The sequence below is a fragment of the Bos indicus genome, chromosome 14 (genome assembly GCF_029378745.1).
Source record: "Bos indicus isolate NIAB-ARS_2022 breed Sahiwal x Tharparkar chromosome 14, NIAB-ARS_B.indTharparkar_mat_pri_1.0, whole genome shotgun sequence".
Taxonomy (NCBI): Eukaryota; Metazoa; Chordata; class Mammalia; order Artiodactyla; family Bovidae; genus Bos; species Bos indicus.
In genome coordinates this window covers 15,991,702-16,135,880 of record NC_091773.1, presented here as the reverse complement: position 1 = coordinate 16,135,880, position 144,179 = coordinate 15,991,702, and the positions used below count along the sequence as shown (strand labels likewise).

The 144,179-nt window shown below is 40.6% G+C and overlaps 1 protein-coding gene across 5 annotated transcripts; it reads right to left on the bottom strand.

The window, feature by feature from the left end:
- Positions 1-81,252: 81,252 nt before the first annotated feature.
- On the bottom strand, positions 81,253-128,701 carry TMEM65 (transmembrane protein 65). Of its 5 annotated transcripts, XR_011570556.1 has the most exons (10): positions 127,442-128,701; positions 112,114-112,194; positions 98,223-98,318; positions 96,985-97,029; positions 93,634-93,701; positions 92,722-92,747; positions 88,826-88,880; positions 87,900-87,942; positions 85,473-85,578; positions 81,253-83,911 (listed from the first exon to the last, which is right to left on the bottom strand). XR_011570556.1 is itself a non-coding variant. In XM_070802489.1 (9 exons), exons 1-9 carry the CDS (start codon positions 127,731-127,733, stop codon positions 83,810-83,812), a joined length of 888 nt encoding a protein of 295 aa, XP_070658590.1. In that variant the 5' UTR covers positions 127,734-128,662; the 3' UTR covers positions 81,253-83,809. The 5 variants fall into 5 exon arrangements, 4 of the variants coding, with proteins under 4 accessions (XP_070658590.1, XP_070658591.1, XP_070658592.1 ...); XM_070802489.1 differs by lacking the exon at positions 92,722-92,747 and having other exon boundaries at positions 127,442-128,662; XM_070802490.1 differs by lacking the exons at positions 92,722-92,747; positions 112,114-112,194 and having other exon boundaries at positions 127,442-128,659.
- Positions 128,702-144,179: the final 15,478 nt, after the last annotated feature.

The window sequence follows — 144,179 nt, the reverse complement described above, 5'->3', positions numbered from 1 at the left end:
TCGCGTTTTCTTTACTTCTTTCAGCTCACTCTTCCCTACAGCAAAATGACTGCAGCACCCCTGGCACGAGTCCCCTTTCTCGTCCCACCATGTCAGCCAATGGAGAGGTCCTTCCTTGCTTCTCTGAACTGGGAAGCCAGCTTTGATTCCTCTTCCCCTCCATGTCTAACCCTTGAACAAGTCCTGGCGCATCCAACCCTGACGTTCCCTCAAACACTTCTGCTCATGGGCCAGGTCAAGCTGGGCCACCAGCATCCCAGCCTCGTCTACTGTCGCGTCCCCCCGAAATGGTCTCCGTGCTCCCAGCCAGCACACTCCTGAGTCTCTGTTCTTTCCGCCTGTTATCAACCTCCCTTCTCAGCCTGCAGCACTTAAGCCAATACTTTACTCCACCCTATCCCCCCTTATTCAAAAATCCCAGCAAAGTGCATAAATATCTTTTTGTGACTGTGTGTTTAATCCTATAACTACCTGAATCAGAAAAAAGCATTTGCCGGATTGCCACCGTAGCCCAGTGCTTTGCATTGTTCAGTTTTACTTATTTGCTCTGTGACTTTGAGCCACTTATTTAGCCTCTCTATTTAACTATAAAATATGGTGATGGAGCCCTACCTTACAGGTTATTTGGGGAATTAAGTGAGATGGTTTGCAAAGTGTCTAGAATAGTGTTTGCCCTATCGTTGATATTTAATGCCAGTTCCCTTGCCTTTCTCCCTGGGAGGGGGGAGGAGGTGTGTGTTAGTCAAGACTCTTGACTATAAGTGACAGAAACCAAACTGGAGCTGAAACCCAAAAGGGAAGTGATTAGCTGGTGTTTCTAAACCCCTGGAGAAATAGGGCGAAAGCTGAAACCAGGGACTCAAGCGTGCTCGGCTACCCACCTCTCTCTCATTCTCTTCCTCTGTGTGTGTGTGTGTGTGTGTGAATCTTATCTCAGCTTTTCCCTACAGCCTTTCTGAAGCAGGAAACTTGTCTCTGCCGCCCAAGACAACCCCCCTCCCCCATCATAGCTTCACTTCCAGACAGAAAAGGAGCTTCTTTCTCTGAGCTTCAGTTAGAAAAATGCCAGGGAAGGACTCTGATCGTCCTGACCTGAGTCACGTGTGCATCTCCCCTGACCATCACTAAGGCTAGAGAGATGGAGACATGCATTCTTATTCACACTATGACAGACTGGGGGACAATACCCCTCAAAGAAGGAGGATGCAACACCAAGGAGGAGCAGAAGAGCTCCAGGCAGACAGAACAACGGGTGGCCACTATGAGAAACACGGTAGAACACCAAGCGATGTATGTCAGGGCACAGCGATCGTTACAACTGCCTCTCCAAGCTACTTATGTGTCTGTCTCCCTCGTTAAATTCTGACTTCCTGGAAACAGGATGTCTTAATTATGGTGGTTTCCTTGCCTCTAGCACTGTCAGGTGTACACGAGGCAATGAAGAAGTGCTTTTCCTGAGTATGTGAATGTGCAGGGTAAGGATCAGAGTTTTCTTTCATCTCTGGCGGTATTTCTCAGCTGCAAACTGCTTCTGTGACCCTAGTCTGAGGAGACAGTTACATAATGGCCCTCAAAGCATCTTCAAGAAATCTGGCTTCTCTCGTTAGTTATTTACATCTTAGAATGCTCTTGCTGAGACTCACCCATTCTCTTTTGCCTTGCTTGGCTTCTTCTGTGAGTTTCCGTGTTCCTATTTATAAATCTCACTTGAGCCCTGTTCTTTGGAGCCTCTTTCTCCTCCCCACCTCCCTCCTGCCCTTCCTCCTGGGGGCAGAATGCTCTGGTTAACCTGAAACGGCTTTCAGAGGAGGTACAGCTGTTCATACCAGTGTGTGTGGCACCATCCAGCTCCCTGTCTTGATTTCCTGTTTAGCCCCTTGCCTCAAGGACACAAGGGTCGCTGAGCACAGCTTCTCCATTTCATGCATGGAAAAGTCAAGAGGCTGTGAGAGGAAGAGACTGGGCCACGGTCCCAGAGTTCCAGATGAACCCAGTTCTGGGCTTTGCAAGTCCTAAGCCCTAGCCATGGCGAAGCCTAGGACCCCTGTTCTCAGCCCCTAAAGATGAAGCCAGCCACCATGGTGGGAGCACCCCAGGCCCTGTGTGGGGTGCTGGGACTCTGCGATGACTCAGAGTAATTCCTGCCCTTGCAAGGCTCACGTCCACAGCAGGCAACAGCGAAGAAACACCATTACTACAATGGAGTGTGACGTACCAAAGTCTCAGGCCATGAGTTTTACAACAGAGAAGAGATAATAAATGGCATGTTCACCTGGAAAGACCTTGGTCTGACTCTGGAGAACCCTCCAGGGCTCATTTACCAAGCACCAGCTCATAGAAACAAAGAAAAATCCTTTCTGTATTTACAGTCAGAGCAATTTAAATCTGGAGGAATCTTGATAGGAATCTGCTCCCAAATACTGAGGAACAAACCCGATGTGCAATTATACAATTAAATCCTTGCTGTGGTGTGCAAATTGCTACCAAGCAGGTCATCTTAATAATGCATATCATTTTCTGTTGGGAAAAGGAGAGAAATTAAACATTTACCCATGAGGCCCTGAGCTACACATACCATTGTCACATTTAATTCTCCCAATAATAACATGGAAGAATTAATTATTCCATTTGCAAAGGAGGAAATGGAAGCACAGAGATGTTAAGTGACTTGCCCAAGGTCACACAGCTGGTAAACAATGGGTTAGAGATTTGAAAACTTGGGCTTGTCTCTTTCCAAAGCCTCTTCTTGTGAATGGAAAAGCATAGAATTAATGTTAAAAACCTGGATCCTCTTCTTGAATCCAGCGCTGACAAGTTATGTGAACTGGGGGAGGTCCTTCCATTTCATTGGAACTTAGATTTCTGTTCCGTAAATGAAGAGAACTGAGCTGGGTCAGCGATACCAATGTGTGATCCACAAATGGGCACCATCCCATCCTCTGTCCCAGACAGCCGTGACTATCGACCAGGGCACCATTTCCCCCTGGGCTCAAACTGAATGCACAGTGTAATTCAGTGACCCTCCTTCAGTCACGATCAACATGAAATACCATTAATTTGCCACCCTTAGACCTTATGAACTCTCAGATCTCTTTCAACCCTATTTAGTTCACGCAAACTCTGGTCTTGGATTTTGTCATTTCTCTGCAGCGCTGAAATAAAAATGAGAACAGCTTATCTGTGGTTCTGCAGAAAGAATTCTGCCAGATGCAGAGCCTGACTGTTCTGGCTGATGGCAGGACTGTGTCCAGGACTTCAGAGGGGCCTGCCGTAACTCTTGTTTCTCACGATGGAAATCTTTCCCATCGTGACTGACATTTACTGGAATGTCACAATGAAATGAAATGAATCTCTATTGCTGAAATGGCTTAATGTCTATAAAAAGCAGCCAAAGTATATGGAAAAATATCATACTCTTCATACACTGATGGACGTACAGGCCAGAGTAATGGGGTTGGGGGGTCATGAATTAGAGTTATCTTTATGGAAGAGACCCAGAAGTGCCAAGCTATGTCAGTGGTTGAGCCTGGGACATGAGGTGACAGAGGAATGGAAAATCAGAGCAAGGTTGACATCTGACACTGAGTTGACAAGTGCCATCAAATGCCATTCACGGGGAACATAAGCAGATCCAGGGGAAGTGAGCGACCTGGCAGAATCACCAAACTGCCTCCATCCAAACCTCATCAGTGTTCTTTCACACAGCAGGCCCAGGTCATCCTGTCCTACCAACAGCTACTATGGGAAAGAAGTGTGGTCCATCCTTCAAGGGCTCTGAGTCCAGTGTCTGGTTATCCCAGGTTGTTGGTGATTGCCCGAGGCCCTGTCTCTGCTCCAGGAGGAGAGTCAGCCCAACTGGGAAGAAAACCCTGCCTGGCTCCTGGAGGGTGACATGCTGCAGGCAGGAACAGCTCTGCTGCTGCTGCTCCTAAGTCGCTTCAGTCGTGTCCAACTCTGTGCAACCCCATAGATGGCAGCCCACCAGGCTCCCCCTTCCCTGGGATTCTCCAGGCAAGAACACTGGAGTGGGTTGCCATTTCCTTTTCCAATGCATGAAAGTGAAAAGTGAAAGTGAAGTCGCTAAGTCGTGTCCCACCCTTAGCGACCCCATGGACTGCAGCCTGCCAGGCTTCTCCATCCATGGGATTTTCCAGGCAAGAGTACTGGAGTGGAGTGCCATTGCCTTCTCCGGGAACAGCCCTAAAGATGTGTAAACAAGGAACCCACGTCCAGAGGGACCCTGGGTCCCCTGCCCTGCCTGACTCCAGACAGGGCTGTGTTTCAAAGGCTATTTCTTACACCACTCTCAATTCAGGCTGCTCAACAGTGGTATTTAGTAGCAGGGCCCATGAAGATTCATTAGGTGACTCAGAGAAGACAAACAAACAAACGAAAACACTCTCCATGAAAAAGAAATTCATTGGAAACATCCAGGTCTATCTGCCCCGTTTCTTTAGCTCAGCGATGCTCCGACTGTGGTCCTCAAACTCGTAGCATCAGTATCTTTTGGCCGTCACACCACTTAAGGAATGTGCATTTACTATCCTTCCAAGTCTGGAAGAGTCAACATGGATTAGTGAGAAGAGCAAAAGCTCTGGAACTTGTTAGAAATGCAAATTTTCTGACCCCTCCCCAGATCTCCTGAAACAGAAGTTCTGGGGTGGGGCCCAGCCATGTGTCCTAGCCAGGCTTCCAGGTGGTTCTGAGAACCACGTCTGCGACTGAACAAGCTGACACTCAGGGGCAGGGGGAATTCCTCCTTCTTTGCCTTCCGCCCAATTCCACTTTGTCATGGAAACCTCCCATCTGATCCAGAGATTCTGCCACAGGAGCAAAAGGGTCTGGCCTCAGGACTTTGTCATCGCCAGTATTGTAAGGACAGGTCCCTGCAGCCTGGGGCACAGTCCTGGGCTTGAAGTGATACATAAAACTGGTACTTAGGATGGGGGATGGCACGGACTGAAGGAAAATGAAAAATAAGCCTCTCTTCACTCCTTAATGTTCTGCTTCTAGAATCCTGTAATTACACTAAAGTGGTGAGCACTTTACACATTCAGCTCCCAGCAATTGTAGAGGGAATGTGGCTTTATCTGACAAAAGAAGATGCTGAGGCATCATGAGATTAGGCTTTGTGTTGGAGGGTATTCAGCTCTTTGGAAGTATCAGAGCTGGGACCTTGCCCCACATCTCTCTGGCTCTAAGACTTGGTCATAAATGGCCTTAATCCAATAACCACTGTCCCTCATGACTTCCCAATGTGGTAGGTCATCATGATTTGACTGAGACCAGGACCGCACACTTTGTGGCACATGGCAGATGTTTAATGGATGGTAGCTCTCTCCTGAGCCTTTTCATACACTCATCCTCTGCTGCCTGGTCCTCAAAAGGGTGCCCTGAATTACACTGATTCTCATTGTTATTGTTATTGTGTGTGACTTCCCTGTTGGCTCAGACAGTAAAGCGTCTGTCTACAATGTGGGAGACCCAGGTTCAATCCCTGGGTCAGGAAGATCTAGAGAAGGCAATGGCAACCCACTCCAGTATTTTTGCCTGGAAAATCCCATGAACAGAGGAGCCTGGTAGGCTACAGTCCATGGGGTTGCAAAGAGTCGGACACCACTGAGCGACTTCACTTTCACTTTCATTATTATTGTAGAAACTCACTCCTGTTTGTCCATAGTCCAAGGGGAAACCGGAGGCTTTGCCCCAAACTGGCTCTGTTGCAAATTCCATTATGACACCATCCCAGAGGGATGCTCCCGCTAACAGAGACAATGGTACACAGAGGCATGTCCCTTCATCAGCCTTCCACTGTCATTGTAACATCTCTGGATTCTTCTTCCCCTGAGGGAAACCAAAGCCCTGAGCTATTGCACTACCTCCTGTGGTTGCCAGGGCAACAACAGAGCAAGGACCATTCCAGGTTTCCTGATTTCCAGCCACCCCACATACAGGGCAGTCTCTCTGGGACAAGAGCCTGAGAGTTCTGCCACTGCCAGCGGAAGGCACAGCTGAAGGTCAAAACTGTCTCCCTGGCAGCCGGTGAGGCTCACAGACGGCTGAGCATTGTTCTAGTTACTTCCTAATGAAAAGCAGCTAATGGTTGGAATGGCTGGAAATGCTGGCTCTAGAGCCAGGCAATCTTGGCACAAATATCAGCTCTCCTACTTATGAGTGGTTGTGTCTTTAGCCAAGTTAAATACCTTCTTTGTGCCTCAGTTGCCTCACCTGTAAAATGGGGATAGTACCTTCATGAGGTTTTCATAAGCACCGCATGCATCATACTTGGCTCTTTACATACGTTTTCCCATTTGATGTTACAAAAACACTTTGAAGTCAGTATTATCCCCACTTGCTTTTGAAGAAACAGACACACAGAGCCAAGAAGTGTCACGCCCAAGGTCTGAAAGATGGTAGTGATTCTAATAACAGTATCTAACATTTGGTAGATGGCTTCCTTAGTGGCTCAGATGGTAAAGCGTCTGCCTGCAATTAGGGAGACCTGGGTTTGATCCCTGGGTCAGGAAGATACCCTGGAGAAGGAAATGGCAACCCACTCCAGTACTCTTGAATGGAAAATCCCATGGATGGAGGAGCCTGGCAGGCTACAGCCCATGGGGTTGCAAGGAGTCAGACATGAATGAGCAACTTCACTTTTACAACATTTGGTAGACTCTCACGATGTGCCAGGCACAGCAAAACCAGGCAGCTTGTTGTTACTTACTTTACAAACAGTAAAACCTGAGGCACAAAGAGACTAACTAGCCTGCCAAGATCACAGAGCTAGTGAATGCTGCAGCCACAGTGTCAATGTGGGCAGCTTCAAAACCTGTGCTATTGCTCGCTGTTTCCCCCTGAACTCCCAGCCCTGGCTCTGTCTACTACACCATGCTACCTACTAATGAGCTGTGGAGTTGATCATTTCATGAAAAAAAAAATAAAGCTCTTCTTTACCTTTCATCCAAGGAAGAGTTACAAGATAAATCACAAGGATCGTTGGATAGAGTCATAATCTCACAAGAGCTGATTATCCATTTAGAGCTGAGTTTCTCTGTGGGGGGCATGATTGGCATTTGGGGTGAGTCAGTTCTCCGTTTTCATGCAGTGAGTGAGTTCCCCACACACTGCACAATGATCAGCCTCCCCACCCACAGAGCCAGGCCACCATAATACACCAGAATGGCCCACACGATGTTCACATATTCTCTGGGCGCGGGAGAGGATTCTGCCTCAGGTGAGAATCACTGAATAGACGATTGCCTGCTCCTCTTTCCTCTTTTCACGAATTCAGTTACACACATGGAATTAGGAGGAAACAGCATCAAACTCAGGACAGCCAACAGTGTAAGACCGAGTGTAATAAGGCAGCAAGTTCTTTAATGGAATAGTCGGCATGCATCAGAGCCCTGGTGAATGGACCCTGTCAAGGTGTGTGGTCAGGAAGTGCTCTGTGCTGAGCCCCCTTGTTGGACATAGGAGCCCAGGAGAAGGCAAACTAGAGAAGGAGATGAGACTCAAATGAGGCCACTCACTCCCCTTCCTGCACTGTGTTGGTGGAAAAGAGACCAAGGCAAGGGCGTGGAGAGAAGTTGGGATCCAGGCTCTGGGATGCAGCGTCACAGAAGCCCAGTCATTAATCTCCATCCCTCAGTTTCCCCAGTGGCCTCGTGCTGGGGGCTCCCCTCACCCATTCCCCCAATTATGAGGCTTAAGTGACATCAGAAGTGTGAGGGCACCTGGAATAGTAAATATCACTTTTATTTTCGTTTGTGTTCAGAGCAGGTCTCTGGGCTCTCAATGCTCTTTCCTCTTGGATATCTGTCGCTATTCTTAGAAGCATGAACCATTTGCCAGGCCCACACTCAGTGATTCAATTGTCCCCCCAAGGGGACACCAGAAGAGCACTTCCTTCCCAGAACAATCACTGCTGAGTGCCAAAAACCTCGAGGATGGTGTGCGGGGGTAGCCCAGAGTGCCGGAGAGGAACACGTGACTCTGCACACGGCAGACTCCGAGCAGAGGCCTCGATGTTCCAGGACATCACAGCTAAGGACATTAAGGTTCAGGATATAGGCTTTGGAATTCTACGTTGGGTACTTATTGGTTTTAGAGGAAGGAAAGAGTGCACAACAAAGACTGAACATTTACTATATGCAAAGGTATGGGCTTCCCTTGTGGCTCAGCTGGGAAACAATCTGCCTGCACTGCGGGAAACCTGGGTTTGATCACTGGGTTGGGAAGATCCCCTGGAGAAGGGAAAGGCTACCCATTCCAGTACTCCGGCCTGGAGAATTCTATGGACTGTATAGTCCATGGGGCAGCAAAGAGTCGGACACGACTGAGCAACCTGGAGAAGAAGGAAGAAGGTATGGTTCTAAGTACTCAATGAGTAATTGTTTCATTTAATTCTTAGAGCACCTCAGCAACATGTGGATACGTATTCCTACTGTTTACACATGAGGAAAGGAGAATTTAGGCAAGATAAGTAACTTGCCTAAAGTAATACACCTAACTGGTGGGGGTGATAAAATAATGCCTCCCCCTCCAATGTCCATGTCCTAATCCCAGGATCTCTGACTATGGATTCCATAGGCTTCCTGGCAAAGGGGAATTACGACTGTTGGATGTCAGCTGACTTTAAAATCAGGAGGTTATCCTAGATAATCTTTAAAGGGGTATTTAAAAGAACCCGAGAGGTTCCCCCTCTCAGAAGACAAGTAGAGAGAGGGGATGGGAGGGTCTGAAGGGAAAGGGAAAATAAGTTTCCCTTTATTTCCTTAATGTTACTTGTAATAGCTCAGTGGTAAAGAGTCTGTCTGCCAAGCAGGAGACACAGGTTTGATCCCTGTGTGGGAGGAGCCCCTGGAGAAGGAAATGGCAACCCACTCCAGTATTCTTGCTTAGGAAATCCCATGGACAGAGGAGCCTGGCGGGCTACAGTGCCATGGGGTCACAAAGAGTCGGACACAACTTAGCAACTAAAACAACAACAAACATATTTCCTTAATATTCAGCCACTAGAATCCCATAGCAAGGAGATCCAACCAGTCCATCCTAAAGGTAATCAGTCCTGAATATTTATTAGAAGGACTGATGCTGAAGTTGAAACTCCAATATTTTGGCCACCTGATGCAAAGAACTGACTCATTTGAAAAGACCCTGATCCTGGGAAAGATTGAAGGTGGGAGAAGAAGGGGACGACAGAGGATGAGATGGTTGGATGGCATCACCGACTCAATGGACATGAGTTTGAGTAAACTCCAGGAGTTGGTGATGGACAGGGAAGCCTGGCATGCTGCAGTCCATGGGGTCACAAAGAATCAGACATGACTGAGCTGAGAATCCCATAATTACAAATAACAGCTATCACTTATCTAGAAGTTGTTATGAGCCAGGCACTAGGTAAGTACATTGTACATATCATTTTTTGACAAATTAGAGAGATGTGGCTTTATTTTACAAAAAAAAGAAACTGAAGCACTGTGAGATTAGATACCATGCTGATTCATGTTCAGACCACTGGGGCCAGCACCTCTGCAAGGCTCACTCTGTGCACAGCCAATGCCTCCGGTGACTGAATACAGCTGTGACCACTGTCCCACAATGTCTCAGTGAAATCAAAAAGGCTCACCAACTGCAGCGGCTTCGATCGTCAGCCCTGGTCTTCACGAATAGCAACTCAAGCACTTTTCAAAGATGCTGGTTCTCTCTTCTCCAACATATTACCCAAGGCTTGGCGAAGGGCATTTCTTTTGGGTTCTCTCAAACAATAGGCTTAGATAGGCAGTTTTTGTGTAATAATTGTATTCCAACATTTTTCTACATCTATGATTTTTAATTTCTTTCTCCAAATTATACCACGACATTTCTGACATTTGAACATCATTTTGTTCAGTCAGAGTTCAGAGACAGAGCTCAGTCAATCAACTAACCACCCAATTAGAACCCATTCAAGATGCTCCAGCAAACACACTGAACCAGGGACTGTTGCCATGGGTCCTAACACAGTTACGGCTACAGAATTGTTCCCCAGTGGAATGTAAGTAGTTGTTTCTCATAGCGAAGCAGAGAAGCTGAGCTCAGAAGTTAAATCTATTCTGATTTTCTAAGCTCAATGATTCTGAATCATCACTGCCATCTGCTTTCAGGGACTCCAGGAAATGAGGAAAAGGAAAGGGAAAAACAACAGAATCCACCAACTGGGTTGCAGCATCAGCTCTACCTTTGAGTCTCAGAATCATTTCTCATTCTCTTTGGGTTTCAGGATCCTCTACTGTACTATAAGGAGGTGCAATGAGATGGTCTCTGAGGTTGCCTGTAGCCCCTTCATAACAGCCTCTCCCCTAATTCTGCAGCCCAGGGACCCAATCTGCTTTCCTTCCATCCACTGTTTATTCAGAAACTTAGGATCCTTTCCCAGGCCCAGTATCTCAGCTCATGAGTCACCACCCACCACGGTGGGTGGTGTAGAGTTGTCCATCCAGTTATTGAGGCACAAATACTCACATCAGAACTTCTTTTTGGAGAAGTTCTAAGATAGCCCAGGACATAGTGACTTTTTATTAGAAAGAGAAAAGAAGTTATAGTAGAGCAATAACCCTACTTAAGAATTTATATTAGAGGCTCCCCTGGTGGCCCAATGGTTAAGAATCCGTCTTCCAGTGCAGGGGATGAGAGTTCAATTTCTGATAGGGGAACTAAGATCCCACATGCCAAGGGGCAGCTAAGCCTGATGCAGCCAAATAAATAAATGTTTTTTTTTAAATCTATATTAACATTTTCTATCATTTTTGAGCACCAACTATGTGCTACGTCATTAGACACTGTATACATTTTATCTCATCCATTTCTCATTAAGACTCTGCTGATAAATATAATACTCCATTTCAGGGATGGGCTAACTGAGGCTTAGGGAGGTCAGGCTGACTTGCCCGAGGTAAAGACATCAGTGGGTAGTAGATGCAGGATTCCTGACATCATCTATTTGCCCCAAAGGTAATGTTCCTTACACTGTGCTATGTTTCACATACACAGCTGGCTTCCTTCTCTGTTTCCAGAGCCCTTCGTTTACTCCAGTGAGTCAATGTCTGACCACACCAACCCCTGTATTATATCCACTTCTCCAGGCCTGTCTTACCCAATGGTCCATCAGTTGAATGACTGACATTTTTCAGGGCACTTACTACAACTTTCTCGTCTCTCTAGTCTGTTCCTCTCCCCCAGACCTAGCTCCCAGCAGGTGTACAATATATGCTGGTTAGCCAGTGTACATCAGTATTCCAAAAACGTCCTCTGCAATGAATACCATGCTGATGAACTTTGATGTAAGAAGCCTTTTTTAAAACATCATAAGATAGAAAAATCAGCATTTGTCATACTGTCCATTATTAGCATCATCAGCTAAGCCTTTTTTTTCCTGACTCAGTTTTAAATGTTAATTCTAACCTCTTGGGATCACCCACATATTTGAAGCTCTCACTATTGCTAGAGCTGTGATCATACTCCTGCCTGGGCCTAGATTCAAACACAGGAAGATGAAATGTGATTGGTACCCAGATTCGACTGCTGTCTACCTGCTTTTTAGTGTCCGAATCCATCGAAATAATGAGTGCAGTCACCACGAATGCGGTCCCGGGGGTTCACTGCATAGGCTCTGCCATTGTGCTGATACTAGTCTTGATTCCGACAGTTTCCTACGGCATTCTGGAATACTGGCCAAAACAAAGGACCAAGCAGCAAAGTGAATCCTTGGTTGTCATTCCCTTCCTTGTCCAGACACCTGTCACTTTGTCTTCAGGACACGTTTGCCTGACTAATATTAGGGTAAAACTGGTGGGCTGCCATCTATGGGGTCGCACAGAGTCGGACACGACTGAAGCGACTTAGCAGCAGCAGCGGCATGGAGCTCAAACTAAGGCATAGGACATGTTTGCCTGATTAATATTAGGATAAAACTGGTGGGCTGCCATCTACGGGGTTGCACAGAGTCGGACATGACTGAAGCGACTTAGCAGCAGCAGCAGCATGGAGCTCAAACTAAGGCATTGTACTGATTCATTGTCAGCCATCATCTCTGTGGCAAGGTGCAGAGGTTTACATTGAACTTGGACACTTTTCTGCCAAGATGGACCAGTGTTTTCTTCCTTGGGCATAAGGGCCGTGTTGGTTCAGAAAAAATGCCTGTAAACTCAGATGCCAACACCTATACTCCTACAAGCACATAATCAAATTTGTATCATTTCCCTGGTGGAAATTTTTCTTTTAATATTTATTTATTTGGCTGTGCTGGGTCTTCACTGTGGCATGTGGGATGTTTAGTTGTGGCATGCAAATTCGTAGTTGCAGCATGTGAGATTTAGTTCCCTGACCAGGGATCAAATCCAGGCCCCCTGCATGGACATGAGCTTGAGCAAACTTCGGGAGACAGTGAAGGACAGAGAAGCCCGGGGTGCTGTAGTCCATGGGGTCGCAAAGAGTCGGACATGACTTAGCACCTGAACAACAACATCATTATTTTGCCATGCTGCTGCTGCTGCTAAGTTGCTTCAGTTGTGTTTAACTCTGTGCGACCCCATAGACGGCAGCCCACTAGGCTGCTCTGTCCCTGGGATTCTCCAGGCAAGAATACTGGAGTAGGTTGCATTTCCTTCTCCATTATTTTGCCATATGAAGTAATATTCACAGGTTCTGGGGATCAGGTCGCAGACACATCTTTTTGGAGGCTACCATTTAGCTCACTATAAAAGCCACCTCCTGGAGAAATGGATTTAGGAAAGAGAGTGTTTGCTTGCTTCTTAGTTTTAGAGTCTTAAATCCTGACAGCATTTGATTGTCAGCTACAAAACCCTCTTTGCTGTTTTTCCAGGAACCCTCTCATGGTCCATCCTTGCAGATTCTAAAAGGAGAGCCTTCATGGTTACTGTGTCCCTGGAACCACGATATATATACAGCCTGGGGGTGAGTTTGTGGGATGGAGGGATGGGATGGAATACACTAGAGTGACTAGAGATATGTAGATGGGAGAAAAGAACTCTGAGAAAGAACATCAAATTTTGGTGTACATTATACATAACAGTGGGGGTGCTATAGACCCAAGCCGTGCATCGTGTGGTCTTACCTTATATACTTGTACATGAACGAAATGATGATTAATTCACTCTTGACATTACGTGGCTTTGATGCCCTCAAAACTATTGAATAGAGTATTATTCCCAGTCTCTGATCACTGAGAAAGGAGAGACACTATGTTGCGCAATTCAGGATGGCATCATGCACACAGTAGTCGATGGATTGGTGTAATATGATGTCACCAGTGTCTTGAATTTGCGTGTGCAGTGGCTCTGTGAGTGAGGTACAAGGGTTAGAAGAAATAGTCCTGCCTGTGAGGTCAGAGGTCTCAAGCAGAGTTTCCAAACCATGGATTGGTAAGAGTAGAGATAGAGAGTCTCACCTTCCTGACCCCTGATCAGCCCCCTGATCTCTGCAAACCTCCTTATCACTCAGAGGACTCAGAGTTCTCATTGTAAAATGAGAGGGTGGTTGATGTTGCTCTTCAGCTGCCCAGTAGTATCTGACTCTTTGTGACTCCATGGACTGCAGCGCTCCAGGCCTCCCTGTCCCTCACCATCTCCTGGAGTTTGCCCAAGCTGATGTTCATTTCATCAATTAAGAGGGTATAGGAAGCTACATAAAGCCTCCAAAGAGAGCCCAATATTAACATAGCTCACTATACAATAACAAAATAGGATCATATTTGCTAACATCACTATGAATCTCATAAAAATTGTGTAACTATTGGGAGGCTGTCCAGGGTCACAGGGCCAGATACAAGAGCTTCAAAATTCTAATTTTCACTTGAAAATGTGTATCTTATGACTGCAACAAATTCTGCCAGTAAGCTGCCTTGAAGTGACAGATTCACTTCATTCATTTTTGAGAAACTGTTTAGCAAATATCCAAGTCTAAATAACCATAGATTATCACTTTTTTTAAAGCAGAAATGGTGTTTCTTGGGGGAAAAAAAAACACTGGCTAATTCAGCTCATAATTCAGACAGCAGCACAATTGCTTTCTCCCTAGACAACTAAGCAATCCTGGTTTTAGGACACAATGGAAGTGTTTCATGTGCACTGATCTTTCCATTTTACTGGACAGATTATTAACAAAGTGTACGCAAAAGCCTAGTCTAACTTAAATTCACACTTTTCGCTGCTTCATTAAGGACAGTCTTATGTGAAAGAGGCATTGTTTGAATGGTGAGTACATGATGATAAAGAATACCCCCAACTACCAACACAGTTGGGTTCACTATCTGGATTTGCACCAAAGTGCCAGCAGTTTCATTTATGATGCTTCTGCCTCATCGGTGCAAATGTCAACACTGTGAAAAAATAAATAAATAAAAATGGCAGAGGGCAAGTAAGATCTTAGTTTTATCATTAAAACAGGTTTGACATCATATACTTCCTACAAGGGTATCAGAACCCACATGGGTCCATGGACCACATTTTGAGAACCTGTGTTCACACATATCTTTTAGTTCTAAGAATCCATAACCCGTCCTTAAACCTAGATTTCCCAGATGATTTTATTTAAAGCTGTCATTAGAACTGGTACTACAAAAGAGATAATAGTAGCACCAATATTTCTGTTACCTCTCATTCCACATAGATTCTCAATAAAGGGATGCAAGGGATGGCTGGGAGTGGCAGGGGTTATTTGAATGTGAGCACCCAGCTGGGTGACTCTGACAGCATCCTGCAGTAACACTGGGTGAGAAAATACAGAGGCTGTGGTCTGTTTCAAGGTTTCCATGTCTCTGGCCCTTCCAAGTCCTTTCTGGGCAGAGTTTTCAGAAACTTCGTGCTTTCTGCAGAGCTGTGTATCTCTTTCTCCAACTAATTCCTTCTGACATCTAACACTGGCCTCAGAAGCCATGATTTCTGGTTGAGGTCAGCCACTCCATAACTATTTATAAACCTGCAGGAAATCATGACTCTTTTCATTTCAAGATGACTAATAAAAAAAAAAAAAGATGACAAATAAAATTTTTTTAAAAACCAGCTACTTATGGCAGTTCGTAGAAATAGAATTTCAAAGGGTAGTGTGTGGACAGAGTGACCTGTCATTATTTTCTCTTGTACCTCTCTCCCTAACCTCACAAAAGCCTGTATCAATGTCTTTTTGATTAGTAGCTTTGGAGAATTGGCTGGGATTCAGAGAATTAGGGAAGCATTACAGGATGAGATTTGCATCAACCACAAGGTTTTTAGGGTATTAATAAATCTGAATGTGTCCTATGTGGACAGACAGTGTGGTTACAGAGATCTAGGTGATATTTAAAAGTCTGTAAAGAGTCTCTGAAACAAATGTCCGTGTAGAGACTATTCAGGTTTTGGTATCAGGGTGAAACTGATACTATTTCACCACAGTAAAAATAGGTAAATACAATCAATCTTAACCCTCCTCCTCTGGAGCCATCAGGCGGCACTCTCTGTGACCTTGAGAATTTCATGGAAGGGTAAAAAGGAGGTTAAAAAGTTCTCCCAATTCTCGTGATTAGGACTCTGCACTTCCATGGCAGGGGGCACGGGTTCGAACCCTAATCAGAGAACTAATGTACCGCAATCCATGCAGTGCAAACAAAAATTTTTAAATAAAAAAATCTTTAAAAAATTCTCCCAAGAGAGCCCTGCAGCAAGTCACTGTGCTAGATGAGAATTTCTATATTCCCATGCTCGCTGTCAATTAGTCTCCCTTATCTATTTAACAAATCTCATTGTTTTAGAATCTACTCTGTTGCTTATCTCTGAGCTGGGGACTAGGATGAATACAAAAAATTATTAATATAAAACTATTTATCTCAAGATGTTTCCAATTTTTTGAGGGAGATAATAATTATAAAGACAATCTATGCCATAATTAAAAGCATGGATCTTCTACTTCTTAACCGTGGGACATTAGATAAGCTTTTAAAACTTTTTGACCTTCAGCTTTCTCATCTGTAAAGTGAGGATAAGCCTAGTACATCCCTCACAGGGTTTTTTGGGACATTAAATGAAATAACATGTGTAGAGAGCCTTGTACAGACCTGTACTTAGCATTCAAGACATCTGAGTCAATTATAACAACTAGCATTTCTGAGTGTCTAAATGATGACTTTCCCTCCTAATGATAACCAGGGGAGTCTTATTCTCAATTTATAATTGCGGAACCTGAGTCTCATAAAAGTACAATAACCCACTGTACCAGCATGCCCCTCAGATGAGAATTATTGTTAAAGAGCAAAGTAAAGGGCAGGAATTAAAGTGATGTGGGGCCCATTATTAATTGTGGTATAGCCCGTCTCCAAGATGAGCCCCTCATGAACCATAGTACTCGTGCCCTCGTGTGGGCCTCTCACAAGATGAATGGGGCTGGCCCTGGAGTGGCAGAGATGCTGCTGCATCCGAGGTAGGCTGATGATTCCTGGCAGCTTCCACCTGGGTTTTTGGGGATGCTCGCTCTATAGATGCGGCATCTTGGAGCTGAGCCACCATGCTGTGAGAAATGCAAGCCGTTGCCCCACTGGTGACTGCGGCCAACAACCACACCAAATAGCCTTGTGTGTGCACCATCTTGAACTTCTACCCAGGTCAAGCCTCAAGATGACTACAGCCCAGCCAGTATTTGACTACAAATGTTTCTGAGAAATGAACAACAACTGCCCAGCTGCATGGTCTCATGTAACTGAGGATATGCGTGTGTGCACGCTAAGTCGCTTCAGTCGTGTCCAACTCTTTGTGACCTCACAGACTGTAGCCCACCAGGCTCCTGAGTCCATGGGATTCTCCAGGCAAGAATACTGGAGTGGGTTGCCATGAGCTTCTCCAGGGGATTTTCCTAATCCAGGGATCAACCTGGCATTTCATATCTCCCACATTTACCACTAGCACCACCTGGGAAGCCCCATTTAGGATCTAGAAAGATGCAAACGGAGTCTTTGTTTCAATCTAACAGTAAGAAGTAACTAGATAATCTAAACAGTTGTATCTTTTCTGGAGCCCGTCAGAGAGATAAAATCGCAAGGTTACTAGGTTGACTTGATTCCAAAGGGTGACAAGCTGTTCCAAGAAGAGACAGGACACAGCACCTGTCACCTTTAGCAGAGCACGGGCATCAGAGGCAGCCTCCGTTAAAGCAGGTAGCAGAGAGGGGCCCCTCTCCATTTGTTTAGATTTTGTAAGCTCAAACTATTTTATTGTTTTAAAGGGACCTGGGCTGCGAAGCAGACAACCAAGCTCTGCGATCTTGAGAAGTACCCTGTACCCTGGCTCCTGTCTCTTCTGTCTGGCTGTGGCTCCAGCTGCCTGCTGCAGGGATCACGATAATGACAATGAGTGCACCCTTCAGAGAGCCACACCTGAGCGGAGCAGGAAGGCCACTGAGAAAGGGAGGCCAGGACACTCAAGGACAGATAATGACTTTGATGTACCCTGCAGCTGGCAGGCCAGCAAAAGGGCTCAAAAATGTCCTGCCTCTCCTGTTCACTGATTAACATGCACAGCTTTAAACACAGCACAGTTCTCCCCCATGCCTTGGTACAGACACTCTCACTGTGCAAACACACACACACACACGCACCATGGTGAGGAAGCCAGGCAAAAAGCCTGAGAACCACTTTACCAGCAAAGTGGTCACCGTTGCCAAATGACTTGACAGGTTAAATGAGACCGACAATAAATTCGATTAATGAATCTCTAAGAGGCCAAAAGAGAGCACAAAAGCCCTGAGAAAAGCAAGAATTTTTTTTTTTTTGCAAAATATTATTTATCAAGATTCTAGGAAATGCCAGATACATTCAATATTTTTTTAACATTTTTTGTCCCCTACATATACAAAAATGAAACATTAGATGTTACTGTTCCAACTGGCAGGTGGGAAAGCCATGCTCAAGTGCAGAGGAGTTGCTATGACATCGGCTCTGGAGTCAGACAACTGGGGTTTGGTTCTCAGCTTCACTATTTACTATGTGACCATGGATGAGTCTTCTCTGGGCCTCAGTGGTCTTTTCTACAAAATGGGGTGATAATGGTGCCTGATTTTAATAAATGAGACAGTGTATGTAAGACACTTGGCAATGTGCCTGGCACACCCTTTGCTGCCCTTAATGAATGAGAGCTGCCATTATTATTTGCCCAGATCACACAGTGAGGAAGCCTGACCCCAGTGATGCACTCTTCCCAAAGAAACATTGTTTCTGGCTGTGAAAACTGTTGTCTTAACATGTTAATATTAATAAGTTTAAATAACATAAGTTAAACAGTTGGAATGAACTCAGAGAGACCTGCCATGATCTCAAGGCAGTAGAGCCAAGGATGAGCATATGTTTGCTGAATGACTTTCTTAGGTTCTCCCTCTCTTTATCTCTTTCTTTTTTTGCTGTGTTTGTGGTCTATATTTGTGATGTATCCCTTATTCCCTATCACTCATGGTAGCTCCATTGTCCTGGTAAAACCATAGTGGACACAGCATGGATAGGTACAGTCAGGCAAAAGAAGTTTCCATGTGAGCTCATCCTTAACAGCTGAGATTTTTAATCATCAATATGCTATTTTCTGATGCTACTTTCCAAACATTACTCATCCATCCCTGTAGGGATGTTCCTACATCCTACAGACTTTGTTCCATTATGCGTGTGTGCTGTTACTCAGTCATGTCCAAATCTTTGCAACCCCATGGACTGTAGCCTTCCAGGCTCCTCTGTCCATGGGATTTCTCAGACAATAATACTGCAGTGGGTTGCCATGCCCTCCTCCAGGGGATCCTCCTTACCCAGGGATCAAAACTTGGCCTGTCTCCTGCATTTCAGGTGGATTCTTTACTGCTGTGCCACCTAGGAATCTCCTAGTTCCATTATAGGCCAATGTTATTTTCATCTTTGTTTTCATACCAGCCCCTAAGATACATTCTTGGGCCAGTCCTAGGTAACCTTTTTATACAATCTGCCTTATGCCTATAGCTTTATGATTGATAAATGCCAGCAAATGCTATAAAAACTTCCAGAAAAAAAAGGGGGAAAGTTTAAAGCGATTATATTCATATAGTCTAGTGCAATCATCAGGATGCTATTTAGGCTTTGGAGTTACAGTTTAAAATGAATCCTGGCTCTGTACTTTCTAATCATTGAGCTTTAGCCAAGTTGCTTAACTTTTCTAAGCCTTAGTTTGCTCATCTATAAAATGGGAGGATAATCTCTTTATTATCAAGTTTCTATGAAGATGAAATAACAAAAGGTGTGTAAAGTGCTTACTTTGGTGGGTTTTTGTTTTCTTTTTTTTTGCCACTCCATGAAGCATGTGAGATCTTAGTTCCCTGACCAGGGATCAAACCCGTGCCCCCTGCAGTGAAAGTGCAGAATCTTAACCACTGGACCAGGGAAGTCCTTTACTTTAGTGATTTTTAAGTGTTCAAAAATATACTAAATATGTGTGTGTATACATGTGCACACACACACACATATACATAAATACACACATCTTTCCATTAGGACTATGCTGGGGAAGTTCCATTATTTTGGCCACTGTATCCTATCTCCAGTAACTGGGATGTTTATTATATAATGAATAAATGGATGGATGGATTGATGGTGATTTTCGCTTTGCTAACCATCTTTAGTATAGAAAGGCCAATTGGAGAAAAATGGACCTGAAAATCATGACTTTGAAACAGAAGTTAGATCTAGGACACACCTACAGAGAAGTCAGTCAAAACCACCAAGGCACAAGTTCTGCCAGCCTTTTGTCCTTGGCCCCCCAGGGCTCGTTCTTCAAACACCACTATTCTGTGTTTCTTTCATAGAGTTTTTAGTCTTCAAATTCCTTTCTTGTACATAATGTCATTAGATCTTTGCAAGAGGCTGCTGAGGCAGGAACCATGCACATTAGTGCCTCCAATCTTATAATCAAGGAAGGGGGTTTCAGAGAGGCTGAACAGACTGTTCTGATAACTATTCAAGGGCTGGTTCCATCATGAGCCAGAGCCTGACCAATTGTACTCAGCAGAGATGTAAAGAGAAACCGCATTGCGATGAGAAGAGAGGCTTCTCCGTTACAGTAAAATTAGGGAAACGACACCTTGGTCTTGTGTAAAGAGCATTACCCTTCCAGAAGAGGAGCCAGGGTTCTAATCCTGCTTTTGTTGTTGTCTAGTCACTAAGTCCTATCTGACTTTTATGACGCCATGGACTGTAGCCCACCAGGCTCTCTGTCCATGGGATTTCCCAGGCAAGAATACTGGAGTGGGTTGCCCTTTCCTTCAGAGGATCTTCCCAACCCAGGGATCGAACCTGCATCTCCTGCATTGTCGAATTGGCAGACAGATTCTTTGCCACTGAGCCACCAAGGAAGCTCTTCTAAACCTGGGCCTGCTCTAATTAGCTTCCATTTGACATAAAGAAGGGGAAATAAACAGAACTCTACAACCAAACAAATCTGAGTTTGAATCCCAACTCTGCTACTATTGATCTATATAATTTTCAGCAAGTTACTTAATCTCTTTGAGCCACAAGTTTTCAACTTATAAAGTTGGGATAATATCCAATTTTGAAACTTAATTGAAATGACCTAGCAGAGTTCCTGGATCTAGTAGAGATTCAATAAATGATAACCTCCTCTCCTCCATTTGCTACCCAGTTTAATTCATCTTAGTCACTCAGTCGTGTCCGACTCTGTGACCCCATGGACTGCAGTATGCCAGGCTCTCTGTCCATTACCAACTCCCGAAGTTTACCCAAACTCGAGTCCATTGAGTCGGTGATGCCATCCAACCATCTCATCCTCTGTCATCCCCTTCTCTTCCCACCTTCAATCTTTCCCAGTATCAGGGTCTTTTCAAATGAGTCAGTTCTTTGCATCAGGTGGCCAAAGTATTGGAGTTTCAGCTTCAACATCAGTCTTTCCAATGAACACTCAGGACTGGTTGGATCTCCTTGCAATCCAAGGGACTCTCAAGAGTCTTCTCCAACACCACTGTTCAAAAGAATCAATTCTTCGGCGCTCAACTTACTTTATAGTCCAACTCTCACATCCATACATGACTACTGGAAAAACCATAGCCTTGACTAGACCAAGCTTTATTGGCAAAGTAATGTCTCTGCTTCTTAATATGCTGCCTAGGTTTGTCATAGCTTTCCTTCCAAAGAGCAAGCATCTTTTATTTCATGGCTGCAGTCACCATCTGCAGTGATTTTGGAGCCCCCTAAAAATAAAGTCAGCCACTGTTTCCACTGTTTCCCTATCTATTTTCCATGAAGTGATGGGACCGGAAGCCATTATCTTAGTTTTCTGAATGTTGAGCTTTAAGCCAGCTTTTTCACTCTTCTCTTTCACTTTCATCAAGAGGCTCTTTAATTATTCTTCACTTTCTGCCGTAAGTTTGTTACCCATTTCCTCCTTAAAGGGCTGAAGAGAAACATTATAGCACGACAGTTGTGAAATTTGGAGCCAGCCTGTCTGGGTTCAGATTCTAGCTCTGCCATTTATTGGCTTAAGCAAATTACTTAACCTATCTGTACAATGGGAATAACAGTACCTACTTCACAGGGTTGTTATGATAACATTTGTAAAGCACTTATACTATCTACTTAAGTATATATGCTACCAGCATATAGTAGGTGCAACATATTTTCTTTAAAAAAAAAAAAACAGCTTTACAGAATTTTTAAAATTTATTAATTTTTAATTGGAGGATAATTGCTTTACAATATTGTGTTGGTTTCTGCCACACTTCAGGATGTGGGGTGCTGTGTATACATAGGTATACATATGTTCCCTCCATTTGAACCTCCCTCTCTACCCCCACCCCATCCCAGCCCTCTAGTTTGTTCACAGAGCCCTGGTTGGAGCTCCCTGGACCTAGAGGAGATTCCCGCTGGCCATCTATTTTACATATGGTAATGTACATGTTTCCATGCTGCTCTGTCCCTCCATCCCACCCTCTCCGTCCCCTGTGTCCGCAAGTCTGTCTGTGTCGGCCTCTCCACTGCTGCTCTGAAAACAGGCTCAGCAGTACCATCATTCTAGGTTCCATATATGTGTGTTAATATATTTGTTTTTCTCTTTCTGTTTACTCAACTCTACTAGGCTCTAGGTCCATCCACCTCATTAGAACTGTCTCAAATGTGTTCCTTTTTATGGCTGCATAGTATTCCATTGTATATATGTACCACAGCTTCTTTATTCATTTTTGTGGAAAAATCAGCTGTGAAAATATTTTTTGAATGTGGAAGAATCAGATGAAGAGAGAGAAATACTTACAGCACCTCCCTGAGGCATCGATATGTATTGAGCCCTTACAATTTCACAGGCATTAAATAAGGTACAAAATGATTAGGTCAGAGTCATTCATTCAGGAAACATGTGTGTGTGCCCACTGTGTGCCAGTGCTTTGCACAGCACTGCAGGCAGCATGCTGGGTGACCCAACCAAGGCCATTTTCTCTGTGGAACTCCCTTTGGGAGGAAGGGAAAGGAAAAATTTAGAAAAGAAAAAAATAAAATAAATCAATGAGTAATTTCAACTTGTAATAAGTACTTGGAAGGGAAGGTGTGGGGTGCTGTGATGGAGGCTGATAGCAGGAAGAGGATGCTTTATTTGTTTGTTTATTTATTTAGGTCATGCCGTGTGGCTTGTGGGATCTTCATTCTCCAACCAGGGATTGAACCTGGGTCGTGGCAGTGAAAGTGTCAAGTCCTAACTGCTGGACAGGCTGGGCATTCCCTGGAAGAGGATGCTTTAGACACAAGGGACCGGGAAGGTTCCCCCAAGGAGGTGACATGTGAACTGAGTCCTGAAAGTTATGAAGGTTCTTCTCACCAAGCTTAAAACAACCCAATATAGTGGGTTTGGTAGGATTCAGCACAAACATAACTAGATTCCATCTAGATTCCAAGATTCTAATGGAATCTACGTCACAGGATTGTTCTAAAGAATAAGTAAGATGACGGACAGGAATGCTTGGCATACTGCCTGGTACACATTAAATGCTATTAATCATTCCAGTCTCTCTGGGAAGTGCACCCCTTAGAGGACCACCCACCATTTCCACCTGGTCAAATGGACCACTCTTCTGGGCCTGTCTCTGCTTCACACAGCAGCATCCATCTGGGAATTCACTCTGCAATTCATTTTGTTTGAATTTGTTTATGAGCCACATAAAAGATATGGATATGATGAAAGATACAAGTACAACCCGGGTATCTAGGGAATTACAGCTCAACAGAGGAAACTGATATGTACAAACTTACAAGAGGACAGCCCAGTGCCGGAGAGGGCAACACGTCCACTGCAGAACAAAGGAAGGAGTGACCTGAGGGCCTTCACCAGAGAAGAAATGGGAACAGAGACAAAGGAAAGACTGGGAGGGCATCTCCTGGCATCAGATGAGCTTTTCAGTTGGACAGCACGCTGGATCAATGAATGGAAACACCTGCTGGCCAATGACACAAGGCCACAGGCAATTTCTGGGGCAGAGACAAGGCAAAAGTGTGAGCTGAAGGAAAGGGAGCCAGACGCTGCAGATGGGCAACAGTGCAGAAAGTGGGATAACAAAAGATGTGAACACTCTTGCCCCGCCCAGGAGGAAACTTCATCAATCCAAAGGCCCCAAATGCATCCCAGCCTCCAGCCCTCTGCTCTGTTCTCCTCCTACCTGGAGTTCCCTTTCTGTTCCCATTTCCAGACTCAGTGTCCAGCTCCAGAGTTCCTTCCTTGAATATAACAGCCCACAGCCATCATCAACCCCCCCAAACTGTTAACTATTTGTCTGCAAGACTCAGATCCTTCTTCAGCCAACCCACAATGTATTAAGTGCCTACTGCATGCAGAACTTGGTGGTAAGTGCTGGAGGAATCATGCAGCATTTGTCCAGGGTGCCAGGAGACAGAGGTGAACATTAGCCACACAGCACAAGGTGGGCTTGGGCGGGAGCTCAAAGAGACGCAAATGAAAAAGAACAGGACTGTAGGAAAAGAAAAGATTTCACACTTAACCATGTGTCCTGTCCTCCCACACTAGCTGGCAAAGTCCTTCCTTCCTTTCTGTACTTGTTCATTGAAGACCTATTTCCTGAGTGCACCGTTGCAGGTGATTAAGATACTTCAGTGAAATGATATTTCTCCTCTGTCTGACTACTTCACTCAGTATGATACTCTCTAGGCTCATCCACGCTGCTGCAAATGGCATTATTTCATTTTTTTTAATGACTGAGTAATAGTCCATTGTATGTATGTACTACATCTTCTTTATCCATCCCTCTCTTGAAGGACATTTAGGTTATCATATGACATCCCCTATGTGTGGAATCTAAAATGAAATAATACAAATGAACTTAAAAACACAGAGAGACTCACATACTTAGAGAACAAACTTATGGTTGCCTTACACACTGCTACGTTTAAAATGGATAACCAATAAGGACGTGCTACATAGCACAGGGAACTCTTTTCAATGTTATGTGGCAGCCTGGATGGGAGGGGAGTTTGGGGGAGAATGGATACATGTGTATGTATGGCTGAGTCCCTTCACTGTCCACCTGAAATTATGACAACATTGTTAATAGGCTGTACCCCAATACAAAATGCTTAGTCTTTTTTTTTTTTAATATACTTCAATGAACAAAACAGACAAAAATCCATTAGTGAGGTGTTATTTTCATGAAGGCATGAAAGAAGTAAGGAAATGATCACATGGACTAGTATAGCTTATAGTAAGTGCTTGGAAGAGCTGCTGCTAAGTCGCTTCAGTCGTGTCTGACTCTGTGCGACCCCAGAGATGGCAGCCCACCAGGCTCCCTGTCCCTGGGATTCTCCAGGCAAGAGCACTGGAGTGGGTTGCCATTTCCTCCTCCAATGCATGAAAGTGAAAAGTGAAAGTGAAGTCGCTCAGTTGTGTCCAACTCTTAGCGACCCCATGGACTGCAGCCTACCAGGCTCCTCTGTCCATGGGATTTTCCAGGCAAGAGTACTGGAGTGGGGTGCCATTGCCTTCTCCAAGGACCCTGAGGTGAGTGTGTACCTGGGCCTGTGGGGAGGCCAGAGAGTGTGAAGCCCAGTGAAGCTGGGAGATTAGGAGGGGAGAGGACTGAGGAATAGATGGGCCAAGGAGAGGACAGGAGCTTTTACTCTGAGCGAAGCAGGGAGATTTTGTGTTGGAAAGAAATATGATGTAAACTACAGGAGAGAAATGATGATGGCTTCCACCAGATGGAAGCAGAGAAATAGCTTTAAATTTCACTTCCCTCCTTAGTGCTTAGAACCATCCCTGACATCTGGTAGATGTGGGATTTTTTTTTTTTTTTTTTTTTAATGATTGATTGGATTGAAATAAAACAAAAACCTGAAAAGTGCTTTGGCTCTGAGCTCCAGCCAAGTGCCAAGTCCCACTGCATCACTGAGCACATATACCAAGTGAGGCCATGCAAACTGCCCTTAACAGGCAGACTTGGGATGGTGCTGACCAAGGTGCAGCTGTTTAAAAAAATTGTGCTTGAACTACATTTAACATAAAATGTATAATTTTTACCACTTTACTTAGCTTTTTAACTGAAGTATAGTTGACTTACAATATCATACTGGTTTTAGGTATCCAACATAATAATTTGATGCTTTTACAAATTATGACCATACAAGGTTATTATATTATTGACTATATTCCCTGTGCTCTACATTATATCCTTGTGACTTATTTACTTTATAATTAGTAGTTTGTATCTCTTTTTTGTAAATCTTTTTTTTTTAGTTTGTATCTCTTAATCTCCTTCACTTATTTGTCCCTCCCCTCCTGTAACCACTAGTTTGTTCTCTGTTTCTGTTTTTTTATATTTGTTCATTTGCCTTTTTTTTTAAGTTACACATATTAGTAAAAACACTCTGTATTTGTTTGACTGACTTAGAATGGTAATCTCTAGGTCCATCCATGTTGCTACAAATGACATTATTTCATTCTTTTTTATGCCAAGTATGTATTATTCCATTGTATGTATATACCAAGTCTTCTTGGTCCATTCATTTATTGCTCCCACATCTTGGCTATTATAAATAGTGTGGCAGTGAATGTTGGGGTACGCATGTCTTTTCAAATTAATGTTTTCATTTTCTTCAGATAAATATCCAGGAGTGGAATTACTGGATCATGCAATAGTTTTAGTTTTAATTTTTTGAGGAACATCCATACTGTTTTCTGTAATGACTGTACCTATTTCCATTCCCACCAACAGTGCACAAGGGTTCCCTTTTCACCACATCCTCACCAATACCTATTTCCTATCTTTTTATGAGAGCCACTCTGACAGGTATGAAGTGATATCTTATTGGGATTTGACTTGCATTTCCCTGGTGATTAGTGATGTTTAGCATGTTTTCATGTGGCTGTTGGCCATCTGTATATCTTTTTTTTGAAAAATGCTTATTTTAGCCCTCTGTCCATTTTTCAATCAGATTGTTTGGCTTTTTGGTACTGAGTTGTATGCATTCTTTTGTCATAGAGAGCTGAGTGGGCAGTACTGACAACAGTGAGCAAGACCCCGGGGTCTCATTGGCTAAAGCTGAGAGCTGCAAGGAATAAACCTGTGTGCCAGGTAAAGCCCCAAGAACGGAAGTATCCCTGCACTTCCATTATGTATCAAATTCTTAATGTATCAAATGATTTCAAAATTAAAAGAACCTTCCAAAATCCCATCCTCCACCCTCAGTTTGCCATACTCAGAAAGGCTGCCCAGGATTGTATTCCAGAAGCCTGGTGAAAAGACGCTCACAGAACTCAGAGGGACAGAAAAAAAATGATGATTCAGGGACCAGGCTCAGCTTATTAGATCCAGTGTGCACTGGAATGCAAAAGGAGATGATGTGAGTGCACAGGGGGAAGAAAATCAATTTGTCACAGACTGAATCACCTCATTCTGCCCAAGGTCCACTATGCCACTCCCCATAGATTTTATGGGATCATCTGACCAAAGTATTCTGTGCCACCACCAGTTGGAGAGCCAGGGAAGAAAAGAAGAGAAGGGCAATCTTTATGATTGTTCCAACTGTGCAGTGTGAGACACCAGCTTGGAAGCAATTCATTCTGCAGGATTTTTCGGGAGTTGGTCCAGGTGAGCAAATGCAGGAGAAAAATTCAGAATCTTAGCAAGGATCCACTCCTTCACTCACCATCACATCAGCATGTATCTAAGTCCACTCAGGCTGTACCACACACTGGATGGCTTACAGATAGAAATTTATTTCTGAGTGAGTGAATAAATACTTCAGCAGCTTGAGACAGCCTGTACATGAGAACAGCCCTGGACCCCCATCCACAGAATCCATTGCAGTCAAAGGAAAAGCTTAACAACCTCTATTAGTCTCATACCTACGGTTTTCATAGCACTACATATGCGTTTCCTGATTTGAGCCTCACAGCAAATCTGTGAGATAACTATTATCATTTCAGTTTTACGGGTGAGAAAACCGAGCCTGAGAAGTGTTCAACGAGATCCTCAAGATCACAAAACGGATGCATAGCAGAACTAGAACTGAATGGCCAAGTTCAAGTTTATTCTATGCTTGAGGAACACTTCAAAAGAAAGGTGCTTGCTTCTACCGAGTCACGTTTCTAATTCATGTATCTACATCTCCTAAGATAGGGTCCAACGTCATCTCTTTACTCTGGGGGAATAAAAAATGTGGACAGAGCTTCGGCTGGAGTCCAGACCAGAGCTGCAGGAACCAATTACATAACCTTGGACGAGTCTTGGCACCTCTCAGCAGGTCTCTGTTTTTCTTCTCTTGAGTGGATGTAATAATAGCTGACTTGTCTGCCTCATAGGATGCCATGACGCACCAATAAAAAAAGGTATAAAATGTGCCACAGAGACATCAGCTTGATATTATTACTGGATTCCAGGGCTCCTGTATTTTGGCCTCCCTGCTTGGAGATCTGATTGTGAAGGGGTTCCAATATTACCCCACTTCATTTCCATCTTATCCCAGTGACTTTACTTTTTCCCATATCTGACCCTTTCTTTAGAGCTCAGATATAGGATTAGATTGTGATAATTGAAATCTTACAAATATATTATACTAAAACCCCTAAATTTTAACCTTTAAATGTAATATGTGGATTATATTTTATCCTTTTTTTTTTGTAAATAAAAAGACAGTTGCTGGTCCTACTAAGAGGCACAAAGACTTACTAAAGATTGTAGCTGTGGCAATATGGAGAAGAAAAAAAAAAACCTTTTTTTTCCTTTTTTTTTGGTGTTTTGGTGTGGCTTGCAGGATCTTAGTTCCCTGCCCAGGAATTGAACCCCAGGCCCTGAACAATGAAAACTCCAAGCCCTAACCACTGGGCAACCAAGGAATTTCAGAGAAAAGTTAATTGTAGGATATTCTGGGGAAGACAGAGAAGGCAATGGCAACCCACTCCAGTACTCTTGCCTGGAAAATCCCATGGATGGAGGAGCCTGGTAGGCTGCAGTCCATGGGGTCGCTAAGAGTCAGACACGACTGAGTGACTTCACTTTCGCTTTTCACTTTCATGCATTGGAGAAGGAAATGGCAACCCACTCCAGTGTTCTTGCCTGGAGAATCCCAGAGACGGGGGAGCCTGGTGGGATGCTCTCTATGGGGTTGCACAAAGTCAGACAGGACTGAAGCGACTTAGCAGCAGCAGCAGCTGGGGAAGAAGAAGCCAAAAATGATTACAGTTTTAGGTCTGGGAATGAAGGAGGGTGGTGGTGCCTCTAACAAAAGGAAAAGCAAGCAAGTCTGGAAAAGACAATGAGCCGCTCAGTGGAGAGTGCACTGAGTTCAGGGTCTCAGTGGGACACATAGGTACAGGTGTGGATCAGGAAGCTGGAAAATCAGGCCTCAATATCTGGGAATAATGAGCACTTAGGATGATCTGCATAAAAGCCATGGTTAAAGACTAAAGATTGATGTGCTTCCTCAAGATTTAAAACAGAAGAAAAAGAAAAAAAGCCAGCAGAGATTTTATACTCCAGTATCCAAGTCTTCACTAATTGGCGATCTCAGTCCTTGTTAATCTATGAAGTCTTTGGATATAGTTTGTCAACCACAAATTGTCACTTGCCATGAGTGCTTGCCATCTACAAGGACTAAACCACGTGCCATTGCAGCCACTGATCTTAAACACCCACTGAAGGAATTCAGGGTAGAGAGCAGAAATGAGGCACTCTGTGCTCCAGGAAACTGCAGGACATGTCTTCAGATAGTTAGATATCTCAGGAGCTGATTTTATGAGCCCAATTCTCATGGTGATGATTGTTCCTCATAACTAGCAGAAGCTTCATGAGACCAGCAGAAACTTTCTACAAAAACTATGTGCTTGATTGCATGTACTCCCCCTTTACCCAAATCATATGCTGTCCTTTCCCCCTGCATTTTTGGAGCAGCTTCTCAGAGCTATCTTAGTGCTGTCTCCTGGGCTTCAGTCCTCATTTGCCCCAAATAAAACTTAACTTGCCACTCTCACATTGTGAATTTTTTTTAGTTGACAAGTTCTTTCTGATTATGGGTGTCACATCCCATTTTTTTAAAAAAGATGTTTTGAAATAGAGATAAATTTTATTTCTTTGGTTAGGTCAATGTAAATATTTTCATCAAGATAAAAACTGAAAACATAGATGAACTTTGCAGGCTGCTGCCATTATTTTGATTTACTACAAAATATAGATAGATAGTCTCCTAAAATTGGGATTATTCTGTTCATACAATTTCGTATCTCAGTTGTCCCATGCCATTTTTAACAGGACTTTCATGATTTGTCCCAATTTATAGATTAAGGAGCTTATGATACATTCCATATGAAATATACAGACATATACTTCTAAACGGAGAAGGCAATGGCAACCCATTCCAGTACTCTTGTCTGGAAAATCCCATGGGTGGAGGAGCCTGGTAGGCTGCAGTCCATGGGGTCACTAAGAGTCGGACACGACTGAGCAACTTCACTTTCACTTTTCACTTTCATGCATTGGAGAAGGAAATGGCAACCCACTCCAGTATTCTTGCCTGGAGAATCCCAGGGAAGGGGGAGCCTGGTGGGCTGCTGTCTATGGGGTCGCATAGAGTCAGACACAACTGAAGCGACTTAGCAGCAGCAGCAGCATACTTCTAAATGGATTGTAAACATGAGTTTTTGTGTCAAATATTCTACATAAGAAGCTGATGGACTTCAAATGCAATTATTGACTATAGTAATATTTTGTGTTTTTTGGGGGAAAAAAATTTTGGTGTGAAATTTCCAAAGAAGGATCATAGAAAATACAGTATGTTAAAGCTTTGCCAGGACTCTTTGGCAGTCCAGTGGTTAAGACTTCACCTTCCAACGCAGGGGGCGTGGGTTTGATCCCTGGTAGGGGAGCTAAGAACCCACATGCCTTGAAGCCAAAAAACAAAACATAAACAACAAAAGCAATATTGTAACAAATTCAATAAAGACTTTTTAAATGGCCCACATCAAAAAAAAATTTTTAAAGAAAAAGAAAATAGAAAGATAAGTAAGAACTGGAACTTGGTAACCCATTTGAGGGGCAGATACAATCACAAATAGAAGAAAATGAGAGAGAAAAGGAAAATCAGAATGCAATCTTACAAAGAAGAAAAGTGCCATGGAGTCGGCATTATCAAAAAGAAAAACATAATCATAAAAGGAAGGCTAGATAAGGCCTCGGGCCCTGCTGAGGAGCAGAAGGTCATGGGTGCAGGTAGCATTCACTGATTGTGCCTTGTGTTTATCTTCACCAAACAGTATGCCTTTGGGGGTGGGCAACAAATTTTACAGCTGTGTGTCTTCACAGAACAGTTTCAAAGCATTCAGCATAGGGTTGTTCATAAATTACATAATAAGGCAGAGTTTCAAATATTTGAAAGGAATGTGTTTGGGAGAGGCTGGTGTAAAACTGATAAAGAGTCTAGGTTGGAGTGTCCTTCGCTGAGAGGTTGGGAGACCCTGATTCAGCAGAGGGCCCCCCACCTCGCCAAGACTATTTATAACTACCAGCAAATGTTCCGGGTGCATGCCATTTGGTTCATGACTCAGGAAGACAGAAAATGAATTTATTCTCAGGAATCCTAACTCAAACACGGGGAAGGCAGCCTGGCACTTTGTGATGACCTAGAGGAGAGGGATGGAGGGAGGGGAGGGAGACTCAAGGGGGAGGGGATATGTGTGTAATTGTGGCTGAATTGCGCTGTTGTGCGGCAGAAACCAACACAATATTGTAAAGAAATTTTCCTCCAATAAAAGATTACTTGTAAAAAAAATTCCCAACTCAAGTGGAGAACAAAAGCCTGGCTTGTACTTTTCCTTTCACCCTCCTGAAACCCACACGAATAGCTTTTGAGTTAAATGGACACATGTGATTATCGAGCCCAAGGGACCAGACTTTGAGTCTCTAAGAAATAATTTCTTCCTCCTCTGTTGAAATATTTCTCCTTTGCATTTGTTGAAAATATTGCTGTGTCCACATCGACCAGTTTGACAACTGAAAATGCTGAGTGTTACAGGCTAGCATCCCCTTCGGTTCTCCACCAGAGAGAAAAGAGCTCCCCCAAGCCCTCATGTCATCTCACCCCGACTCCGCACAGAAGGATGTCCATTCTCACCACGCCCTCTCCCTCCCTGTCTGTGTCTAGTCTGCTTCCAGTTTATATAGACAAGTCTACACAGTGGTCTCACCCACCAGAGCACTACACAGACCGACGAAGTCACAAGCGAGTGAGGCTGGACGAGTCCACGAGGGACCGACCACCCGACACAACAGAGGGCAGGGTCCTTTTGTGGTTATGTGAGGTGGCTGCTGGAGCTGGACTGCCTGAGCTCACCCTAGCTTTGCCGCTTGCTGCTTTTGTGACCTTGAGTGAACCGTAGTCTCTCTGTGCCAGTTCCCTTTTGGGTAACATTGGAGCCTGGTGGGCTGTTGTCTATGGGGTCGCACAGAGTTGGACACGACTGAAGTGACTTAGCAGCAGCAGCAGCAGGATAAGAACACTTTCCTTTTAGAGCTGTTGTGATGACAATACAGTACCTCGCTATCCTTAGGAAGGCATAAGAAAGCTCATCATAAACCATAAAACACAATATAAATATGCAGTGTAACCACCTTAATTCCTCTTACTGACACGTCTCGTGTTCAGTTAGTCCTTACTTGTGTGGGTTTTAGGTGGGTTTTAGGAGACAGAGCACCGTGGGACTGTTGAGCACTGAGCAAGTCAGCATTTGTACTGTGTTGGGTCAGACATGCCCCCAAGCAGAGTGCAGAATGCTCAATGGCCCTGGGATGAGGAGCAGGGCTGCTGAAATGAAGCCTTCGCATCTCAGAGCCACTTGGAGGGAGGCCGCCCCGGAAGCAGCCAGGCTTAGAGAAGAGCCCTGGTTGGGGTGCCAGGCAGTCAGAAACCAGGGAGGGATGCAGACAGACTCCCTGATCTACTTATCGCCACCTCACACAGCAGGAGAGAAGCAATTGCCACCACTACCTTCTGGCTCCGTGTAGCGTGTCATCCGCAAAGGGAATGTTTCTTTATAAGGATGCAATACATCTGTGTTAGGCTGATTAAAAATTGTTCCCTGTCAGCCTCACAAGTGTAATATTCGAGAGTCTAGAATGCAAATGCAGACAGGGCTTTAGAGTCTGACATACCTGTCCTGCTCAGTTTTGGGAAAGTTTTCTTGGGAAAGTTGCTTCATTTCTCCGGTTCTGCCCCCTTATCTATAAAATGGGGAGTCATACTTCCACTCCACAGGGTTACTGCTGAGTGTCAAAAGAGATGGCATCTACGAAGTGCTGTACACAGACGACGCTAGGCTCAGAGGAAGCCTAGCATTGCCAATGACCACACATCGCCCTCTTCCCTCCCTAAGTGAGTCATTATGTATAAGGGTGCATAGATAGAGCATCCAATCGCTTGTCAGCCGTCGCCATGGTATCTCAAGGGTCCCCAGAATTCCCAGCACTGAACTGCAGTCCCTCAGAACATAACAAAACTCCAGGGTGTTTTGCTTTATGACGTGTACGGTTCCAGTGCTTTCATTGCCGTAATTCCATTGTTTCAAATTTACTGAGTTAGCCATGAAAAGGATGGGCATTACTTTAAAAAATATAGGCCTAGGCATGCTGTCTGTCACCAGGTAGCAATAGGTACTTAATCTAGAGCGATTTCAATCATTTCTTAAATTGTGAATACTTCACTTACTGAAGTTGTTGTGTTTTGCGTTTATTTTCATGTCAGTGTTCCCTACTCAGCTGGACCATGGACCATCCATCTTTGTATGGTCACTGCTTAATTTGGTATTTGATGCATAATGCTCAATAAATCTTTTTTTAAGTGAGCTCTAAATTGAGTTGTTCTTCCTGCTTAAACTATCTAATTTGTTTAAAAAAAAATTCAATATTCTTGTCTACACAGTGGTTCACTGTGACTCAGGATAAATGGTGTTATACCCTTGACACACCAAAAATAAAGTATCTGTTCTCATGAACAACTCATTAATAAATGATGCTCACCAAAGTGCTCAAAAGATCCCAGATATTTTCAAAGTATATTCCATCCTTCTCTCTTATATGTTTCAATATAACCTTTCTTGCAGTTATACTGTCTAGCAATTAAAAACAAAAATAACAATAATATAGCTGTTGTTGCTGTTGTTTAGTTGCTAAGCCATGTCTGACTCTTTGTGACCCCATGGACTATAGCCTGCCAGGCTCCTCTGTCCATGGGATTTTCCAGGCAAAAATACTGGAGTGGGTTGCCATTCCCTTCCCCAAATATAGCTGTTATCACTTACTGAATGCTTAGCACGTACCTGTGTGAAGTTTTTTACACAGTTTATCTGAATCATTGTTGCAGCTTTGCTACAGGGTCAAGGAGAGGGTAAACGGAATGTCTTTTGATGCCAACGAGGCAGCTTTCAAAGTCACTCAGCCAGCAAGTCGAATTTCAAACCCAGAGGGTTAGACTCTAAATCCAGGTCTCTTCACCACTGCACCTAAATGCATCCCAGATGGGCATTTGGGCTTCCCAGAATCCAGTCCACAGACTCCACTTCACACCCCAGTTTTTGCCTTCTGTGCACCTTCTGGTTCAGCCAGAGGAGTTATTATTTAACATACATGCTCAGGCTTCCCAGACTCTACCGAGACTTAGGAAACACCTGCTTCCCAGAATACTTTTCCCGCCTTCTCTGCACAGCCGACCCCATAATCCTTCAAGACCCAGGGCCAGACACTGTCTCTTCCAGAAAACCTTCCCTCATCCCTCTGCCTGCCATCACCATGCACACCCCACCGGGAGTCTACCCTCCCTTCTCTAAACTCTCAGAGAGTTTTCTTGGCACTACTGCTGTGACACTTCACACCCCACCCTGGGTATTTCAGCTTTGTGTAGGGAAGTCCCGTCTCTGTCTCTACTGGATGCAGTTCACATCAGAAGCAGGATCCATGTGGATCCATGCTGCACCCAGCTCAGGAGATTGTGGATTGAAGCCCCTGCCACTGCAGTCCCACACTGGGTCTGAACAGCAAAGTCACCGAACTTCCGCCTCTCCCTTTTCCCCCCACCCCTCCACCCCCGCTTCTCTCATCCCTTCCCCCCAACTTAATTGATTTAACAGCATTTTGTGGGACTCTCCAATGAAGCATGAAAGGGACCCACATGCGCCAGGAGTCACACAATTAATCAAAAGGCCAGAGAAAAATGGAAATGATGGATAAGGTCAAAATAGAAACCTGCCAATAGCCACCATCTCTGTCAACAGAGCCCAGTCTTTCTCTCACCTCCTCCCAGCTTGGATTGTGTGATCAAGTCTCAACCGGAAGGCATAAGTAAGGGGCTGAGAGTGCTTAGGAGCTAGGCTGTGCCCCTGAATTTACTCTGGAGAAATTCCATCAACTCAACCGGCATTTATGAGGCACCTACTGCACACCTGCTACTCTGTTGGCAGTGGAGATGTAATGATGACAAAGGGTTTTCTGTCCAAGAGCTGAACAGGTGGGTAGGCTCATAAAGAGATGGGGAGGGGAAGAGATGGGCCGCTTCGTTTGGATCATGTGACTGGAGGAAATCCTGTCTCTGCTTTCAACCAGGAAGTGAGATAACATTTTACATAAAGGCTTGGCTGAGCTGTGTGCTTCATCCTTATTCACTTCTTTCCACGTCTGCCTTGGAGCCCTTGAGCATATCTCCTCCATCAACACAGACACTAGTGGTAAATAGAAGATGAAGTAACACAGCTGAGGGAAACAAGCCCATGGTAAAGACCCTGCATAACTGCCTTATGTAAGCAAAGCTGAGCTGGATTTTATTTTCTTTATGTTTTTCTGGCGAAATGCATCCTTTCCCTTCTTATGAGCCTCAGATGGTACGCCCTCATGCAAAAAACTAAAATATCTCTGAAGGTACCTAAGATCCATGTCATAATTTTCCCTTCTCTGAAGTGGAAAGGGAAATATCCACCTCCTAGAGCCTCTATGAGAAATAGATGAGAAAACTCATCCCTCTAGTCAATAAATATTACTGAATGCCTATGTTGTGCCAGCATTGTTCTAGCTTCTGGAATTACAGCAGTAAACAAAAGTTTTTTTTTTTTTAAATCCCCATCCTGGGACTTCCCTGGTGATCCATTGGTTAAGACTCCGTGCTCCCAATGCAGGAGGCATGGGTTCGATCCCTGATCAAGGAAGTAAGATCCCACATGCTGTGTGGTGTAGCCAAAAACAAAACAAAACAAAACACAACTTTAAAAACTTATTTTTAAAAAGTCTCCATCCTTCTAGTGGGCAAGGACAAGTAACATATCTGGGTAAAATGTATAGTGTATCAGATGGTGGAGCGCATGCAAAGCATTTTGCATATGGCATGACTTGTGATAAATACTCAGTATTTATGGTGATAGAGATAATGATTAGCACCAAGAGCTATTTACCAAGAAGAGTCAGCTTCTCCAAGGTCAAGTTCAAAGGCACCTTACCGGGTAGAGGTACAAGAGGGCCTCAGTTCCCACAGTCACCTAACAGTGTGCCATCCATTCGAAGAAAGGAAGATGATCATCCCCGAAGACGTCAGGGTTATAGCAAATGCCCATGTGCTTAAGAACAACAGTGGAAACAGGTTTCATGCTTGGTCACCCTTACCTCTAAATCACTTCCTCATTTAACTCAGTGATCTAGATGTCCCCAAAGCCTTTCTTACATGAAAAATAAAATTACATTGGCAAGATGTATAAATTGTGTGTCCCTTTGCTTCCTGATATAGAAAGAAATGAATCAACTTCAGCGTTGATCCCCATCACTGGGACAGAGTTCAGTATGCAAACACTCAGAGGTGGCTGACCGCAACCAGAACATCTACCCAACCCGGAACAAGGTAACTGACTTTAATTGTGCATCTGAAAAAGTAAAGTGCTGCTTAGAGCTGCTGTAAACATCTTCCGATGAAAAAGCATCTCCCATCTGTAGTATTCATCTACTCATTCATGCATCCTCCAATCTTCAATCCATCCTTCTACCTGTCTAACCATTTATAGAGCCACACACCTATCTGATTAACACCCATCCACCCATCCATCCATCCAATCATCCATATACCTACCTTTCTACTTAACTGTTCATCCATCTATCCACTCATCTACCTATCCAAATCATCCAGACATGGTCTGTGATGTCTAAGGGCATCCTTAGAATGGGTTGTTTTTATTGTCCTTTACAGCCCAAGATTCTATAATTCCACAAAAATTGATGGATGAGAAATGATGATATACAACATGAACTGCAATTTCAGCAAGCCCCCAGAGAGCTCTCTCATCTAGTGGAAAAGATCAAGAGATTCATACAGACATAATTAAAGCAAGAGGCAGAAAATAAAGCGCCTGAGGGAGGTATAAGCAGCAGCATGAAGGGTGGGGCTAGCTGAGAGTAAAACGGCCTGATCCCTACAGAGAAAGGAAGCCTTAACTGTTTTTGAAATATGTGACAATCAGCACCGTGAGCTTGAAGGGCACCAAAAGCCAGAATTTACCTCCCCCAGTAGCCTGTACCATGCTTCACACTCCACCCTCTTTTGCACAAGGGCGTCTTCTCCAGGTGGTCCTTATTAGTGACACAAATTGCCTGGGCAACAGATCCATCAGCACCTATCTACAAGATTAGCAATCACATCATCTGTGATTCAGGATTTTATTTTCTGAAGCTGAAATCAGGGCATGTGACAAGCACACAGGGAGACAAATAAAAGGTCTATTTGAGATCTGAGCTGCCTTGGAAAATCTGCCTTGTAGAGATGCTGTGCTTGTAGAAACTATTCTCCCTGCCTGGCCGCTCTGCCTTCAGTCTCACCCAAAGCAATTCCTTTTGATAATAATCAATAGATTATTACTAAATACAAATCTAGTTTAATCAGTCCCTTATTTTTATGTATCTGACTCCACATGATCTTCAAGGTCCTCCTTAATCTGTCTCAAATATAATTTTTTGCCAATATTTCTACCACCCACTGCCCTTATTCTGCTTTTGATGCACTAAGATATTTACTGCTTCCTAAATAAACCTTGATTCCATGGGGATCAAGACCATCCCCATGGAAAAGAAATGCAAGAAAGCAAAATGGCTGTCTGGGGAGGCCTTACAAATAGCTGTGAAAAGAAGAGAAGCGAAAAGCAAAGGAGAAAAGGAAAGATATAAGCATCTGAATTCAGAGTTCCAAAGAATAGCAAGGAGAGATAAGAAAGCCTTCCTCAGCGATCAATGCAAAGAAATAAAGGAAAACAACAGAATGGGAAAGACTAGAGATCTCTTCAAGAAAATTAGAGATACCAAGGGAAAATTTCATGCAAAGATGGGCTCGATAAAGGACAGAAATGGTATGGACCTAACAGAAGCAGAAGATATTAAGAAGAGGTGGCAGGAATGCACAGAAGAACTATACAAAAAAGAGCTTCATGACCCAGATGATCACGATGGTGTGATCACTGACCTAGAGCCAGACATCCTGGAATGTGAAGTCAAGTGGGCCTTAGAAAGCATCACTACAAACAAAGCTAGTGGAGATGATGGAATTCCAGTTGAGCTATTTCAAATCCTGGAAGATGATGCTGTGAAAGTGCTGCACTCAATATGCCAGCAAATTTGGAAAACTCAGCAGTGGCCACGGGACTGGAAAAGGTCAGTTTTCACTCCAATCACATAGAAAGGCAATGCCAAAGAATGCTCAAACTACCGCACAATTGCACTCATCTCACATGCTAGTAGAGTAATGCTCAAAATTCTCCAAGCCAGGCTTCAGCAATACGTGAACCATGAACTTCCAGATGTTCAAGCTGGTTTTAGAAAAGGCAGAGGAACCAGACATCAAATTGCCAACATCCGCTGGATCATCAAAAAAGCAAGAGAGTTCCAGAAAAACATCTATTTCTGCTTTATTGACTATGCCAAAGCCTTTGACTGTGTGGATCACAAGAAACTGTGGAAAATTCTGAAAGAGATGGGAATACCAGACCACCTGACCTGCCTCTTGAGAAACCCATATGCAGGTCAGGAAGCAACAGTTAGAACTAGACATGGAACAACAGACTGGTTCCAAATAGGAAAAGGAGTACGTCAAGGCTGTATATTGTCACCCTGCTCATTTAACTTATATGCAGAGTACATCATGAGAAACGCTGGACTGGAAGAAATGCAAGCTGGAATCAAGATTGCTGGGAGAAGTATCAATAACCTCAGATAAGCAGATGACACCACCCTTATGGCAGAAAGTGAAGAGGAACTAAAAAGCCTCTTGATGAGAGTGAAAGAGGAGAATGAAAAAGTTGGCTTAAAGCTCAACATTCAGAAAATGAAGATCATGGCATCTGGTCCCATCATTTCATGGGAAATAGATGGGGAAACAGTGGAAACAGTGTCAGACTTTATTTTTCTGGGCTCCAAAATCACTGCAGATGGTGATTGCAGCCATGAAATTAAAAGACGCTTACTCCTTGGAAGAAAAGTTATGACCAACCTAGATAGCATATTGAAAAGCAGAGACATTACTTTGCCAACAAAGGTCCATCTAGTCAAGGCTATGGTTTTTCCAGTGGTCATGTATGGATGTGAGAGTTGGACTGTGAAGAAGGCTGAGTGCCAAAGAACTGATGCTTTTGAACTGTGGTGTTGGAGAAGACTCTTGAGAGTCCCTTGGACTACAAGGAGATCCAACCAGTCCATTCTAAAGGAGATCAGCCCTGGGTGCTCTTTGGAAGGAATGATGCTAAAGCTGAAACTCCAGTACTTTGGCCACCTCATGAGAAGAGTTGACTCATTGGAAAAGACTGATGCTGGGAGGGATTGGGGGCAGGAGGAAAAGGGGACGACAGAGGATGAGATGGCTGGATGGCATCACTGACTCAATGGACGTGAGTTTGAGTGAACTCCGGGAGATGGTGATGGACAGGGAGGCCTGGTGTGCTGCGATTCATGGGGTCACAAAGAGTAGGATGACTAAGCGACTGAACTGAACTAAACCCAGTGTTTTCAGCCTCTCTGCCTTTGCTCACAGGATCTGTCTGCCCAGAATTACTTTCTTCTCTCTCTCTCCCCCTCCCTTTTTGTGCTCATTTCTTTTTAAACAGCTATATTGAGGAATACTGGATATACAAAAAACTGCGTGTGTTTAATGTATACAGTTTGATGAGTTTGGACATAGGCATATACTCATGAAGTGATCATCATAATCAAGGTAATAGACATATCCAGCACCTCTGAAAATTTCTTTGTGCCCCTCCGTGTTGTGGTGGTTGTTATTGTTGTGCTGCGTACTAAGTCACATTAGTCGTGTCCGACTCTTTGAGACCCTGTGGACAGTAGCCCTCCAGGCTCCTCTGCCCATGGGGATTGTCCAGGCAAGAATACTGGAGTGGGTTGCCATGCCCTCCTCCAGGGTATCTTCCCGACCCAAGGATCGAACCTGAGTCTCCTGCATTGGCAGGCAGATTCTTTAAAACTAGTGCCACCTGGGAAGCCAAAGAACAATTAACATGAGAGCTGCCCTTCTAAGACATAGTTAAGGGCACTATACAGTATTGTTCACTACAGGCATTATGTAGTAAGACGGACTCTAGAACCATTCTTATCTTGCATAACTGAAACATTATACCCATTGAACAACTTCGCATTTCCCCTTCCCCAGCCCCTGGCAACCACCATTCCTACTCTCTGTTTTGCTGAGTTAGACTTTTTTAGACACTTCTCATTCTCTAAGTGGGTCATCCTGAGTCAGCTTCTCTATTCTTACAAGTCACAGGCTGCCCGTGGAATCTCCATGGGTCCCACAACACTTGATTTTTCCAATTTGGCATTTAATAGATTTTCCATGTGTTAATTTCTTATGTATATGAGTCTCTTCCTCCCCTCTCCAACTTTATTGTAAAGAGGAAAAGAGCAGGAGCCCCTCTGTTAAACTAGATAGTGCTAGTTATGTAGTTTCTCAGTAAATATTTCTATAGTAATTATGGCTTTGGTTGTCAGAACATCAAGCTTTGAAACTGTCTCAGATTATCAATAACAAGTAGATAATATAGAAAGTCATGATTTTTTGAAGTTCTTCCGGGTTCACAAACCTATTTTAATATTAGATACAAGACCAAGTGGATCAGAAATACCTTGGTAGCTGTGGCCGATTCTTGTTGATGTTTGGCACAAAACAGCAAAATTCTGTAAAACAATTATCCTTCAATTAAAAAAAAAAAAAAAGAAATACCTTGGTAGCATTTGAATTTTGTTCTATTAAAGCTCAGCAATTGAACTAAGTCAAACTGAAAGGACCTCAGAAATCATCCAGTTTAATGTCCCCATTTTACAGATAAGATTGCACTGTTTCGACTTAGTCACCCCTCCAGTTAGAACTGTTACCAAGCTACAGCCACAGAGACAGTTCTGGGCCCCTCTCTCCTGCCACTGCCCCGACAAGGCTGTCAGTGATCCCGGGGCATGTCTAGGCCATGGCAGCACGCTACAGTCGTCATCAAACCCAGGAGATGGGTGGCAACTCCCCGTCTCCCCGTCCCTCCTCCAGGGCGAAGACTGGGTAAGCGCTCTTTCGACTCTTACACACTTGGGTTTTTTTTCCTTCTTGTCCAAATCAGTTATTTTAAGAAAAGGGGAAAGGAAACCACTTGTCATTTCTGAGATTAGTCACACACACAAACAAGCTCATTGTCAAGTCGGATCACAATGAACACCCAGCTTAAGACTTTTTTCTTTGCAAGAGGGATGGAAAGGGAGAGATCGTGAATGTCCATCCTAGACGAACTCAGCAGGCAAATAATCCGGGAGAAAAGAGAGCTACCCTCCCACAGGTCACCTTGAAGCACTGGGTGACCGTTCTGAAAGGCTAAAACCAGTAGCAGACACTCTGGGTGGGGATAGGGATGGGCACAGAGAAGGCATGGTGAGAACAGCATTATTACTGTTGAAAATATGGACAAAGTCACATTCGACACTCCAGGCCAGCCTTGGATGCAAAGAATAAACTCAACGGAATTCCAAGAGCAAATATTTTCAGTTCTGGCACTGTCACTGAGGAGTGAAAACGCCAAGCTCCTGCTTGTTCATAGAATGAAACTCAGGATATCTGAAAGCTTTGATTTTTGAGTGTCTTGATCTGCACAGTGTATTACTCATCTTCCATTGTTTTATTGGATTCTCATGACTGGGGGATAAGATAGGGGTGATAATGTTCATTTAACAGCTAGGACCCTGAGGGAAAAGCGAGTGGGATGAACTGGGAGATTGGGATTGACGCATATACACCATTGATGTGTGTGTGCTCAGTCGCTCAGTCATGTCCAACTTTTTGCGACCCCATGGACTGTAGCCCACCAGGCTCCTCTGTCCATGGGATTTTCCAGGCAAGAATACTGGAATGAGTTGCCATTTCCTACTCCAGGGAATCTTCCTGACCCAGGGATCAAACCCTCGTTTCTGTCATCTCCTGTATTGATAGATGGATTCTTTACCACTGCACAACCTAGGAAGCCTATTGACACTATATATAAAACAGATAACTGAGGAAAACCTACTGTGTAGCTCAGGGAACTCTACTCAGTGCTCTGTGGTGACCTGAATGGGAAGGAAATCCAAAAGAGAGGGGATATATGTACACTATTGCCGATTCACTTTGCTGCGCAGCAGACACCAACACAACATTGTAAACAACTATACTCCAATAAAAATTAACTTTAAATAAAACAAAAAACAAACTGACCAACACAAAACAGGGCTAGGACCGAGGAGTGTAGTGCCTTTCTCAAGTTTAGGCAGGTTCTTAGGGCAGATTGAGGACTCACAATCAGGCTTCCTGGACACTGAGAAACAAGGTGTTGCAAAGCTGGGGGGTCCTTCCGAAGAGCAGAGGGACTTCCACCTGCCAGTCTCTCTCGCACAACAGCCGAAGTCTTGTAAACACATGCACGACCTCAGCTAAGAAGAGGTACAAAGCGGGGGTGCTCTGCACCCCATGGGTAAGAGCCTCCCTTTGACGTCCCCTGGGTCTCACATTTCTCCTGCTGAGCTCTGGGGTCAGCTTGATACTAGATTCCAGAGCTATCTTCCTTTCCCTTAAAACTCTAGCCCAAGCTGGACCAACATGTCCTTTTCTTCTTTTCCAAATGCAGAGCTGAGACAGCAACATTTCTGCAAAGGACAGCTATGAATAGTAACCAGAGAGCTGTGACTAACAATAAAAAACAGTATCATAACTGCCACTTTTCCAAAGAAGTTTGTAATGCTGGGAGAACTAGAGACTTGACCCCAGAAGGCCAGAGCCTCCTCCCAGGCACCTGCTTTCCCAGGAGCTCATCTCCAGTTCAGTCACTGGTGCCCAACTCCAGATGTATCCATTTCTGCACCTTGCAATGCAAGGGTCTAATCCCCGTTTCACAGATGATGAAACTGAAACACAGGAAGTTGTGTATCTCAACACTGAGCTACTGACTGACAGGGCTGCAGCTTCACCTCCACCTTGATTCCAATGACTGGCCCCCTTCCAACTCTACAATTGCTTGTCCTTTAATGTAGTTAGCAGTCCTTCTGCTTACTATCCTTTCAGCACTGTTACTAAAAAAAGTGCTTGGGGCAACTTTCATGAGCCGTTGCTCCTACAATCTTCCTCTGTGTAGAATCCTCTGCTGAGAAAGTTCATCCACATGGCAGCGAAAACCTGTGACCAGTATTTAATCAACCAATAAGTACCAATCAAACTTCACTATGTGCCAAGCATAGGGACTGTGGAGATATTTCTAAGACACCTTAGACCTTTGGGTGGTACAAAACAGCTGAGTTGGAGAGGCAAAAATAACACACATTAGAACAAACTGCTATAATATAAAGATAGCGTTTCATTATCTGCCACATCACAAAGCCTGGAATGCCTTTAGTGCCTGGACTACACTCATTTGCATATTCTCATGCTGACAAAACGTGACGGACCATGGATTAGAGTATCAAACATTGCTAGATATTACTCAGAGCCAATCAGGGGAGCAAAGACATTAAAGTGAAGTAAATCCAATTTTGATCAAAGAGCAAGTCAATGATTAAATAATCTGCAAAGTTTTTTTTTTTTTTTAATTAATACAGTTCTTAGGGAATTCTGAAAGGATCCCCACGGAGTCTTGAGCAACGACAGCATCACTAAAACATGGGACTTCATTCTCAAATGGATTTATTGGAGAGGGAAATACTTGCTTGGATTTATAAACTCTGGGGTGTTTTTTGTTGTTTTTTTTTAAAAAAGGAAATCATGGGACTTCCCTGGTGGTCCAATAATTAAGAATCCACCTTGCAATGCAGGGGTTACAGTTTGATTCCCAGTTAGGGAACTAAGATCCCATGTGTCACAGAGCAGCTAAGTCCACATGCTGCAACTCCTGAAGCCTGTGTGCTCTGGGGTCCATGCGACACAACTAGAGTCCACGAACTGCAACAAGACCCTGCATGATACAGCTAAGACCCTACACAGTCAAATAAATTTTTTAAAAAAATTAAAAAAACAAAATCATGCCACTTTATTACTGAATATAGGGTCATTTTTAACTTACATAAGAAGCTATGTAGAAAACTGACTTGATGTGTCTGGAATGTATCATTTCTGTATTTTGGCGGGGGGTGGGGAAGAGACTGTTAAGACACTGGTCAAACGTTGTTCAAAGTCAGGGAATTTTTTCCAGACTTGGCAAAGATTTCCATTCCCTTCTGGCTTATAGAAGTGCCAGCTTTCATGCTGCTGGAGAGCTCTGGGGACTTGATGACGTTTGTTTTTGTGTGTGTTTGATTACAGACGATTACATTCTTTTTTATTTTATTTTTGGCTGTGCTGGATCTTCATTGCTGTGGCAGCTTTTCTTTAGTTGTGGAGCACGGGCTCTAGGGCCTGCAGGCTTCAGTAGCTGTGGCTCCCGGGCACAGGCTCAGTAGTCACGGTACTCAGGCTTAGTTGCTCCGAGGCACGTGGGATCTTCCCAGACTAGGGATCGAACTCATGTCTCCTGCACTGGCAGGCGGATTCTTTACCACTGAGCCACCAAGGAAACCTCAGAAGATTGCATTCTGAAGGGTCTATAAGTCAAGGCCAGATGTGCACATGCCTGGTGCTTAACTGCCTCCCAAGCTCCATCTGAGCCTATGATAGTTTCTCAGTGGCTCAGGTGTTAAAGAATCTGGCTGCAATGCGGAAGACTTGGGTTCGATCCCTGGGTTGGGAAGATCCCCTGGAGAAGGGAAAGGCTACCCACTCTAGTATTCTAGCCTGGAGAATTCTACAGACTGTACAGTCCATGGGGTTCAAAGAGTTGGACACGACTGAGCGACTTTCACTTACCTCAGCACAGTTATATCTGAATCTCTAGGAAAGGACCAGGCAGTAGTATTAGTTGAAAGCTCTGCAGACAATCCCTGTGTACAAGCCAAGTCGAGAACACTGCTGTGTCAGTTGTTCCCCTGAAGCCCAGCTTGTACCAGGATGCGGGGCTGCCAAAGTTCAACAGCTGTTAGCATCACACCATAGCCTGGCGAGTGGTGTCCCAGCCTCTGCAGTCCATCCCCAGGCCATTGCGAATCCCACCTCCCCTACAGTTCTAGTTGTGGATCCAAAGGCATGGAAGAACGGTGATATTTCTGTGCCTCCTTTCCCTCATTTGTAAAATGGGGATTAAATCTTCTTTGAGGATCATCATGAGAATTAACAAAGGTAATATATATGTTATCAATAATATATACATACAAGGCGCTGAGTGTACCATGCGGCACACAGTGAGCCCTGGAACACGTGACTTCTGAACTCTCACTATGTCACCCTGAGTGAAGAGAAGATGACACAAGATGAACAGTGCCTGGTGATCCGGGAGGAATTTGCTATCATTTATCTTTCTCTGCTCTTCCCTCCGATAACCTTCCTCTTGGCATTTGAGGTGGAACACAAAAAGCTTATATATCTTCCACAGCTGCAAATTGGCCTTTACAGACAGTCCCAGAGGGCAGAGGGCAGCATCTCTGGGTGGTGGAGAAGGACAGCTGCCCTGGGATATGCCCTGGGTCCTGGACTTTTTAGGAGCTCTAATCAGTTTCCACTGGGCAGAGTATCAGACCCTGAACCCAGTGGATTTTCTGAACGTGAGTGGCTGTGAGGAAGGAGAGGGTCTCTCTGTCTTCTTGCCCTTATGTGTGCAGAAGTCACCACCAGCAGAATTCAAACAGGTACTCATGACCCCAGCTTCCTCTTTTCTGAGAAGCATAGATTCTGAACCACAATAAAAGCTCTGTGATTCAGATTTTATACTGCGATAAGACAGGTTACACTAAAACAATAATCTTTAAGTTGTAACAGAAGTCCCTTCTTTTTGAACACATATTTTAACTCCAGGTGCTGCCTAACAAATCATGAAAAGCAGGTTTTACAGAAAGAAGATCTGCATCCCTGAAGCATGTCAGATGCTTGGCATGAATTACCTCCTCCCTTTAGACTGAGGCTCATGGAAAAGAACCAAGGTATAAACTCAACTGGCAAATGCTGGATTCCTGGGACTGGATTTTTCCCAAGGTTGCACATGTCAATATCACCCAGAAACCTTGTCAAGAGATCGTGGGGCCTCAGCCCTAGAGTTTCTAATCCAGGAGGTCTGGGATAGGGCCCAAGTGTCTGCATTTCTAACAAGTTCCCAGGTGATGCTGATGCTGCTGGTCCAAGGATCACGGTTTGAGAACACCTGCTCTTATGGCCACAGTATCGATTACATAAACCTGTCAAAAAGAACAGGGGAGAAGTCCTTAAACATAATTTTAGAGTAGGTTGTTGGGTTTCCCTATCCACCCACATACATGCAATACCATTATTTGCTGAGCAGATGTATTCCTCAGAAGCAACAGAAGGTTTCTGCTTAGCCTAGATCTAAGCATACCCTCCATACCAGCTGAGAATGGAAAGCCAAGGCTTTAGTGGTCTCCCAGATTTGGTGGCTTAGTTCCCTAAGGGTCTTTCCTTGGATCAGGTAAGGAAACGTCCAGGAAAGGGAAAATAAACTGGCCCCAAAAGGCAGCCACAACACCTTTACTCAACCTTTACTCTTTTCTTTTTTTCTTAAAACTTTTTGGCCATTCTGTGCAGCACGTGGCATCTTTGTTCCCCAAGCAGGGAGCCAACCCGTGCCTCCTGCAATGTAAGCACAGAGTCTTAACCACTGGACCATAGGGAAGTCCCCTTATTCAACTTCTTCAGGAGACCTTGGCAACCACTGAAGCTTGATTGCAGTTTGTGGCCATTAACACAAGCTGGTCCTCAGGTGACCTCAGAAAGCCTTCTCTCTGATATTTGTCTGGTTTCCTAGCAATACCTTAATGTTTAGGTTTAAGAACATTAAGAAACAGAGGTGAAAACAAAAATTTTTAGGAGATCATCCCTGATGGCTTCCCCCACCAGGTATTGGGAGCGAATTAGAAACATTCTGACTGAATTAGTTATCTATAGAGGTATCTGTGGAATTAGAAGCATTTGACTGCCAGCATGAATAAGGTCTGTGATCTCAATGCACAGGCTAAATAGAAAACCACAGGCTGATGAATGCAGTTCCCCCTCACAATTAAAACCACACAAAAGCACAACTGCAGATGAGGCAGTGAAGCTGGGAGCTGCTGGCAGGAAGACCAGCTTGTGTGCAATGAGCTGAAATAAAACCAGTGTTTGAAAGCTTAGGGCTTTGAGAAATATATGCCATGGCATTTTTTAGAAGACAATATATGAAGTAATTGCCACCTACCCAACAGCGTGAAATGGATCAAAATGGCAAGAAATGCTACCCCAGTGAGGTTTTAGTCAATTAGATGACGTTGGAAAGTGTGATACTGGGAGAGAAAGTGAGATTGGAGTCAGCCCTGCATTCAGTCCCAGCTCTGCTACTTATCGGCAGAGTGACCTTGGACATAAGGCCTGATCCCCACATCCAAACCACCACCAAAAGATGTCCTAAGTCTGGTCACTTCTCTCATCACCATTGCTGCCCACTGCATGCAAGCCATTATCATCCCTTATCTGGATTACTACAATAAACTGCTAACTAGTCTCCCTGCATCTATAGTTGTCACCTAACAGCTCATTCTCTACTCAGTAGCCAGAGTGAGCTGATCTTTTTTTTTTTAATTGTGATGAAACATGCATAACAAAATGTTCCATCTAAACCACTTTTAAGTAGTGTTAAGTATGTCCACACTGTTGAGCAACTAAATCTCTAGAATGTTTTCATCTTGCAAAACTATAACTCTGGGCCCATTAAACAATTCCTCATTTCCTAACCACCCCTAGTAACCACCATTCCAGTTTCTGTTTCTGTGAGTCTGACTACTCTAAGTACCGCATATAAGTGAAGTCACACAGTTTTTGTCCTCTCAGTTCAGTTCAGTCGCTCAGTCGTGTCCGACTCTTCACGACCCCATGAATCTCAGCATGCCAGGCCTCCCTGTCCATCATCAACTCCCAGAGTTCACTTAGACTCATGTCCATCGAGTCAGTGATGCCATCCAGCCATCTCATCCTCTGTCGTCCCCTTTTCCTCCTGCCCCCGATCCCTCCCAGCATCAGAGTCTTTTCCAATGAGTCAACTCTTCGCATGAGCTGGCCAAAGTACTGGAGTTTCAGCTTTAGCATTATTCCCTCCAAAGAAATCCCAGGGCTGATCTCCTTCAGAATGGACTGGTTGGATCTCCTTGTAGTCCAAGGGACTCTCAAGAGTCTTCTCCAACACCACAGTTCAAAAGCATCAATTCTTCAGCACTCAGCCTTCTTCACAGTCCAACTCTCACATCCATACATGACCACTGGAAAAACCATAGCCTTGACTAGATGGACCTTTGTTGGCAAAGTAAGTCTCTGCTTTTGAATATGCTATCTAGGTTGGTCATAATTTTCCTCCCAAGGAGTAAGCGTCTTTTAATTTCATGGCTGCAATCACCATCTGCAGTGATTTTGGAGCCCAAAAAATAAAGTCTGACACTGTTTCCACTGTCTCCCCATCTATTTCCCATGAAGTGATGGGACCGGATGCCATGATCTTCATTTTCTGAATGTTGAACTTTAAGCCAACTTTTTCACTCTCCTCTTTCACTCTCACCAAGAGGCTTTTAAGGTCCTCTTCACTTTCTGCCATAAGGGTGGTGTTATCTGCATATCTGAGGTTATTGATATTTCTCCTGGCAATCTTGATTCCAGCTTGTGTTTCTTCTAGTCCAGTGTTTCTCATGATGTACTCTGCATATAAGTTAAATAAGCAGGGCAACAATATACAGCCTTGACGTACTCCTTTTCCTATTTGGAACCAGTCTGTTGTTCCGTGTCCAGTTCTAACTGTTGCTTCCTGACCTGCATACAGATTTCTCAAGAGGCAGGTCAGGTGGTCTGGTATTCCCATCTCTTTCAGAATTTCCCACAGTTTATTGTGATCCACACAGTCAAAGGCTTTGGCATAGTCAATAAAGCAGAAATAGATGTTTTTCTGGAACTCTCTTGCTTTTTCCATGATCCAGCAGATGTTGGCAATTTGATTTCTGGTTCCTTTGCCTTTTCTAACACGAGCTTGATCATCAGGAAGTTCACGGTTCACGTATTGCTGAAGCCTGGCTTGGAGAATTTTGAGCATTACTTTACTAGCATGTGAGATAAGTGCAATTGTGTGGTAGTTTGAGCATTCTTTGGCATTGCCTTTCTATGGGATTGGGATGAAAACTGACCTTTTCCAGTCCTGTGGCCACTGCTGAGTTTTCCAAATTTGCTGGCATATTGAGTGCAGCACTTTCACGGCATCATCTTTCAGGTAACTGCTTATTTCACTAAACATAATTATTCAAGGCTCCCCTTCATGCTGTAGTATGTGTCACTATATTCTTCATTTTTAAGGCTGAATAATATTCCATTGTATGTAGAAGAACACATACAGTTTATCTATTCATCTGTCAGGGCTTCTCAGGTGATTCAGTGGGTAAGAATTCATCTGCCAATACAGGAGACATAAGAACGCAGGTTGATCCCTGGGTCTGGAAGATCCCCTGGAGTAGGAGATGGCAACCCAATCCAGTATTCATGCCTGGAAAATCCCATGGACAGGGGAGCCTGGTAGGCTACAGTCCATGGTGTCGCAAAGAGTCAGACACAAGGGAACAACTGAGCACACACATTCATCTGTCAGTGGACATTTGGGTTGCTTCCACCTCTTGGCTGTTATGACTATTGTTGCTATAAACATGAGTGTATGAATTTCCAAGACTCTTCTTCTGAACTATATGGTAATAATACTTTAAACTTTTTGAGGAGCTGCTACACTGTTCTCCATGATAACTGCATTATTTTACATTCCCACCAGGAGTGCAAAATGATCTTTGAAGTCCTCAGTACCATTGACATTTCAAGCTGGGTAACTAGTTGGGTGTGTGTGTGTATGTGTTGTGTTTGTAGAGTTGGGGGAGGGCTAGTTCCTGTCTCATGTGACATAGTATGTTTAGCAGCATTCTAGGCCTCTATTCACTTCAGTTCAGTTCAGTTGCTCAGTCGTGTCTGACTCTTTTCGACCCCATGGACTGCAGTACGCCAGGCCTCCCTGTCCATCACCAATTCCTGGAGTTCACCCAAACTTCTGTTCATTGAGTCAGTGATGCTATCCAACCATCTCATCTTCTGTCATCCCCTTCTCCTCCTGCCCTCAATCTTTCCCAGAATCAGGGTCTTTTCAAATGAGTCAGCTCTTCGAAACAGGTGGCCAAAGTATTGGAGTTTCAGTTTTAGCATCAGTCCTTCCAATGAACACTCAGGACTGATCACCTTTAGGATGGACTGGTTGGATCTCCTTGCAGTCCAAGGGACTCTCAAGAGTCTTCTCCAACACCACAGTTCAAAAGCATCAATTCTTGGGTGCTCAGCTTTCTTTACAGTCCAACTCTCACATCCATACATGACCACTGGAAAAACCATAGTCTTGACTAGATGGACCTTTGTTGGCAAAGTAATGTCTCTGCTTTTTAATTTGCTCTCTAGGTTGGTCATAACTTTCCTTCCAAGGAGTAGCTGTCTTTTAATTTCATGCCTGCAGTCACCATCTGCAGTGATTTTGGAGCCCAAAAAAATAAAGTCAACCACTGTTCCCACTGTTTCCACTGTTTCCCCATCTATTTCCCATGAAGTGATGGGACTGGATGCCATTATCTTAGTTTTCTGAATGTTGAACTTTAAGCCAACTTTTTCACTCTCCTCTTTCACTTTCATCAAGAGGCTCTTTAGTTCTTCACTTTCTGCCATAAGGGTGGTATCATCTGCACATCTGAGGTTATTGATATTTCTCCCGGCAATCTTAATTCAAGCTTGTGCTTCATCTAGCCCAGCTTTTCTCATGATGTACTCTGCATATAAGTTAAATAAGCAGGGCAACAATATACAGCACTGACATACTTCTTTTCCTATTTGGAAAGTCTGTTATTCCATGTCCAGTTCTAACTGTTGCTTCCTGACCTGCATACAGATTTCTCAAGAGGCAGGTCAGGTGGTCTGGTATTCCCATCTCTTTCAGAATTTCCCACAGTTTATTGTGATCCACACAGTCAAAGGCTTTGGCATAGTCAATAAAGCAGAAATAGATGTTTTTCTGGAATTCTCTTGCTTTTTCCATGATCCAGCAGATGTTGGCAATTTGATTTCTGGTTCCTTTGCCTTTTCTAACACGAGCTTGATCATCAGGAAGTTCACGGTTCACGTATTGCTGAAGCCTGGCTTGGAGAATTTTGAGCATTACTTTACTAGCATGTGAGATGAGTGCAATTGTGCAGTAGTTTGAGAATTCTTTGGCATTGCCTTTCTTTGGGATTGGAGTGAAAACTGACCTTTTCCAGTCCTGTGGCCACTGCTGAGTTTTCCAAATTTGCTGGCATATTGAGTGCAGCACTTTCACAGCATCATCTTTTAGGATCTGAAATAGCTCAACTGGAATTCCATCACCTCCACTAGCTTTGTTTGTAGTGATGCTTCTTAAGGCCCTCTTGACTTCACATTCCAGGATGTCTGGCTCTAGGTGAGTGATCACTCCATCGTAATTATCTGGAACGTGAAGATCTTTTTTGTATAGTTCTTCTGTGTATTCCTGCCACTTCTTCTTAATATCTTCTGCTTCTGTTAGGTCCATACCATTTCTGTCCTTTATCGAGCCCATCTTTTCATGAAACGTTCCCTTAGTATCTCTGATTATCTTGGAGAGATTTCTAGTCTTTCCCATTCTATTATTTTCCTCTATTTCTTTGCACTACTCTACCCCCTGCTGCTGCTGCTAAGTCGCTTCAGTTGTGTATGACTGTGTGCGACCCCATAAACAGCAGCCCACCAGGCTCCCCCATCCCTGGGATTCTCCAGGCAAGAACACTGGAGTGGGTTGCCATTTCCTTCTCCAATGCATGAAAGTGAAAAGTGAAAATGAAGTTGCTCAGTCATGTCCAACTCTTTGTGACCCCAAGGACTGCAGCCTACCAGGCTCCTCCATCTATGGGATTTTCCAGGCAAGAGTGGTAGAGTCGGGTGCCATTGCCTTCTCTGGCTCTACCCCCTAGATACCAGTAATACTTCACCCGTCAAATGTGACAACCAAAAATATTTCCAGACATTGTTGAATGTTCCCTGGTTAAGAATCACTGAATTAGATCCTGGCTTTCCCCAGCTTAAAGCCTTCTGGAGTCTTCCCACCATACTTAGGATAAAATCCAAACTGTCCCCAACACAGCTCCCAATGCTGCTCTGCCCACTTCTCTGACCTTGTCTTACTGGGCCTTGTATTTGGTCCCCAGCATAACAAAAATCATTCCTAGCTCAGGGCCTTTACATTTATGGTTCCCGTTGCCTGCGGTCTCAGGTCTCTGCCATTCACACCTCAACTCATATGTCACCTCCTCAAGGACGCTTACTCCTTGGAAAGAAAGTTATGACCAACCTAGACAGCATATTAAAAAACAGAGACATTACTTTGCCAACAAAGGTCTGTCTAGTCAAGGCTATGGTTTTTCCAGTGGTCATATATGGATGTGAGAGTTGGACTATAAAGAAAGCTAAGCACCAAAGAATTGATGCTTTTGAACTGTGGTGTTGGAGAAGACTCTTGAGAGTCCCTTGGACTGCAAGGAGATCTAACCAGTCCATTCTGAAGGAGATCAGTCCTGGGTGTTCATTGAAAGAACTGATGTTGAGGCTGAAACTCCAATACTTTGGCCACCTGATGCGAAGAGCTGACTCATTTGAAAAGACCCTGATGCTGGGAAAGATTGAAGGCAGGAGGAGAAGGGAACAATGGAGGATGAGATAGTTGGATGGCATCATTGACTCAATGGACATGAACTTGAGCAAGCTTGTGTCAGAGAAGCCTGGCATGCTGCAGTCCATGGGGTTGCAAAGAATTGGACATGACTGAGAGACTGAATAACAACAACAAATTATCCATCTGTTAGACTAGGTAGGACATGAGCTCCATGAGAGCAGGAATTTGGTCTGTTTTGCTCATCAAGTGTCCCCAGCACCTACAACAGCACCAGACAGAGTAGATGCTCAGCAAGCATTGCTGAATGAATGTCAAAACTTTCTGACCTCAATTACTTCAACTCTGAAAATGGATATGATAACTGACAGCCTGGAGACTGTTATACAGAATAAATATCACAAGTGTGCTATCAAATCCTCAATAAAAATGCTTATTTCCTTCTTGCTATTTCCATAGGAAAGTAAAGTTTTCTAATTAAGGGGATCTTGGTCCATGAAAGTGGAAACCCAGAACTGGAGGTGAGGTCTAGTGTAGCGTTTCTCAATCCTGGCTGAACATGAAAGTCACCTAGATCATGTTTGTACAATATCAATGCCCAGGCCCCACCCAAGCCAAGTGAAACAAATGCTCTAAAAGTAAGGCTCAGGCAGGTGAATGGTTTTAACTTTTCCTGGGGGATTCTGCTGCAGAACTCTGAGGCCCCCAAATCAGGTCAGACCTACTAACTTCATAGATGAGGAATCAGGCTTAGAAAGGAGACTTTCCACTATCAACTAAAGTTTGACAAGGGAGCCAAGAATACTCATTGAAGAAAAGATAGTCTCTTTAATAAATGGTGCTGGGATAATTTATTATTCACTTGTAAAAGAATGGAACACAACCCATATCTTAAACTACTCATAAAAAATTAACTTGAAATGCATTAAAGGGTTAAATGTAGGACCTGAAACCATGAAACTCCTAGAAAACGCAGGAATAAGGCTCCTTGACATGGGTCTTGATAATAATTTTTGGATGTGACATGTTGAACTGTACCCACAGGTCTGCAAGCCCTGTAGCTGCCCAGCCTCAAGGCAGAACAAAGAGCCTGGAGACAGTGAGAGAGACATCAATGGTTTATTGGACAGAGGAATCTTACGTCTGAAGCAAAAGTTCCTGGAGCGTCAACCCATTGTGTGCAGCAGACGTGACAGCAGTCTTCACTACTCAGGGGAGAAAGAGATTGCCATTTATCGAAGGAATTGACATCAGGTTACCTCATCAGTTACCGGGGAAACCAGCAGCTGGAGCAGGTCCTGCACAACTCCTCAGGTTAATGACCATCATGAGAGCAGATGTTTCCCTTTAAAACACTAGCAGGTGGAGCCATTCTGGACTAAGGATTAGAACCATCACTAGCTAGGGAGGGGACAAGCACATTCATGAGAGAGGGTGTAGGTGAAGTAGGGACTGGTCCAGTGGACGACGTACACAGAGCAAGAGAATGGCCATCTTGAGTGACCTGAACATACAGACACCCAAAGCACAAGCAGTAAAATCAAAAGAAAACAAGTGGGACTTCATCAAATTAAAAAGCTTCTGCACAGCAAAAGAAATCTACCAACAAAGTGACAAGATATCCTATGAAATGGAAAAAAAAATATTTGGAAACCAGGTATCTGATAAGTGGTTAACCATGTATCTGATAAGTGGTTAATATCCAAAACATTTAAAAAACTCATACAGCTCAATAGCAAAAAAAGAAAAAAAAATTTAAATGGGCAAAGGGCCTGAATAGACATCTGTCCAAAGAAGATTCATGGAAGGCCGACAGGTATTTGACACATGAAAAGATATTCAACACCACTCTCGTTGTTGTTGGTTAGTCACTAAGTAGTGTTCGACTCTTTTGTGACCCCCTTGGGCTATGGCCCACCGGGTTCCTCTATCCATGGGATTTCCCAGGCACAAATACTAGAGTGGGTTGCCATTTCCTTCTCCAGGGTATCTTCCTGACCCAGGGATTGAACCCAGGTCTCCTGTCTTGGCAGGCAGATTCTTCACCACTAAGCCACCAGGGAAGCCCCTCACTAGACATTAGGGAAATACAACTTTAAACCACAATGAGATATCACATGCCTATTGGAATGGCTATTATCAAAAAGACAAGAGATAACAAATGCTGGCATGGATGTGGAGAAAAGAGAACACTTGCATGCTGATGATGGGAATGTAAGTTGGTATAATCTCTATGGAAAACAGTATGGAGGAGACTCAAAAATTAAAAATAGAACTACCATATGATCCAGCAATTCCACTTCTGGGAATATACCCCAAAGTAACAAAAACACTAACTCAAAAAGATATCTTCACCCCCAGAGCAGCATTATTTACAACAGGAAAGATATGGGAACAATTCAAGTGCCCATAAATGGATGAATGAGTAAAGAAGTTAACATATATATATATATATATATATATGTTCAGGGGAACATTAACCATTTAAAAGAACAAGGAAATCATATCATGTGAGACAGCATGAATGGGAGTGGCGGGCCAGCCATGGATGTGGGTCCTTACTGGAGGGCAGCACTGGAACTTTGCTGGCCTGACTGACAGCCAACCTGCTGGGGGCAGTGATTGACTCTCCCAGCTGATGATGAAATTTCGCCCAGGTTGATCTTTAAGAAAACTTCTAGTGCAGACCTACAGAGAGGATCAAGGACCCAATAGAAACTCAACTTTGATGTGAAGCACGTTGATGGTGAGCTTCCTTAGTGGCTCAGATGGTAAAGAATCTGCCTGCAATGCAGGAGACCCGAGTTCAATCCCTGGGTTGGGAAGATCCCCTAGAGAAGGGAATGGCAACCCACTCCAGTATTCTTGCCTGGAGAGTTGCATGGACAGAGGAATCTGGCAGGTTACGGTCCACGGGGTCACAAAGAGTCAGACATGACTGAGCCACTAACAGACACACCAAGATGGTGAACATGGCTGGATACCTTAGCCTCCTGACCTCTTGAGCAAAGATAAGGCCTGATGTTCACTGCCTTGAGATGGAGCAGAGATTGTGAAAAAGAAATGGAACAGTTGGCTTTTCCTTTTTAGTAAGAAAGAAGAAGTACCAGGAACTCCTCTCAGGAGACATTTTAGGGGCCCGGTGAGGAGGGCACCAGCCCATCCTGCATTCTCCGAACTTCAAGTTACTCCCCATAGACAGAGCAGAGGCAGCTGGAGAGACTGGTTGATGCGCATGATTCTGGATATTCCATCTGCAGCCTATAAGCTTGAGAAGAGGTCATCATGGCAGATGGGATGACCATCTCCTCCAGAAATGAAGACAGAGAGCTGGAGCCCAGGGGTCTTCCCAAACACTAGCAGGAAAAACAGCTCTTTGTGGAGTACCTGTTATATGCAGGGCATTAGCTGTGGTGCTGCGTGTGTGTGATCTCTTCTGTCTCTAGATCAACACCAGGAGCAGGTGCTTCTGTCCCCATTTTCCAGAGGGAAGATTGAGGCTCGGTGGGGATAAGTAATTGATTCATTGAGGTCATCAGCTGGTAAGTGGCTAGACCAAGATTCGGACCCCTTTCCGCTTGGCCACACTGTCAGCATCTCCAGAAAAACTTCATGACAGCATGAATTCTGTAAGATTTCCTAAACTTTATGGCCTCCCTGGGCTTGTTATTTTGATTTTGGTCTCTCTGCTATCTGTGCGCCCACTATGATTAGTGGAGAATAAAAAGCCTGCAAACAAGAGGAGCCCATCTGCTGGTCCTTAGAGACAACAAGGACGAGAGAAAGTTCCGGTGATCAGTGGGGACAGAGTGGGGAAAGGGGTGAGATTCTAGAGCCTTTGGAAAGACAGAAAGGGGGAGCTCCTGGGAGTCAGGCCAGGAGAAGCTATATCCCAGGGGCTCTGTGGTAAGATAGACTCAGGCTGGCTCCCAAAGACATAAATAAAGAAATCTTTAGGTAAAGAACACAGGGTCAAAGGTACACTGATAACTGGGGGCCCTGGCTATTTCATGGACTTTGGCATGGCACATATGCAAAGAGTCAGTATCCTTTTTCAGAAATAGTAGTGTTCCCTGGATTGTGACAATACCATTTTTTAAAAAGCCCCTCAGGTTGCTTTTTTTTTTTTTTTTTAAGAATTATAAACTTCTGCATTAAGAAAAGATTTTCTTTGTGATTTGTTAAAATTTATTTATTTTAATTGGAGGCTAATTACTTTACAATATTGTGGTGGCCTTTACCATACACTGACATGAATTAGCCATGGATGTACATGTGTCCCCCATCCTGAAGCTCCCTCCCATCTCCCTCCCCATCCCACCCCCGAGGGCTGTCCCAGTGCACCGGCTTTGAGTGCCCTGTTTCATGCATCGAACTTGGACTAGTCATCTATTTCACATGGTAATATACGTGTTTCAGTGCTATTCTCTCAAACCATCCCACGCTCGCCTTCTCCCACAGAGTACAAAAGACTGTTCTATACATCTGTGTCTCTTTTGCTGTCTCACATGTAGGGCCCCTCGGGTTGCTTTTATCTTATAAATATCTGGTTGGAGGCTGGGCCAAAGGAAACCACACTCAGGTAACCTTTGTCCTTTGGGTGCTCATCTCGCCTCCTCACCCAGTCTTACTTTAATTCATATGAGCCCAGAGGGCTTAGGGAGGCAGGTTTGGCGGCTAATAATATATCTCTCCCTTGGGATATGTAGTGGTAACCACCTAACCCCCGGGGTTAATCTTTGGGGTTACTGGTGTGTGGAGGCCCCAGTGCTATCAATGGGTCAGCTTTCGTGGAATGCATTCATGCCAGGGAATAACTCATCTCCATGCTGCCCCCGACCTGGGCCCCTTAGTCAGAGACAGCCAGCACTTGGGCTCCAGCGCTTTCAAGACCCAGGGCCTTTCCTTCCCTGCCTGTCACCATTTACGATAACCCCACATTTGTCCCATCACCAAACCCTCTCTCTCAGTCATTACCTAACACATAAGCATGCCATCATTTCTGATTGCTTCAAAGGTACATCCTTGACTCCTACAGTAAATTCCTTGATGTTCATGGAGTGGAGGGGAATAGGAAGGTTGCCCTAAAGATGCTTATATCCCCCATAGCCTTAGCCCAGTATCCAACTCGCATTCACATCTTAGCCAGCTCTGCAATTTCTCTAGATTCCCAACACCGCCTTCTGAACAGTGTCAGCTACAATGTGGCCTGCTCCCTGAATTCTTTCTCATGACATCTGTTTTCACCTAGAGTATACAGACTCTGAAAAATAAAGAGAGAAAAGCACACAGACAAAGGAACAGGCAAGGGAAATGAATCCTGGATTAAAGCTAGTTCCCTTGGAACACTCCTCTCATACATAATAATCTCACTTTGATGAACACGGTCTTATTAGGGGCACAGGTAAATTTGAAAGCAGCATGGTATCTGGAGAGACCAAGTTTGGAACAGTTGCTAAGTTGTTAAGTTTCTTTAAAGTTTGATCCCTACTTTTGGGACTTCCTGGCTTCCAGTTTTTAAGACTCCATGCTTCCAGTGCAGGGGCATGAGTTCCATCCCTAGTGGGGGAATTAAGATCCTGCACGCTGCATGGCATGCCCCCAAAAATATATACATACATATATATATTATATACAAAATATATATACATATGTTTAACATATATTTAATATATTTATATGTATATATATTTTGTTCTTCAAATGTTATCATTTATTTCAGGTTCAGAAATACAGCTTCACATTTTCACAATAGGTACATATGACCTTCAAGAATGATACAGGATTTAGGAACTTGCTTCAAAATTTCCATTCACAGAATCCATCCATATATCAGCATTAAGAAATCCTGAAAGTGCCAAGAAGACAGTGGAAAGTATTCTGGCTCAAATTTATTAAAGAATCTACACAAAGGGCAAGAATTTCCTTCTGTACACTGTTTCTTAATATAAAAAAGCAAAAGAGGAGTTTGGTTCTGAAAAGAGAGAGAAAAGAAACATAGGCAAGCAAAAGAAAAGCTATGCATATGAAATTAAACACAAATCAAGTAATGGTGGAATTTCTTATTGGAAGGAATCATTTTTATCAAATTGGCGACAGACAATGCAAGACACTAGACAGAATAATTTCACTGTAACTTTATACATGGTTTTCCAGTAGTCATATACGGATGTGAGAGTCAGATCATAAAGGAGGCTCAGTCAGCGCCAAAGAACTGATGCTTTTTTTTTTTAATCTCAGTTTTATTTATTTATTTATTTACTTTACAATATTGTATTGGTTTTGCCATACATTGACATGAATCAGCCACGGGTGTACATGTGTTCCCCATCCTGAACCCACCTCCCACCTCCCTCCCCATCCCATCCCTCTGGGTCATCCCAGTGCACCAGCCCCGAGCACCCTGTATCATGCATCAAACCTGGACTGGTAATTCGTTTCACATATGATAATTTATATGTTTCAATGCCATTATCCCATATCATCCCGCCCTTGCCCTCTCCCACAGAGTCCAAAAGACTGTTCTATACATCTGTGTCTCTTTTGCTATCTCACATACAGGGTTATCATTACCATCTTTCTAAATTCCATATATATATATACATTAGTATACTGTATTGGTGTTTTTATTTCTGGCTTACTTCACTCTGTATAATAGGCTCCAGTTTCATCCACCTCATTAGAACTGATTCAAATGTATTCTTTTTAATGGCTGAGTAATACTCCATTGTGTATATGTACCACAGTTTTCTTATCCATTTGTCTGCTGATAGACATCTAGGTTGCTTCCATGTCCTGGCTATTATAAACAGTGCTGCGATGAACATTGGGGTACACGTGTCTCTTTCAATTCTGGTTTCCTTGGTGTGTATGCCCAGCAGTGGGATTGCTGGGTCATAAGGCAGTTCTATTTCCAGTTTTTAAAGGAATCTCCACACTGTTCTCCATAGTGGTTGTATTAGTTTGCATTCCCACCAACAGTGTAAGAGGGTTCCCTTTTCTCTACACCCTCTCCAGCATTTATTGCTTGTAGACTTTTGGATAGCAGCCATTCTGACTGGCGTGAAATGGTACCTCATTGTGGTTTTGATTTTCATTTCTCTGATAATGAGTGATGTTGAGCATCTTTTCATATGTTTGTTAGCCATCTGTATGTCTTTTTTGGAGAAATGTCTGTTTAGTTCTTTGGCCCATTTTTTGATTGGGTCGTTTATTTTTCTAGAATTGAGCTTCAGGAGTTGCTTGTATATTTTTGAGATTAACTCTTTGTCCGTTGCTTCGTTTGCTATTATTTTCTCCCATTCTTAAGGCTGTCTTTTCACCTTGCTTGTAGTCTCCTTTGTTGTGCAGAAGCTTTTAATTTTAATTAGGTCCCACTTGTTTATTTTTGCTTTTATTTCCAATATTCTGGGAGGTGGGTCATAGAGGATCCTGCTGCAGTTTATGTCGGAGAGTGTTTTGCCTATGTTTTCGTCTAGGAGTTTCTGGTCTTCCATTTAGATCTTTAATCCATTTTGAGTTTATTTTTGTGTATGGTGTTGAAAATGATCTAGTTTCACTCTTTTACAACTGGTTGACCAGTTTCCCCAGCTTTTGAACTGTGGGGCTGGAGAAGATTCTTGAGAGTCCCTTGGATGGCAAGGAGATCAAACCAGTCAATCCTAAGGGAAATCAACTCTGAATATTCATTGGAAAGACTGATGCTGAAACTGAAGCTCCAATACTTTGCCACCTGGTGAGAAGAGCCAACTCATTGGAAAAGACCCTGATGCTGAGAAAGACTGAGGGCAAGAGGAGAAGAGGGCAACAGAGGATGAGATAGTTGGAGGGCATCACTGACTAAATAGACATGAATCTGAGCAAACTCTGGGAGATAGTGAAGGACAGGGAAGCCTGGCATGCTGCAGTTCATAGGGTCACAAAGAGTCAGACACTGAGTGACTGAACAACAACAATAACAATTTTATACATACTATTATACATATTACATATATATTTTAAAATATACATATATATATATATTGTGTGTGTGTATATATATATATATAGTTCCAACTTTCATTTCTGTCTGAGCCTCTGTTCTTCCACCTTCTTCTGTCTCTGGGCCCAGACTGAACTCCACAGGAGAGGCAGCTTGTGGGATGGGAAGAGAGTGGACTTTGGGGTCTGACAGGGATGGGTCTGAATTCTACCTCTGTGTCCTAGGAGCGATGGCTTTCCTTGCAGGGCTTCTGCCATGATTAAAGAGACATGTGTGTATGCTGGTGCACATAATAGGTGCTCAATACATGGAAATGGTTTCTTTTGATTCATATCATTGTGAACCCTGAATATATCTGTCTGTCACAGCAGCTTCTACCCTGGATGAAAGGTCATCTGTGCTGCTCCATTCAGTCCTAAGGTAACTGATACCTCTTCAAGGAAACAGTCCCTGATTTTCAAGTCAAATGAGACATCACACATGGAAATATAACCATGTGGTTCACCTCCTCCAAACCAGTGACTCTCCATTGCTTAGAGAACAAACTCTAATCTCTTTAGTGAGAATAACAAGGCTTTTTAAGATTTAACCTTTGTCCCCAGCCCTTCCTCAAACTCCACCCTCCTTTTACTTCCAATCATATGCACCCACTGTGACTTTCTGAATAGAGCAAGCTCTCTCAAACTTTCCTACTGCAGGAGGCTGTACCATCAAAATCAGGAGGCTGAATACATTTGCACCTGGATTTCTGAGACCCTACGCTTGCAAAACACAAGATCCAGTTAGAGCACACCCATAATCCTCGAGGATCTTTGCATCCGTGTCTTGCAAATAGAACAGTCCTTGAGTTTGTCTGAAGCTTCCTTCAGGATGACCATGGGAGATGTGCTTGTGGTCCTCACTCCCCACCCTATTCTGCCTGCAGGCATGCTAGCAGCCTTGGGTCACGGGAAAAGGCCTCTCTCCCAGGGTTGGATGGGAAATGCAGAGCACTGCCATTGCTCTGTGCAAGGTATCTCATAAGACTGTGCCCCCAGGCAGAACCAGACCTGGCTCAACCCTCACTTGTCATTTGGCTGCTATGGGACCTTGACTGTGTCTCTGAACCTTCATTTCTTCTTCTGGGGGGTGGGAGTAGTAAAAACACCCCAAAATGTTATGATGAAGAGTTCCTGGCATATAGCAGGTGTCAATAAATACTATTTTTAGAATTCCTGGAAGTAGCAGGCAATGATTCCTCTGAAATACCACTGAACCGTAACAAGCATTTGTACTAGGTTTCTTGTTTGTTTTACTCTTTGTTTCTGTTCGGGGTTTTTTGTTTTGTTTTCGTGGGGCGGGGGCGGGGGCGGTGGTTGGCCATGCCATGTAGCATGCAGGATCTTAGCTCCTCCACCAGGGATAGAACCCTGTACTCAAAGTGCAGTCTTTACCACTGCACTGCCAGGGAAGTCCCTGGGCTGGGTTTTATGCATTGCCTGAAGAGACTAAACCAAATACCTTGGATGCATCTGTAGTTCAACATTAAAAGGTCAAAGTTTCATCCTCTCTCATTCCTCCTTCCAGAAGCCTCCTTGTGGAAACTGCAGTCTGATAAGACACTTCCCTAGGGGAAAGCATTTTTGTGCTCCAGAGAACATGTTCAAGAATTCAGCCTCTCCAACTCTGACTCTTCAGATTTACATGACGTGTGGGATATGGTGTGGGAGATCCAGAAACCTGGGGGCAGTGGACCTGGGTTTCAGTCCCGACCTGACTGGTTACTAGCTGAGCTGTGTGATCTTACTTAAGCACTTAGCCTTTCTGGGCATCAGATTCCTCATCTATAATATGAGGTATTATACTTCACCAATAAGATAATGAGAGGGAAAGTGTTTTATAAACTATAAAGTATAGTTAATGTGAAAGGTTATTGGATATATCTCTTTTTCCCCTAGATCTGTTTTACTATGGGCTTCCCTGGTGGCTCAGATGGTAAAGAATCTGTAATACAGGAGACCCAGGTTCAATCCCTGGGATGGGAAGATCCTCTCAAAAAGCGAATGACTACCCACTCCAGTATTCTTGCCATAGGTTAAAAATCTCTCTCAATTACAAAATGCTTTTACATTTTTATATCTGAAAAGCAGTATTTTTTGTAATTCATTTGGCTGCAGTACTTGACCTGAATTGATGTAAGTCTATTTATAGACTTTATTTATTCTATTCATATGTTTTACTGCAGAACTAACAATGTGTTTGATTTGAGAGTGCTGTTCCAGTTACCTCTGGGGGTGTCAAGTAATGCATGAGATATTCTGAATTCTAGAACACATCTGGCTCCAAGAGTTTGGCTTAAGGAATTATATTCTGGGGCTTCTCTGGTAGCTCATATGGTAAGGAATCTGCCTGAAATGCAGGAGACCTGGGTTCAATCCCTGGGTTGGGAAGATCTCCTGGAGAAGGAAACTGCAACTCACTCCAGTAATCTTGCCTGGGAAATCCCATGGACAGAGGAGCCTGGCAGTCTACAGTCCCTGGGGTTGCAGACTCAGCAATATTCTAGGAGATCCTAAATTATAGTCATATGTGTGCCACTTTCATGATTTTTGTCATATCCTTACTGTTTGCTTTATATATTTTTAAATGATAACTTTTAACTTCATTTTTCAAATGAATATTTAACAATATACACAGTAAATTAAATATCTAACTACACATTTAAAATGTTTGCCTACTCTGTGAAACATCCTGCATATTATAGTGACAGAACACACCCCACACTTTAGGCAATGGTGATCTTGAACCAGCACAACCCGTTAGCTCTTGAATTTCCAGAAGACAAGGGACAGGGTTACGTGTGTGGGTTCAAACTCATCTTTGAAGTTCTCAATTATCATAAATATCCAGCAGCCTGATTCCACCAAGTACTGGTTGTACTCCTGCTGTGTGCAGTAATTTTGATCACATCAACTGTGAAGTTATATTGAAAAACCACAGAACGGCCAGCAAAGCTGGCAGATGACTCTTAACTTCCCAACAGCTCACACGGGGTGAGCTATTTTTATGTGTATTTGGTTGACTCCATTTTTTTGACTGCACTGGGTCTTCACTGCTTTGCACAGGCTTTCTCTAGTTGCGGTGAGCAGGGGCTACCCTTCGTTGCGGTGCACGGGCTTTGCATCGCAGTGGCTTCGCATTGCAGTGGCTTCTCTTGCTGCGGAGCATGGGCTCTAGAGCACAGGCTCAGCAGATGTGGCACACGGGCTTAGTTGCTCCACCGCACATAGGATTTTCCTGGATCAGGGATTAAACCCATATTCCCTGGATTGGCATGTGGATTCTTAATTACTGTGCCACCAAGGAAATCTTGATTACATTTTTTGTTTAAATTTTTTAAAAAAGATTTGTTCCAGTAAGGCAATATTGATTTATAACATTATATAAATTTCATGCATACATGACATTTCTACTTCTGTGTACCGTATAATGTGCTCACCACCAAAGATTTAATATCCATTGGTCACTGTACAGTTGATCCCCTTTATCCATTTTGCTCCCCATCCCTCCCCACTTTAGAAAAGCCTAAATATTCATCAACAGATAAATGGATAAAGATGTAGTGTATATATATACATATATATATATATATGTATACACACACACACAATACTACTCAGCCCTAACAAAAAATTAACTTTTGTGACAATGTGGACAGACTTTGGGCATATCATGCTAAGTGACTTAAGTCAGAGGAGGAAATGCAAGTGCTGTTTGGTTTCACTCGTATGTGGAATTTATAAAACTAATAAATAAGAAATAAGTGAACAACCCAAACCAAACAAAAACACAGAGAAACGAGTTGTGGTGAATTTTTTTGACATTTTTGCCCAATTCTCACCTCCACCAGCAGCACAGATAGTACTTTACATAGTAATTTAAAACAAAAAGCCTGCCCGAGTTGAGAGGTTTGCCTGTCTCACCTGGTGGCTCAGATGGTAAAGAATCTGCCTGCAATGTGGAAGACCCGGGTTAGATCCCTGGGTCAGGAAGATGCCCTGGAGAAGGAAATGACAACCCACTCCAGTATTTTCGCCTGGAGAATTGCATGGACAGAGGAGCCTGGCGGGCTACAGTCCATGGGATCACAAAGAGTCAGACACGACTGAACAGCTAACACTCTCACCAGTCATAGGCAGTCAGTCAGTGAGTCAGTTCAGTCGCTCAGTTGTGTCTGACTCTCTGCAGCCCCATGAATCGCACAGGCAGAGCTGAAAGTAAATACAGATACTCGAGGCTGATCTGGGGTCTCCTTGGCCATGTCGTGGGGTCTTGGTCATATTGAGCCACAGTCTTGGCTGCTCATGGCACTGCCTGTGCTGCTTTCTGCTTCTTCTGTTAATATTCACAAAAGCTGCTAGGTTTTCATAAAACCAGCCTGCTCTCAGTCTAAAATACCCACGTCGTAACTTAGCTATTATCCTTTGCCAGTTCTCCATGAAAAGCTCTGTAATGGTTGAATGGGTCTAACAAGGCCTTCAGAGGTTTTGAGAATCTTCAGAATGGACAGAGAAGATTATGTGATGGTTTTAGCATTTCCACAAAGTTAGGGGAATAGCAGTTTGTGGAAACTGGGCCAGGGCCCAGGTCATCCGTTCCAATTTCATGTATAATAGCGAATTTAGACTTTGCTAAGTATTTCTGTAAAACCACGCTTTCTGGAGGAGTCAAGAATTTCCCAAATTATCTAAGCAAGTAAAAGACAATCAGAGGATTTTTTCCTCTCTTTTTTCCCAGAATTAATCATTAATAGTCCCAGTTTCCCTCTTTCATTTCCCCCATATGTAAGGTCATGAGTAGGAAATTATGCTGAGGGTCAGGAGGCCTGGGTCCTAAGTTCTACTCTGACACTAAATGGCCATTCTCCCATCTGTAACCTACAGAGGTTTGCTCTAAGGAGTGAGCCTGTGGTGTAATATGGAAACCTAGGTCCTAGGGTCAAGCAGACCTTGTATTAATCCCTGCTCTGTCCCTTGGGCCAGTTATTTAAATTTCTCTGAGCCCCACTTCCCTCATTTATAAAACCTGTTTCAAAAGTATTAATGAAGATTAAAGAATAAAATGGATATAAAACACTGAACACAGCCTTGATATAAAGCAACAGGTAGAGAAATGGTGCGTGCTTAATTGCTCAGTCATGTCCGACTCTTTGTGACCCCATGGATGGTAGCCTACCAGGAGGCTCCTCTGGCCATGGAATTTTCCAGGCAAGAATACTGGAGAGGGTTGCTATTTCCTACTCTGGGGATCTTCCCCACCCAGGGATTGAATCAGTATTTCCTGGGTTTCCTGCATCTCAGGCATTGGCAGGCAGATTCTTTACCACTGTGCAACCCAGCTATTGTAATTACTGTCAGTTTGGATAATCTGGGGCTTCCAACTGGACTGTATGAACATAACTAATGAACAGCTCTTGCCTTCAATAACGATGGATTTATTGCCCAGAACAGGAAGACTGCGGAAACACCATGCAGCTGACAGATAAGCTCCTCACAATTCAATTATCAAATGCATGAATTCTTCTAGCTTTGAGGAGTTATTCACAGTGTGCCTTGAAAAAAAAAAGTCAACCAGCACACCTTTAAATACGGCCAGTTCTTTACTGTTAGTGGAAAAGTAAATCAGAGCAAGCGGGTATAAATAACATCAACAAATATTTATAATTTTAGCCTGTGCCTTTGACTTTTAGGACAGGACATTTTACCCAAATGTGTCCCCCTGATTTGAATTTCACCAAATACCATCCTAGGCTCTTCCTTTGCTGGAGGGAATCAGCCCAAAGTAGTAAGAGGACAGAGGAGACTGGAGGAACCCAGACTGTATTTTGTAAAATGGAGTCACCTGACCTATTGCATCAGGGACACCAGGGTTGTTAAAATGCAGATCTCCCAGCCTCAAAATGAATGAGACTATGTGGACTGGGGATTAAAGTACACCTCTCTAACAAGCACTTGGGATGCAACCAGAACTTTGAAAACCACTGATCCAGGCCAAGTGTAACCGTGCCATTATTGCCCCATATTATTCATGTCATCTCAGTAGGATTCTCCATGTCTCCAGTAGAAATGCATGGTCCAGCAGGAGCAAAACATAAGCAAACAAACCATAAACAATAGAGATAAAAACAAAATATGGGGGAGAGGTCAGCCTGTTGGGGACACAGAGGACAGTTGTCAAGCAGTTCTTTCCCAAGTGGAAGCTTCGCCTGCACTTTTTCCAGGGGGATAAAGCGGGCAGAGTGTACCACCATCAAAAAGATTCTGACTAGCTGAAGACTCAGATGATGGTTAGAATTTTAGTAATAAGCTATTTTTAAGGTAAAAACAAAACAAAACAAAAAACTCCAAAACCTCCCATGATAGCAGGACAAGAGAGAACATTAGACTGAGAATTCAGGAACGACCTCTCTGAGAATTTGGGGCTGAGGTCTGAATATTGAGAAGGGTTCAGTCCTGTAAGCACATCGAAGAGGCGTTTTCCCCAGAGGAAACAGCATGACAAAGACTCTGAGGTGAAAAGTCTGCTAAGTGTGAGACACAGAAAGAAGGCCAATGTGGCGGGAGCATCAAGAGCGAGGGGAAGAGCGGCATGAGATAGTGCTGAAGAGGCAGTCAGTGGCAGGTCATGAAGCAGATGGTCTGTGTCTGGAAGAAAAAATCAGGAATCACAGAGAGTCAGTGCATAGCGTGAAGAACAAATCCAAATTGTCAAGGACTCTACATCATGAAATCCTCTTCACCTAAAAGAAAGATGAAGATATAAGCCTTTATGTCTCTCTTCATTTACCCACTTGCTTGTATATGTAATAAGCCGAATTTATATGTTTAAAAAGTGAGTAGAGCATAGAGGTTGATGGATGAATTGGGGACAGGGCACAGAAGCAGGAAGAATAACATGAACAAGGCAGAGATATGTGAGAGCCCCTAGCATATCTGAGGGGCTGCAATGATTCTTAGGAGCTTCCCAGGTGGCACAGTGGTAAAGAATCTGCCTGCCAATGCAGAAGATGCAAGAAACACTGGTTTGATCCCTGGGTTGGTAAGATCCCTTGGAGGTGGAAATGGCAACCCACTCCAGTTTTCTTGCCTGGGAAATTCCATGGACAGAGGAGCCTGGCGGGCTATAGTCCATGGGGTCACAGAGTCAGACACAACTGAGCAACTAAGAACTCAGCATTCAACGATTCTTCATGTGGCTGGAAGGTGAGGAGTGAGACTTGAGGGAAAACGGAAATATGCCTTCTCAGCTGTGCAGGATTACAAATTGGACCTTCCTTCCTCAGAGGAGGAAAACCATCTCAAGTTTCTGGCATTAAAAAGCATAAACAAATCTCTAGGCTCTACTAGGACTTGACTTTTTTTTCCCCCCGTTTTCCTGATTTTAAAATGCACACACATCCTACACCAAATCCCAAGATGCTGAATATAGTCAGCATTCTGAACCTGCTCCATTTACTCTGCAGCATCAGTCTTTTCAATTGTGACTTATGCTCTGACTGTGATTGTCAACTTAGTCAATTAACTTCAGTCAAACCAGATATTTATTTTCCATTCTTATTCTTATGAGGTATTGTTATTACATAATTATTTTAGTTATATGCTCATGGATCCACTTTTCAAGTTGGTCCTGTTTCATATACCTATTGCTTATAGACAGACCCTCCCCCAGGTTGAGTGGCTTAAAACAACTAACTTTGTATTTGCTCACTATTCTGAAATCTAGACTGGGCTTAGCTGGGGAAACCCTCTGCTGATTTTGATGGTGGTCACTCACTAGCTGTATTGAGCTGTGGGTTAACTTGGGGCTGGGTGGAGTTGATACTCTGGGATGACAGAATTTCTCTCAGGTCACTTCACATACCCTCTGGCATGATCGTCAGACTCCTTATATGGCAGCATAGACCCTCATGAGCACCGAACCAAAGCCATACTTCCCAACAAGGTGGCACCTGACATGCTGCCACTTCTGCCACATTCCACCAGTTAAAGCTAGTCATAAGCCTAGCCCAGATTCAGGGAAAGAAGAGCACACAAGACGGTGAATGCCAGGAGGCATTGTTTCCCGTGGCCACTAATCAAACAGACTGCAATACTTTGCTCTCTGATCCTGGATGGCTCACAATCCTCCCATATTCCAAGACCTCTAGGAGTCGCATCCTATGACAGCACCAGCCTCAGGCTCTAAGGTCTTTTATCTAATACAGGTTCAAGTGTAGGTGAGACTCCCTCAGGTATATTTTCCTTTAGATCTGAAAACCTGTGAACTTAAGAGACAAACAGGTTTTTCCCACATACTGGTAATAAAGAGATAGGGTGATCATAATAGATATTCCCATTCAACACAGAAAGGAACGGCAGGCACATGGTAATTGCTGGCCCACAGTAATTCTGAACTGCTATATTCTGGGCCTATATTATGAATTTCACCCCTGCTCCAGGGACAGTTCTGATTCCCAAGTTATATTTTCATTGCTCATCTGTCTTCTAAATGATCCTGTCTCTAGACACTTCTGGGTAGAAAATGTACTTGTCAGGCCTTGTGTGCCATGTCTGGTTGCAAGCTCATTAGAAGACATCAAGTCTTACTCTCTTTGAAGTTCTCACTACAACACCCCTGCATCTTCACAGTCCTTTGAGGCTCTAAGTTTTTCTCCTAACAGCTTCCATCCATTGGATTACCCTCCTTGTTTGACCCCACTTCTACCAATCCGGCATTATCACGGCTGTAACCCCTCCTGGTCCCTTCAGGGCTGAAGGTGGCTTGACTGCCCTGCATGTCCAGAACTTTCGCTGGGACAATTCACCAATGTGCAGAAACACAATTTAAAAAGTTGCGTGTGTGTTCTTCTCTTTTTCCTAACACCTCCTTTCATCTGATGTTTCCCACCTTTCCTTGGCTATCATCTAATCTTCCCTGTAGGCTCTGAACACATGCATCCCAATCTGGTATTCTTTTCTTTTTCACCTGCAGTACCACCTCAGCAGCATCTGGGTGGGAGAGATTTCACTATCTATTCTCTTTAGCTCCTGTGCAATTTTGAAAAATTAGATGAAAAATAAGCTCTAGAGAACAGAAAGAGATGGGCTATTTTTTAATTTTATTTAAAGCAAAACCCATTACTGGAACTGCTATCTGGGATAAAGAAAAAGGCTTTTGGAAAACAAAGCATTCAACTATTCCCATAGCAACAAGGGAATCAGGCTTTTCAACATGACTCAGTAGATGTTTATAAAACTACCAACTTCTAGAAAGGGTTATAAAGCAAAGAGCATAGGATTTAGAGGCCAAAGACATGGGTACCAGAGAACCATCTCTGTCATTCATTGTATGTGACCCTGAAGTTGTCAGAATTCAAGTTCCTTGCCTACGAAATGGGGCAAGGCATATCTCAGATATGCAGATGATACCACCCTTATGGCAGAAAGCGAAGAGGAACTAAAGAGCCTCTTGATCAAAGTGAAGGAGAGTGAAAAAGCTGGCTTAAAACTCAACATTCAAAAGCAAAGATCATGGCATCCAGTCACATCACTTCAAGATAGATGGGGAAACAACGGAAACAGTGACAGACTTCATTTTCTTGGGCCCCAAATGCCACTGCAGATGGTGACTGCAGCCATGAAATTAAAAGATGCTTGCTCCTTGGAAGAAAAGTTATGACCAACCTAGATGGCATATTAAGAAGGAGAGACACTACTTTGCCAACAAAGGTCCGTCTAGTCAAAGCTATGGTTTTTCCAGTAGTCACGTATGGATGTGAGAGTTGGATCATAAAGAAACCTGAGCACCGAAGAATTGCTGCTTTTGAACTGTGGTGTTGGAGAAGACTCTTGACAGTCCCTTGGGCTACAAGGAGATCCAACCAGTCCATCCTAAAGGAGATCAGTCCTGGGTGTTCATTGGAAGGACTGATGTTGAAGCTGAAACTCCAATACTTTGGACACCTGATGTGAAGAGCTGATTCACTGGAAAAGACCCTGATGTTGGGAAAGACTGAAGGCAGGAGAAGGGGACGACAGAGGATGAAATGGTTGTATGGCATCACCGACTCCATGGTCATGAGTTTGAGCAAGGTGCGGGAGCTGGTGACGGACAGGGAAGGCTGGCACGCTGCAGTCCATGGGGTCACAGAGTCAGACACGACTGAGCAACTGAACTGACTGAAGGGACATCTATGTCTTCAAGGTTTTTGTGATGGTCAAATGAGATAATCGGCATGAAATTTGTCAACCGGAGAGCTCTAGATAAGTCATAATCATTGCGTTTGAGCAGACAATGCTGAAGTTTAGAGGTGACAGCAACCAAAGATGAATGACCTAGCAAGGCGTATGTGCATGCACACACACACATAGGCACACACACACACACACTGATATGGGGTCCAAAACTTGTGATCCCAGCAATATGATGGGGCAGAACCTTGACTCCACCCTTTTTTTTTTTTTTTTTTGACTCCACCCTGATGTCATAACATCAGCACTCATCAGTTATCAAAACCAAGAGGTTGGTCAGATCTGGGGGGTCACAGCTGTATAACATGGCAGAATCTCAGTATGCAGCCCAGGTCTGCCACCCTGTATTCCTGGTTGAGGTGTGTGAGTGAGTGTTGCACGCTCAGTCGTGTCTGCCTCTTTGTGACTCCACGAACTATATAGCTCACCAGGCTCCTCTGTCCATGGGATTATCCAGGCAAGAATACTGGAGGGGGTTGCCATTTTCTTTTCCAGGGTATCTTCCTGACCCAGGGATTGAAGCCCAATCTGGTAGTCAGATTCTTTACCACTGAGCCACCTAAGAAGTCCATCCCTGGCTGTGGGAACGTCAGTCCAACTAAACTGCCACGCAGATTTCCGCCCTATGTTGCTTTGTCTTAAACTCTCAGCTATAGGTAGTTTGTATGGAGTTTTTCGGAGGCCACCATGTGAGGAGCCAGTCTTGGGTAAGTCAGCCCTTACTTTTCAGTAGAGTAATAAAGAATACTTCTCTTTCCCAGTTAAATTCTTAACATTTTGAGAAACAAATAAGCTGGACTGTTGAAGATAAAAATAGCAGCCTTATTGCTGATAAAGCCTAAGGTGAAAATATGGTGTACAGAAAAAATGGGCTCTATAATTCTGCACTACAGAACTAGGCAGACTAGCTGCCAAGTCACATGCATCTTTTGTAAACTTGGGACATTTTAGGCAGGAGAAAAACATTTTCTAATAAAATTATCAAGTGGCCAATTTCTCTGCAGAGAAGCAGACACCAAAGGGGACCCAGGAAGTGACAAGTTCCCCCTGAGTCCAACCATCATAAGCCAAATATGGTAGATACACATAGCCTAGCGAAGAGAATGAGCCAAGTTAGTGATTGAGAAAGGCTAGAATTGTTAAAGTAGATGGCCCATTGAGAACTTAGTGCTATGAGATTAAGTATCTGTGTAAGAATCCAGTGAACCGCAGTCAGTCTTGTTTCACATGAGAAAGGAGGTGTTTCTGAAGTATTCCATTAAGTGGAGTCTTGTTTCACCCCAATAGGTCTTTAGAATGATTAACAGCCATCCCAATGACAGAGTCATTCCCCATGAAATGTCTCATTCAGTCTTAAACCTGTGAGATAAAAACAGTGTGTCTAGTACTCATTCTGCAGATGAGCTGAATGACTTGCTTAGGACCAAACAGCTAGTAAACAAAAGACCTGAGAATTTAGGTTTAAACATTATTTCAGTAAAACTACAGGAGTTTCATAGGCCCTTAGCAGCTTTCCACAACACAAGAAAAATATTGGAAGGCTCCAAATCATTGCACTTCAGTGCAGTTATTTTAGGGGTAGCAATGGGAAAATAACTTCAAAACCACGTGTTTGATCTGGGTTATCTTTTGGTTGCTTAATTTTCATCAAAGATGTGTCCAATGGACTGAGATTTCAATACTTACAGTCACACTGTAAATGACCAAAGTGGAATGTTTTCACATTCCCAGTATTTCTCAGCTAAAGATATTCTACAAGTTCCATTTTTTCCCAAAGATTTAACCACTAAATTGAAGACAGGAGTAAGAGTTCTAAAAAATGCTATCTTCACTATGACCATCAACTGAGCACTTTCTATACGCCAAGCATTCCACCAGGCATGGTACATATAAAATCACAATCCTGTAAGGAGGTATTACTGTCTCAATTTTATAATGGGGGCACTATGAGAGTTCAGAGATTAGTCTTCATGGGTATGTAAGTTCCCAGAGCTATGAACTGATGAGCTTAGAGCTGTAGATTCCAAATGCTCAATGCTATTAACATGGCTTCAGAAAAGCAAAGGACTTCAGCTGTGAAAGGAGATCTTCCTCTACAAAGACTGCCAGATGGATCAGCAGGAGCCACTCCACTCAGAGGCTTAGAGGCTGAGGCTTAAAATGAGCGTCAGAGATGGGTGCAGAATTTCAATCTATTTATGTATTTTTAATGAATTTCCAACTATCTTACCAAGCCTTCAGAAGTTCATAATTGATACCAAGACTAATAAAAAATATAGAAAGAAGGAAAACCTATAATATACCATCGTGGTAAATGTCAAAGACAAGAATGAATTATATACAGCCTTGGCCTCAGTGCTGAGGCATCATACAATGGATGTGAATTAATGGTATTCACAGGGAGCTGTGGAATCATGGAGAATTTAACTCAATAATTCAAACTAAATTGATGCCTTGCCCTCTAAGATCATTGTGTTTCATTTATATTTTTCCTAAATTGGAATAATTCAGTGTTTTTATTTAAAAGGTTATATTAAGTCTTACTTCAGAGTAAAGATGAATATGAATAGTGTCAAAGTTATTTTATTGCCCAATATGTTGAATTATATAAAACAAAAAACCTCTAATAGTGACTTCCCTGGTGATCCAGTGGCTAAGACTGTGCACTCCCATTGCAGGGTGCTCAGGATTGATCTCTGGTCAGAGAACGAGATCTCACATGCTGCAACTTTAAAAAAAAAAAAAAAGGAAAAAAAAGATCCTACATGTCACAATGAAGATGGAAGATCCTGCATGCTGCAACTAAGACCTGGTGCAGCCAAATAAATTTTTTAAAAATCTATAATATAATGCATTGCAAGAACTAAATAGCAATACTGTGAACCATGTGGATCACGCACTTAGAATCACAGAATTCCAGAGTTGCAGACACCCAAAGACTGTCCATCTGTCCGATACCAAATGATCCTCCAGGGAAGGGATCCGGTCTCATGATTCTGTTGATCTACCTCCCTCAAAACCTGGTTCCTTACTGGACACCAAACACATAATAGGAATGAATACAGAAGATGTTTTTCTTTGAATTGCATTTTCAATTTCTGTATTTTAGAGACAAGAAGAAAGGGTGAATCTTGCATTAATTAAACTATTTATTAGATGTCTGAGTGGGAAGAATATTGAGGGAAGATATAATTATAAAACCTAAAACGTAGCCGGGATCCAGCCTAGAGTTTTCAGCTTGTTTACAAAACATGCCAGATATCAGATGGCAAGAAAAGGGTAATGTGTTAATAGCAGATAGGCAAAACATTGGCTTCGATTTCTAGAAAAGACTAAAGAACTTGGACTAAATTTTTGGCAGAGCTGCTCTGCAACATACTTTGTCTCTTGAAATCTAAGCGCTTAGAAATACAAAGGACTTGGAATAAATGAATGTTTATTTTAAGCACCTTAAGCATTGTTCTACAATCTTTCATCTACATAGAAAAATATAAACACAAAAAGCATGGTACTAGCCACCAGAATGTTTTTTCTGTAAATTTAAAATCCCAAAGTTATCCATCTGCTCTCCAATTATCTAAAAATATAATTCTATAAAATTTGAAGAAAAAAAAAACTAGAATTTCAAATCAAAAGAGTTGTATTTACATAAGATCTAATTACTTAAAAACAGTTTAACTCTTCTCATCTATAAAATTAAGGATTGCATTGCCCTTATCTATTTTGCTACAAAATGCTGTGATTATTAGGATATTCTAAATAGCTTATCAATAGCTGTGGTTTGCTTTGCTTGCCATGTAAATTATCATTTTAAACACTTGGGGATCTTTTTCACCTTACCATGACGAAGAGAGATTTTAAATTTTAGTTTTTTCCCACTTTCCTTTTACTTCTCTCATCATCCACGAGAAACTCAGCACTTACGAAACAGTGTTCAAGGTCTGTGATGGTTGCAAAGGGAAATAAAAGATGAATAAAAGATATGAGCTGCAAGAAACTCACAATATAACAGAAGGGATATGGATACCAAAAAATATGCCCATGATAAAGCATAATCTGGAAGGATAGAGATGTTATCACAATGGCCTCCAATGAACAATGCTCCCCTGTGTCCATGACCCTTTGCAATAGGCCATTCTTGATCCTCCCCTCAGAAGGATGGAGTCAGTTTCTCCACTCCTTTGCATTTGGGCTGGTTTTGTAACTTGTCCTGACCAAAGGAAGATGGTAGATGTTACACCGTAGAAGGTCCAGAGTGTAGGCACTGTGAGACCTCATGATTTCTACTTTTACTCTCCTGGAACCCAACTGCCATGCTAAGATTTGGTCATAGACTATGAAATGATGAGAGACCACATGGTGAGAGATCCTAGTCCTCCCTCTATGTCAAAACCATCTTAAACCCTCAGCTTCTGCCAGTTGGACTACAGTCATATGACTGAACCCAGGCAAAACCAGTAGACTAGTTGCACAGCCAATCCACAGAAATGTGCTGAACAGCTTTCTTTGACTCAACTATCTTTCTGAAACTCCGTTTATATCTTGCATATGCATAAATATCTTATAAACGGTAAAGCACTATATAAATGTATAGCTCTCATACTATTAGCAAATATCAAATCTTTACTGACTTTCACAGTTCTCACAGAAAATTTCTTTATCCTACAGCTTTTGAACATTCCCCTCATCTCCCCCCAAAGTAGTTTATTTGAGTTTAACTCCTCAGTCATCATTCTCACAATTTACTCATCTAAACAAAAGGCTTGACTTTTAATTGTGGAGAAATTATATAATCTATCCTATAAGATGGAAAAGCTCTATACAGTCAACAAAAACAAGACCAGGAGCTGACTGTGGCTCAGACCATGAACTCCTTATTGCCAAATTCAGACTTAAATTGAAGAAAGTAGTGAAAACCACTAGACCATTCAGGTATGACCTAAATCAAATCCCTTATGATTATACAGTGGAAGTGAGAAATAGATTTAAGGGCCTAGATCTGATAGAGAGAGTGCCTGATGAACTATGGAATGAGGTTCGTGACATTGTACAGGAGACAGGGATTAAGACCATCCCCATGGAAAAGAAATGCAAAAAAGCAAAATGGCTGTCTGGGGAGGCCTTACAAATAGCTGTGAAAAGAAGTGAAAAACAAAGGAGAAAAGAAAAGATATAAACATCTGAATGCAGAGTTCCAAAGAATAGCAAGAAGAGATAAGAAAGCCTTCTTCAGTGATCAATGCAAAGAAATAGAGGAAAACAACAGAATGGGAAAGACTAGAGATCTCTTCAAGAAAATCAGAGATACCAAAGGAACATTTCATGCAAAGATGGGCTCGATAAAGGACAGAAATGGTATGCACCTAACAGAAGTAGAAGATATTAAGAACAGATGGCAAGACTACACAGAAGAACTGTACAAAAAAGATCTTCACAACCCAGATAATCACGATGGTGTGATCACTGACCTAGAGCCAGACATCCTGGAATGTGAAGTCAAATGGGCCTTAGAAAGCATCACTACGAACAAAGCTAGTGGAGGTGATGGAATTCCAGTTGAGCTATTTCAAATCCTGGAAGATGATGCTGTGAAAGTGCTGCACTCAATATGCCAGCAAATTTGGAAAACTCAGCAGTGGCCACAGGACTGGAAAAGGTCAGTTTTCACTCCAATCCCAAAGAAAGGCAATGCCAAAGAATTCTCAAACTACCGCACAATTGCACTCATTTCACACGCTAGTAAGGTAATGCTTAAAATTCTCCAAGCCAGGCTTCAGAAATATGTGAACTGTGAACTTTCTGATGTTCAAGCTGGTTTTAGAAAAGGCAGAGGAACCAGAGATCAAATTGCCAACATGTGCTGGATCATCGAAAAAGCAAGAGAGTTCCAGAAAAATATCTATTTCTGCTTTATTGACTATGCCAAAGCCTTTGACTGTGTGGATCACAATAAACTGTGGAAAATTCTGAAAGAGATGGGAATACCAGACCACCTGACCTGCCTCTTGAGAAACCTGTATGCAGGTCAGGAAGCAACAGTTAGAACTGGACATGGAACAACAGACTGGTTCCAAATAGGAAATGGAGTATGTCAAGGCTATATATTGTCACCCTGCTTATTTAACTTATATGCAGAGTACATCATGAGAAACACTGGGCTGGAAGAAGCACAAGCTGGAATCAAGACTGCCGGGAGAAATATCAATAACCTCAGATATGCAGATGACACCATCCTTATGGCAGAAAGTGAAGAGGAACTAAAAAGCCTCTTGATGAAGGTGAAAGTGGAGAGTGAAAAAGTTGGCTTAAAGCTCAACATTCAGAAAACAAAGATCATGGCATCCGGTCCCATCACTTCATAGGAAATAGATGGGGAAACAGTGGAAACAGTGTCAGACTTTATTTTTCTGGGCTCCAAAATCACTGCAGATGGTGACTGCAGCCATGAAATTAAAGGATGCTTACTCCTTGGAAGGAAAGTTATGACCAACCTAGATAGCATTGAAACATGTAAAATATCATGTATGAAACGAGATGCCAGTCCAGGTTCAATGCACGATACTGGATGCTTGGGGCTAGTGCACTGGGACGACCCAGAGGGATGGTATGGGGAGGGAGGAAGGAGGAGGGTTCAGGATGGGGAGCACATGTATACCTGTGATGGATTCATTTTGATATTTGGCAAAACTAATACAATTATGTAAAGTTTAAAAATAAAAAAAAAATTAAAAAAAAAAAACAAAAAAAACAAAAGCAGAGACATTACTTTGCCAACAAAGGTCCGTCTAGTCAAGGCTATGGTTTTTCCTGTGGTCATGTATGGATGTGCGAGTTGGACTGTAAAGAAGGCTGAGCACCGAAGAATTGATGCTTTTGAACTGTGGTGTTGGAGAAGACTCTTGAGAGTCCCTTGGACTGCAAGGAGATCCAACCAGTCCATTCTGAAGGAGATCAGCCCTGGGATTTCTTTGGAAGGAATGATGCTAAAGCTGAAACTCCAGTACTTTGGGCACCTCATGCGAAGAGTTGACTCATTGGAAAAGACCCTGATGCTGGGAGGGATTGGGGGCAGGAGGAGAAGGGGACGACAGAGGATGAGATGGCTGGATGGCATCACTGACTCGATGGACATGAGTCTGAGTGAACTCCGAGAGTTGGTGATGGACAGGGAGGCCTGGTGTGCTGCGATTCGTGGGGTCACAAAGAGTCGGACACGACTGAGAGACTGATCTGATCTGATCTGATCTGATGCCTATTCCATCTTTTTAATCTTCAGAAGTCAACAAAAAATTTGCTGAAATTTCTTTCATTCATAAACTCATCAATAGCATTAACCTATGTTTGGTGTTATAAAATTTCATACAAATACCAATACAAAACACCATGTGCTTCATACAGCTATCAGCATAAGATCAGTAGATCCTGAAAGTTCTAAAGCTTCAATGTTAAAATGTTACAAGTTTCTGCTTTAATTTCTACTTCAATCCTAAAAGTTGGAGGAAAAAAACTTATTTCAGTGTTAAAACTTATACACCAATAGCATTTACTACCTAGGTAAAAAAAATTACAAGGTTTCCTTATGAGCACATAATAAACCCTAAATCATTTGCTGATAGATTGGTCACCCACTGACTTTATGAATCCCAAGGTAGCTTCCCCATGCTTCCAAGTCATTTCCCTTTACTGCTGTCAATAAATATGCAGGGAGTCTGGGTGAACTCCGGGAGTTGGTGATGGACAGGGAGGCCTGGCGTGCTGCGATTCATGGGGTCGCAAAGAGTCGGACACGACTGAGCAACTGAACTGATTAATCTTAATACTTAAATATTAATATTCAGGCTTAATTCTGAAAACATGAATACTGCAAAACAAACAGGAAATTTTTTATATGCAATCCAACTCCTGGGCATGTATCTGGAGAAAATCAATTATGAAAATTTACATGCACACCCCAATGTTCATTGCAGCACTATTCCAAGACATGGAAGCAACCTAAATGTCCATCAAGAGGTGAACAGATAAAGAAGATGTGGCACATATATACAATGGAATATTATTCAGTCATATAAAAAGAGTGAAATAATGCCATTTGCAGTAACATAGATGGATCTAGAGATCATCATACTAAGTGAATTAAACAGAGAAAGACAAATATCATATGATATTACTGATACGTGTAATCTAAAGAAAAAGATACAAATGAACTTAAATAGTCCCACAGACACAGAAAACAAACTATGGTTACCAAAGCAGAAAGAGAACAGAGAGGGATAAATTAGGAATTTGAGGTTAACATCAACAGACCACTACATAAAATAGATAACCAACAAGGACCTACTGTACAGCATGGGAACTATACTCAATATTTTATAATAAACTGTAAGGGGAGAGAATCTGAAAATATATATACATATCAATATATATATATAACTCACTGTGCTGCACATCTGAAACTAACATAGTATTGTATATTAACTACACTTCAATTTTTAAAAAAATATAAAGAAAAAAATCATATAATGCATTCCAAAGTGAAATATGAAAATATTTCATACAGTAGAGATTCTCTAAACATCAACTTTCTAGAACCTATCATAATACCTCCTCTTCCCTGATAAATGTATTGTTTATTTCTTACTTCTTTCAGGTGCTCCCTGACCACTCTGTATAAAAATAACCCCCTACATATGACCACCGGTACTTTCTATCCTTCTCGTTTCATTTATTACTAAAGAACTTATCACCACTTATTTAAGGGTACAACTGCTTTCCTGTATTCTCCTCCCTCACTTCTGCTCCCCTACAGAATAAGTTTCCTAAGGATATATAGATGTTCTGGCTGTTCATTCAGAGATTTGAACAGTTCCCAGTATATAATATACAGTCAAAAACAAAAGATTTGTTAAATGAACTTGGAGAGTTTTAGTACAATTCCTTTAAGTTATAAGTGAGAAAATAACTCCATAAACACACAGGCAAAAAGAAGCCTGAGCAGAGAACAGCCATTACAGAGTCCATGCAACTGCTGTCCCGCCTGCATAGTAAGTAGTCAAGAACACAGACTGCATGCTTGGACAAAGCCAGACTTCAGTCCACCTATTAATAGTGACGTCCTGTGCAAACTAACCTCTCCACGTCTCCATTTGCTCAATATGAAATAAGGATAATAACAGTACCAACTTGACATTGCTATTACAGAGATTAAGTGTGATAATGTGTGTAAAATACTACAGTACAAAGCAACCAGTAAGTGCTTAACAAAAGGGAACTAACATTATATTTATCATCACTACCACTGCTATCATCATCTCACTTAGGCTCCATAGCCTATTTTCTAATATTTCTCAAATAATTTATGGTAAGACTGACTATCAAGTTTCTAAGTCCACACAGCCAAAAAACAGCAAATTAGAGAGAGAGAGAGCAATTGTCAGAAGAGAGAGCAGCAAAAAATGGGGGGGAAATGAAAAAGCTATAAAAACCAGATATATACCTAGTTTTCTGATTGTTTTTTTCACAAAAAAAGATGTATTTTGTCAAATCACTTTCATGTGGTATTTTCTGCTTTGTTCTATTAATGCAGTGTATTACAATGACTGACCCCTTATACTAACCCACTATTGCATCCTAGGTAAGATCCCAATTGTTCAAGAAAAGATTATATTTAATATTAATGTAAAAAGATTATATTACATTTAATACACTCTTAAAATGGCAAGAAACTATAATTCTAAAACTGGAAAAATTTACTTCAAAATGGTTTGCACGAGTTTTTGGTATAAAAGATAAATTTTTATTACCTTCAAAATTCATTTTCTAGAGAAAATGAGTAAAGTAAATGATGCATTCTTATATAGAAGGCTTGGATATCTCTGCTGTAAATAAATAGCCATCAGTGTAATTTATGTCAATCTATCTAAAGTTTTTTTGACATCCTATTAAAGGTCAAATTGTCTCAATATGGGGTCATCCTGCTCTCATAATCTATAATGTATCTCAAGTGTGGACTTCAGGGAAACAGTAAATAGTTCCATTTTACTGTCTCAGTGACACTGGCAGAACCCTGTAACAAATCTGCATTTATTTATACTATTTCCTTTAAGCTACAGAATAACCAGGATTTTCTGAGATTAGAAAGAAAATCAAATTTCAAAATCAAAACCACATTCCAAAATTTCTTAAAAGGTATTTTTCTTTGTTCAATTCCTTTGTAAAAACATTGGTCACCATTTAACATACAGTGGCAACAAAATGCACCCAGTTTACATGCATAAATAAATCAGCAAATCATAATACACGGACAACATGACTTCAAATGAACAGTATTGACGCAGCTCATGTTGCATTTAACCATAGTTATAGTTGCTCCCAATAAAGAAATACTTAATGTGAGAAATAAGAATTCCAGTTTCAACCTGAAATAACATTCTCCATGACAAGTAACATTAAACAATGATTATATGAAGTCATTATCTTAAAGGGAACCATTTTTCAGACGTCACTTTGTGCAAAGCACCATACTAGAAAAAAACGTGTACCTTAGGTTAAGGATGAAAGGGCTCCATTCTTTTAAACTAATTACCTGAATTATGCAAATTGTATTGTGACCATAAATTAAAGCACTTTTCAATATGAAGGTTATATATTCCATATTTTGAAATCTTAAATAATTCTACAGATGCTCAGTTAAACTAAAAGATTCTGTAGGACTGTGTTATTTTCATGAGCAGAAAAAAAAAAAAGTAAAATCAAAAGCCCTTTCTAAACTCACAGGCAAGGTTTCTGCATCTAAGACTTAATAAAAAGAAAATTTAAGCACCACAAAAACATATATTTTTAGAGAACAAAAAGGGCTGGCAATATAAGTTAGGCACAAAAGCACTTAAACATTTACCAAAAAAATTTTTTTAAATAATCACTCTAATGCTATCATCTGAAATTAAAAAAAAAACAAATTTTGGTGTCTGTGCTGTTATGTGGAAGATACAAACCACAATTCTATTTAAGATGTTAAGTTTTATAATTTTAATTTGATCAAACGAGACTGTCACATTATTTGTACATAAGAAGAATGTTATATATTTATTTTTATAGCATATGATCTATTTTTCCCTCAAAAATCTATGATTACAGGATAGCTCTAAAATAATTTTGAAGTAAACAGAAAAGAATTTATCACAAACAGTCTTCTGAGAGAAACCAGCTCCTCTGAAAATAAGAATTCAAAGTAAATGTGCAAATAAAACTTTAAAATAAGGTAGCTGTAAATACAGCCATCTTTAAGTTTCCCTTCTTTTTCATCTATTTAACAAAGTAAATAGTTTCAGTGGCCCAAATAGTCATTTTAATTTGTTTTTCTCCTCTGTGATACATTTAAGTACTCTTATAATTAAGAGTAATTTTTTAGCATGTATAACAGATCACATGCTAACAAACTTTACAGGTTCATAAAATTAAAATTTATGACTCACAAGTATAGATGTGAATTCTAGCTACACTTAAGTCAGATACACAAGACTGGACATAAGGAACTTCAATCTAGAATATGATTTAAACACCACAAAAAAAGAAAGGGAACAAAAAATGGGAGAAAGAATTTCTCCTCATACATCTTTCGATTACTAGGCTATATATATATATAGCAAAAAGGAAAATACCAAATATTTATTTTTCACCTCAAAAGAAGTTATCCAGAAATAAAATCTGCTAAAGAAGATATAACATTAGGATTCAAATTCATTCAACTCAGATAAGGAGACAACATTTGGAGGGGAGGAGCATTCCCAAACAATATTATTTGTACTTATTAACCTTACGAACATCACCTCAACGTCACCAGTCATACCATAGACCTTCTTAACAGTTTCCATTTTATACTTCTGTGAAAAAAACATTTTTTTAGCCTTGTAACTTTCCAAGTGTCATGCGAAACCTCTTAGTTGACCTAAATCCCACAATCCCCATTAAAAGCATTCTAATGACTTTCTTTCCAATAGGAGTCAAAAATCACTAGGTAATTATTCATAGTTGAGAAAATAAAAGTATAAAAACCAACTCAAAATAATGCAGTTCTTAACATATATGTTCTTATGTAGTAGGCAGACTAAAAATAATTGTTCATCCTAATTAATCTCTGGCTCTTGAGACTAAGAGGTCAGAAAATTAAAATGAGTGATAAGTACTTCATTTTGAATAGATACGAGAGTTTTTAAAAAATGACTGAAACTATATGATTGTAAATGTTTACTGTGAAACAGTACAAAATTGATGTTGCCAAAAAGAGTAAAAAAGAAATATTCAACTGATATTAAACATCTTAAGTAATTTGGAAAAAATTTTAAGGTTGAATTGTAACTGTAGGGGACAACAACGACAGAAAATGCTTTCATGCGTGTACACATGGTAAGTAACAAACAGGCAAATCTCAAGTTAGCACAGTACATCAACAAATGATACTTAAACGGTATTTTGGTATATAAAGAAAAAGAAAAGGTAAAATGTTGACTGCCATTGATGAAAAAGCATTTTACCAATTTACACAAAAAATTTTTTTAAAAAGATGTCCTAAGAAAACCAAGCCACAATAAGTTAGTGTTTTCCATAATACATGCTGAATTATTTGATCCCGTTATCTATACACTGTTACTGTCTTAATTCCTAAATGCTGTTGACAGCATATTTGATAACTGAGGTACATTAGTTTACATCTTTTTAAAGGTATTCTATGTGAGTTAATTTTTCTTTTCCAGTTTTTCATCATCTTCACCTCCTCCAAAGAAGATCAAAGGGAACATTCCTAGAATGCAGCCAATAGTCACCCCGACAGCTTTACCCTACGGAAACAAAAGAAAACATTTTTTCAAAGTTATTTTATCCCTGTAAGAGGAACCTCTGCTTAAGTATCTATGATAAAAATTACTATGTACTATATAATTCAACTGTTACTATATTTCTTTTGATCATACTAACAAATTAAAAAATAACATACAAAAAGGTTCTAGAACAAATAATATGTAAAGTTCAAGGCAATCAGGAAAAAAATTTAAAAATTTTTTCAAATTGTCATAAAAATAACATTAGAGAAGTTTTCAAAAAGAAAATACCTTAAAAATGTACATACATTTTAAAGTCAGAAGATAGAAAGGAATGAAAAATCTCACCCAGTACTCTCAATATATTTGGATTTGCTGTCCTTTGTACATATTCCTTTTCAGTATTTATCCCCATGTACACCTAATTATGAATGTAGGTCTAATCATTATGTAAACATAACTTTGTTTACTGCTTTCCTCCTGCCCCCCACCAGTCATATATGTTATAATAAACTCTTTTTCAAACTGTTTCATAAACTTAATACAAAAACTTCTAAATTCCACTGAATTGATGGGCCTATAATAAATGTAAAAGCTCTTCTTACCATTAAAAATCATCACTACTGTCAGTGATAGAACAATAAACATTTCGGTGTATAGTTCTTCCTCAATGATTTATTTAAAAATCAAATAAGATGAATATCTGTGCATAATTATACTGGTTTGCTGTCTATTCTAGACAAAACTGCAAATATATGTATATACCCACTGCAATATATTTATATGTCTACATACACAGAATTTTTCTGTGACCTCACCTATATTATGAAAAATTTATTTAATTTTTATAAATGATTTTTAAATGTTGCATTCCTATGATGACTATTAAGGTTAAAATACTTATCAATTAAGTTTTACATCTTCATACAGACATTTATTGAGAATCTACAAAGTACCAAACTCTATGGTAGGTACCAGGGAGACAGAGATTAGTCAGATGCAGTCCCTCTCTCCACCAGGAACTTCCAGTTAGTTATCATCATACGTTTCTACTTGCTAATCAATATACTTGGAATTCTCTCTCCCACCTAATAAATGTTTCATCAATAATTTAAAAATAAGCTTAGATCTAATATGCACCAAGAAATCTCCCCGCTAAAAGAAATTTCTTTCCACAAAGAGTTATTTCTTCTCCTGGTGCTTCTGCTATATCCAGTGTACTATTTCTATTACTGAATATGTCACACTAAATTATAATTTGTTTAATATGTCTGATTCTTTACCTACACAATCCTCAAAAAGAACTATAGTTTATTACTCATTTTATGTCCTTCAGTCTCAGCACATAACTGATACTCCTCAACAGTAACTGAATCATATAAAGATTTTTTCAAAAATCTTTTTCAAGTATGCCTACAAAAAAAGTCAATGATTAGTTTTTCTGAAACCTACTAAGGTTTGGACAGTTTTTGTTAAAAACTCCACTCAGTTTTAATCTCAAATTTCTCAAGGGACTGAATTATATACAGTGTCTTGTTCTGGCTACCCAAATTCATTATCATAAACCACACAAAGTACTCACCAAATGTGAACTAACACGTGTTTGCCACATGTCAACTTGCTTTGGTGAGAGATCAGGAATTGATAGGCCTAACCTGGAAGCCAAAGCTTCAACATAGCCTGCAAGTCTTTAAAAATACAAGAGGACAAGTAAGTCAGAAAGAAAAACACCAATACAGTATATTAACGCATATATATGGAATTTAGAAAGATGGTAACGATGATCCTATATCAGTTCAGTTCAGTCGCTTAGTCGTGTCCAACTCTTTGCGACCCCATGGACTGCAGCACGCCAGGCCTCCCTGTCCATCACCAACTCCTGGAGTCCACCCACACCCATGTCCATTGAGTTGGTGATGCCATCCAACCCTATATGCGAGTCAGCAAAAGAGACACAGATGTAAAGAACAGACTTTTGGACTCCGTGGGAGAAGGCAAGGGTGGGATGATTTGAGAGAATAGCATTGAAACATGTATCTCATCATATGTGAAACAGATCGCCAGTCCAGGTTTGATGCATGAGACAGGGTGCTCAGGGCTGGTGCACTGGTATGACCCTGAGGGATGGGATGGGGAGGGAGGTGGGAGGAGGGTTCAGGATGGGGAACACATGCACACCTATGGCTGATTCATGTCAATGTATGGCAAAAACCACTAAAATATTGTAAAGTAATTAGCCTCCAATTAAAATAAATTTATAAAAAAAAAAAAAAAGAGGACAGAATATAAGTTTTTAAAGAGACACATATGAAAAACTATGTTCTCACATATGAAAAACTCATGACTATAACAAAGATAATTTTATATCTGTATACTCCAGAAATGGTGTAAACTTTCTTTTACAATTTTCATCTTTATTGTATATACATATATTTGGTTTAAAATTTTCCAGATTGACATATTTAATACACAGGTAAATTAACTGACTTAAGAGTAATTACTCTCTACCATTACTTTAAAAAGAACAATTTAAGGTATATAAAAATTTTACAATTACAATTAATGCATTTATTCCAAATTCAAAAGCAAAGCACTTTAACATATAATTTAATAACTGTCACCAGAAAAAAAGTTTTCTTAAAATTTATCATACTGATATACTAAGAAAAACAGCCTATAATTTTCAGGGCAATTTCAAGTATCTTCTAAGTGGCCATTGCTTATTGGATACAGTCTTACTTAAAGAACTGGAATAAAGAAAAAAATTTGCCAATTAAATTATGCATACCATCAATTATAAGATGGATCCCAACATTAGATATGTTAAGTTCTAAAAACCTATGCAACTAAGATTGATAAAATGTGGTATTTACTACATAATGGTATTTTAAGGCAGAGGAGAGATAGTTCTTAGGTGGAAGAGTCCCAACAAATCTATAATATTATCATTATAAACCTTAATGTTGGAAACTGGGAAATGGAATGTTTAAGAGATAATATCACTACAGGTTTACATCAGAAATTCCAGGTTACAAAATTTCTGCTTTGGCCCAGAACAAAGAAACTGTGTTTTGAACAGTAGCTCTGGCCCCATACTCAAGTGCAGATGTCTAATATACAGAGTTAGATCATGTATAAAGCTGCCTTTCCCTAGATTATAGGGCTAAGTAGACTGCTCCCAGACCCAAATTCAAATCTCAAAACTTACCATCAAAATGAACCAAAAAAAAAAAAAAAAGGAAGAAACAGAACCAAAGACTGAGCAAGACAGAGTATGTTTATCACAATAATTAATGCCAACTCTGTCTAATTCATACTTCCTAGGTTTCCCCAAGCTCAGGAAGCAGCCCAGGCCATCTGCTGCTTAGAAGAGAAAATGTAAAAACAGAAAGAGAGAAAGCTGGCCTTTTCTGAGTAGGCGCCCTCAGTTTGTTTCATCATTCCTTCTTGCCACATGGAATAAAAAGAGCAAAAACTAGCCAAGTCATGTATGCTTTGGTCATTATTCGCTTTGAAAATTCCTCTCTCTAGAAAACATGCCCAGTCAGTGTCCTCACATTTGAGCCATATTTCTTATCTTTGGACTTAGTGGGAGGACGGGGTGGGGTATGAAATAATGATAGGGTTTCTTACTTTTAGTCCTGTCTCATCCCTAGAAATATTTATAAAATACATATAAACATTTCGGGACATGAAAAATTCAACTCTGCTTACCTTACGGTAGTTTTAGAAAAAAATTTACACATATCAGAATTGCTTGAGAAGATTCTTAAACTCAAATGTCAGGGCCCCATCCCTAGAGACACTAATTCTGCAAGACTGAGATGTGAGCTAGGCATCTATATTTGATGTACACCAAACATTTAGTGCTGCTGATTTAGAAACATTAATTTTAAAAATTTAGTTCTAAAACACACATGCAAAAATAAATGTCCCTTTTCAAAATCCTTCCCAATTAAAGGAAAATGGAGAATAGAGAGTAAGTATACACATGCACAAGTGAACCTACCCAAGACCAGCTAAATCTGACACAAGGTTTCCCAAAGCAGCAGCTAAAAAAATGAAAAATGGACAAGTGAATTACTACATAAAAGTCAGAAAAATCACTATAGTAGATCACCAGGTAATCAATAAAGCACTGGTCTGGAAGAGTTACCACCTTTCTAAGCTACAATGACTATATCCAAAATAACTCATTGGATAGCTCTGAATTTCAAGATCTCAAAATAGAGATCTGAGATTATAGTCTTCTACCTCCATCAATTAGTAGTTTTTTTTTTTCTGATGTGGCAGCCAGTTTCCATTTTGGTTTCAATATTAAAAAATTTGCATAACATTCTGTAGTTCAACTTTCAGATAATATTTAAGGGAATTTGGATACTTGAAAGTTAAAGAGTAAAGTACAGCTAATGACATTCAAGAAAATCAAGGAGAGAAATGCCTCTTTCGTTACTCATCTACTTCACATGTTCCATAGTAACGTAACACAGAATTGTTCCCAAATTTCACCATCATGAAGAGTAGAGTGGTATTTGTGGGGAAAGAAGGAGACAGAACTAAATCAGATTTTTGATCTTGTGTTTCCTTCCTTGATTTTTCTTCCCAGCTTGAAAATAAATAATTTGATAGAGAAATGGGTAGGAAGGTTTTAGGGTAACACTGAATTAAGAGAAAAAAATTTTTTTAACACAATCAATATAGCAGATTACTGTTACTCATTAACTAACATAAAGTACCCAAACATTCTCAGAAAAATGCATACTACATTTACCAAATTAAAAATTAAAAGGACAGGATTAAGGAGATAAACTATTAATGACAGACATCTCAGTGAATAAATTCATTCAAATGAAGTATCCTCTTCTATACTTAACCTACTAAAATGTTTCATAAATATACAGACAATGGAATAATTACACTACTATTATTAAATACCTGCCATAGTTGAAATTCCCAAAATAATTCCAATAGACAATTCAATATGGGTTCCCTGAAAAACAATTACAAAGAAATTAATCTTACAAATTAAAACTGAAGTGGCTATAAAATAGTAAAGCATTAATTAAAACAGATAAAACAATTTTATTACAGCAAATTTATATATATAATATACATAAATATGCATATACTATAGCAAATCACTTATTTATTACATATATGCATTCATGCAGAAATAACATCAATATTTTATTCATTACAATTAAGCCTTCATAAAAATAAAAAATAGCAACACACAGAACAATACAATTCATCATTAATAATCTAGAATTTATATTTTCCTACTATGGAAAGGTGCTTTAATGCTTTTGAACACAAAGATAACCAACTCACCTAAATTTTAAATTCTGAATGATATAATTATATACTATTGGTATTTACCTTATAAAAGATGTAAAAGACTAGACCAGTTTCTAAGGACCCAAAAAATCAGACTTCAAAAATTATCCTTAAAACATTTAACTCTTTAATCACTAGATAATGAGCCTATATAATTCATTTACAAGCAACAACAGCATTTAATACAATAAAGATACAGCAAAAATGAAGCTCCATTGAATTTACTTATTGAGAGTTTAAGACTCCCTCTAAAGAAAACAAGGGCTCATATTTTCACTTCTACTTTTAAAGATACGGAACTGAAGATTAAATGATTCTGATGGGTTACTACATAAAAAAAAGAAATCCTAGAATCTATTGTGCTAATTCAGTTCTAACCCTTATGCAATGCTGCCAAAAATGGACTTTTCAAAAGTTCTCTTAAATATTGATGGTTGAAAATTTCTAAAAAAATTTTTTAAATCCCAATGATACTTGTGGAGGGAAAAAAAAACACCCTACAAATTTCAGTATTTGTTGAGGAAAAACAAAAGAGATGCCTTATCTGGTATACAGTTATATTGCATTACTCAATTATTTACAAAACTGAAGAGAAGTTAAATTTAACTTCCTCAATTTTCCTTCCCCTAGGCCTTTTGATTCCACTCCTTTCAAATATAATTCCTATAGAGTATGGACCAAATAGCCTGATGTAAAGGTCTCCCAGGCATTAAAGTTACAAGGTTGTAAAGGAACACAAAGAAACAGATTTCTGAAGAAAAAGAAAACAGGCACAAAGAAATATCTTTATACATGGATGAAAAAACAGTGGAGTATTAATATAGGAAAGAAGCACCCGACAGCTACAATGTACAAAAAATAAATACAGCACCTTTAACAGCAACGACTCATTGGAAATTACCTAAAATGAATGTGTCTGCCAACACATGTATTTATAAAGCATTTACATGCTTAATCACTTGGTTGAATTTAAGAAACCTGAAGATGCTTCTAACAGCATGAAAAGCTTCATGTAAAGTCAAAGTTGGTTTGAAGGCAATAAAATCTCTCCTCTTTTCCTTTTCCCCATATTAACATCAAATTTCGTGTTAACAGGTAGGGTAGAAATTATAAATAAACCTAGTACTAGTTGTCTTAAAGTTGTACTTGGTTCATCACCTCAATCTTATTCATCTATTCTAGAATTCTAATCAAGTCTATCCTAATTAAATTGTAAGAAGAATTCTGCCCCCCACTCACTAAAATATAAGTTATAATAAGCAATCCAACAACACAAAAATTAAAAAAAAACTATGAAATTAAAAGCTTAGTATGAACAGCAGCCAAGAATAAAGGTCAAATCTACTACGAGAAGTTATATAGGAATTTGTTTACATGATCGCAATTAGGGTAGCAATCAAGAGAGTATACCTAACAGGAAAAATATCAAATGACACGATACAAAAAAAAGAATCAGTTAAAAATTAAACATTAAAAAGAATGTTTTCTTAACTTACTATCTTCAAACAGTCACAGCTATCCTATAATGGCAATTAGTGTTTAACAAAAAAAGGTGAAAAACATTCTTAAGATAACAATGTTCACTTATTTTCCTTTTCATAGATTCTATAGTTATATTATTTATAGATTTTTAGTCTTAGCAGTCTATTAAAAAAGTCTCTCTGGAAAATTTAACTGTTTCTGAATTATTCTGCAATTATCACAGGCTATTTTAACACACCTTTTACTCTTAATCAGTTTTAAGCCAGTAGTTTACATACTTATTTCAGTACTATATAAATTAAAAATTGGTGATGTCTGTGAAACTGGATTTCAACATAAACCAGAAAAACAAATTTTACTGAGTTAGAGTCAATCATCTCAGGCCTAGAAAAACAGTCCACTCTAGTCACACTAACAATAAGACACAGGCCTGAGTAACACAAGATAGGAACATTACAATAATTTGACTTTAGAATGTGGCTGTAGTTGTTCTGTCTTAATTGGTATCTGTATTTAAACACAGATATCTGTTTCTTGGGGCTTTCCTGGTAGCTCAGCTGATAAAAAATCTGCCTGCAATGTGGGAGACTCCAGTTCAATTCCTGGGTTGGGAAGACCCACTGGAGAAGGGATAGGCTACCCACTCCAGTATTCTTGGGCTTCCTTGGTGGTTCAGATGGTAAAGTATCTACCTGCATTGATTGAGACCAGGGTTCAATCCCTGGTTTGGGAAGATCCCTTGGAGGAGGGCATGGGAACCCACTCCAGTATTCTTGCCTGGAGAATCCTCATGAACAGAGGAGCCTGGCGGGCTGCAGTCCATTGGGTTATAGAGTTGGGCACAAATGAGCGACTAAGCACAACACATCAATTACTTGAGATATTTATTTCAAAGAAATAGTAAGACCATACTGAAAGTTGATGAAAGTGAAAGTCACTCAGTCATGTCTGACTGTTTGCGACCCCGTGGACTATACAGTCCATGGAATCTCCAAGCCAGAATATTGGAGTGGGTAGCCATTCCCTTCTCCAGGGGATCTTTCCAACCCAGGAATCAAACAGGGATCTTCTGTACTGCAGGCAGTTTCTTTAACAGCTGAGCTACCAGGGAAGCCCCAAGACCATACTGTGAAGGTCTTATTCAGGATCTAAGAAACTACCCAGTTTCCCTATTCTGCTCCCTCTTCAAAATCTCCCTGCCCTCTCTCTTTAAGCAAAATATATCATCTCAACACTTCCCTTTAGGATAGCCTTTCATCATTTGAATATCTAAGGTTTGCTCAACTGAGGCAAAAAAAAAAAAGATTTTTAAGATGGTAGAATGAGGGGATACCTGCTATCAATACAGAATTAAAATACTGAGTGTAAAATTGTAACAGAGAAGCTTTAATCCAATCTATTCAGGAATACACCAAGTCTTAAATGACAGTTTATAAGTTAATCATAGTGTTTTTTTCTATAAATAGTAAATAAAATTAGACTTCATTTACACTAACAATTTAAATAATCTAACCAACTCAAGGCTTACTAAAGGTTTACTTCAGAAAAGGTAGTATGACATGGTTGAAAAAGTTTCTTTTATTCACAGATATATAAATTAATCAACTTGATTCTTGTATACATATTAGGAAATTATCATTATCAGCCAAAAAGCTAGCATTTTGAAATTATATTTTAGATGCTCTTACCAGACTACTCTGCTCAAGAATTATCCATCCAATGGGTGCTGATCACTTTCAAATTATGTGCATGCTACAGTATCTTCTATGACTGTTTACCAAGCGAGATACCTTCCTGACGTATAAACCTTGTGTTTCCTCAACCAGCTGAACGGCTAGAATTTCTGGATATCTGATCCCCATCAATCTGGACATAAAGTAAGACTATATAGCAAAGAAAACCATTCTTGAGCGAACCAATTTTAGATAGTCTTCAAGCAAATTTTATAATCTATACAATGTAAACTATACTTTCATCCCTATTTTAAAACCAAATATTCTATTTCTACCCACCTATAGTATATGTGACCGTCAAAACACTGAAACAAAAAACAAAACAAACAATGACAAATTAAAAAAAAAAAACCCTGGCATCTCTCAACTATTTTTTCCTCATATTCGATAATCCTAAAATCACCCCCTTTTTTTTTTTTTTGAGTAGTTTCCTACACAATATTTATAATTTTTAGACTTTTTAAAACTTTGAGTCAATGAGGAGAACTGGATACAGAACTAGGCAGCTTCAGAAGACCTGCATTTTCCTCGTGGACTAATGATGGACGTGTATTTTCATCATGACTTTATAATCTAGACCCAAAATTGGTATATATTGACAAAAGATGTCATAGAAGAGTATGAAAGGTCAATTGACCATTCCTACGATTAAACAATACCTTTAAGAAACAACCTTAAATGAAAATGACTCCAGCAAAAGAGAATTTTTAACACTGTGATGGAACAAAGACTGAAGGCCTTATCATTTACAGTACCCTGAATTGAAACTTAAATCATCTTTGAGTTAAATGGATAGACTAAATATCAAAACACTCTTGTAAATATTTTTTGTATGGCAAAACTGGACAAGGAACTAATTAATAACATACACATATGAGAACTGCTGATAAAATTAGAGAACATCAGAAAATTTTACAAACTTTTTTATTTAATAAGAATGTTGAAACTAGAACAGAATAATATACTCAATAAATATCTGTTTATTATTGTCAATGCTTTACCAAAAGTCTTGATGATTAATAGATATAATGCCTTAAAATAGAGCTACAATCTAATTAACATGAAATACAGCTAAAAATAGTCTTATTCATTATGTTAACTAAAGCTTTACAACTATAATATATAAATTATAAGGAAAATTTAGACCACATTTCTTTATTAATTCAAAATAGAAGGGTTGAAAGAACTTACTGCAACAATCATAATTGCATTATCCAAAAAGCCAAACCCTATGAAAGGTATCGCATTGTGGATGAATACTGAAAAACATCAAAAACAGAAAAATATATTTTAAGATTTCTATAATTTAAAATGACAAAAAACAGATCATATGGTTAAAGTCTCATAAGTAGATATGATTTAAGTTTTGGAATTTGCTTTCCATTTCCCACAGCCAAAAGATTCTGCTTCTGCTATGTTTATATACTTGGTAGAAGCTATAATGGGGAAAAAACAAAATAAAAAACACATAACATGTAAAATTAATTGTGTAGGCTTTTGTGTTTTCTTATTGGCAACACACACACGTGTACAAATTACGTACAGTTAATGACAGAACAAATAAATAAATACATATTATGAGTACCATATTTTACCTGTTAAATATCTATTGACATCAATCTTTTTCTCTCTTATACCTAAAGACTGATATCATAAAATTGATCTCCATACTAGAAATAATAAAAAATCAAACTTCCCTGAATCAAATTTCAGGGAAGTTATCTGGTCACATTTACTTTATCAAACAATTTTTTAAACACTGTTAGGGAAATGTGATTATGTCATTTTTATTAGACATCTGGATTCAAAATCCTCTTTCCTTCCTCAACACATCAGTATCCCTGACTGCTTTCACAAACTAAAACAAACAATATTTGATTTAAATAAAAATGTAACTTGGCCTCTTCCTACCAAAAGCACACCATACCTTGTCTACATAATCTGTACATAATCTGGATGACCTGAGAAAACAGAAATGTAACTAGGAAGAGCTAATGTCTATTTTAAAAATATATTTAGCTTCATCTTTTTTTCCTATTTGCATCTTCAGCACATTGCAGAATACCTAGTGCATAGTAGATGCTCAACAAACATTAGTTAATTAAGTTGAGGACATCTACCTTGGAAAGGAAGAAAATTCCAAACTAAGACAATTAAGGGAAGACTGTGAAACAGATTAAAAGCTGAGCATAGTTAAGACTTTATTCTAATTACTCTATAAATCTGCCAAGGTATAGTCAACATCCACTCAACTGAGGGCTTTTTAAAAATAGGCATCAAAGCATTTAGTTTTATACCACATCAAAAAATAGTCCCTTAAACCAACTGGTTAGTTATGTGTTTAGTGACTTTACATCTTTCTTCTTTTAATGCAGTTAAGTCCACAGAAAGTACAATTAAAATATAATCTAGAAGTTATGAAAATTTGATACTACTATGGTTGAGTTCTGCACCAATAAGAGAAGGCTAATAAACAGTAAAACAAGAAATATTTCTACCCACAAGCACTATCAAAGACTAAGAAGCAAGGGGGAAAATGGTATATATTCTAGGTCATTTCAAAGTTCTTGCTACCACATAAGAATGTCCCAGGTAAAAAGCAGCATCTTTTTAATTATAAAGTATATTGTTTTAAAAGATAATAAAAAATCAAATGACATTAGTGAAACAGGGTTTCTTCATTAAAGGGCTGTCTTAATTCTTCAACTTTTTGCCTAGGTCCAGGTGCTTAATGACCAGACATTCAAAATTTTATAATAATCAGCTTCTAAAATACATATAGAATTTCAAAAAATACTACAAATTGGTAAGTCAAAGGAGTATAATGAAATTCTAATAGTTCACTATATGGAACATTTACAGTGAAGAGAGAGCTACTACTTAGATATATATATACATGGAGAGAAGATGCCCAAACACCTTCTCAATCATCTTTGAAAAGTAAATATGGTAAAATATGAAACTTTTGGAATTATTATCCATTTTGGGGTTAATCTGATGACATGTCTAAAACCAGCTAGTTATACTGCTAAGCTAAGTCGCTTCAGTCGTGTCTGACTCTGTGTGACCCCATAGACGGCAGCCCACCAGGCTCCCCTGTCTCTGGGATTCTCCAGGCAAGAACACTGGAGTGGATTGCCATTTCCTTCTCCCATGCAGGAAAGTGAACAGTGAAAGTGAAGTCACTCAGTCGTGCCGGACTCTTAGCGACCCCATGGACTGGAGCCCACCAGGCTCCTCCGTCCACGGGATTTTCCAGGCAAGAGTACTGGAGTGGGATTCCATTGCCTTCTCTAGCTAGTTATAATCATCTTAAAATTAGATGTCAAGATTACAAAACTAAGATTAAGCTAATAGTTATCTTAGTAGAAACTTGGTCAGTAAAACCAAAGCATGTTGCTACATTGCTATAATAATTTCCTGCAACTGTAAAATATATCATGTTTTGATGTTTAGATGTAAATAAATGTATCCCATAAATAAAAATTTATTTTCAACCCAAAGGAAAAATATAAATTTCAAAAAATTACATAACATGTACTGAACACTCCGTTGGGCACTTGAGATACAGAGATAGTTGATTCCAGCCCTCAAGAAGTCTGGGAACGATAACAGAGCCATATAGTTAACTTCAATATGAGCCCCTAAATGGTGATAGCATTATACAGTGTTATGGACTTAGAGTATATTAATCCAGCCTAGAAGTATCAGAAAAGATTACCAAGGAAAGAAAAATCTTAAAGAATTCTTAAATTGTTTTGATACCTGGGAAAAGCTACTGATTTCTAAGATAAATTATATTCTACCTCTGAGAGAAAAAAAGGAACTAGCTACTAAATTTTAATCATATGTCTGCTCTCCAGTATATAATGACAGACTACCAATTTGTGATTTCTTCAGTTTCCTTTGGAAAATATTACTCTATAACTCAGCAGTTATTAGTAAACCATATCTAATATTTAGCTTTAATTTACAACCATTCAAATTCACTGCACTGTTAAATACTTCTCTTCTTCCATTGTCTTTATAATAAGACCCTAAACTGTTTTACATTACTTTGGTGTTAGCCCTTGAACAGTTATTCCAATCATAATACAGTAAAGAAAGCAGACCAGCAGCATTATAAGGTTCTTCTCTGGGGTGGCTTAAAATGAACTTTACTTTCTTCATTATTAGAAACAAGTCAGAGCATTTTCTCCACCAAAGAAAATAGTTTAGAAATTCTAGTTCTGAAATAATCCAACTTAAATCCAAACTGAAGTAAACATATCCTTTTTCCCGGGAACTAAGAAAACTTCTACTATAATTCTATCTCTAGATGGTAACAAAATGTAAACACTGATAGACATGGTTAACAATCTTAGAAATTCCATAATATTATGTTTTAAACTAAGTTTACAAACCTTTTGCTTTAGCATAATAAATAGGATAATCTATTTTATCTGGAATGAATTAATTTATTAACCCTTCTGTACTATTAATGAATAACATAGTTATTTCAAGCCCAAAAGACAGATGCACAAATAATTATAGAACCATTACCATATCTCAGCTGTCCTGGGGTTGGTGGTTGAGCTTCCAACTTTTCTGAAGGGGAAAGAGAGGGTGTGGTCAAGAATTAGTTACTATAGCATGATTTCTTTTTTATTAGAATGAAGAAAACACTAGCAGAATTAAAAAATGAGAGAACATCAGAGTTTATTCATAAATTATCTTTAGGTGAATGAACCAAAGTTATCCATACAGGAAATATTTCTTGGTATAGATTAAATTACAAGGCTAGAAAAACAAATTCAGCTTTAGTTACAGGCCTACTATGACCCTATATCCCTGGGCAAATCACTTATTTTGGGGTTTTTGTAAGATAATGAGACTAATTAATATCCCTTGATAATATACTGAATATTTTGAGTTTTGAAAGCTATACTACTGGACAATAAAGAACATTTACACAACAAAATGACCCCAGAGAGTAGGGTGTGATTCACCAAATATAACATTACTTATATGTCATAATAAACACAGAAAGTTTTCTCAAGTATATATTATATCAAAGTATATTCAAGTGCCATCATTAAATCTAAAAATTAACAATTACAAAAATGCTATTTATCTCATAACAATAACCAACTCATCATTTGTATAAGAGTAAGTTACAGTAAAATGGCAGAGAATTCCACCTTCTTTATCCTCATTCAATCCAACAGAATTAACTGTTATACTATACAAAAGAACCCAAACCATAGGTTGCTCTGCAATAAAGATCTAGTATAACCAAAGTGTCCAAAGAAATACATTATAAACTGGATATATATTTTCTAAAATATTTATTTATGATCTATGACAACATAAGAACTGAAGAGTTTAGTTTTTAAAGAGTGAAAAGCCAATGAATCTCCATCAATAAGCTACATAAAAAGGAGTATGGCATATTTGTAAATGTTATTTTACTAAAAAAGCATATAGTAACATAATGACTTTATAATAAGAAATGTGCTAAAACCTAGGGTTTAGGCAATTACTGGATTATTAAGAAAGTTCTAAGAATGCAAGTTTACGTTTTGTTTTTCCTTTTCTAGGACAGTAAAGAAATGAAGATATCCTAAAACTTTGCAGTATTTTATACCTGCTTAGAATATAATCTTTAACTAGTACTATTACCTGAAAATCTACTTTGAAAGCATGCGAATAGTTTCCCAAACTTTTAACAAGGAATATAAGATACCACTGTACTCCACAGAGTTTTCTGGTGAAGTAAACATGCAAAAGTGGTTACATACCAGAACTATTTCCTAGTTGCATTACTCTCATCATCACTACAGTTCTGACACTGTGAGGAGAAGTCCTTGTCAGTTGACTGGAACATCTTGAAATACCTAAAAATTCAACAAGCAGGACCTTCCCAATGTAATGAGAATAATATAGAGTCCTTGCTTTTACTTCTTCAAATTCTCTACATACTGAGCAAAGTATTTTTTTTATTTTATTTTTAAACTTTACAATATTGTATTAGTTTTGCCAAATATCGAAATGAATCCGCCACAGGTATACATGTGTTCCCCATCCTGAACCCTCCTCCCTCCTCCCTCCCCATACCATCCCTCTGGGTCGTCCCAGTGCACCAGCCCAAAGCATCCAGTATCGTGCATCAAACCTGGACTGGCGACACGTTTCATACATGATATTATACATGTTTCAATGCCATTTTCCCAAATCTTCCCACCCTCTCCCTCTCTCACAGAGTCCATAAGACTGTTCTATACATCAGTGTCTCTTTTGCTGTCTCGTACACAGGGTTATTGTTACCATCTTTCCAAAGTATTTTAAAATATTTTACAACTCCTAGGATGAAAGGATAAGAGCTAGGCAAATGTATAATGTGTAAAAAGTAATGAGGGGGGAAAAAATCAAATAATGTAAGCAATATTACTAATCTGTCTTTCTAAGTACTTACAAGGATTAAAAAATCGAAGGTAATGAAAAATAACTCTTTTTAAAAGACAGAGAAAAAGAAAATAATACAAAGTAAAGGAGACACAGCAGGGAGGAACACCACTGGCACAGAGGTTAAAGCAAAATCAAAGCATAGAGTTTTGCCTCCTGCATTATAAAGAACCCAAGGAGTAACAAGAGGAAACAGGAAAGGAACATTTCCTAGAAAGTGGAAATTTTATTGGAAAGTATCCATCAAAAATTGTGACTCATAAACTGACACTCTATCTTCTTTACTACATTAACGGAAAGAAGACAAATATATATCAGAAGTGAAAAAACATTAGGTGTATAACACACAATAAAACTCAACCTATGAAATAAGCCCAAGATTTCAGCAGTCTGTACCAATTTTAAAATGCGAGGGGAGCTAATATAATCCCCTTGAAAATAATCATAATAAATCCCAAAGCTTTATATCCCTACATACATATCTTAACCTTAAATTTTTTCTTCTGATACACGGTAAACTACGTACATTTACATGGAAATGTACTCCAATCTAATGTTGTATTAAGTGGACTGGAGTTAGAAAAACTAGTTCTTTCTGTTTCAGTGTGCGTGTGCATTACATGCATCATAATTTCTCTCTTTTTCTAAATATTTTAAAATAAGAAGACTCTTAAGATTGTACATTGATCTAGTCACAAAGTCGTATCCAACTCTTGTGACCCCATGAACTGTAGCCTGCCAGGCTCCTCCGTCCCTGGGATTCTCCAGGCAAGAACACTGGAGTGGGTTGCCACTTCCTTCTCCAAAGATTGTACATTACCACACCATATTTTCCAACCATTTTTAGCTTAAAAAGTCCTGGTTCTACTTCCAGTATAGGCTGAATTATCTTCAATCAGACCAATCCTATACAGAACAACTACAACTATAAATAAATATTTGAGAGCCCTGGAAAATGACCAAAAAGCATGTTGATTGTGGAAAGGAATCAACAATTACAAGGAAGAATGGAACTAAGTGAGTTACCCACTTTATGAAGCTTTTGGCCTAATCCATTCTTTAAAAAAAAAAAACAAAAACCTGCAGCCTTTCTGGCCTAAAGAAGCATTGGGCAAGGTGCAAGGTAACCAAAGCCACTGCAAAGTGAGAGAAAAGAGCAGAGTCAGAAAGGAGGGGCCTTAAATTCTGATATACATTCAGTTCAAACATATGGCTTCTGTGTGAAACACGCCTGTGCAGGGAAAACCACAGAAATCCCAGCTTAAGGTAAAATAGAAAATAAAAAGAATGAAGAGCATCAGGAATGGTAAATACTGAGTAAATATCAAAGACTTCTTTCTCCCTAGTAAATTAAATAAACCTGATTGTCCAAAAATTCCAACACTGCCATGTGGAGTTTATAATGTATGTAGATATAATACATTTGACATCAAAGCATAAAGGATGAAGGAGGTCACAAATGGACCAATTTGGAAATGTGGTTGCAATGTTTCCACAATGTATGTGATGTGGTACAAGGTTCTAAGTAGAATTAGCTCTAAGCAGTCTGTAGAGTTCAAGGATGCCTACTTGCAATTCCTAGAGAAGGCAATGGCACCCCACTCTAGTACTCTTGCCTGGAAAATCCCATGGACAGAGGAGCCTGGTGGGCTGCAGTCCATGGGGTCTCTAAGAGTCGGGCACGACTGAGCGACTTCACTTTCACTTTTCACTTTCATGCATTGGAGAAGGAAATGGTAACCCACTCCAATGCTCTTGCCTGGAGAATCCCAGGGACAGGGAGCCTGGTGGGCTGCCGTCTATGGGGTCGCACAGAGTCAGACACGACTGAAGTGACTTAGCAGAGCAATTATACATACAGACAAAATGCATTAAGGATACAGTTAAAAAGCTAAATAAATAATTTTGTGAAGGGGATTGCAAAAAATATTAAGTCAAAAGAACACAGGAAATGAGAACAGAAGAAAAGAAGAGGCACAAGCAGAAACCAAACAGTAAAATAGTAAACCTACTTACAACTCTATCAATAACTACTTTTGATGTTAAAGGACTAAACAATCCAATTAAAAGGCTGCTGCTGCTAAGTCGCTTCAGTTGTGTCTGACTCTGTGTGACCCCAGAGACGGCAGCCTACCAGGCTCCCCCATCCCTGGGATTCTCCAGGCAAGAACACTGGAGTGGGTTGCCATTGCCTTCTCCAATTAAAAGGCAGAGGTTGTTAAAACAGATAAAAAGGCAAGACCCAACTATATGATATCTGCAAGAATTACACTTTAATAGATTAAAAGTAAATAAATGGCATAAGACATATTATACAAACAATAAGCTTCTAAGACTGGAGCTGCTGCAGTGCTGTGCTTAGTCGCTCAGTCACATCTGACTCTTTGTGACCCCATGGACTGTGGCTCTCCAGGCTCCTCTGTCTATGGGATTTCCCAGGCAAGAATACTGGAGTGGTTCCCATATCCTCCTCCAGGGGATCTTCCTGACCCAGGGATCAAACGTGCATCTCTTGTGTCTCCTGCAGTAGCAGGTGGATTCTTTACCACCTGGAAAGCCCCTAAGGCTGGAGTTGTTGTTCAGTTGCTAAGTAGTGTCCAACTCTTTGCACCCCATGGACTGCAGCACACCAGGTTTCCCTGTCCTTTACTATCTCCCGGAGTTTCCTCAAACTCATGTCAATCGAGTCACTGATGCCTTCTAACCGTCTCATCCTCTGTCACCCCTTCTCCTCCTGCCTTCTATCTTTCCCAGCATCAGGGTCTTTTCCAGTGAGTCAGCTCTTCTCATCAGGTGGCCAAAGTACTGGAACTTCAGTGTCAGTCCTTCAAATGAATATTCAGGATTAATTTCCTTTAGCATTGACTGGTTTGCTCTCCTTGCAGTCCAAGGGACTCTCAAGAGTCTTCTCCAGCACCACATTTCTAAAGCATCAATTCTTTGGTGCTCAGCCTCCTTTATGGTCCAACTCTCACATCTGCACATGACTACTGGAAAAACCACAGCTTTGCCTATATGGACCTTTGTTGGCAAAAGCTGGAAAGGCGATGTTAAAAGCAGATAAAGTGGACTTAAAGACAAAGAGTATTACCAGAACCAGGGACATTTCAAAATGCTAAGAGTCAACGCATCAAAAGGCATAATAACAATTTGCTTATTCCTAGTAACAGAGCTTCAAAATGCATGATGCCCAATCTGACAGAATTAAAGGGAAAAGAAACATTTCTACAATCATACTTGAAGATACAAAAGCTTCTCTCTCAGCAACTGATAGAACACTACTGGAAATTGTCACTAAGAAACAGATTATCTGAACAACACTACCAATCATCTCCATTCAACTAATATTTAAACATCCATACTCAGCAACTACAGAATGCATATTCTTTTCAAGTGCAGATGGTACATTTATCAAAATAGACCATATGCTGATCCATGCTGATCCACAAAACGTGTTAATAAGTTAATGATTACAATTGTAAAGAATATGTTCTCTGACCAAAATACAACTCATAGTAATAAGATATCTAGGGAAGAAAGTGGAAATTAAGTAACATCTTCTAAATACATGGACCAAAGAAGAAATCAAAGAGGAAATTAGAAAATATTTTTCAAATGAATCACAATGAAAATACAGTACACTGAAATTTGTCAGGACAGCTCAATGAAACCTTAGAGGAGTTTTAAGTAATATTAAGTAGTTTTAATATTTAATATTAAGTTTTAACTAATATTAAGAAGAAAGGCCTAAAATAAATAACGTATGGTTCTATCTGAAAAAGCTACGAAAAAAAAGAGAGCAAGGTAATGAAAAATAAGTAGTAGAAAGAAGGCTATAACAACAAAAACAGCTGAAATCAATGAAATAAAAAGCAAACAATAATGGAAATAGACAAAAACCAAAAGTTGATTCTTTGAAAAGATTAACAAAATGAAAAAATCCTTAGGTACACCAACCTAGAAAGAGAACACAAGTTACTAATGTCAAGAATAAAACAGGGAAAAAAAAAAAAAAAAAAAAAGAATAAAACAGGGGACATCACTACAGATCCTACAGACATTAAAATGAGAATATTACATATAACTTTATGCTAACCTAGTCAACTTAGATGAAATAAACAAACTCCTTGAAAAATACAACTTACCAAAAGATATAAGCTGAAACAAAAAATCTGAATAGCTCTATCTAGTAGCAAAATCAAATTTGTTAACAAGCACCTTTCCATAACATTCACACTAAAAAAAAAGAAACCCTCCAGACCCAGATGGTTTCACTAATGAGTTTTATTAAATACTTAAAGAAAAGCAAATGCCAACCCTAGACAAACTTACAAGTTCCTTCAGAAAAATAAAAAATGAAGAAATAGTTCCCAACTCATTTTATAAGGTCAGAAAAGTACTAAAAATAAAATCAAACCAAAAAATTACCAAAAAAAAGAGAAAGCTACAGACCAATATCCTTCATGAACATAGACAGAAAAATTCTTAACAGAATGATAGCTTAGTGGAAAAATAACTTAACAGTATGATAACGGAATGGAAACTGCTTTTCCAAAGTGTGTTTATTTACAATACTGGCAAAAATAACTAACATCCAGATTTCCTTATTTTTTTCTTTTTCTCAGATATTTTTCATTGTTTGAAGAAGCTGTACTTAATAGGATTTCATGTTTAGAAATATATAGGTTAGCATATTAACGCATATATATGGAATTTAGAAGGATGGTAACGATGACCCTATATGCGAGACAGCAAAAGAGACACAGATGTAAAGAACAGACTTTTGGACTCTGGGAGAAGGCAAGGGCAGGATGATTTGAGAGAACAGCATTGAAACATGTATATTCTCATATGTGAAATAGATCGCCAGTCCAGGTTCGATGCACGAGACAGGGTGCTCAGGGCCAGTAAACTGGGATGACCCTCAGGGATGGGATAGGGAGGGAGGTGGGAGTGGGGTTCAGGATGGGGGATACACGCACACCCATGGCTGATTCATGTCAATGTATGGCAAAAACCACTAAAATGTTGTAAAGTAATTAGCCTCCAATTAAAATTAATTAATTTAAAAAAGAAAAAAAAAAAGTAACAAGAGGGGTCCCTGTGGGGTTGTAACTCTTCTGTATGTTGACTCTGTCGATGTCAATATCTTGCATGTGACACCGTATGATAGTTTTTACAAGATGTCACCTTTAGGGAAAGTGGGTAGTCTGTATTATTTCTTGCAATTGCATGTGCATCTGCAATTATGTCAAAATAAAAAGCTTAATTAAAATTAATGAACAGGAGTAAAAGAAGTTAGGCACTTTTGAAATTTGTTCTTAAAAGTCTTATGTACACAGGCAGAAAGGCAAATAAACTTTAGCTAAAAATGACTGAATTGATCTACTAATAATGAAAATCCAAACAAGACACACACACACAAAGAAATATATAGGTTAGGACAATTATTTGTATGTGTCTATGAGATAATATTTACACATAAATTTTTTTTCATTTTGATTTCACATTTAAATCTTTACTAGCAGGAAAGTAAATAAGACATGATAGTTCTTACAAATTGCTAATTTATACTGCACCAAACCAAATGAAAATTATTTTAAGTAGGACTTTCTCTCCTTCTAATTTATCCTTCAGAACATAAATATATTCAAGTATTTTAATGTATAAACAAATTTTTTCTTAATTAAAAGCTCCCTAGATATTAACTATAAATCCTGAAAACTATAACACTTTGCATGTTTAAATATAAAAAATTTCAACACTTTCAACATTTTTGTTTTGCTTTAGTAACCCAGGAAGAATAGAGAAAACAATTTAAAACATGCAATTTCACTTTTACGAAATGAAATTTTGATATTTTAGAATGTACAAAAAATGAGCAATTCCAGTTAGTCTTCTAATTAAAAAAAGTAAGCAAAGACCTGTTGTAGCTTACAAAATACTGTTACTACCTAAGTAATACTCAATTTTTTAAAGAAATATTTCCTTGATGAATTGGAATATTATAGTATATCAGAATCATCATTTAATGGTCAACTATTATCTATTTAGGAAATATAAAACTGAGGGTCACTGCCATTTAAAAGTCAAAAGAGAGTCAGAAGGAAACATAAATTAAGGGTTTTTTCTCCTATCTCAAGATTAAAAATGTATTTAATCCAGCAGCTTTTTATATTTTGCTATATAAGTATAAATAATTACTTCATACTATATTCACTTAAAAGGAAGTGGGGTGGGAATCAGATTAGAAAGAGAAAGACAAAGGAAGAAATGAGAATAGAGCAAGGTAACAAAAACAGATGAGGAACAATTGTAGAGATTTTTTTAAAAAGAGAGAAAATTTTTGAAAGGACCCTCACTGAAGGCCACACAAGAAGGAAACTCTAGATCTGGGCGAATGGAGTTGCTGGCACATGGTTTTCTTCAGTCTCTCCACTGTATTTCTTCATTAAGTAGCCATTCTTTATTCATAATTGTATGTGTGTTAGTCACTCAGTCATGTTCGACACTTTGTGACCCTATGAACTGTAGCCCACCAGGCTCCTCTGTACACAGAATTCTCCAGGCAAGAATACTGGAATGGGTTGCCATTTCCTCCACCTGAGGATCTTCCCGATCAGGTATCAAACCCATGGTCTCTTACATCTCCTGCATTGGCAGGCATGTTCTTTACCAGTAGTGCCACATGGGAAGCCCTTTTTCTATACAGAAGTGCACATAAAATTGTATTCTGTCATTTTCACAAAGCATTATAAGGTGAACACTTCCCCTTTTAACTCCTTAAGGTAATAATTGCATTGATATTATTTTATTTCATTATATGATACACAATAGTTTAATCCCCTTAACTAGATATTTATTCATCCTTATTTTTTGCTTTAAAAATAACACTTACATAAACCTGTACCTAAATCTTCTTATGTTTCCTTGAAAGTTCTTTAATGTAGATTATTCTTAAGTGGCATTACTGAGTCCAAAAAAGGCATAAATTTAGGGATTTTTAAAATTTTACAAAATTTCTCTCAGAAAAAGTAGGCCAAATTACTCCCATCTTGCTACATTTTAATTTTTTTAATGTTACACTTTTACTAAAAATATTCTTATGCTCTCAGAACGTAGGTAAAATGTCATTAAAACAAAATCCTTGAAAGAAATTTTCAAGCCCCAGTCAATTGCCAAGTTACTTTAACTGACAAAAGATTCCAATACAACGAATAAATAGGACAGGTTCAAGGAGTTTATTATGAAATTTAATTAACCTGCATATCCCTCCTTGATTATGTTGTTGTTGATCAGTCACTAAGTCATGCTGTGTCCAGGTCTTCCTTAATTATATTTTCCCATAAAAATAAGTTTTAAAAAGCTTCAGTCCAATATCAACAAACGATTCTATAATATCTTTTAGGATTGTAAGTCATTCTAGTAAGAAATATATATTAAACTGAAAATCAAAATACTTTGGTAGAAGAAAGTAAGTGGAACACTTATAGTTTCTTTAGTCTCCACTATAAAACAATGTGTTTACAAAGTGGTGGGCTTCCCTGGTGGCTCAGATGGGAAAGAATCTGCCTGCAATGCAGGAGACCTGGGTTTGATCCCTGGGTTGGGAAGATCCCGTGGAGAAGGGAAAGGCTACCCACTGCAGTATTATGGTCTGGAGAATTCCATGGACAGAGGACCTGGCAGGCTACAGTCCATGGGGTAACAAAGAATCTGACATGACCGAGCAACTTTCACTTTCACTAGAAAACAAAACTACACCCCTTGACTACAGTGTGACATATTATTTAATTAAAACTCAATTATTTTGTAATAATCTAGGAGAGAAAAGAACAGATGTACATACAAACATAAACTGCTTAGACTTTTAACAGAACCAAAAGTTCCAACAGGTAAGGTTAAATTTACAATAAATATATAATGCATTAAAGAAGACAAACTTAAAATGCAAATCATGCTGTTCAAAATAATTTAAGCAAAGCAAATCATACCAGGTGCCAAAAAATCAAACATGCACCAAAAGGGTTTATAAAGCTACAACACAGTATTTTTTAAAATAAATAAATTAATATGGTTGAGCAATATACTTACAAAACCTGACATTCTGAACTGAACATTGAAATACTTTAGAAACTAAAAAAAACTTAACTTTTTAATTTTGTAAATTTCAATTAACAGGTCTTGTCTTTTAAAATAATGGCTATTAATTACAAAACGATGTTGAGTTTTTTAAACACATTCCTTAGCTGAGACCAAAAAAAAGTATTTCAGTGTGATTTTGTTATTTAGCATTTAAAAGTTTACTGCAACATGCAAAGAAATGTTTACTTAGATCATGTAATACTGTCACTCTCTAAACTTCAGGGGAACACAGCATGCAACCTGGGGCTTCAGTGCAGTTTACTTAAGGGAGACTAACAAATTCCTGGTCTGAGGCAGTCCAGTGGTACAACAGATGACAGGAGTTGGCCAGTACTAATGACGAGGAAGGTGATATGTGCATGTTTATTCAGTCCTGTCTGACTCTTTGCAATCCCATGGACTGTAGCCCACCAGGCTCCTCTGTCCATGGGGATTCTCCAAGCAAGAATACTGGAGTGGGGGCATCATGCCCTTCTCCAGGGAGGGGATCGAACCCAGTTCTCCCACATTGCAGGCAAATTCTTTACCCTCTAAGCCACCAGGGAAGCCCCGGGAAGATGATGGTGCCTAATTGATCATCACCTTTGTTAACTTCATTAATGTTGGCTTCAGTTCAGTTCAGTTCAGTCGCTCAGTCGTGTCCAACTCTTTGTGACCCCATGAATCGCAGCATGTCAGAAATAGTAAATACTGGGACTTCTCTGGTGGTCCAATGGCTAAGACTCCTTGCTCCCAATGCAGGGGACCAGGGTTCACTCCCTGTAGGGAACTAGATCCCACCCACTGCAACTAAGACCTGGCACAGCCAAATAAATAAAAACAAATCTAAAAAATAGTCAATACTAGATGTACAGTAATTTATTTCTCTTGTATCTGTCATTTCATGAGGTGTTTTTTTTTTTTTAGAATAATCAAACATACTATTGCTCTGTGGTTGCTTTTTCATGTCTAAGTTGTGTATTTAGAACAATTATATACACTGCTTAACTCAGACACTGTATTCCTTTCCTTCTTTCATGCCAAAAGAAAACAGACAAAGAAAACAATTACTATATATAATGATTTTCCTTTTTAAAAAAGGCTAAGATAGTACACTAACAGTACAAGTTTTTTAAAAAAGCAGATCTTACTTTTATGTTTTAGGTATAGAGACAGCACTACACAACTCTAAATTTTAAAATTATATAACTAAGTATATATAACATGGGTACAATATATTATAGATGGAAAGCTTAAAGTGAAGTAAAAAAAATCATCTTGGAACATCATAAGTGGTTGACATGTGTGTGGGTATGATGACATAAATTACTAGAAAACATTCATTTAAAAAATAAAACTGCTTAATATTAGGAGGGAGAAGAGTTTTTCAGTCAGTGTATTACGTTTTTCTCCTTTTAATCATTCCCGAAATAAGAACTGTTTCGCAGAATGTTAGAGCTGAAAGGATCCTTAGAAACAGTCTGCCAATGGTTCTCAATATGGTGCCTCACTTAGAAGATGCTGGGAAATGTGGGGTTGCTTTTGGATATGATAATGACTGAGAGGATGGGTCAGATGGTAAAGAATCTGCCTGCAATGCAGGAGACACAGGTTTGATCCCTGGGTTGGGAAGATCTCCTAGAGAGGAAAAGGCAGCCCACTTCAGTAATCTTGCTTGGGAACTCCAATGGACAGAGTAGCTTGGCGGGTTAACGTCCATGGGGTCACAAAGAATTGGACATAACTTAGCGACTAAACCACCACCAATGACTGAGAAATGCTACTGGTATTAGGGATTCTACACACCCTACATGCAAGAAAGAGTCATTCCTAATGAAGAATTATCCAGCCTGTATGCGTACTATGCCCACATAGTAGTGTACTGACTTATTTCTCCATTTTGAAGATTTAGCCACTTAGGTCCAGAGACATTATTAATAAGTGCTTACTTAAGGACACACAACTGTGTCTAGAACCCAGATTCTCTTCCTCTTTTCTTCTCTTCAGTGAGTAAATTCTTAATAGGAAAACACAGCATTTTATTTATATATATATATATTCATTGTACAATGAATATATAAAACTGTCAAAACATTGGTCAAGCATTAATATTCAAAACTGAAGTAAAACCACAATTATCTAAAATACTAATACCTTTTCCAATTGCTTTTTTTCTTTTCTAAGAAATCATTCTTTTTCATATAAATCATTAAAAAAATCCATCAAAGTTGAAAGAGAGGGGAAGAAATCAACTCATCTATTATAGTTACCAAATAAAACATTTTCTGAGTGGGAAAATTACATGGTTTCTGCTGGTTTCAGAACTGGATACTCTTTGTTGTTGCTGTTGTTCAGTTAGTTGTGTCTGACTCTTTGTGACCCCATGGTCTGCAGCATGCCAGGCTTCCCTGTCATTCACTATCTCCTGGAGTTTGCTCATACGCATGTCCATTGAGTTGGTGATGCCATTCAAACATCTCATTCTGTGGCCCCCTTCTGTTCCTGCCTCAATCTTTCCCAGCATCAGGGTCTTTTCCAATGAGTCGGCTCTTTGCAACAGGTGTCCAAAGTACTGGAGTTTCAGCATCAGTTTTGCCAATGCATATTCAGGGTTGATCTCCTTTAGGATTGACTGGTTTGATGTCCTTGCTGTCCAAGGGACTCTCAAGAGTCTTTTCTAGGACCACAGTTCAAAAGCATCAATTCTTCAGCACTCAGCCCCGTTTATGGTCCAACTCTCACATCCGTACATGACTACTGGAAAAATCACAGCTTTGGCTATATGGACCTTTTGTTGGCAAAGTGATGTCTGCTTTTTAAAACACTGTCTAGGTTTGTCATAGCCTTTCTTCCAAGGAGCAAGCGTCATTTAACTTTGTGGCTGCAGTCACAGTCCGCAGTGATTTTGGAACCCAAGAAAATAAAATCTGCCACTGTGCTCATTTTTTCCCTTCTACTTGCCATGATGTGATGTGACTAGATGCCATGCCATAGCACAGAAGTCAAGATGGTGGAGTAGAAGGATGTGCATGCATCTTCTCTTGCAAGAACATCAAAATCGGATACCCTCTAGTCTAGCACTAATCTCCCCTGCTAACCCTAAAGTAATTTATTACCATGAAAAGAGCACTGAACTAAAAATCCAAAGGCTGGGACATCCCTGGGGGTTCAGTGGTTGGAACTCCATGCTCCCAATTTGGGGGACCCAGGTTCAATCCCTGATCGTGTAGCTAAGATCCCACAAACTACAACTAAGAGCCTGCACAAAGCAAGTAAGTCCCAGTGCAGCCAAATAAATCAATAATAATAATAATAATAAACTCAAAGGCCTTGACACTAATCCCTGCTCTGATATACACATACATACATATAAAACCAGTCACCAAACCTTGACTACATCATAAACCCTAAACCCTCTATATCTCTGTTTCATGTTACATAAAATGAAGATTTTAGGTCTCTGCATCCCTTATAGCTCTAATATTCTGACTCTATATTGCTTCCTTATTGTATAACTAGTAGGATTAAAAAAATAGAGGTGTACCACATAAACATTTATGAAGAAGCACATTACGGTGAGTAGGGACATAATTAAAGACTGAGTATCAAAAGGTAATCACTGACAGGTTAAAGCCTATTAGTTATTGTTCAGCAGCATGTTTCCTCCTAGTGATATCATTTGCCATTATCTATAGAATAAGTCAGAGAAGGCGATGGCACCCCACTCCAGTACTCTTGCCTGGAAAATCCAATGGACGAGAAGCCTGGTGGGCTGCAGTCCATGGGGTCGCTAGGAGTTGGACACGACTGAGCGACTTCACTTTCACTTTTCACTTTCATGCACTGGAGAAGGAAATGGCAACCCACTCCAGTGTTCTTGCCTAGAGAATCCCAGGGACGGGGGAGCCTGGTGGGCTGCCATCTATGCGGTTGCACAGAATCGGACGCGACTGAAGCAACTTAGCAGCAGCAACAGCAGCAGCAGCATAGAATAAGTATCATTCCTTTTCCCTACATTGTCTTAAAAATGAGGGTTATTTAAAAACAACCTTCAGAATAATCCAAAATTGAAACTTTCTTCTCCAAAAGACATTTTCATTAAATGTTTAATTTCTCAATACACCCTGAGACAAAATTTTTAATTTTAGAATAACATTAGAACTGGCAAAGTAGAGCAAATTGGAGGATTTCTGCACTGCACTGATATGTTAAAATATACACAAGTGTGCATGCTTGTACATACACACTACATGCCTCCCCATTGAGAAATCAGGATCTTTCAGTTTATCTTTTGCTCCTGACACTATATATACAGTCTAAGAAACTTTTTCTTACAAAATTTCAATTGGTGTGTAAAACAGTTCTTATTCCTTTCCATATATTGTGTTATACTTCTGAGGCAATTCATCTATATTAAATAGTAATCAAAAAATAAAATATGGACAGAGATATTTATTCTTATTTCTCCCTCCATCCCACGCACACATACACTCAACACAATTCTTCCTCCTCCTCCACCACCACCACAGCATACAATGTAAGTCAGATATCAAACTGTATGGAGACTTAATCTATAAAAAGTTCATGAATGGCCTAACAGTGAACCTACATAACACTTTCAAACTATTCAAGAATATACTCTTAAAATATATTTTACTGAAGTTCATTACTGAAACATAGTTTCTCTTAGAATACTCTGAAGGTTTCTCTGTGTGTGGTCCCTCTGTCTTACTCATTCATCCTAAAGAAATTCATCATCTTTGTTGCTTCTGATGTCTCACTTTGCTGTGGTTATTTCAACAACATTTAAAATATGTTATTTAAATATTAGTGATTCTGTCTTTTGTTAAGATCATAAATGCAATCTTTCAGTCAATTAAACATGCAATTATTAGTCAATTATGTCCACAGGTCTAGGGTTAGATAATAAAAATAGATGTTCCAAAGACAATGGAACACTGAAACACTGATGTAAACAAACAAAAAAAGACTATCACTATAATCAAAACATTCTATTTCAAACAAGCAAGAAGTCCTGTCAAATAGATGCTCTTTCACTTGCAATAAACATCTGACAATCAATACTGCAATACTGTACTGTACCAAAACTATCAGGGGTCTCTGCTGATGACACCTCCTTCGCTCGCTTCACAATGGCAATCTCAGGTTTGGGATACCTGCATGCTAAAAATATTTTAAATCAATGTATTCAAGCAATAACATAAATATGTATAAAACTTTAAATGTATATGAAATTTTGAAGTGAAACATGCTAGTATATGGGCAGTCCTCACTTTGTACAATATTGTGGGGACATAAAAATGACAATGTAAGTGGGAAAGAAATCTTAGTAACTGGTGGGGAAAATCACCATTGTTCTGTGATTTTTAAATTTCTTTTCAAAACATTAAAAAATTCTCTTACTAGTAGTTATACATATAAAGGGAAAGTTTTTAAACAGTAAAACTATTGACTAAAATATCTGTAACTGAAAATATTAGACACACTAAGAATTACAGTACAGTGTTTTATTCTTTGTACTCACAGATTTAGAGAAAGAACTTATGGGAACCAGCAAGGAAGGGTGGTGACTAGGGATAGTTAGGGTTTGGAATTGACAGGTACCCACTGCTATATATAAAATGAATAACCAAGAAAGACCTTATAAAAAAGTGCTTTATTCTTTGTAAAATAATTAAATTATCAAAAGTTGCTTCAATAGTGCTAGCACTCTTTCTCATCGTATAACTTACAATATGAAGCAAGCAACTTTCCTATGCCTTGGTGAACTGCCACATTCCTTTTTAAGTCTGGAATTGCTTACATTTTACCTTTCATATTTTCAATATTATGAAATAGCTCAGAGAGTTTCTTGAATGTGAAAATTTTACCAGAATCACTTCCTCCCTAAGTCTTCATCCTTCCACCACAAACTTCTCACTTTCCTCATTTATGTCCGTAAGTTTGCCTTCTCTTAGCTCTTCTGGCTAAGTATCTGGAGTCTCTCAAATGGCAGGAGTTCAACAGCAGTATGAATATTCCCAATGTCAGCTATTTCTTCTATAACCTCATTTACATTTGATTAAAATATCACATCAGCATTACCACTTTTAATTTCTTTGTTGCATTTTCACCCTTTTTTTGGTCAATTCTCTTTTGATTATCTTTTTTTTTAAATGTGAAGCATGGGACAGTTGGAAGGTCAAAAATGAAAGTAATAAACTGTAACCTATTAAACAATAAGAATTTATGAACATATATTGATATGAATTCATAACTTGAATAGTTGATGAGGACTGGGGTATTTCATAGACTCAAAGTACCTCCCCACAAAATACTAATCACAAAAGGGAAACAGAAACTCTACAGTGGATAAATCAGACTGATACTACTTAGTCCAGTGTTCAAAGGACATGGTTAACCAAGAAGTGGTTAATATCATCAGGAATAAATAAAAATCATGAGCAACTGACAGGATGGAAAAAAGAACATAAAATTACTTCTGTGATATTCTTGCCTAAGATGCTTAACTGGAAGGTATTCATGAGGAAAGAGACCAAACCAAATTGAAGTACTGCTACAACATAACTAGACTATAATCCTCAAAAGTATCAACGTAATCAAAGCCAAGGGAAAGACTGAGAAACTGTTTCAAATAAAGGGAAATCTAAGTGCAATGCATGGTTCTGGACTGGATCTTTCCGATGTAAGGGAATATCAATGGGGCAACTGGTAAAAACTGGAATGACATCAGAGTATAAGAGGGAAGGAATCTATCCATGTTATATCGTGGCTTATATAGGACAATGTTCTTGTTTGCAGGAAATATAAGCCAGCTGTAGTGGGTACTGTGATGCAGTCAATCCCTAGATGCCTGAAGTCTTTCCGAGAGCTACTTCTCAATGACAGTCTTATGAGGGGACTGCCTCAGCTGAAGAACGTTGCCTCACTCAAGGCTCTGGTGAGGATTATAGACCAGTTATGTTGTAGCAGTACTTCAATTTGGTTTTGTCTCTTTCTTCATGAATAACTAACAACACTATGCTATGCTAAGTCACTTCAGTCGTGTCCAACTCTGTGCGACCCCACAGACTGCAGCCCACCAGGCTCCCCCGTCTCTGGGATTCTCCAGGCAAGAACACTGGAGTGGGTTGCCATTTCCTTCTCCAGTGCATCAAAGTGAAAAGTGAAAGTGAAGTCGCTCAGTTGGGTCCGACTCTTAGCGACCCCATGGACTGCAGCCTAACAGGCTCCTCCACCCATGGGATTTTCCAAGCAAGAGTACTGGAGTGGGGTGCCATTGCCTTCTCCGAATAACTAACAAGGACCTTTAAAAAAAAGTGCTTTATTCTTTGTAAAAAAAAAGTTAAATGATCAAAAGTTGCTTCAATAGTGCTAGCATTCTGTCTCATCATGTAACTTACAGTATGGAACAAGTACCTTTCCTATGCCTTGGGGAATTGTCATACTCTTTTCTAAGTCTGAAAGAGCTTACATTTTATCTTTCATATTTTTAATATCATGAAATAGCTCATGATATTAAAGTATTGAAGTATCTTCCTGGTGAGGATTGTAGACAGCACTCCCAATAAACTCCTTGCATGTTAAGCTTTGTCTCAGAGACTGCTTCCCAAGGAACCTACCCTGTGCCTGGGATGACAGGGTATCATGTCAGCAATTTATCCAAATGATTCGGGGGAAAGGAATTAAAAAAAAAAAAAGCTTATACTGTACTATATGCGAAACTTTTCTAGAAACTTGAGGTTGTTTCTAAGTTTTAAAAAAATTAATATAAAATTGAAAAAGAAAAGAAAAAAAGCAATATAAAATTGAGTGGGGAAAATATAGAAAGAACAGGCTGATGAAAAGCCGAAGAAAAACGTATGACAGAGGGCATGGTTTACCAAAGAAATGAGACTAACCAATGAACAGCATATTCAAGGTAATAACGCAAAAGAAAAAGAGATGAGCAACAAGGAATAAATCTTTTATACAGTATTTATCACTCAGTGATCGCTGCATAACTATAAAATCAGTGTTAACAACGCACATTTTCTGTAATGTCCTTAACAAACCCTTTTGAGTATTAAAAATGTTATAATAATGTTTTTGAAACCAAAAGATCTTTCTCACACACAAACATAAAATTTTGCAAACTCACAAAATATGCCACATCTTACATTATTGCTCTCGCGCATGTTTGCCTGTTTCCTTTCAAAATGCAAGCATGCCTGAGTTTATCTACATGACCTCAACTCTCTCTCACCTTAAAAACAAAACACTTGCTATATTGTTACTCAAAATGTTGCCCCCCTGGACCTGTAGCACTGAACCACTGGGAAACATAGAAACATAGAATTGTCAGAAACACAGAACTCAGGTTCAAACCCATACCTACTCAAACAACATATGTATTTCAATAAGATTCCCACGTGATTTTATAAGTACATTAAACTTCGTAAAGCAGGTTCTAGTTTTCACTGTGGAATACAGAGAGCTACAAAGAGCATTGCTCCCACCCTTACAGAGAAATAACGTCAAACTAAATTCAAATTTATGATTTATTTTTAAGCTTTAAGGGAACTCAAGTCACAAAACAAATAGCTGGGCCTAAATCAAAAGAGAAGAGGCCCCTGCAAGGACAGAGGAGATGTCAGCACATGTTTATCTGAGACAGATGCAACCGGACACCATAAGAACAGGACGGCTAGAAGAGTAAGGGAACAGGTGAAAGCAGGCTGATGATCAGTGAGTCATTGTGAAGGATTCGGGTGCGAATACTCTGTGGGAGTCTGCACCTACCTGCAGGTTCTTTCACTAGAAATCTCACCAGACACAAATGATAACAGAGGGAGCCCTAAGAAAGTGTCCAGTGGTTCAGATCTAGAGGAAAGGAAAGCTGCAGAAGGGACAGGAAACTATCTGAATCCCTTTTTTAATCTCTCCTATGAGTCAAGGCCTTAATCTATGAAAAGGGAAAAAATACTGTCACCCTTAGGGTAGGTTTTGCCTCAGACTAATTCAGTTTTAGCACTCAAAGTCCCACATTCCAAGAAAAGAAATGTTCCCCCTAGTCACTGGGTAATTTAATTTGAAAGTGGAGTTTCAAATCATCTTCCTGATTTCTCTAAGCTTCCTACCAAAGGAAATGCAAAGACATTACTTGCTAAATGGTCTGCATATTTTCTACACCATGCTGTTAAAAAGAGGTGTAATTTGCTTACCCATGGTATAACATTTTTCTCTGATAAAACTAGAATTCTACACAGGACTCTGTAAAAAATGAGTAAACTGGTACCATATGTTTAAATTACTTTCAGACTCCTGACTGATGGGGAAAGAGATAACCTCAGTATTACTCAGGATACTGCCCAACACCCCCTGCCCTCCACATCCAAAGTTCACTTTAAAGAGTTGAATTCTTTATTGGTACTGCCTCCGCAGTCAACTAAAATCCAGCTTCTCCCCACATAATTCTTACAAAACCGACAAATACATCACTCTCTTTCTTTTTTTTTTTCTCTTTCAAGTTATTATATCCAATAAACGTTCTATACCCCCAGCACCCACCCCTCTCCCCAGTCTTCCTCTTATTTGAACTATCTAAAGCATCAGATCATCCCCTCTTTCTTGAAATGCTCTCTTCTTCACTTAGCTTCTGGAATACACTATTCTTGTTATTTTTCCTAACTTTGTAGACATTTCTCAGTCTCTCTCTAGTTTTCATTCCTTTTAATTTCTTTAATTTTAATTAGAGGATAACTGCTTTATAACATTGTGTTGGCTTCTGCCATATACCAACATGAATTGGCCACAGGTGTATGTATGTCTCTTGATCTTCATCTTCCCTTCCAATAAACATCACTGTTTTTCAGAGTTCTATCCTGGATCTTCTCCATCTACATACAACTGTTGACACCTACACTTACATCTTCGGCCTAAACTTCAATGAGCTCTAGATTTAAGTATATAAATACACACACACACACACACACACACACACACCCCTACTCCCTTGACATCTCCATTTATATTCACAGAGGTATCTAAAACTTCAAATCCATTCTTTCCCCAGTCTTCTCCCTTGCAGTAAATAATATGTTTTACTGAGTCACTGTAGTCAGAAACCTAAGTCATCACTTACTATTTCCTTTCCCTTAATTTCCTTCCCATCAGATCACTCTCAAAAGTCTATTTGGAATCTATCTCTTCCTCTTCATTTCCATGGCCTCCTAGTCTCAGGCACCAACACTGCTAGCCTAGACCACTGTAACAGCTTCCTAAGTGGTCTCCCAGCTTATGCATTGCACTCTCCAGTGTGCTCACTCAGTCGTGTCTGACTCTGCGACCCTAGCAGCCAGAGGGCTCTTTAAATACCATTACTCCATTCCTATTTAAATGGCCTTCATATGGTTTACCCAGAAAGGTCCTGACTAATCTGGCTTCTGCCTACCAACATCTCATCCCATACTCTTTGTTCATTAGGTTCCACTCATATTTGCCTTCTTTCAATTTCTATAACACGCCAAGTCCCTTCCTTGATACTTGCTTCTCCTTCTGAGAATGCTCTTCCTTTATGTCTGATGAATGGCTTCTTCTCAATCCTTTATTATTTATATTTATCATCTCAATCTTAAATATTACCTAAATAAAAGCTTTCCTAGATCACCTTTAAGTAAAGGTCCTTCTGTTTATACTTCTAATAGCACACACTATCTATAATTATTTCATTATTTACTTTATTTCTCATATCTTTCCGCTCTTCAAAAATGTAAGTTTCATGAGAATATTTTCCTGAATTAATTCTCTGATGCACCCGCAATATCCAGTACCATGTTTATGATATGGTAGGAGATTAACAAATATTTGTTACATAAATAAATTTTCAAAGTTTAGGAAGGTTTTCTTTGAACAGTATGCTAGGTACGTTTTTTAAAAGCTCATTCAAAAATCTAAAGGAAAATTACAGTAAAAGTTAGAAAATTAAGAGATTTATTATGACAGGTGGAAGTCCCAGATACTAGTTTTTTTACTTTTTCAAAATTCTCCCACAATTTACAAACTTTTTGCACATTGACTTTGATCTGATTTCCCTTATTTTAAAACTAACAATGCCATATTTGCTTTTGTATTGAATGTGTATATTATGCAAACATATAAAAGGTAGACTAAGTTATGTTACCAGCACAGGTGACTTTTATCAAGAATTCGAGTTGTTACCTTTTTTCCAGCATGTTAAAAATCCCAGATATGAATATCTGTTGTCATTGTTATTTAATCCTTAAGTCATGTCCAACTCCTTTGTGACACCATGGACTGTTGCCTGCCTTCCCAGGCAAAAATACTGGAGTGGGTTGCCATTTCCTTCTCCAGGGGATCTTCCCAACCAAGGGATCAAAACCAGGTCTCTTGCATTGCAGGATGATTCTTTACCCACCAGGAAAGCCCTGTGAATATTTAAAAAGGTGCAATAATGAAAACAGGGATTTTAGAGTCAAACAAAGCTAAGCTAAAAACTTACTCTACTTACTCTACTCTGCCACACAGGTTTAAGGATCTTGGGCAAGCTCCTCTTAGCCTCAGCATCTTAATCCAGAGAACGGAGATGATTCATTCTCTCTCCAAGAGAAGTAAACAGAATAATTACATGAAAACTCACTTAATTAGCTCAGTATGTCTATAGCAAATATTCAGTAACTGCTAAGTAATGTAATGAAAATAGTGTCAGCAGCAGCAATAGGGGAGCAGTGGGATGTCTACTATAAAATATAATAACCATTATACAACAGAAATTCAGAAGCTATATTACAAAAATATCATGCTAATTTTAAAATCACAAATGTTTTAATAACCTAATGCCCTAAATAATCTGTACTAAGACTTAGAAAGAAGACAGAAAATCTAAATTAAGCCAAGTAAAGAACACCATTCTAACTTCAACTAAGTACCTTTTAGATATTTACAACAATCCTTTGAATGGCCATAATTGTAATGTTAGCACAAATACAAGATCTTCAATGTGAGATCTGAAGAGTCAAAGATCAGTTAACAATGTGATAGGCACAATGGGCTAGCTGGAAAGACAGGAGAGAGTAGTGGTCTGTGTCACTGAAACATCTATCAAGATTTCTATAGAGTGAGGTAAGTTAGAAGGAGAAAAACAAATAATGTATATTAACATATATATATGGAATTTAGAAAGATGCTACTGATGAAATTATTTGCAGGGCAGAAATGGAAACACAGACGAAGACAACAGACTGTGGATACAAGGGGTGGGGGTGGGGAAGGAGAAGGCAGGATGGATGGAGAGAGTAACGTGGAAACTTACACTACCATGTATAATGTAAATAGCCAATGGTAATTTGCTGTATGACTAAGGGAACTCAAACCGAGCTAGAGGGGTGGGATGGGGAGGGAGATTCAAGAGCGAGGAAACATATGGTATACCTGTGGCTGATTCAGGTTGGTGAAGCATTTATCCTTCAAGCAAAAAATAAATTAAAAAAAAAAAAGATTAAACTCTACTGAAAAACCTAAGGGTGAAGAGAGAGAGAGAAAATGAAAGAAAAATAATAATAAGAAACCACCATGGAAGAGTGACAAAAAGCAGACATTAGAAACCGTAACAGATGCCAAGAAGCAGCCCTCCTTACACAGCAGCAAAGTTTACCACAACCACAAGGGATGAATGAGAATAGAGTGGCACAGTCTGAGGGCACTGGAGATAGGATGGGGAGCGGCACAACAAATCCAACACCTTTCACCAGCACTGAGACACAGTCTGAAAAGCGTGCCAACTGAAACAGCACAGTGTTCTGGAGGCACTGAGTGTGATGACTAGTACATCTACAAATAGAAGTAAGTAGCCCCAGAGAAAAATCACTGTATTAAATACAGTAAACAAAAACTCTGACATCTGGTAAAAGCAAAACTGTGCTCAATATACTTTACTAAGGCAGAGAAAAATGCAGTATGTTCAGATATGTTGCCATCAAAAATAGTCAAAGTAAACATTTCAGAGGTTAAGAGAAATGACATTTTGCTGCCTGCAAAGTCCTTTGTGTAGAAGAGTCTCTCATTTACCAGATGGTTTCAGGTAACTACATTATTATATTTTAACAAGTAACTACTTGCTTTTATGTGGTTATTTTCATTAACTTAGAGCAGACATAAACCTTTGAGTCAAGGACAAGGCTAGAGTTTTACTAATTAATTCAGCTGACTAGCAAAATGCTAATAAACTTTGCACTCAGGAATTTAGCCCCTATTTGTCCCAGTTAGCTTTATACTCTCACATGCCAAAGAAACCCAGAAAAGAGTAGAGTTATGCAAACTCATCACTATTTTTAGAAAAACTAAAACAGTCATCATTAATAGTGGTTCAATAACAGATCATCCCTAACTTTCAAGGTCATCCATTATTGTTAGTTCTGCCTGACCCTTTGGATGACCCTATAACACTGCAGACTTTATATTATTTCAATTTTCCCATCTATAAATTTGTTTATAAAAATTTACTTGTCACAATTACTATAAAAAGTAAGCAAATAGTCACTACTGAGAGGACCACCACCAAATTACTGGTGAATTCAACTATAGCAGTGTTTGACTTATCTGGAAGTCCTATTTTCTAAGTGTCTAACTTTTAGAATTTAGTTAAGAACTTAGAAGTGAAAGGACATCGCAATCAAGGAAAACAGTTATTGCGAAGTTCATTTATGATAATGAGGTGAAGAGTCTGATAGTGAACATGTGCTCAGTCACTCAGTCGTGCCTGACTCTTTGCAACTCCATGTACTGTAGCCCACCAGGCTCCTCTGTCTATGGAATTTCCAGGCAAGCATACTGGAGTGGGTTGCCATTCCCTATTCCAGGGGATCTTCCCAACCTAGGGATCAAACCCATATCTCTTGAGTCTCCTGCCCTGCAGGCAGATTCTTTACCACTGATCCACCTGGGAAGCCCCAAAGAGTCTGACAGAGAGGTGAGGAATTACTCTTCTGTCCTTATCCAGAGAAAAATAAATGTAAAATGGAGGAAATGAGCTAGAACAAAAAGAATATACTGAAAATAGCAAGTATCAATGGATGATAGGCAAAGGGGAGAGACAGGGACAAAGAGCGAAGAAGTAATTGTCTTTTCTATTCATATATTTATATGAAATACAGCATTTCATATGAAGCAATGGCCATTGATCAGACTGGTTTTTATTTTGCTAAATTCCTCCCCTTCCTCCCATACAATGTCTCCTCCAGGGACAGTTGGCAATATCTAGAGACATTTTTCAGAGAAGGCAATAGCACCCCATTCCAGTACTCTTGCCTGAAAAATCCCATGGGCGGAGGAGCCTGGTAGGCTGCAGTCCATGGGGTCGCTAAGAGTTGGACACAACTGAGCAACTTCACTTTCACTTTTCACTTTCATGCACTGGAGAAGGAAATGGCAACCCACTCCAGTGTTCTTGCCTGGAGAATCCCAGGGACGGGGGAGCCTGCTGGGCTGCAGTCCATGGGGTCGCACAGAGTCGGACACAACTAAAGCCACTTAGCAGCAGCAGCAGCAGAGACATTTTTGGTTCACAAAACTTGGGGTGAGGAGGGTGGGAGGGGGCTACTGGCATCTAGTACCTAGAAGACAGGGATGCTGCTAAATATCCTATGTGAAGGACAACCCCACAACAAAGAATTATTCAATCCAAAATGTCAATATTGCCAAAGTTGAGAAATCCTGATATAGAGAAAAGGACCTATACATCTCTCTGTCTCTCTCTCTATATATATTAATCAATATATCAATATATAACAATCAAAGGAATCACTGTCACTACACTGGCACTCAGAATGTTCAAAAGTCTTAAACAAAAATCCAACATGTTACTGGTGTACATTAATAAAGAACGATGCAACATAAAATTTCTAACAGAAACGATTAATTTTTATACATAACTAATAAAAAGGAACAAACTACAGTTATCAGTTATGGTTACTACACAGAATATCTCCTCCTAATTTTCCTTCCCTTGAATCTACACTGGCCTTAGCAATTTGCTTGATCAATAGCATGCAGCAGAAATGACATTTGGGGACTTCCAAGGCTAGGTCATACAGAGAAGGCAATAGCACCCCACTCCAGTACTCTTGCCTGGAAAATCCCATGGACAGAGGAGCCTGGAAGGCTGCAGTCCATGGGGTCGCTGAGGGTCAGACACGACTCAGCGACTTAGCTTTCACTTTTCACTTTCATGCATTGGAGAAGGAAATGGCAGCCCACTCCAGTGTTCTTGCTGGAGAATCCCAGGGATGGTGGAGCCTGGTGGGCTGCCGTCTATGGGGTCACACAGAGTCTGACACGACTGAAGCGACTTAGCAGCAGCAGCAGCAAGGCTAGGTCATAAATCTGTGGTAGGCTGAATAATATTACCCCCCACCATATGTCCACATTCTAATCCTTCAACCTGTCTTCACAGGAGAGTTTGCAGATGTGACTAAATTAAGGATTTTGAGAGAGAAAGATTATCCTGAATAATCCAGGTCAGTTCTAAATGTAATCCCAAGGGTCCTTATAAGAGAAAGGTAAAAAGGTCAATGATGTGACAGCTGAAGCAGAGATTAATGTGAGCAGGAACGAGCACATGCCAAAACCTGGAAGAAACAAGCACCAGGTTCTCCACTAGGGCCTGGAGAAGGACAGAACCTTGGTAACACTTTTATTTTAGCCGCTTAAGTCTAATTTTGGCCTTCAGACTTCAGGAACTCTAACTGAATGAACTTGTGTTGTTTTAAGCCACTATATTTGTGGTAATTTGTTACAGCAGCAATAGGAAACTGATACAAAGTCTTACCACATCTACTCAGCTCTCTTGGAACATTTCCTCTGGGAGTCCTGATTCATTTTCAGACTGTCATGCTAGTGAAATCAAATGCATCTACACTAGTCAGGAGTTCCATTTGAGCCCAAACTCCCAGTCACGTCCAACAAAGTGCCAGACAAGCGAGTGAAGCCATCTTGGATCCTGTAACTAGCTCATCTGCCAGCTGTTTACTAAGTGACCCCCACAGATACTGCATGAAAGAGACAAATCACCCAGCTGAGCCCTGCCTATATTCCTGATCCATAAAACCATGAGATATAACACAATGGTCACTGTTTTATGTCACAAATAACTCTAGAGCTCAAGTTACATGTTAAATGATGATTAAAGATTGTTAATAGAATATATCCATTTTATAATGGAAAGGAAAAAAATCCTATTTATGTTATCTGTTTTCTAGGCAGAATCCCTAGTTATAGGGCTAATCCAATATGTTCATTAACTCTTAAAACTATTCACAATTAAGGCTGTTGGAATATACTGCCATAATGAGGCTCTTCCCATATTGGAAAAATAACTGATAGTAACAAAGCTTCATTTACTTATCCAGGGCCAAGATATAGAAGTTCCCAGCTTATTAGAGATGACTCACTCCTCCTGATTCAATCCACATTTCATATCCTCATCTGTTCTCCTCTTGGAGGTCCAGTTATTCTTTTATTTTCTTTTACTGTTTCACCAAGGCACTGAAATATCTTTATTCACAAATGTTAAACTGGAGTATGAAATGTTTTCTTGCCCTCTTTCCTATTCTCTCTGAGCAAAAGCCAAGATTATCACCAATTCATCCCAGAGGCTAACAGCTTAATAGCTTTGCTACTTATATAATCCTATACAAAGGGTTGACAAAAATGGGAATACTCTTATTAAAGAGTCCAAGATCCCTAGTGGATTTGAACTCCAGGAAAAGTCATATTTGTTTTTATGTATTCTAAGGCATTTGGTTCCATCACTTCATGGCAAATAGATGGGGAAACAGTGGAAACAGTGTCAGACTTTATTTTGGGGGGCTCTAAAATCACCGCAGATGGTGATTACAGCCATGAAATTAAAAGATGCTTACTCCTTGGAAGGAAAGTTATGACCAACCTAGAGAGCATATTGAAAAGCAGAGACATTACTTTGCCAACAAAGGTCTGTCTAGTCAAGGCTATGGTTTTTCCAGTGGTCATGTATGGATGTGAGGGTTGGACTGTGAAGAAAGCTCAGCGCCGAAGAATTGATGCTTCTGAACTGTGGTGTTGGAGAAGACTCTTGAGAGTCCCTTGGACTCAAGTCCCTTGAGAGTCCCTGCAAGGAGATCCAACCAGTCCATTCTAAAGGAGATCACCCCTGGGTGTTCTTTGGAAGGAATGATGCTAAAGCTGAAACTCCAGTACTTTGGCCACCTCATGCAAAGAGTTGACTCACTGGAAAAGACTCTGATGCTAGGAGGGATTGGGGACAGGAGGAGAAGAGGACGACAGAAGATGAGATGGCTGGATGGCATCACCGACTTGATGGACGTGAGTTTGAGTGAACTCTGGGAGTTGGTAAAGGACAGGGAGGCCTGGTGTGCTGCGTTCATGGGGTCGCAAAGAGTTGGACACGACTGAGCGACTGAACTGAACTGAACTGAATGTATAACAAATACAATGAATCCTGCTCATTCTTGAAAAACTAAATTGATATTTTAAATGTTTTTTAAAATAATTACAAATAGAAATAGTAATTGTAGAAATTTGAAAACAAATTTGGTTTAAAAAGCTCAGCTAGAATTAAAAGGCAATAGTAATAATATCAGCACAACAATGTACTGTCAGCAGAATACGGACTCTTTCTGGAAGAAAGACAACAGGTTGAACAGATAAGTTGAGAACATAACATCTACTTTAAAAAAACCTTGGCAGGAAATCAGTTTGTAATTTAAAAATCACAATATCTTACTTAACCATAACAAGACATCCCACAAAGTTTGCTTTATCTATTACAAATTGATTCTAAGGCTTTATCTTGCCACAGACTATATCAAATGCCTACTGATAAACACATAAGAAAGATAAGGGCCAATGTGACAAATTTCAGCAGTAGATCCACTTCCATTTCAAAGCATAGATGTTTTCTTGTAATGTTTCCACACCAAATCCAAAACACTACATTAGATCATGCAAGCACCCGCTTTCCAAAAACATGTAAGATTTCCTATTATAAGAAACAGCTCTTTTAATGATTTATTTCATTAGAAAGTGCACTTAGTACACACACATTTAATACACAGGCTGAGTATTTAAAAACACTCAAAAAGCAACAATAAAAGAAAAATATGACAATTTTTCATTTGTCTGGGGAAAAAATTTATTTCAGCAATAGATTGAGCTGTATGCATTCTTGACATAAGAAATCTCTTTACCTTAAGTGGTTAATGACTAGGGTAATTTACTAGTTATGATCCCAGTTATCTCCCTCAAAACTATATGCACTGACTGGTATCGAAAACTGTATTAGAATTAATTCTATACTAAAAATTAAAGCATCATCATCAATAAATGTCACATGAGTCAAAAGGCACTAATTTAGTCATTAACATTGGTAAAATTAGTTGACTTAAACTTTACAATTATTTAGCTTGTAAGTCAAATAAGCATTTGACTACTACATTGTTTCCTATATCCTTGCTTGTTTATCTTGAACAAACACAATTTAAATTACCAACTTCTCTCTCATATAACTTATATATTATTAAGTTTGGCACTAACTGATCTCCATTGACTGAAATTTATAGGTCCTTTCCAGTATTTAAAACCATGTTAAATTTTAAAGCATTACCTTCACTGGAAAATGTAGCATTCCTACCACAATACTATTGGCATGTGCTAAAACAATAAGGTACAAGGTAAAATTTATCCATGTGTATCACAGAACATGCTTTTCATGAACTGTTATAAAATCATATTAAGAAGGCCCGCCAATCTTGAAACAATGTTAATACAGAATTTCTAAGAAATTACTTAGAAAAGGCCAAATGTGAGTTTAAACAGTCTTATCCATGGAGAAAGATTCCCAAAACTAATGCTCTGGCATGGATGTCTTTATAGTTTTTTCCAATGGTCATATTTTTGGAAATGATTATTTTAAAACCACACACTGAGTGCACATATAGCTTACAAATATGCTAATATCTGATTATGACTTCATATAATATCATGATTACATATTGAATAACCGAATTGATTGGGATGTTACATTTTTCCTATAGAAGCACTGTGAGTAGACAATGTCTGGAATGATCCAATACCATAAATTATTCCACAATTCCCTGAACTGCAGAAAAGAAAGAAGTTAAAAGTTTTCTTTACTGCTAAAGAAATAACTAATAAAAAGTTTCTGAAAAAGTAGTATAGAAAAATCATGCTTATGAGATACGTAATTCTTTCCTCCATTCCTATCCACAGATCAAAGAAGCACTTTCAAGTGCCTCTGGCAAATGAAACGTCTTTTTCCAAATAAATGGGCTCGTAACGTAAGGAATTTATGAAATGGTTATTTACCTACCAACCCTGAAGGAGGAGAGGCATAAACTTAGAGGAAAAAAACACAACTTTCAAACACACCAGAATGTAATATAAAACAGCAGCAATGTATTTTGTTTGTATCAGGGTATTTAAATGGCAAAGGTATTTTAAGAATGAGTGATTGATCACTGGTCCCTTTCACCTCTTCTGGTTTTCTGACTTTTTAGCTCTTTCACTTGGACTCAAATTCTGACCTACCAGCATTCTGCACTAGTTTTAAAAATATCCTCTTTTAACATGTTAGCTTAAAAATAGCTTGGTTTTCACCATTCCAGATTATTTTTGAGCAGAAGTCTGCTTTTTATTGTAGAGTCACAGATTTCCAGAAAAAAAAAAACCCTTCCTATCTACTGCATTCTTTCATCCTCTGAGGAAACAACAGAAAGGGGAGTTTAACTTGGGTAGCACCAAACCTATGATGGACTGACTTGCCAGTCTGTATGTGCTATTGTTGGTCTACTCCACTCTTTCCATTTCCCAGGAAAATGTTTCCTTCGGCTGTTCAAATGAATCCAACTGGAGGCGTGTACAAACAGGCAGCTGAGAGTATCTCTGCCTTAAGAAGCAACATCCCTTCTTTCGGACCCACACATCTTCTTTTGATAACCATTCAACAAAGTTTCCTCCTGCCTGTCGGCTTAGCCACCTGCACGGCTGCACGCTCCCAGAAGCAACACGAGCTAGGGGACAGGACGACTAGCGGGTGTGGGGGTCGGAGGAGAGTGAACACGGCAAATCTAAACAAAATCAGATTCTCGTCGGTTGGTAACTGGGGCTGAAGCTCCGAGGAACCAGCCAAGCGTTGGCCCCGGCTGCCTGGCACGATCCGCGGCTGTCCTACCTGCCCCGGGGACACTCAGGAGGCGGAAAGTTCCCCCTCCTCCGACGTCCCAGGCGCGAGGCCAGGAAGGCGAGGGGAGCGGCGGCCAGGGGCCCAGGCCGAGGGGCGAGCGGGGGAAAGGAGGGCGCCGGGCCCCCCGGATCGCCCCCCTGGGGTCCCCCTTACCTTGGGCGATGGCGATGGACTCGAAGCGATGCAGCTCCTTGAGCAGGCAGCTCCTCTCGCTGGAGTGCAGGCTGTAGATGAAGTCGCGCGCGCCCTGCGCCGTGTTCAGCGCCTCTATGGGCTCCTTCTTGGGGTGGGTGCCCAGCGCCCGGGGGCCGCCCGGGGCCGCGAGCGCCAGCAGCCCCCGCCCGCAGCAGCACCAGGAGGGCGGACGGGGCGCGGCGGCGGCGGCCGGGCCCGGCCTCAGGCTGCGCGCGGTCCGGCTCCTCAGCAGCGGCAGCAGCCGGGACATGGCGGGCTGAGGAGCGGGGACCCCGCGGCAGTCCGGGAGGGCGATTTCTGACGAGGCCTCGGGAAAGAAGGAGCTGGCCTCAGCCCGACCCCGCCCCGACGTCCTCCTGATAGGCGGCCGAGGCGCCGGGCACCATGCACTCCCCGGGCCCGCGCGGCTGAAGCCTCCTCCTGCGTCCTCCTTCCCTTCCCCGAAGGCCCGCGGCACCTCCGGTCCCTCCCGACGACGAAAACTTTCTCTGAGGCGGCCGGGCCGGGAGAGCGCTCCCGGAGAAGACTGGCTGGCAGGCGGGCTGGCGGCGCGGGCGGGCGCCTCCCAGCCGACCCGGAGCAGCGCGGCCGGGCGGGCGGGTTCGGCAAGGGTTTGCGTCTGTCAGTCTTATCTTCCAGAGGGATGAGTCAGCCACGCGCCGCCCTTCTCCGGCACCGCCCTCCCTTATCGCCGGTTTTCCCAGCCTCTGGCCGGCGCTCGTCCTCACTCCTCAGGTCTGTCTCAAAGGTGCCGCGCTCTCGGACCCCAGCCGCCGCCGCTACCCCTAGCGGCAGGGTAGGGGGTAACAGGGCGGGGCGAAGGAAGGGGGCGGGTAAGGGGCGGGGCTGCGCAGGCGCAGTGCGCAGGCTCTCGGGGCGCGCGCGCTCCCGCGTGGGGCGAGTGCACGCGCGTCCTCCCGCCCTCCGGTGCTTGAAGGTGCAGGAAGAGGGCAGTGGCTGCCGGTCCTAGCCTCCGCCACATTTGAGTCCAGACTGAGGGGTACGGAAGAAGAGCCTTGAGCCCCTCGCTGGGCTGGGTAGTGAGACTGCCACCCGTCCCGCCCTAGCGTCATACCTGAATCTGAGGCTGGTTCTGAATGATGGTCCAGCGTGTGGCCCCCTTCGCTTGACACGGGCCTCACCACAGCGCCCTGCTCAGCCTTTGGGTTATTAAAGCGCTCAAGCCGCGCCGTTTGCCAAGTCACCGCACACCCCGGCTTCCGCCGGAACCCGATCTCTGGAAACTGTAAAGGGAAGGCGAAGCCATGTCTACCCCTTCCCAAGAAGTCTTTGAGACCTTGACACTGAGAACACTTTCCCCCGTTTTAATGCAAGCACTTTGCAGATTATTAGTGCTGGAGCCTGAGGCATGAATGCCGCAGACCTTTTCCAGGTGTTTGTTCAGGTCTGTTGGGTTGATTTTTTTTTTATCTATGCTGAGACGGAAAGAATTCTGCAATTTTCCACCATTTCCACGTGTCCTAGGCATTTTCGGAGGAGTCACAGAGTCTCCTTTTACGAGCTTTATCTTTTCCCAAGGGAGGAGATCTCTGCTCTGTCTGAACTGACACTTAGGCTTCCTGGCTTCTTAGAGAATAGATCCACTTAGAGAATAAATCTGCTCAAGTGTAATCAAGACCTAAATCCTATCCTTATATCCGCTGCTGCACCCAGCCCAAGACCGTATATGCAGTAGATGTGCTGTAAAAATGTAAGTACAAAAAATGTGAGTCATTGGAGGAACCTTATCACCAAATCCTTCTACTGCTCTGACTCAGTGGTTCTCAGAGTATGGTCCCTAGACAAAAGAACTTGTTAGACATGCAAATTCAGGTGCTCCACCAGAGACATCCTGAATCTGAAACTGGGTTTTGGACTCAGTCATCTGCGTTTTACAGACCCTCCAGTTAATACTGATTCCTTCCCTGGTGGCTCGGATGGTAAAGAATCTGCCTGCAATGCAGGAGACCAGGTTTGATCCTTGGGTTGGGAAGATTCCCCTGGAGAAGGGAATGACAACCCACTCCTGTATTCTTGCCTGGAGAATTCCATGGACAGAGGAGCCTGGAGGGGGCTACAGTCCATAGGGTCACAAAAAGTCAGACACGACTGAGTGACTAACACATCACACACACTCACAGACAAAAGTTTGAGAACCACTGCTCTAACTTGGGAAAGCATTTTTAAATTTTTTAAATTTCAGGGCAATGCTCCTGTTGTAATGATAATTAAGAATGTTCTCTTTGGAAAATGCAAGCTCTTAAGAGAGAGACTTTCTTTTCTTTGAAACCCCCTACATTTCCCATGGTGTGTTGGAATCTTCTACAGAGTTATTTAAGTCTCAAATTCTTGGGATTTCTACCACCTCCCCCCATATATACCTTTTACCTCCAAGAGATTCTGATTCATTGGGTTTGGGGTGGGGCCTGGGAAGAGAGAGATGCAAAAGCAGTCTCCAGCAGTCTCCAGGACACCAGTTTTGTGTGTCGGCTCCAAAAGCATAGAATGCTGAAAGTTCAGTAATTGGATCAGTCACTTCCTAGCTGTGTGTTAGTGTCCGATTGTTCCATTATGGTCCCAGTGAATCATGCCTTGTGCTATACACCCCCTTGTGTAGACTTGCACCATATGATTGTGGGCTTGGCCATGTGATACTTTCAGCAGTAAGTGGGACATCACAACGATAAGTGCTTGTTCCTTGAGGCTTGCTGAAATGTGTTTGCTGCATGCTTTATGAGTAATCAGCTCTGCCTCAGAGAATAAGAGAAACGAAAACATAGACACAATTTGCTTATAAGACATGTTACACATAGACTGAATGGGTATGTGTTAAACAAAAAGGATGGAACAAATGAAAGCGTTACTTTAGGGACTTACCTGGTGGTCCAGTGGTCAAGAATTCACCTTCTAATGCAAGGTTCGTGGGTTGGATCCCTGGTTGGGAAACTAAGATTCCACATGCTGAGGGGCTGCTAAGCCCATGCATAGCAACTAGAGAGAAGCTGCGTAGATCCTGCATTCCACAGCTAAGACCCAATGCAGTCAAATAAATAAAGTTCTACTTTAGATAGAAAGAGATAGACCAAGTGAACTTTAAATATTAATAAGGCATGGAACATACTACCTCTAGACTGACAGCTATGTTATCACCAACTCATGATATCCATTATGCCCACATTATGGCCTTATATAGTCTCTGCACACATAAATGTAGCAGATGAATTATTCTAGCAGATGAATCCTAGCTACTCAGCCAGCTGATGGCCAACTATAGTTTTGACAAGACACACTTGCCTTGTGTTGATTCCAGGCCCCTTCAGTCTGCTGAAACCCCTCACTTCCTCTCCACTCTGGTCCTTAAAACTATGCCATCTGTAGAGAAGACTGGCAGAGAGTGTTAACACATATAAGTGTCACATAAAACAAAATGGTTTTTACAATGGTCCTCCACCCTGCCTATGTCTCATCCTAAGCTTGTTTATCTACTCCATCTCTTTCTCCTTGCTTCTCACTCTGTTCTAAGTTGGTTGATAAACTGGGTTACTCTTGCTGCTCTTTGAGTGAACATGTTAAACCAAACTTAGTGGCTTAACTAGGCAGTTTATCCTGCTCATGATATTGTAACAGGAATTCAGGAAGGACTTGCTTGGGCAGTTCTTTGTTGGAGTCTCTTATCAGATGTCACTGCAACTGCAGTCATTTAAAGGCTTATCAAGTCTGGATATCCAAGATGGCACAGTTATGTGGCTGACAGTTGATGCTGACTGTTGTCTGGCTGGAAGCTCAGCTGGGACTGTGAACCAGAGTACCTTCACATACCCCTCCCGCAGGTCAGACTTCTCACATGGCAGCTGGCTTCCCGGAGAGCAAGTGTCTGGAGAAAAAAAAACAGGTTCATGACCTTTAATGACTTATCTTAAGGAATCATGCAGTATCACTTCCACTTATTCTACCAGCCACCAGCAAGCCACTAGGGCCAGCCCATGTAACAGGGAGATGGTGAAGAACAGGGGAGCCTGGCATGCTACAGTCCATGCGGTCAGACACCACCAAGAGACTGAATAACAATGGACCTCCACCTCTCAATAGAAGAAGTGTCAAAGAATTTAGGGACATGTTTTAAAGCTGCCACCTAACAATGTGATTCACGCATCTTAATTTGATCTATAAGTCTATCTGTTCCATGACCAATGGTACAATCTCGAAATTCAGCTGCCACGTAAAGAGGTTTGGAGTATCCTCCTGGAAAAGCAGCGTGGAGGAGGAAGTGACAGCCAATAGCCCCAGCTAACTACCAGACACATGCATGAGGCCATCTTGGACCATTCAGTCCCTGTCAAGCCCCAGATGACAACATTGCAAAGTGGTTGAGATCATTCGCTCTGGAGGCAGACTAGGTTTTGAGTCCCCACTCTACTACTTACTAGCTGTAAATGTATAACCTTGTATAACCTGGCTGTATAACTTCTCATGTCTTTGATGGTAATAAGAACATGTTGCTAAGTTTGCTTATATGTTAAATGGAGGTAAGGGGATCTGCTTTAGAAAGTTACAGTGAAAGTAAATATCTGTAAAGCATTTCAAACGGCACTTGAAACATGTAAGTGCTCAATACATTATTATTACCCTAATTCCTGTGGACCCCTCAAACCTCTAGGGTTAGGTCTTTGGACCCTAATTTGGGAAATACCTACCTATCATCATTTGATACATATATCATGTGTACTAACTGGATCACCTATCCACTATTTCTCTGAACACTTGAATACCCTAAATATGAATAAATGAAGGAGATGGGGCAGGGTCTGTGCATGGAGGTATGGAGAAGGGTAGGATAAGGCAGGTCTAGCTGTGGGCAGCAAGAGGAAGGCTGTGAGGAAATGGGAGGGTGCTGAGCAGGTAGCTTCAGCAGGTTGGAGAAGGTTACAGAAGTCAAAGATGGAGAGAAAGAGGGCTCAGAAGACAGTTTTGGCCTCAGCAGAAGCTGCTCTTCACTTTTCAAGATGACAAAGATGAAAAACATCATGCCTCAGTTAACAATCACTGTCTCCTCCTCATGAAAAATTGTTGCCAAATCAGCAGTCCACAATAGGTTACATCATGCAGGTGCTCTCCAGAACTCCTGGCATCCCTGTTCATGGTATGGCACAAGGCCATGTTCTGTCTACATCTTATGATACCTTATACACCCAGCTATTGCTGTCCACATTATTTTAAGAATTTTTTTTTATGTGGACCATTTTAAAAGTCTTGTTACATATTGTTTCTGTTTTATGTCTTTTTTTATTTTTTTGGCTGTGAGGCATGTGGGATCTTAGTTCCCTGACCAAGAATTGAACCTGTGGTCCCTGCATTGAAAACATGGAGTCTTAACCACTGGACCTCAAAGGAAGTCCCTTTTGTTGTTTGGTTTTGAAGGAAAATAAGGCATCAACTCAGACTTTATTGAATAACTTTTAAATAGATATTTTATTAAATTATCTTCTAACACATTGTTGTTGTTGTTTAGTGACTAAGTCATGTCTGCCTCTTTTGAAACCCAACAGACTGTAGCCCACCAGACTCCTCTGTACATGGGATTTCCCAGGCAAGCATACTGGAGTGGATTGCCATTTCCTTCTCCAGGGAATCTTCCTGACCAAGGGATCAAACCTCACTGAGTCACTACTGAAGCCCCTTCTAACACAGACCTGTGTTATCTGATATTCAGATAATATTGACCCTTCCCCTCTCTGTACCAGCTACCAAGCTAGGACTGGAAGTATAAAAATAAAAAGATATTTTGTTTAAGGCCAGATTTTCCATTTCAGACCAAGTATTTTCGCTGTTATTAATCACTACTGCTCAACAATTGATTCTCAGGGCCTGAGAGGATTATTCTTCCTTGTCCCCTTAAAGTTGAGGGTTGCCAGGTGACTTGCTATGGCCAATGAATGGAAACCTGACTGACACATTTTCACCTCCAGATACAGGCCCTTAATTTCCCGTGCTTAGCTCTTGCCTGGAGAATCCCAGGGACAGGGGAGCCTGGTGGGCTGCCGTCTATGGGGTTGCACAGAGTTGGACACGACTGAAGCGACTTAGCAGCAGCAGCAGCAGCTATGCAGCTCTGTCCTCCCCTAGCATGTAAGATTCACAACATGTGTTGAAATGGAAGTTCCATGAAATTGAGGCGGTAAGGAGTAGTGAGACAATATAGGAGGACAGCTGCCCTAGAGAGTTGCCCCAATTCACAGCAGATTTTACATGACAGATAAACTTTTTTTGTGTTGAGTCAGTGTGATTTAGGCAAAAACTTCCATGTCGTGATGACTGGTACAGCTCCTCCTTTGTTTCTTACCTTGAATGCCTTCCTTCATTCCTTCTACTTTCTTTAAAAGGATATTTTGACTCCCAGGTGTTTGATTTTCTTCAGGCTTAAGATATAGGGAAACAGGATCCTCTTTCCCTTTGTCTGGTTTCTGTGCTTTATGTGGGCCTGGGGCCACAGATAAATATTTGGGAGTCAATAGCATTAAGGAAAAAGTAGGACATGACTGAGCAACTGGTTCCAAATGGGGAAATGAGTACATCAAGGCTGTACATTGTCACTCTGCTTATTTAAGTTATATGTGGAGTTCATGCAAAATACTGGGCTGGATGAAGCACAAGCTGGAATCAAGATTGCCAGGACACATACCAATAACCTCAGATATGCAGATGATACCACCCTTATGGCAGAAAGCGAAGAAGAACTAAAGAGCCTCTTGGTGAAAGTGAAAGAAGAGAGTTAAAAAGCTGGCTTAAAACTCAACATTCAGAAAACTAAGATCATGGCATCCAGTCCCATCACTTCATGACAAATAGATGGGGAAACAATGGAAACCATGAAAGACTTTATTTTGGGGGGCTCCAAAATCACTGCAGATGGTGACTGCAGCCATGAAATTAAAAGACGCTTGCTCCTTGCAAGAAAAGCTATGACCAACCTAGACAGAATATTAAAAAGCAGAGGCATTACTTTGCCAACAAAGGTCTGTCTAGTCAAAGCTATGGTTTTTCCAGTAGTCATGTATGGATGTGAGAGTTGGACCATGTGGAGAGTTTCTGGCCAAAGTATTGGAGTTTCAGGTTCAGCTTCAGTTCTTCCAGTGAACATTCATGGTTGATTTCCTTTAGGATTGACTTATTTGATCTCCTTGCAGTCCAAGGGACTCTCAAGAGTCTTCCCCAGAAGACTTGGTTCATTCTAGTAGTGGCCTCAAAAAAGTACAGGAATTGGAGCCATCAGGGATCTCTGAAGGCAGAGAAATAATTGAACTAAAATCAGAAGATCTGGGTGAAAATTTTTAATGGAGCAGTTATAAACTCAGATTCCATGCAGCTGGAAGATTGCCATTCCTTCACCCCAGGAGAAATCTAGATATTCACTAGTGGAGAAACACTAGCTTGGGGGCTCCAGGAACACCTGAGGGTAAGGGAAGCCACCCACAAACAAGGAGGTTAAGTGAATGCTACAGATTGACTTATGAATCACTTATCTCTCTCCTGCTCTGCTTCAGCAACACCATTAGCCATACTGTTGTTACAAAAATGTGTGGGATCCTGCTGCTCGCCACTTAAAAGCCAATAAACAGGCTAGGCTTGTGGAAAGGAAAGTTTGCTTTATTTCAGATACCAGCAACTAGAGGGGAGTAACAGACGTCTGTCCAAAGGCCTACTCCTGCATTGACAAGCAGGGTGTAAGAGTTAAAGACAGAGGAAGGGTGTTACATGCAGAAACAGCACAGTCAGCTCTGACAGTCATCTTGAAACTGGTCTTGCAGTGTTCTGACCAGTGTCATCTGGATTGTTTTAGGTACAGTTAATCTTCAGTTCCAGGGTCAGTTTGTTTCCATTTCCTTGAGGCCAGTTTTCAGAATTGTGGCAGCTCATGTCATGGCTACAGTCTGGTCATCATGTAATTAGCTTCACCTGGTGGAGGGGGGGTGGTTTCAGTATCTATAAAACAGTTCATAGGATATGGCTTAGAATATTATCTATAGCCCTTGAGAAGGAACTAAAGGTCCTTGACTTTGCTTAATGACTACGTTATTATTATTTGGTCTCCTTTGACTGTTTTCCTTTGTTTCTGCATTTTCTCATTTCTCTGATAATACTTATTCTTTGACTAAAGTTTTCCATAGACAAAGGGCAGGCAGAGGACATGAAGGATATATCATAGGTCCTGTTCTGTTTCATTTCTCCACTCAGAGAATCCAATAAGAGAGTACAACCAGGCCACCTTCAGTTAACCAGGCCACCAGTTAACCAGTTTCACTCATCTCAGTTTCCAGCTTTTTGTTGTCTTACTCTTAAATACAAAATATGAGCTAACAACCTAAATTCACTAGTCAGCTGAAGAAAGCCTTCAAGATGGAAAAACAGAACTGAATAAAAAAAACAAAGGACCTCTGAGGACATGAGGAGCAAAATAAAACTTTTGAAAATGCATAACATTAACATGTTTGCAAAATAAGGAAAGAGATACCGCATCTGTGGGAAAATAGGAGTATGTAAAAGTAAGAACATCCAGGAACTTTCCTGGTGGCCCAGTGGCTAAGACTCCATGCTCCCAATGTACAGGACACCAGTTTGATCCTTAATCAGGAACTAGATCCCACATGCCGAAGCTAAGAATTCGCATGTCACAACTAAAGTTCCTTTGTACTGCAACTAAGACTCAATGCAGCCAAATAAATAAAATACAAATAAATAAGTATTTTTAAAAGTAAGAACATTCAAAAAACAAAAAATCTGACTTGAAAATTAAAACATGACAAAGTGAAAAATGTAGCAAAATTGGAAGATAAACCGAGAAAAAACTTTAAAAGTAGATGATAGATAATATAACAGATATAAAATAGAAGGTAAGTGACAACATTATAGAATCAGGTCAGGAGGTAGACGAGAGCTAAAGAAGATAAAATAGTTTTTTAAAAACATAAGGGAGAAAATTGTCAAATCTGAAGGAAAGTTCCTAAAGTTAAGGTCATTTGTTCCCAGATCAAGAGTTCATTGAGGGCTCAGAACACTAGATGAGAAAAAGACCCACTCCAAATCCTGTCATGATGACATTTCTGATTACTAAGAACCAAAAAAAGATTCTAAACATTCCCAGCAGCAAAGTCAAAGGTTGTCAAGGGAAATTCAATAAAAAGTAATCTCATTAGAATGGCATCCAGATTTTCAACAGCATTGCTGAAAGCCAGAAGTCAACAGAGAAATAACTTTAGAATCCTGAGGGAAGTCATTTCCAATCTAGTATTCTGTATCCAGCAATCTAGTGTGAGGGTTGTTTCAGACACTGAAATCTCAAAATGTCTATGTCCCATCCATCTTATCAGAAGACACTGGAAGATGCACTCCATCAAATTGAAGGGACAAGCCAAGAGATACAGGAAATGAGAAGTCACAGGGTGTCTAGAAAGCATCAGGTCTGCCTGGGAACAAGGCCATGGAAGGTTTTGGGAGGTGGGCCTCTAACAAAGAGATGGACTTAATACATTTTTCTGATGTATTTGACATATTAAAGGAGAGTTACACTTCTGGGAGAGAGTTTGGGAGTGGATGAGCAATACAAAAGTAAGTAAACCGAAACATTATTAACTATAATAATAAGTTACATTAGGGAAAAATTATCATTTAAAAGTCACAGGTAAATAGTATATACAGGGTTATAATAATAGCAAATACTGATCTAACCAAAAATTATAATAAATCTAAACTAGGCAGATGGCAAAGAGTCAGACATGACTTAACGACTGAACAACAAAAACAGCAAGGCGGATGGGCAAGGAGAAGGATCTTAGTCAACTCAGACTGCCATAATAAATGCCACAGACTGCATGGCTTACACAATAGGAATTTATTTCCCTCGGTTTTGGCAGTGGGAAGTCCAAGATGAACGTGTCAGCAAGGTAAATTTCCTTTAAGACCTCTTGTCTTTGCTTCCAGGCAGCCACCATCCAGCTCTATGCTCACATACCCTCTTCCTTATGCAAGTGCGTGAGAAAAAAGCTGTCTGGTGTCTCTTCTTATAAGGGTGCTCATCCTATCGTGAGGGCCCCACCCTCATGACCTTATCTAATCCTAATTACCTCCCCCAAACCCCACCACCAGATAAAATCACATTGGATCTTAGAGCCTCAACGTATCTTTGTGGGAGACACATTCAGTTCCTAATAAAAAGTGTGTTTAAGTGTTTATACTGGACAGGTGTTGTGGGACAAGGAAGTGGGAGTGAAAAAGCTAAATCTTTCTCCTAGTCAGCATAGCAGGTAGCGTCACAATAGAACACAGGTGGTTGTCCCCTCTAAATAGGATCACTTGAGGAGGGTTTATTTGCAAAGGAATGGATGTAGAGAAATCACAAGAGAGAGTGTAGTAACCCAGGGCTTAGAAGCCAGTGCACTGTTACCAGCCTTGGGCTCACAGGGATGAGTGGAAAAGTACATGGGGATCACAATCTAGAATGAGAATCTAGATTGAAAGAGTTTAGAAAGTCTCCTGTTGAGGACACAGCCTGCTGGATTAGGTGGTCAAGGAGGGAGTCAAGAGACATTCTGATCTCACAGTCTTTTCTCTCTCGCTCTGATCTCCTCTCCAGGTTCTCCCAATAGAAGAAACACAAACTCATCTGGAAGCCAAAAGGCCCATTCATCAGCCCACTGATGTGCTCCATACAGATGAGTTTCTCTGAACAGAGAGCAAGGAAAAGGGTAGAGAATAGATCCAGAGGACACAAGGGAGATAGCCAACACAATAAGAAAGTCGAAAAACAAAGAAATCAAAGGCATGATCCTCTTATGTACCCAGCAGAGAATTCTCAAAGAGTTTAAAAAAGTTGCCTTTGTGAAATAAAAATCAGAAATTAGGAGATCAGGATTGGGAACTGCTTTATATATGAGTGAGTGAGTGAAAGTTGCTCAGTCGTGTCCAACTCTTTGCAACCCCGTGGACTGTAGCCCACCAGGTTTCTCTGTCCATAGCATTCTCCAGGCAAGAATACTGTAGTGGGTTGCCGTTCCCTTCTCCAGAGGATCTTCCCGAATCAGGGATTAAACCCAGCTCTCCTGTTTTATCTTCTAGTTTTGCTTCCTTTTGGTCTTTATCCTACTGGGGTCTTTGGGAACTGTGCATATGTGTAACAGCATCTACCATACCTCTTCATTTTAGCTTAGGCTGGATCTGAAGAGCCAAAAGAGGAAAACACTTAAGGAGACCTGAGACTCTCACAGAGGAATAAATTAGAGCTGCTGTTTCTTTTAGCTTTGCTTTCCTGTTCTTTATTATTATTTTTTAAATGTAATCTCTTCTTTTATCAACTTTCATCATTTCATACTGTAAGAAAGTGAAATCACTCAAGGCAAATAAGCTTATGAATCTGCTGAGTGTGAAGAGAAAAGGCCATGGTATAGATGAATGGATTAGGAGGGAGACACCTAACTCTAGGGGTTTACAGTTGGTAAAAACTCAGGCTTTGTTGTACAATAAGTATCATTATGTGTTACACAATGACTGGGTACTGATTATAAACTTTGTAGAACAATTTGATTTTTATAAACTAAATGTAAATTTGACAGAAATAATTTTTAAGTGCTCTTTGGATTTGGAATGAGAAAATCATTGATAACCTTTTGCCATGCAATTTCAGTTAAGTACTGGGAGTTGAGGTCAGATTATAGTGGGTTAAGAAGAGAGGCTAAGACGAGTGGGAGATGAATTCTAAAAGGCAGCCAAATGTTATTAATCAAATGTTTAAATAATGTCTTTAATAGCTAGTCTTTTAGTTTAGCTAGGTCAAAGGTGTGGTGCATGGATTTGTGTTTAATGAGCTCTGCATATTGGGCCCACATATGTAATTCATGTGTCTAGTATATTCATGTGAAGTTTTAGGATTCAGAACTTTGTTTTGTGCTTTTAATTATTAAAATAGTTTCTGGCTGTTATTTCTTAACCTGTCCCTGAAATAATACCTTGCCTTTGACATCCATTCCTCCTGCTCTATTTTCTTTGTACACCTTTGTATACCTTCTCAACTCAGTCAAAATTTGAACCTTCTTTGACCTCTTCTTTCAATTGTAACATGTCCTTGCCAAATGCTATACATTCTACCTATTAAACGTTTTCAGCTCCTTCTTTCCACCCTGGCCAGCCCTGACAGAGTGTAAGCCATCAGGATTTGTTGATGTCAGTATGAGACTAACTCCTCTGTAAGCCTCTAAATTCCATCTCCACTAGGTCCCCTTGTTAAATAAATTTTCCTGGTCTTATTAAAAACTATTCTTTCAGCCACAGGTCTTATTACTTCCCCTTTCTTGAGCCAAAAGCTCCTTTGGTGCTTACCAAGAGTTCCACTCCCCAGGACTGCGTTCACACTGCCGCTTCTGCTTGCAGCACCTCACTCTCATTTTCTCTGTGTACCAAATCGTTCCCAGTCTTCAGGGCCCAGTTCTAATGTCTTGAATTGGCTTCTGGAGATGCTTTCCAGGAAGGCATGAGCACTGTTTCCAACCACCGTCCCCCCCACCAACCCCGCCCACCACCATCACTTTCTCTGAAAGAAATCCTTGTATTCTGATCCTTGGGGTGTTTCACTTAAAAGCAACTTGAAGAAAACTTCCCTAATTCATCTTTGTTTACCTTGAGCAGATAGCATGGCATCCTGTACATACACACACTCAATACATTTGTTGAATTTTAAATAAAATAGCCGATCAGTATTTTTCCTACTTTATTGATAATATAACTGGTATACCAAAAATTTCACATAATTAATGTATATCTTTTGGTGTGGGCTTAGTCGCATCAATCATGTCTGACTCTTTGCAACCCTATTGACCATACCCCACCAGGCTCCTCTACCCATGGGAATTCTCCAGGCAAGAATACTGGAGTGGGTTGCCGTTCCCTCTTCCAAGGGATCTTCCCAACCTAAGGATTGAACCTGCGTCCCTTATGTCTTCAGCATTGGCAGGTAGATTCTTTACCACTAGTGCCACCTGTGAAGCCCGTATCATTTGGTCAGTTTGAAAAATTTATACACTTATGGAACCATCACCAAAATCAAGGTAATAAACATATCCATCCCCTCCAAAATTTTCCTTGTATCTCTTTGTTTTAGTTTTGGCTTTTGGTAAGATGACCTAACATGAAATCTACCTTCTTAACAAATTTTAAGCACATGACATCTTATTGTTAGCTATAGGCTTTATGTTGTACGGGAGATCCCAGAAACTTACCCATCTCATATAAATGTAACTTTATATGCATTGAACGACTCCCCTATTCCTGTCCCCCTGTCCCTTGGTAACCACCACTCAGCCAGTCAATATTTGACTCTATGATATGCCGGAGTCCGGCTCCAGCAGCAAGGGGATCAGCCTGAAGGGATGAGCGGTGTCGGTGGGAAATGATGTAGCCTCTGACTCAAGGTATGGGACTACATGTTTATTTCAAGCATCAGGTTCTCTTTTATACTTTTTCAAAAGCATTAGGTCAGAGGTTTGACATTTTCAGTTCCCCCTCACCCAGATTATTGTCTCCTTGTTGCCCTTCAAACAGAGTTCCTGCTTCAGCTATTCTCAGAATCGTGTTTACTTGTGATTACATTGTAATTCATGCTTATGTCTGGGCTGCATACCACATCCTCAGTTTATTTCTTATCTTTCTAAATCCTGCTTGCCCCTAGTATCTTAAGCTCAGATCAGATCAGATCAGATCAGTCGCTCAGTCGTGTCCAACTCTTTGCGACCCCATGAATCGCAGCACACCAGGCCTCCCTGTCCATCACCAACTCCTGGAGTTCACTCAGACTCACGTCCATCGAGTCAGTGATGCCATCCAGCCATCTCATCCTCTGTCGTCCCCTTCTCCTCCTGCCCCCAAACCCTCCCAGCATCAGAGTCTTTTCCAATGAGTCAACTCTTTGCATGAGATGGCCAAAGTACTGGAGTTTCAGCTTTAGCATCATTCCTTCCAAAGAAATCCCAGGGCTGATCTCCCTCAGAATGGACTGGTTGGATCTCCTTGCAGTCCAAGGGACTCTCAAGAGTCTTCTCCAACACCACAGTTCAAAAGCATCAATTCTTCGGCACTCAGCCTTCTTCACAGTCCAACTCTCACATCCATACATGACCACAGGAAAAACCATAGCCTTGACTAGACGAACCTTTGTTGGCAAAATAATGTCTCTGCGTTTGAATATGCTATCTAGGTTGGTCATAACTTTCCTTCCAAGGAGTAAGCGTCTTTTAATTTCATGGCTGCAGTCACCATCTGTAGTGATTTTGGAGCCCAGAAAAATAAATTCTGACACTGTTTCCACTGTTTCCCCATCTATTTCCCATGAAGTGATGGGACCAGATGCCATGATCTTCGTTTTCTGAATGTTGAGTTTTAAGCCAACTTTTTCACTCTCCACTTTCACTTTCATCAAGAGGCTTTTGAGTTCCTCTTCACTTTCTGCCATAAGGATGGTGTCATCTGCATATCTGAGGTTAAATAGAGATTTCTCCCTGCAATCTTGATTCCAGCTTGTTCTTCTTCCCGCCCAGTGTTTCTCATGATGTACTCTGCATAGAAGTTAAATAAGCAGGGTGACAATGTACAGCCTTGACGTACTCCTTTTCCTATTTGGAACCAGTCTGTTGTTCCATGTCCAGTTCTAACTGTTGCTTCCTGACCTGCACACAAGTTTCTCAAGAGGCAGGTCAGGTGGTCTGGTATTCCCATCTCTTTCAGAATTTTCCACAGTTTCTTGTGATCCACACAGTCAAAGACTTTGGCATAGTCAATAAAGCAGAAATAGATGTTTTTCTGGAACTCTCTTGCTTTTTCCATGATCCAGTAGATGTTGGCAATTTGGTCTCTGGTTCCTCTGCCTTTTCTAAAACCAGCTTGAACATCAGGAAGTTCACAGTTCACATATTGCTGAAGCCTGGCTTGGAGAATTTTGAGCATTACTTTACTAGCGTGTGAGATGAGTGCAATTGTGTGGTAGTTTGAGAATTCTTTGGCATTGCCTTTCTTTGGAATTGGAATGAAAACTGACCTTTTCCAGTCCTGTGGCCACTGCTGAGTTTTCCAAATTTGCTGGCATATTGAGTGCAGCACTTTCACAGCATCATCTTTCAGGATTTGGAATAGCTTTAAGCTCACTATCTCCTAAAAAGCCTTCTAGCTATTCTTAATTATTCCTAAACCCTAGGCTCGGCAAACTTCCTTTGCCATAAACATTTCCCTCACAAACAGGTCTCAGATAACAATCCTTCCCATGACCTCAAGCTGCAGCCTATGTGCTCATCCTGGGACATTCTTTGTAAAAATCCTTGAACAAATGTCAATGGTTACTTTATAGATTATTTTCTGGGAACAACTGCAGACGGCTTTGTGCTTTCTCGCTTCTCTCAATAACAGTAAGCACCTTTACATTCTTTCCAGCCAACTCAACTGAAGAAAAGAAGAAACAAGTCAGAATCACAAGAGCTAACTCCTTCATCCTGGGTCCATGCCTGTGAATGAAGAGAGGGGACTGGAGCTATGCCTCCATTTTGTCAGTAATGCCTAACGTGGCTCCCGACAATGATATACTGTCATTTGAAAAGGCAAAAAAGAGCAGTGATCTTAAGAACTGCTGTCATAATAAGACCAGCTAACTTCAAACCCCAGGTCCCAGGAAGACAGGAAAATATTATATGGTTCTTAAGGAAAAGATAAAGAGTAGGGGAAGTGAAAGGTTCTATTAAAACTGAGAAGCCAAAACCCGATATTGTGGCCACCATGTAAATAAAGTATGAGTACAAAGGTATTGGAGTTAGATTAACCTTAGTTAAAATCTTGCCTCTGCCCCCAAGGGCTGCATTTTCTCAGACCAGTTAGCTTCTTTGAGCCTTCTTTCCTCGGTTTCCTTCTTGGAAAAATTTATACAATAATGCTATCTACCTCCCAAAGTCATTCACATATTTAAGTGAGATACAGGCATAGGTCATTTTATTGCACTTTGCTTTATGGCACTTCGCAGTTACTGCGTTTTACAAATTGAAGGTTTGTGGCAACCCTGTGTTAAGCAAGTCTTCTGACACCATTTTTCCAACAGCATTTGCTCATTTCATGTCTCTGTATTTTGGTATTTCTGTCAATATCACAAACCTTTACATAATTATTATATATACTATAATGTTCTGTGATCTCTGATCTTTGATATTACTACTGCACTCACTGAAGATTCAGATGATGATTAGCATTTTTTAGCAGCAAAGTATTTTTAAATTAAGGCTGTACATTGTTTTTTAGATATAATGCTATTGCACACTTAGTATAGACTATAGTATAGTGAAAGTATAACTTTTATATGCACTGGGAAACCAAAAATTCATGTGGCTTGCTTTAGTGAGATATTTGCTTTATTTTGATGGTCTGGAACTGAACTCATAATGTCGCCAAGGTATGCCTGTAATACACATGAAGAGTTTTGCAGAATGCCTGGAATACATCATGTACACTTTGTAAATGATAGATTTTTTTTTTTATTATCAGTGTTGAGAGCTGTTAGGCAGTTGTCAAGAACACTCACTAGTTTTTAATCAAACAGAGCTGAGTAGTTCTTATTAAAAGTGATGAGGGAGGGGACTTCACTGGTGGTCCAGTGTCTAAGAATCCTCACTCTGAGTGTAGG

Bases quoted from the DNA above. Each gene is read 5' to 3' on its own strand.
- TMEM65 (XM_070802489.1), bottom strand. From the start codon at position 127,733: ATGTCCCGGCTGCTGCCGCTGCTGAGGAGCCGGACCGCGCGCAGCCTG. The intron at 98,319-112,113 runs GTACAGTACAGT...TTGAATTTTTAG, and splicing joins AGAGACCCCTGATAGTTTTG to GTATTTCAAGATGTTCCAGT. The intron at 83,912-85,472 runs GTGAGTACTTTG...TTGTTTCCGTAG, and splicing joins CACGTGTTAGTTCACATTTG to GGTAAAGCTGTCGGGGTGAC.